General features: G+C 36.5%; 5 protein-coding genes and 1 non-coding gene across 6 annotated transcripts; 3 read left to right on the forward strand and 3 right to left on the reverse strand.

Moving 5' to 3' along the window:
* Positions 1-664: 664 nt before the first annotated feature.
* LOC146157443 (phospholipid scramblase 2-like) lies at positions 665-11,975 on the reverse strand. Its single transcript, XM_083387003.1, has 8 exons — positions 11,023-11,975; positions 9,635-9,758; positions 8,189-8,266; positions 7,855-7,931; positions 5,748-5,878; positions 3,561-3,787; positions 1,657-1,715; positions 665-1,048 (listed from the first exon to the last, which is right to left on the reverse strand). Exons 1-8 carry the CDS (start codon positions 11,029-11,031, stop codon positions 1,016-1,018), a joined length of 738 nt encoding a protein of 245 aa, XP_083243129.1. The 5' UTR covers positions 11,032-11,975; the 3' UTR covers positions 665-1,015.
* A 5,377-nt stretch (positions 11,976-17,352) lies between these two features.
* LOC146157444 (lysosomal cholesterol signaling protein-like) lies at positions 17,353-43,787 on the reverse strand. The gene is made up of 20 exons (XM_083388213.1): positions 43,555-43,787; positions 43,035-43,259; positions 42,759-42,882; positions 42,358-42,425; positions 41,794-41,944; positions 41,056-41,211; positions 38,217-38,475; positions 36,259-36,414; positions 35,422-35,505; positions 35,276-35,350; positions 34,445-34,554; positions 32,455-32,575; positions 27,691-27,862; positions 26,469-26,644; positions 24,201-24,361; positions 23,253-23,393; positions 22,538-22,659; positions 21,140-21,262; positions 19,094-19,265; positions 17,353-17,897 (listed from the first exon to the last, which is right to left on the reverse strand). Exons 1-20 carry the CDS (start codon positions 43,685-43,687, stop codon positions 17,747-17,749), a joined length of 2,880 nt encoding a protein of 959 aa, XP_083244339.1. The 5' UTR covers positions 43,688-43,787; the 3' UTR covers positions 17,353-17,746.
* A 2,268-nt stretch (positions 43,788-46,055) lies between these two features.
* On the forward strand, positions 46,056-65,828 carry LOC146157445 (heterogeneous nuclear ribonucleoprotein K-like). Its single transcript, XM_083388214.1, has 15 exons — positions 46,056-46,123; positions 49,621-49,733; positions 50,501-50,557; positions 51,358-51,401; positions 52,978-53,053; positions 54,066-54,170; positions 54,848-54,976; positions 56,240-56,417; positions 57,572-57,601; positions 58,062-58,110; positions 61,028-61,112; positions 61,950-62,006; positions 62,618-62,689; positions 62,821-62,936; positions 65,160-65,828. Exons 1-15 carry the CDS (start codon positions 46,099-46,101, stop codon positions 65,188-65,190), a joined length of 1,167 nt encoding a protein of 388 aa, XP_083244340.1. The 5' UTR covers positions 46,056-46,098; the 3' UTR covers positions 65,191-65,828.
* On the forward strand, positions 64,083-64,157 carry Trnaa-ggc (transfer RNA alanine (anticodon GGC)). The gene has a single exon. It is a non-coding gene; the product is annotated as a tRNA-Ala (tRNA).
* Positions 65,829-67,136: 1,308 nt separating the features above from the next.
* On the forward strand, positions 67,137-98,199 carry LOC146157447 (coiled-coil domain-containing protein 62-like). Its single transcript, XM_083387544.1, is given in 11 exon segments — positions 67,137-67,289; positions 68,949-68,976; positions 72,683-72,907; positions 73,359-73,525; positions 73,748-73,849; positions 74,307-74,478; positions 74,892-74,993; positions 75,240-75,328; positions 77,190-77,290; positions 80,001-80,163; positions 97,502-98,199. Coding segments are annotated over 11 exon segments (1,326 nt in total). The 5' UTR covers positions 67,137-67,250; the 3' UTR covers positions 97,640-98,199.
* LOC146157448 (uncharacterized) lies at positions 80,591-95,262 on the reverse strand. The gene is made up of 23 exons (XM_083386802.1): positions 95,155-95,262; positions 94,518-94,737; positions 92,940-93,085; positions 92,478-92,582; positions 91,950-92,075; positions 91,695-91,887; positions 91,357-91,440; positions 90,646-90,847; positions 89,812-89,995; positions 89,337-89,531; positions 88,715-88,860; positions 88,269-88,380; positions 87,917-88,054; positions 87,438-87,635; positions 86,874-87,068; positions 86,297-86,470; positions 85,889-86,056; positions 85,201-85,335; positions 84,712-84,912; positions 84,411-84,533; positions 83,722-83,883; positions 81,484-81,663; positions 80,591-80,749 (listed from the first exon to the last, which is right to left on the reverse strand). The coding sequence occupies exons 1-23, from the start codon at positions 95,260-95,262 to the stop codon at positions 80,591-80,593; spliced, it is 3,654 nt and encodes a 1,217-aa protein (XP_083242928.1).
* Positions 98,200-117,073: the final 18,874 nt, after the last annotated feature.

The following is a 117,073-nucleotide window of genomic DNA, read 5'->3' on the forward strand; positions in this document are numbered from 1 at the left end:
TTGGTTTTCAGTTATGACACTTATGAGTGAATGATACCCTATTTTAGTTACTTACGTTTGATACACGCTGTGGAGCCTAGGACTTGATTTTTATTTCAGGCTAGTTTCGATTCGAGTTGTTTTTCAACTCCGCAGCCCTGATTCGTGGTCCTTACAATCCATGAAGTTGAAGACCAATGTAAATTGGAAATAGAACCTAATAGAGGTAGGCTAATGAACACATAGCAAAGTTTATATAGATGGGTTGGCTTTTTTCCCTTCGTTCCATCAACCTTTCAATTTCATTTGCGGACCTCTAAAACTTCTTTCACGGGCACTAATTAGTCTGCAGATGAAACGTTTGGAATCAAAGCTCTTGTCTGACTTAGATAGTTTGAATATTTTACGGACTCTTGACGCAGTTTTAATAAAGTTATTTTTTAACAGTTGCAATTTGACATGCTTTGTAAGCTTATTTTTCTACGGTTCAACCACATCTGTTTTACGAATAGTAGCTTAGTAAAAAGGAAGAAATGTTACCACGTTTAGGTTTCTTGCAATGCAGATCTTTAACTGGTCTGCCTGGCTCTATACTTTACGTATATTTTCATTTTTTCTGACTGTTTTTTTTCTAAGTTTTTTACCCTTAGTAACCTATTCCCGAACTAGGAACATTGTATAAAAATAGTTCATTTAGGCATATGCTATTCAACGTTATTGTAAAAACTCTGTAGCAAAGCAAAGAAGGATAAACAGCTCAGCAATGTAAGATAAAAAGTACACTACGATTTACGAGCTATAGGTTAGGTTTTACGCTGAAAACAAATCAGTTATTTTTTTTATACAAAAATTAGGAGTTTTAATGTTCATAAAGAGGATTAGTAAATTTCTACATTTCGTGTTTAGCACTAAACAAGGTAAACGCAAAAATACAAAAAAGATTAATGCAAGTACACTGTGTTAAAGAGTGGGCGAAAATATTCACACAATAGGTTAGCCCAGGTGCAACAATGAAGGTGTCCTGGTCATCGATCTACTATTGGTTTTGATTCTCAAAGAACATCATATCCTGTAAGAATAATGATCCTGTCGTTAGAAAAATGATCTTGAAATCGGTGAGCTAAGTTGGTTGTATTTTTGACATTTAATAACGCAAGTCAGGCGATCGGCAACCTTTTTAGCTATGAGAGCCATAAAGGCGGTATATGTTTTGTTGTATTTCCGAGAGAGCCTTATATTGGTTTTCAACATGTGATTCAGTTTGGCAAAAATTAAGATTTCAATACCGGTTATTTCGTTCAATTCGTTTATGGGAACACATAAAGCGAAAAGCAATTGTTAAGTTGGCAAAACTTTCACGGGCTAAATTATACTAGCCACATATAGGCCAAAAAAAAAACTATTTTTACCAGGTTGAATTATGTAAAAAAGAGTGGTTCAGTTTTATTGGCAACAATTATGTTTAGAAATGATAGCTTGATCTATCTACATGCCAGATTACTTTATCAAAAGAGGCACACGACCTCATCAAAAGCCATATAAGTTGCCAAACGCTGAATATAAGTCGATATATATTATTATAATGAAGAGTAATGGACATAATTTTAGTTTTACTTTTTTTACTTTATTAATTTAACTTAAAACAAGTCCATATATGCCGATTTAATATTGACTTACGATAAGGAAAGTTGCTCCAAGCAGGACCGCCTTCATTTTGACATCCAAGTCCATTGGGACTGAAATATAACGAAGACACGTTTCAGAATGCACGACATTATAATAAAATAAGAACGCGAGTTTATTAGATACTTCCCGGTGTTAAAAATAAGCAAGTAGCATTTGAATTTGAATTTGAATATTTTAACTGAAATTATTACGACATTTCAAGTATGTTTTAACATGTAATAGCAAAGTCAACGTTATATAATACAAATGTTCGGACACATAAATGTACAACAGTTTTAAGTCGTTTTACCCCACATTGGTCAGTTGCGTTAGTTGTATTGTATTGAAAATTTCGTTTGCATTGTTTTTGTAAGGCGCTAGGTGGCGCACACAAGCTGTCGTATTGATAAAGTGACGTACCCCAGACAATCTGACCCTTACAGAAGTGACCTATTTATTTACTGACAAGAGCTGAAGGTCAGTTATTTTAAGGTTCAGTGACAAACCGAACCACTGTGCATTTAAAGTTCGGACCATTAAATAACTCGTTGGACAGGATAGCAAACAATACAATTTGAACTGCCATTTTCGAGTAATTGTTCGCAAAGCAAATACCAAAACGTTAAGAAAAAGAAAGCGTTCGACTTTGTTCAGTGTTTTTTTCATCTTTTTTTCGAATATTTAACAGTAAACAGATAAAAATGCCTTGACTTACGAGAATTTTTAAAACATTGCAAATTTCAACGTTGGCCTATGTACGGCTGGAAGTCATATATGCGGGTAACCCATATTCCATTAGGGCTTCCTACAATTTAGTTCAAACATTAAAACGCAAGACCCTTTTTTGTCTTTTAACATAATTTAATTAACGTGATCGCGAAATAGTCAATACTAGAAACTGCTTAGCGTACTACCAAAATTTATTTTAGGCCCACTATAGGTTTTCTGTAAAGGGTTCGGCTTGGGTTATTACAACGCTGTCTATCCCTATATATAGTGCTCCCTTTAAGGATTTGGTTACTGAGCAATACAGTTTTTCACCAAGCGTGAAAGTTTTATCGCTGAGTTAGCAGGGGCCCTGAGCAGATTACTGTTGTTCGTTTGTAAAAGAGACGTGAAAATCTTATGAAAGACTTCACAAAACTACTAGTAGAAACCTGGCTAAAGTATATTAATGAGAGGATCACCTATAATCCTATATGCAAAATGCTCGAAACGGTTGTGGCAAAAAATTGTATAGATCTTTAAGTTTTAAGCTGAGAATGATGGAAGTGCGCAAAAAGCAAATTTTACTGCGCAAATTGTCTAGTATGGGTGCACAGTTGCGCACCTGTGGGATAAAATTGCCTGTATAGTTAGTCAGCATTCCAGCACTCACATTAGAACATACGATATGACGTAAAAAGCAGTAATACTCAAAGCAGAAAAAATATAGGGCTCCGCCGCTAGGGCCTGCGCTGTTTTGGCACCGGAGTGTCGGGCCATGTTTGAGGTTAGTGGTGTGTCATATGTGGGGTTAGAAAATGGGTTAAGGTTGAAATTATAAGGCGTGTTATTGATGTACTTAGGGTTGGAGTTAGCTAAAATGTTGTATAGGCCTGGTACTGGCCATTCAGGTTTTATGCCGACACATTTCGGACTTATTCCGATTTAGACGGTATTCCGAATATTAGGTATTAGTCCCATTTTGGTCTTATTCCCAACTCCATTTTATTCCGACGTTGATGTTGTTCTTATTTAAATCTCATGACAGGAGTCCACTTACATGTCAGGGAGATGTTGGCAAATTTAAAAAAGCAAACTTTACTGTGCAAATTGTCTGGTTTGGCTGCAACAGTTGCGCATCTTTAGAGGAACAACGCCTGTATAATTGCAGACATATATTTTTAATAGTTGGGCAGAATCCCGGCACTTACATGTCAGTGAGAAGTTGGTAGCGTCGGTGAACATTTCCTTGGTGAGGCCGGACCACTGTTTGGTGATGCGTCCCACCGGCTGCTCGGTGGTTCCTTTGGTGAAGATCTCGAACGGGAAGTCGCAGGTACAGCAGATGCCGTGGCAGATGCAGCAAGGGCCCTTGATGGTGAAAATCTCAGCGCCACTGGCGTCGTGAATCGAGTAGTAGGGAATCCAACACGACTGACTGCGGAAAAAAGGATAAAAATGCTTCCGTGAAATGAAAAAAGGTGACTGCAAAAAAAAAAAGGTCAAACATGATTTTTGAAAGCCGCATTTGGAGCCGCAACGCTTTACTGTATGTCGTTTAACCAGGGTGCTTGTAGCAAAATGGTAACTTTCTGGGAAGAGGTAACTGCCCGGATCTCGGAAACTTGTGATTAATGTAGTCCGTAATTCTGTTCATATGTGGTTTGGTATTGTGGCGGATCAATCCCTGTTGAATTGTTTGTTGTTGTGTGCGTGTTTAGTTATTTACAGTTGTAAGTATGCCGAATCCGTGCCGAATTTAAATGTGTTCCTCAGCATGGGTGCGGCGCATATTTGGTGTGCCGTAAAGCATTGCAATGATATCGGATTGACACCAATTTCTATCATTGTTTACGCTTAACAGCCGCGTTATTATATTTTTGCTCGTTTACCAGCATTAAGTTTTGGAAATTTACAAGACGTTTTTTTGTTAAAGATATACTCATTGTGCACTCTCAGTCCAAAAATAAACTATGCCAAGTTGCACTGAAAAATGAAAAACAGGAGCAATGGAAATGTCCATCAGGAGAATGGGTTCATTCAAACATCTTCTTTGTCCGCTTCTCAACTAAATCACGTGAAACCGTGATTGTTCGGGTAATTCAATCCAGCTACGTTACGCAATTCAGTCACGTGTTAGAACACCTCAACGCTGAGGCGACCCCTAACGCTTCAGTGACACGTTTTCGCATTGTGTATACGTACGTCCGGTTTAACCAATTTACATGGATACTTTATCAGATAAATGGCAGCTTTTTTCCCTATTTTTTTACTATAGCTAACTAGGCATTTGCGCCAAATTGTTACGACTGTGAGAAAGATTTAAAATATATCTGCAATTCACACTGGAAACATATGACCTGTGATAGGAGAAATACTGGGCGAATACGTGATTGGCAAAAGGGAGCCTTGCGCTTCTAAAATAACCATTCCCTAGTAACTAGTGTGTGCAGTGCTTTGTCCCCAAGGCTTTATTCATTGGTTTCAACAAACATCGGTCAGTTTGAACAAGGGACTTTAACGTTTATGGGGCTACGAGCCTTATTCACTGTTTACCTATAGACTATATACGAGCCATTGCATGATCTTTTAGTAATTCAAATATGTTGCCTACATTATAGGATCTATATTTCTCGTGGGTAGAGGAATTGCGTAACGGAAATTGCGCCTTCCTGCTAAAGTGGGCCCATTTTATTAATATTTGAAGTGGTACGTTTACGCGTATAAACGACGAGGGAAAGTGTGTCAAAATTTTCCATTTCACAAGAGTAAACCGGGAATACGATTCGACAAAGGGGTGTTATACAAATCTCATTGGCCCGTGTAATTCGACTTCGCGAATTTAGCCATACCTGCAAAAGAATGGTTTTATTTTTAAATAAACCATATTGCCCTGCTTTATAAAATCTTGGTGAACGAAATCGACGACCTAGAAGAAGTTTTAGGCATGCATGATAAGGCATGCTAGAATCAAGTGTAAAAGGTTCCGGGGACCGAAACCTTCTTTTAAATTTCACGAATCGCTTTTTAAAATTATTGTACATATTGTATTACGAACTTGAATAAAGCGGTCGCTTAAAAATTCTTAAAGGTCATCAATTTGAAAGCTTTTTGAAGCCCTGGACATATAGATGGGAAAACTGCCTAACAGTCCCAAAGGCATACTGTCCTAACATTGCACGCACACTCGTGCCTATATATATCTATGTCCCTTAATCCCGTCTACAGGCACCTTTACATATTATTAAAAACGTTATTAGGATTTTTGTTTCAATTAATTCAAGTTTTGATGATTTCCCAGGTATGTAAAAATAAAATCGGTATCGGGTATCGGTCGACAAAATTGTAAAAAAGCGGGTATCGGTCCAAAAAAGGGATATCGGTCGATCTCCACTTACGATTGTCGAATGCTTCCGATCACGGTTCCCGCCGGCGATTCGACGTCCATAGTGAAGGCGCAACAGTCGGCGTTGGCACACCAGCAGCAGCCTGCACATAGCTGGAAGGGCCGGTTCACACGAATCACTTCCTGTAGAACAAGGGAGACTTTCAGGTCAGATCAGACGCAGAAAGCGCGAGCGAAAAGCGTCAAGTGCGTGTATTGGCCACGCCGAAAAAAGACCAAAATGTAACTGTGTATAAATAGGTGGCGCTGACGTGACCCTGTTACGGGCACAATTGGGCGGCCCGAATTTTCTAAAATGATGAGGCCCTCTATACCCAAAACCGCAGAGCCTTCCCTACTTTTTTGGCTTGGCACCTGCTCCCTAGTGGAGACAGGTTTTCTGTGGGGGTAGGCTTAATAACACCTCAAAAATAGTTAAAAAAATATGGGCACAATTATTTGTTCTTTTTTAATAACCAAACAATTTCAATCTGATTTTTTTGCCTAAAAAGAGGAGAAAAGGGGCAATAAATTCTTGGGTGCCAGTATCATGCTGTTCAGTTATGTGATGTATGATAGGTCTTTACAAGTTGTTTGTCATTGATGGGCATTTCACACTACTACAACATCTATAGTTTCCTTAATGTATGTCACGATTGTAACTAAAAGCCAGTTAAATAGCATATGCAAACAATACCAAAACAAAAATGACTAATACATGATATGTATATATATGCGGCAATCCAATTTGTTAAGATGCGTAAGGCTGAAATGTGTACATAACACAAAACGTTCCTATGGTACCAATGATAGGAGGCACCCAGGGTTCAAACCCAACCAATGGAAATTAAATTGCCTTAATAGGTTAATTTAAAAAAGAACTAACAGTAGTTTGGGCGTTAAAAGCAAACTCGATAATAAAGATGACCCCTAAAAGCAGTCCCTGGCATATGAAATTTACGCGTTTTTTTAACTTGGCGAGTAGAATGTTAATTACAGTGTCGTGACGAAATACCCAGTGTGGTGCAGGTGCCGCGGTCGCAAAACTAAGCTACTATATGCTTTCTATAGTCGAACGTAAGGGCGAAGCTATGCCACAATTTAGCCTTTGATAAAATCTTAACGCCAAACTGGATAACAATGGCAACAGTATTGCCGCTCAATACAGCATGACGTATTCAGCGAGGCAACAATCAACGCACGTTGTGTAACAGTACAACGCCAAGTAACGTTACGCCTTTCCTATTTATAACAAGCCCAAGCATCGACTGTGCTTTGGCAACGCTGAAGGTGACTTGTGAGCAATCACGTGGCGAGTTCCGGGTTGGTGAAAGCGCGTGATGTTTTCACATCGAACAATGAGTCACGCTGTTCGTGATACCCGGTATATTTCGCAACATGACTCGCTACTCCAAGCAAAGGCCGTGGCTTCTCATTACACTTTAATCGGTGAATGATATCGGGTTTTTAATGCGTAGTATTAGAAGTGTCAGCACTGTTAAACGTACAGTGAAGAAATGAATTAAGCCGCTGTTTCAAATAACTTGATTGACTTAAGTCCTGTGACCAAAATGACTTGACTTGGACTAAAAGTCATTTTGTCAAATAATTCGGGTAAAATTAAGTGATTTCATTAAATATTTTTGAATGAATTAGGTTATTTGCCTCAAAAAGTTGAGTTATTGCTCATAGTCGGCCGAATTTACCAATTTTAATAATTTTACGTTTTATTTTATGTCAATGACTTGACTTGAAGTTTGCTTGCTCTAATAATGCCTTGAGTGGATCTTGACTTGGGCAGATGATGGCTTCGACTTGGACTTGACTTGATATTTTTACAAAAGACTTGACTTAGAGTTTAGTTTGTTTATGTTACTTTACTGGGACTTAGGTCATTCCGAAATGACTTGTTTACAACACTGTAAACATGTAGTAAAAACATCCATGTCTAATCGCCACCTTACGAACCTCCGTCTTGTTTTCTTATTGCTATATATATTTTCGGTGCCAGTTTTGTTAAATGAAGGCGGTGTCGTGACTAGTAGGAAAACTTTTTGTAGGCTTTCTTTTTATTTCTTTTTTAAACTTGACGGCAATAGAGTCCCGTAATCGGTACTTACCCGTCCTGAGTTATCTGTGATGTGCATCAGAAAGCCTCTCTGGTTCTGGCAGCAAATTCGCATGCACAAATCCGACTCTGCAAAACAGAACAACCAAGCTGTTTAAGAAAGCAAATGTCATGGTACAAAAAGCCAAGAAGAAAATCACGCAACAGAAAAAAAATCCTGTTTTTTTTTCTAAGTTCGTCTATCCAAAAATAACACTAAAAAGATTACATCTCACCAATACCAATATACAACATTTTTAGATAACTGAATACGTTATTTAGGCGCACATTTACAGGGACATGAGGGTCTCCAACCTAAAAAAGATTGGGTATAAGATCAATGTTACCTTCGTGTGCGAAATAGCATTGCTGTCCGACGCTGTTCTTGATTGCGTATCGGTTCTTCGTCTCTATGTCCGTGAAGGCTGTAAATCCAGAAAGTATTGCTTAAATATACATTGGAACAAAATGTTATAGGTTAGTCGACTTTAGGTTGAGAGAGATACATAAATCGGTAGAGTATAACCAAAATACATCATATTTGTCAATAAAAACAATCGCCTTAATCATGTGAAACACAACATTTTATAAAACAATATTTTTATTATTTATTCTGATGAGACTGCTATTGCATTACAAGTCATACGTTAAGTTATGTTTTTTTTTTATCAGAAGAGCGATGAATATCGAAAGCTATTCCCCCAAGGCAATTATCATTATCAGAAAATAATATGACCTGGTTTAGATAGACATAGTGGTATCATGAATTATTAACTGGTTTCGGAATGTAATAGTAAGTTCATAAACGTTCTCGTAGGTATATTTGATTGGGCTATTGCTACCATCAAACGTGGTGCACCATACAGTTAACTGCGTCGATTTATAAAGAGCCAATTTACCATGTTTAGAAGGCCTTTCGTGTTTTTTGCGCAACACTAAAAGCCAGTAAACGCGGCAAGTTGACTGACTGGTAGGTTAAAAGTCAAAATATGGCTAAGAACTGGACGTATGGCGCATCAGATAAGTGTGTTTTATTAAGGACTATTGACATTATAGCGAACCTTGTGAAAACAGTATTTAATTAGGAAGTCACCACCTTCATATGGCTATACACCAAACGGGCAACTAACACCGCCTCGGAATGCTACAATATCTCAAAGGACAGGGGTATTAGTTTCATAAACGACACGGCCGACACGCGCTTAAACAAACAAAATTGGTGCTCTTTTGTGAGTTTGATTATCACTATAACTTCTCCAAACATTTTATGTGATCCAAACCAAGATGTTTTTCAAATAAGTTGACTATTGTAGTTTATATAGCTGCGAAGTCGGAGTCGGACTCAGGTAAGACAACCCGAGCCCCAAATCAAACGTGCGCATGCGCAGTGCCAAATTTCTGTACTGACAAGGCCTTCTTGACCAACCGATGTTAAATATCTGTAAGTTGTAAATAGCAATTGCCAACCACGTATTGTGGCGAACTATATGACACCCCTATGAGTGGATTGCTGAATATCCACCCTATTTTAGTAACCGTACAGGTAAATAGGTTAAATACAGAGGAGAGTCGGACTCGGGTTCATTTTTCTTAACCGAAGTCAAATTCGGGAGCCAGACTCTGTTTGGCTTTGAGCGAATCCGCAGCCCTAGACTAGTAACCACGCTAAAAAGGTCACAACACTAAAATATCTCCAATAATCGCAGTTTAGAGCAAAACATGCTCAGGGATATTTTGTAAACAACAAAAACGGCAACCCTTTAGTCTATAGGGACCAGAATCTGTAGTTTTACCTTCAAAAAGCTCGACCTGCTGGTGAATCAAGACTTGGTCGAGTTGAGTGAGGTATTCTAAACCAGGCGGACAGCCAGGTACGGTTGGAGCGGCCATCCATTGTGGCTGATTGGTGACAGGCGCCTGGACAAAAAAGTGCTTGTTATTTACAGCGAGCATCTACTGGTTTGTTTTTGTTCAGAAGGAGGCATTGTTTACTTGTATAGTGCTGTTCGTGGGTTTTATATCAGTAGGCTGGCCTACACCGGTTAAGCTTGGACAGCCCTGACTTTAAAGCTTTAACCCGCTTTCCAAGCCAGTCAAACACAACATCCCGATTTGGCATTACACTATACCAGTATAATTCTCAACAGGGGTGCCGCCGTGCCCTGTGTTTCATTTTTAATGCCCAAGGGTGCCGATTAGTATTTTAAGAATAGTATTTTTGCTTAATTGGCAAGATTCTCTACGATTAGAGACCATTATATGAAATAACATTTTCCTACATGTTTTAAGTTGATTGTGTTGTTCCAGTTATATTTATAGCGACATTACGGTAAACATTCTGAAAATTACAGTCGGTGCCGAAAATCTATTTATTATCTTTGAGGGAAGCCATAAAAGGTTGAAAATCACTGCACTATACAAAGATAATAATTTTCACTGGTCGATCTGTTTATAGTCAACTTGCTTAGCTGGACTTGTAGATTATTGTACCAGATGCGTTTTTTTTTTTTTGTGTGTGTAAAATGTAAAAACCATTATTAGGTCACTGTAGCGGTAATTAACTAACATAAGTGCATTTCACTATCTTAGTAATAGTTGTGTTTTTTGCAGTGTAAGTTTAGCCGAGATATACTTGTAAGCAGCGCATTACAGCTCGTCATAGATAATTTCTAAGGAAGATAATAAACGCGAATTTTCACGCGAGCCATGTTTTTATTGAGACATGATTTTAGTTGCACATTCGCGCGCGAAATTAACTGGCAACCGCAGGCTTTAAGGTGAACGTTTTCTGGCGTTTCACTGAATGCTTAAATGCGTTCCGGCGTAAAGCTAAAAAATATGGCATTCCTATATAAAGTCTGCAAAGTTTTCAAGTTGGTATTATCTGTGGTTACATGTCAAAGTTAAAAAAAAAGCATTTTTAAATAAAAATACAAGGCAACAGTGAATTTGCTGTAAGCGTTGGCACTTTGAAATAAAAAGAAGACACGAATTAAAAAGTAAATAGGTGGATTCAAAATGAATTAAACAGTTTTTGTAAGATTAAATTGAAATGGAATGGTGTGACACCAAATATTCTTTTGAAGTGGCAATAAATTTTACTTTAAGATCCCTATACATTGTTACAAATTAAGTAAATTTTTCGGAAAGTTTACTTTTTACTGAACAAGATATAACCTACCTTCTGCATGATTAATTGGCGTTCCCTTGGATGTACTGCAGTTAGTCAAGTGTTACTTAAATACGGTTTAAGCCTGCAAAAAGACAGTTGTTAAGCGTTAAAAGGAAAACACCCGTGACGTTAGTATTGCAAAAACAGTAGTAAGCACAATGCACATCTTTCATCATCAGGAAGCCGAAATCTGCTGCTGAATCGCTTGTATTTTGGATTAAGCGTCACTATTACAAACACCTCGACTTCCTGCTTCATAAAAATGTCACTGTTAGCTTTTCTGTCACGAATTAAAATCGTCACCAAAAGTATTCCATCTAAGAAATTTTCGCACTGAGAAAATATTTGTTTAGGTCACTTAACGAGCATGAATATTTTAAAGTTTACTTGGTAGCGTCATAAATAAATTAATTGTTTTAAGCTAGAAAATTATTATTGGCCTACATTTTACCATATTACGGACAAATGCGTATTACACATTATTTCACATATAGCTGATGTTTGTTCGGGGATGCTGTAATGTTTATATACCAGGTCCAGTTTTTTCCTCAATCTTATTTGAATTCCGATTTTAAAAGTGCACCAAAACCGATTTTTACTGCGCAAATTGGCGTGGTGTTGTTCGCTTTTTTCAGGCAAAGAGGAAAAGTACCAATAAGAAATGGATAAAACTTAGGGGTGGAAATTCGCCAACATTAATTATTGGATAGTAGGGAGAGAAATAGCATTATGGAAAACCCCAAATTCCTTTTTTTGACTCCCCTTGAACGAATAACATTTTCTAAGCCTGCATTAACAAATTTGATTAAAACAGAAACCACCAACTTCATCAATCAACTATAGGCTGCAACTGGAGTTATTTTTTATTAGGTAAACTTACTTTGATCTTCAAACTGGCGATCACGCCCAAAAATGTAAACATTTACCCAATGATGTTCTTTCTCTTCTCTCACTTTTATGATCTGTAATTGCCTCGAGCACACAAAGCAAAACATTAATACGCCACACTACCAGACACACCGGGACAGCTGTGGGGCATCTCTGTCATGTATTTCCAGCAACTCAGTGGTAGTTTTGTCTCAACCTGCTGAACTAACCGGCAATTAGCGTCATTTTCAAAGGGACGTCCGCATTGCGATTGTTTAAATCTAGAACAACAGACAAACGGCAAATGCCCACGAAATGCTACACATCCCTTTGCCTTCGTGCTAGTTAATTTACGGCTGGCGTTATTGTGTGTGCAATGTACATATTATGACCATGCGTCAACGCGCATCAAAACATTATTTTCGTTATCAGGCGCCGGAGGCCGTTCACACACGATATAATAAACGTGCTTTCGACCAGTGCGCCGCATCTAACATGGAGTCATTTTGACTGTATATGCTAAATCAGAATTTTTTTACTAGTTTTTCTTATATCTTAAAACTTTTAAAACCCCGGAACATAATGGTTGGAGGTTGTAGCAAAACGTAATAAGAATATCAAAGCCCTTACAGAAATCGGTAGCTTTGATATTTTTAAAACCTATTATCCATTTATTCGCCAAAACAAAAACGTGACTTTAAAATAATTTCACAACTCATAATGCATTGTGCACAGTTGACATGGGTTGTTTTAATATATTGATTGTGACATTTAGTACACCATTAAGTAAAAATGTTAGCGTTTAACAATGCATTTATCTCCTTTGACTTGAGCCGTTTATGTCAACCAGTTTAGGCTGATCTCTGATTCAGAGCATGTTCGATTGGCCGGCAATGAATAGCATAACTAGAACTTTTTGATCCAGAGTTTTTAGGCAAAAGGCAACATTTTAAGTCCGACAGTTGGACGCAAAACAGCCCTTATCTCTCAAATTAAAATGAGCTTGTTCGTTTAACGTCGTAAAGCGTAGGGTTTGGTTACTTTTAAAGTTTTCGCGTCGTGCTTATTAAGGCCCTGAGACAGGAAATTCTCGTGAGCAAGCCAACCGAAATCTGTTTAAACTCACAGCTGTTAATAAAAATAACGCCTTAGTTTGGTTTCAAAGTAACTATAAAACGCAAATTTCCATCTTCATGTCTCAAATATTAAATTCCAGCTTTCACCCACTTTATATTCATCTTTTAACAGCCGACAACGCTAAAACATCACAAAAACCCGACAACACGGCTTTCTGGAAAAAGATCTCCAACGTTCACAAATGCTCAGTGAGTAACAAACATAGATAAGTTATCAATTAACCTTTACTTCCACTATTAAAGAATATATAATTTTAAATACTAATAAAAAATGTGCTTAGCAGAGCGATAAATCTTTATGCCAACTATATTCGTTCGTTATGCCACTGATTAATCACTCATCCAATCAATCAATTCTTCACTTGATAGATTAATTTTCAAATAAATGATTGTTTTAATTGTAGTTCAATTAGAAGCAAATTAATCTCACAGCTCTGATACTACTGTCACAGTTATGGTAAAGAAAATGAAAGGATACGCTTCAATTTTCCTAAAATATTCGAGATTTTATTCCAATTGCTTCAGCGTTTTCCAGCCTATCACTCGTCCAATATTCCTTGTCGACATTTTATTAAATATTCTTGTCTTGTTCATCTGCAAAGTCCACTCATATGTAAAGTGACTAAACACTGCGTGTGGCTCTGCTCTGTGCAACGTTACTGCTTGTCCATCCGAATTGGGCTGGGTCGCACTGCGCAGGTTTTGAAATGGAGCGTCGCGAAAAGCTATATTAAACACCCACTCGCTTGCCGTCACGTGACCAGGCGACACGCTCAAATGGAAATGCCGTGACCACTGGGACCATGATAACACTTCGGTTTGGCAGGGCGCTGTTATAAGGGCATTGTTCGGCTTGTGTTCCCAACCTTTGACACACATAAGTCCTTTGTAGGCCGCGTAACGGACAACGTTTAAACTGAATGCTGTATTTGGGTTGTGTGGAATAAGGGTTCTGCAAAATTGCTACGCGTTTCTCTTAACCGACTTTTAAACTAATCGTTGAGCGTGAATTGCAAGCGACTGTATTTGTGCGCTGTTTTGCCACTTCTATATTTTTTGGCATGATTAATAGCGTTGCTTACAGCACCACGTTCGTACGACAACAGCAAATTATACTGAGATCGCAGCTTTGTCAAACAGTGCCTTGAAAAATCACGTACACACAAAAAAAACTTCGTAAGGCAACAGCTTTAACAGGCACTAACTTTGAATCAACTGTTTGATTATTTTATTTTCGAAGTTCGAAAAACTTGGTGCTTGTAACTTGCGTGACGGCGTTCGTAACAACATCGAGTAACTAGAGTACCGGTTCACTATAGCAAGCAAATCACACTTTTTTTTTACAGTGTTGCAATGACTTCAGTCAATGACGTGACTTAAATCACTGTTTTAAAATCACCTGACTTTTTTGGAGGCAAATGACTTCACTTTACTCAAGTTTTTCAGACAAATGACCTGAAATAAAGTATTTTTATTATGTCTTTTTTATAAAATTGGGTTATATCGTGATTCTTCTACATAACACAATCTGCTAGCTATGTGTTGCGTTTTTGTCATTTTTATGTTGGGTGATTGCTCGTAATCGAGTTTGAAGCCTAATTTTTATTACAAGGACTTGACTTGCTATAACTATGACTTGACTGAGACTTAAATTGTGATTTATTAACAACAACTTGTCTTGGACTAGAGTTATTTTACGAATGACTTGACTGGAACCTAAGTCATTTCAAACCTGTTCACAAAACTGCTTTTTGAAAAGCGAGGTCAGGCAAAAGTCGTTTGGTTTATTACACGAATGCGCCACAAATAACGACCGTTAAATGGCAGTAAAGCAATTCGATTTCAAACATAAAGCGCGACAGTATTCCGCCATAAACTCCCGTACTAACATGCCGAGCAAACATCTCCACAGCATTTGTAATTGAAAAAGGAAGGCATTTTTAAGCCAGCAAATAAACATGGGTTAAAGGCAGGCAAAACTGGAATTTCAGTTAAAATAATACAAAACGAAAATTATTTTATTCATATTTTACCCAAAATATTCTGCAAACTATACAGGTGAACATAGCGCCCCTTTTTAATAGCTCATATACTTTGTGGAGCGTGCTTTTAAAGCAGACTACAAATTAAAATACCCAAAAGTTGGTTAGCACCAAATCAATGGGTGGTACTTTAGAGTGATTACAAACGCATTTTCTGTTTTACCATTGTAAGAAGCATTTCTGTTGCTATAAAATAAGAGCAATAAATCCTCTCATAATAATCACACAATAAGTATCCAGAATTGCAAGTGATAGCAGTCTTTGGTAAGACGGTAAATAAAGTGATTCACTAACGACAAACACATATGTTAATATGAAAAAACGGCGCAAATAATCGGTACAGGGGACTTCGGTCTAATACGAAGCAAAGTTGAAATTTATAGTTTGCGATACGAGTAATGGTAAAGGTACACAAAACTGGAAGAAATGCACAGCGTTATAACAGTAGTTAAGCACGTGTGAATGTCACTGCAAAAGGCATTGTGAAGAAACAGGCTAAATAGAATAGATTTGACCACAGTATGGTAGCATATCATATGTCGTATCCATTACTATGCGGAGCTACGCACAAAGCTGAAAATTGCACACATCCAATTTCGACGTTAATCCACTACTATAAAGCCCCGCGGGCATCTGGCAAAAGTGCGCGTCTTTCGTAAATATAAAGTTACGGAAACGCAGCCTTTTCTTAGGGAAACGTAGATTAACTAAATGCCCAAAGCAAGGATTGTCCGAGCTCGTAAATTTTCATCAGAACTTTTATTTCTAATCTAACAGTCATTTCTGAACGCAATCAAAGCGCTTAAGTTTGGTTCACACCATAGAAGCGTCTGGCATTGAGAAAAAACTTCGACGCCCAAAGCGTAAAGAACGCTTTCGGTTGTCAAAATTTAAAAAATATTTTAACTTGACGCTTTCGGTTAGAAGCGAGGAAATTTGCCGTTAATGCTGGCAACGCGTTATGTGTGAACTGGACGACGCTAGCGTTTTGCGCCAGACGCTCACCAGAAATCAAAAACGAGTCTAGTGTGAACCAACCTTTAAACTTTCAGGGCGCAATACAATTATAGGAAGCGTTGAGTTTACCAATTACACACAAAAGCGACAAAAAAATACAGTATTAATCTGAAGAAATAATACGTGTCGACTCTTCGAAAAAAATAACAACACTAAGTCTGGGCAGTTCATTGGTTAACTATGTTGATCGACACGACGTAACTCACAGTGCTTTGTTGCATAACGGAACAATATAGATTTTTTTTCGTACGCAAAATAAAACGCTGTAAAATACTTTTATTTCGCTACCTACTTTTTATAAATACGTTTTCTATACTCGCTACCGATTTTTAGGAAAATACTTTTTTGTTCTCTATCGACGTAAAATAATTATTATTTGTTCGCTACCACATTTGAAGAAAATAAAACAAAATGGACTCAACGTATCGTTAAAAAATATGTTAGACAGCTTCGAACGAATCGTCAACGCAAAGTTAAAAAAAATAAAATTAAACATTCTTTTGGTCGCCTACGAATTTACGACTAAAAACGAACGACATTTGTTACCAACGAGTTAAATCAGTTTCAACCAAAAAATACGGGAGAAAGGACAGCACAGCAAGATATTATTAAAAAGTTTGCACCCAAAGCGATAAAAACGCAGTGACTTAACGAGCTGCCAACAATTGAGGAGCAAAACGATTTTTATGCCAAATCAAAATACCCATACTTTGAATTTGTTCACGGGGCCACTTACGCCTAATAATTAACATTACAAAAAACAGGAGAGGGGGCACCGAATCCGAACTTTCCGATTATCTGCCACCGCTATTGCGGATAAGATCGCACCCTTCTCATTAAAAAATGTCGGCAGTTGGTTAGCAGGCTTTCTAGATCGCACCTCTAAAGCATAAGAAAAATCTTACACGCCAAACACCAAAGAAAATCTTTACAAGGTTTTGAAAATTCGCAACTATACTTCTGCCACTGGTTATTCACATTGCAACGCCAAAATCAGCCTAACCTAAGAATTGTACGTAACAACTAACGTCATATTTAAGACTATAGTGATTAGTAATAACGCGAAATTAGGTTTAAACAACGTTTACAGCGCTTTACGCAAAAACGCCAGCATAAATAAGCGTCGAATTTTTACAAAAAATAACAAAAAAAACGAAAAACAAGTGTTTTTTGCAGTCTGAAAATCTTAGACGCAAACTCAACCCACACCCGAAAACACAACGACAATCACAGAATGTAGCTTAAAGAAAAACTTTCGGCACGCATAACAGAGCTGTTACGCATACGAAGCGGCACCGTTTGACTGTTTTAAGTCAGCAGCGTATTAAGCACAGAGTCTCCGCGACAGGTTAAAGCAGTGGTTCTCAACGTTTTATGGTTTACTGCACCATCAAAAATAATAAATAGATTTGCGGCACCCCGAGTGGAATTTTCGTGGAGTGTTTTACTGAAATCTTACTATAAATGGAACTGGAACAACACAATCAACGTAAAAACATGTAAGAAAATCATTTGACATTTCGGCCTCTAATCGTACACAAATAGTTGCATCAATTGAGCAAAAATCAGATTCTTTCTCAAATACCTAACGGCACCCTGAAGCATTAGAAATGGCACACTAGGGCTCAGCGGCACCCCGGTTGAGAACCACTGGGTTCAAGGTTGTGCTTATCACCAGTCGTTGAGGTCTTTGTGGGTGAGCTGGGGCTGTTGAGCGTGCACAGGAGAGTCGGGGTCCAACTCCGAACCCAGGGTCGTTTCCTCGCTGAGCGCTTCATCTTCAAACAGATCTCCTTCGTTCGTTTCGTGACGAACGTGTCGGCTGTAGGAAAAGGGGACACATTTTTGCAAAGGCTTGGAAGGTTTGGGACTCTTTTTCAATATTTTTGGATTCTTAAATTTTCATATTAAATTTTCAAATTTTTATATTACATTTTTTAATTTTCACATTACATTTTCAAATTTTCAGATCTTCAGATTACATTTTCAATTTTTTATACTAAATTTTTATATTTTCATATCGGATTTTCAAATTATATATTAGATTTTCAAATTTTCATATTCGATTTTCACATTAAATTTTCAAATTATCATATTAGATTTTCAAATTTTATATTAGATTTTCAAATTTTCATATTACAATTTCAATGTTTTTTTATACCGTTTTCAAATTTACATTTTAGGTTTTCAAATTTTTATATTAGATTTCAAATTTTCACATTAGATTTTGACATTTTTATACTAGAAAGAGGACTCATTTGCACAGGCTTGAAAGTCTTGTAGCCTTAGGAAGTTATTTTCCTATCTTATCCCACTACGTTGCCAACTTGACGTCACAATGCACGTGCTCAGTGTTCACTGACGTGTGACCAACACTCGAGCCGAGAGTTATCGGCGTTTCGCAATGGATCCTACTTTATACCGCTTTTGCACTAGCGGCTTGAATCACCTTGTTACGTTATCCTTGGGGTATGAGATTTGTGAATATAAACTCATACATACAAGAGCAAATGTCAACTAAGTGAAGTGACTCTATCTAGAGTTCAAGAAGTTAAGGACAGGTATCTTGAAGTCAGGTGTAATAAGGTCGTGTATTTAAGAGACTTAGGCAGCCGTCGACTCTCGCCTTAAGAGCCAGCGCCATCCTAGACCCTCACCAACATAGCTCCTAATCGGAGATTTAAGTGCACTTAGTCAAGTTATTGACTTAAGTCGTTTTAATACTAGTTATGGCACAAAAAGTTGTCTCTAACTGTCCCTAACAAAACACATCAAACAGCACAAAACTGTTCACGCAAACTGACCAAAGTGTCAGAAGAACTGACTTTAACAGCGCACCGCTTTGAACAACAATCAGTCAGCAAGTTTAATTAAAAGTTTTAGACCTTGATGACTGAATGTTGTTCGAAGCGGTGCGCTTTTCAAGCTATTATAAAACTTCACAACTTTTACCGTCGGCAATGTGTGTTTGAGGGCAAGATTCTGTTGTGATAACACATATTAAGCTTAAGAACTCACATTCTGCGACGAGGGGCTGGTGACGCGACGGTTGTACTTCTAAGGTCGGCCGCGCTCAGGTGCTCCAGGAACGAGAAGTTCTGCTGTAGCGGGCACGTCACGGTTGAGCTAACGCCGTTCATTCCGCTCGGCTGACCAAGGTCAAAGGTCGAGTCGGACCTCGAGCCAAACTCTGGACGCGAAAGAAAAAGAGATTTGCTGGCTGTTTTAGAAACTCAACAGTTAGGCCTACCCAATTGAAATACAACGTAAAAAGAATTGCGAAAAATTAGCACGGACGAGCATGTTATAGAAATAGTAAATGGCATAATAGCAAACTACCACTCAATAAAAAACAAACTAATTACTGTTCTCTACGTTTTTCCAAATCAGAGATTTCTCTGAAGCAAAACATAAATAAACCAGGCCTGTGTGGTTAATTCTGCCAGTTACGTATATAGTATGTCGTCCAATAAATATATAATACAACTGAAATAATACAGTTGAAATCAAAACAAAATTTTGTGATACAGTTTTGAAATGAACGACCATTTCTAAAAGCTCTAACATGCAAGAAATTACGAATACGACATTGTTCCACGGCGGTGAAGGCATCTATGATGTCGGGGAAAACTGTAAAGATGCGTTTCTGCAGCATACTTCAGCGCTGGTGGCTAGGTTGACTTCAAACGTTTGGTGAATTTTCACAACACAGTTTTTAGTTGGTGATGGGTAACAGCGTGGTGAATACTGAAAGTTGGTTTTAAGCCAGCCATAATGTAACTTGACAGTACCTTTTGTGGCTTGTCCCCCCTCGCCCCCACTTCCATAGACTCCTAATAACTATGCAACTGCTGGCGTTTCACAAAAAAGGCGTCTAAACAAAGGTCCCTGCAGTCGTTATAAAAAACACAAAATCGAGTTTTAGGAAAAGCTCGTAGCCCAGGGGTTTTCAAACTTTTTTCACCGCGGACCCCCAAAAGTTTATTTTGCTTCGCGTGGACCGCGGTAGGCAAGAAACATTCAAACACCAACGTCATAAATTTACGTGACCATACAAATAGACTTCATAAATCTGTTGATTTTTGTACAAAATATGTGAAAGTGAAGTGGAGTTTAAATACAGTCAGTACAGAACCGTTTTATGTTTAAATAAAGTGTTTTCTTTGAAAAAATGAATACTTCAAACACAAATATTTTAATTAGGCCTTCATGATCCCCCTAAAACTAGTTCACGGACCCCCATGGGGTCCATGGACACCGATTTAAGAACCCCTGACGCAGACCCTCGAATACAGTTAGTTGAGCCGTACTGTTTAAACCGCTAGGCATGATATGGTAGCTACCTTTTTGACAATATACAGATACACCCAAACGGATTGGAGAACTACCGGTAATACACGCTTGTGGCAAACTATATCCTGCGCAAGATACTAAACGATGGTCTAACTAGAAAAATTCATTTAATTTTTATAACGGTAATTAAGGACAAAAGAAGGCTTAACAAGTACCCTCGCGTTTTTTTGACAATGCACTGAAACGCAAACTGGCTCAGTTGTGAATAGGATCTGTTTTTTTTTTTTAAAGCACTGAAACGCGATACACCCTTGACTCGGTCTTAAGTCATTTCAAAATAACTTGTGTACAACACTTCTAATCAGGCCCGAACCCAACAGTGCAATCTGTTCCGAGTGACAACTCCATTTGTGACGGCTGCCACGATATAATCCAGTGATTCTCAACCATTTATGGCTTACGGCGCCCATCAAAAACAAAAAAATAGATTTTCGGCACCCTGATGGAATTTTCGTTGAGTATTTTACTGAATGTCACTATAAATGAAACTGGAACAATACAATCAATTAAAACATATAGGAAAATGTCATTTGATATAGTGGTCTCTAATCGTACACAAATAGTTGTATCAAGACGCTTACCAATTGAGCAAAAATCAGATTCTTAAAAATTCTCAAATATCTAGCGGCACCCTTAAGCATTAGAAATGGCACACCAGGGCGCCACGGCACCCCGGTTAAGAACCACAGATATAATATAACGCCCGTATACCTGATGGTGTCGTGGAAACGCTCGACCAATTGCCCGTGTTGTCGCTGGAGTAGTCCTCGAAGCGGTAAAGATATTTCTTGTCGTGGAAGTAGTGCTTGTTACTGACATGGCGTATCACGCGGCCTGCGTGAAAGACAATTTTCAAACGGCTTCATATTGGTAGCACAACAAGAAGACTTGTATATCAATAGAACCAAAAAATGTACAAAGTGTAAAGAACTGTAGCTTGATAATGAATTGCGAAGCCAAAAAGGTCGAGTAGATCGACATCATTTTGCTTAAGACGTTAGTCACATTAACTGAAGATGATACAAGTCCGTATCGAAACGTCTTAATAAAGATGATGTCGATCTACTCGACCTTTTTGCAATTCATTATCGATTCACAGATCCGTGCATAGTGTACCCGTGTATAACTGTGAAATGGACTTCCTAAAGTCATGCTAAATACCCATAAACATATCAGTATAGTACTTTACACCGCGGGCTTTCCAAGCGCACCTGGAAGACTTTTATAATATTGTTTTTAAAAATTATCAATAAAAAGCTATGAATTTACTGGTACCGAGCGCATAGTGCGCAACATAGCACAAAAAATTATATTTTTAGCCTGAAAACCCTGTGTGTCCTGGAGGGTTGTTACGCAAGGTAAATCATATGGGCGAGTCAATATTTGCGCAGCATCTAAAAAGAGTCAGTCAATAAAAATGCTGCTTAAACCACTGCTCTTTGCGCAAAATTCTACGGTAAATAAAGGTGGCGTTGGGCTATAAGACTTGAATAACTCAGATATAACTCAGATATGCACCAATTTAAATCACATAAACTCTCGTTAAGGCGTTAAGGACTTAATCAGGGTTCCCAACCTTTTTTAAACAGGGATCACTTTAAAAAAATACCAGGATTATTTTTGTTGTTTTAAATGGCCCTAAAAAAAATTTTTGCAAAGATAAACTTTCATAGATAAATACTTGCGAACTTTGAATGCAACATTGTAGCCTTAAATTTAAACATTCTTAAACAAAAAATGTTACAATTCTGTAAACTCCCCGGCCTTTATTCCGCCAATTTACGTAGCTACGGTGGATATTCAGCAATTCACTTAAAGCGGTGTCATATAATTTATCCATTCACAATATATTGTTGTAAAATACATACCATATGGTATTGCCCCTTTACAATTACATTTTGCGGCCATAGCAGTTCCGAAATTTGGTCCTGCGCATGCGCACGTCGGACTCAGGATTAAGGACTCGGGATTCGGGTAATTTTAGTGGTCTTACTCGAGTCCCGAATCCCGCCCAAGCAAGACAAACCAACTCCGTCGAGTCCCGAGTCCCGAGTCCGACGCCCTGGCCCCGACAAAGTTGATATTTATAGGCTGAAAAAAATAACTCACCCAGCATAAGGTCCTGTCCGTACATGAGCGCCTCCCTTCTATCGGCTGCCAAACCAACGTCCACCAACCACGAGCATAGATCGCAGCCTGTTGTGACCGATTTGAAGGTGCGTAAGCCTCGCCTGCGATTCAAAGAAAATTAGTGGCGCGTCTTAGTCCAGGGGTTCTTAAAATGGGCTGGACCCCTTGGCGGACTGAGAACTATACTTTTAGGAGGTCAATGAAGGCCTAATTAAAATTTTAGTAAATTTTTAAGAAGTAATCGATTTTTCAAAGATAACGGTTTAATTAAAAATAAAACGGAATGTACTTAGACTCTATTCATTTTTGGACCGAAATCATCAGATTTATGAAGTTTATTTGTATTGCGACGACCAATTATTAAATTTTTTTATATTTGTTTTGCCTACCGGGGTCTACGCGAAGCAAAAAAAATAGGGGTCCACGGAAATAACAGTTTAAGTAACCCTTAGTTGATTAGTCCTATTAAATATCCCCATGGTAAGGAACCAGACAACACTAATATTGCAAAGAAATAGAATTCGTTAACCTTAAAATACAGCCTTTCTCTAAATATTTGAACAGCTAAACGTAAAAATGCCTAAAAAATCGGTAAAATGATTATTTTTTGAAGGAACAGGCCGTAAAACTAGTGTTAAATGCTCATAGTCCACCAACACGCCAGACAGTTTATGGACAAGTCAGAATGGCCTACCTTCTGTTGCGCAGCACGTCCCTTTTACAGTTGGGCAGATGATATTTGACAAAAACGAAGCACTTTCGCAGCACATTCTTGTCCACGGTGTCGAGGGGTGGCTGCGAAATATCCTCGTAACCCCTTATCGCTTTGCGCCACCTTGCGAATAAGAAATAAGATAAAAGTGGTTGATCGGGATAAAAATATAAAAAAGTAATATGTTAAAGACATTTAAGAACAAAAGTTTGTCTATAGATTTATTTTACAGTGAGCATCACAGTTTAGTTAATATCTAATTTGAATCGCTATACAGTAATCAAAGGCATTATACAAATACATACGCATAAATATACCAGTACAGTGCACAAGAACCCTCCCACAAAAAAAAGGTACGAAATAAAATATATAAGTATAGACCTCCAGGTGTTTTAAACCCCAGGAATAGTTTTTAAACTTGTCATTGGCATTACGACAAAGAGCAAAGAGAACTATCGTGTCTGTATGTTTTTAATATTCCGTAACGACTTGACAAAAATCAGGACCATATAACCCAGTGGTTCTTACTTTTTTTACCGCGTACCCCTATTTTTTTTGCTTCGCGTGGACCGGGGTAGGCAAAAATGTTTTAGAGGTGACGTCATAAAATGACGTCACAAAAAACAAAGACTTTATAGGTCTGCGGTTTTCGGTGCAAAAAAACGATTTAGTGCAAAAACGTTTTATTTTTTTACTTTTTTTCAAATTAAGCTTTTGAAATAAATAGCAACATTTCAATTAGGTTCTCATGGACCCCCTAAAACTAGCTTTCGTACCCCCAAGGGGTTCATTGACCACAGTTTAAGAACCCCTGATATAGCCTAACTCCTACAAACAAACAAGGCTTAACTGTTCACCTTTTTTAGCATAGAAAAAGTCCCTTAATTCTGGCAAATCCGTACATACAAACCTAATCCAAAGGGCACTTACGCTCTTATGAAGGGGTCAATGATCAGGTCCGCGTCGATTCCGAAAATAACGAAGACGAAAAATGCCTGACCGAAGTTGAACACCGAGTCGAGAAAGGCGATCTCGAAGTAGACGCCCGACTCACTGTGGCCGTTTACTCGCCAACCAGTCAACACCAGACCCTGAGAATGACATAAAAAAACTGAAAAAAAAGTCCGAATGTATAAGGAGCAACCTGTAAATTGTAAACATGAAATAGCAAATGGTGCAATATTTCCGACGCACGTATTGTGGGTGGATGAGCTATATGACCCCTAGTTAAGTGGACTCCTGTATATAAACCCTATTTCAGTTCAGAAATGGGAGGATTACAGGCTGTAGAGTCCAAGCCGGAATCGAGACTCGACAAATAGATTCGATTTTAATTTTTTGACTCACTGTGGCCGTTCACTCGCCAATCAGTCAGCACCAGACCCTAGGAATGACATAAAAAAACTGAAAAAAAGTTTGAATGTAAGGAGCAAACTGAAAATTGTGGAGATGAAATATTATAAAATGATTGTCAAACGGACAAATAGATTTTCGTTTCTCAAATTTTGAGTTCAGTTCGATATTAAAACCGCTGTAACAATATATTGCCTTTTTTCGTCTTCTCTGTATGTCTATTTTCGCCAAGGGTAGGCTAAACAACTTAAGCGTTTTTTGTAGAAAATGAAGCGAACAAATCTGTTTGAACGCTATATTGTTTACTTTTATTTTTTTTTACCGATTGTAAAGAAACGAGCACGGCCGTTTTTATTAGTCTGTCGAGAATGAACGGGCCAAGGATTTTATCTTGGGGGTGAGAGGGGGCATGAAAAGACAACGTCAAAACGCGACGTATTTCTTAGCCATTGTGTACAGCGTGAATAAATGCCTTTGTGTAGTTTAAACCAGGGTTTCCCAAACTTTTTTGGACCACGGACCACTATTTGTGAATCTGTTTTTTCGCGGACCGCAATACAAAACAAAAATGAATAAACCCGAATTTTATTTATTTACAAAACTGACAATATCAATGGGATGGAAACTTTTGTGTAGGCACTAACTTTTGCGTAGGCAAACCGTTGGAATAATCTCAACAAAACCGCAAATTCCGAATGGCGATAAGTATATTATTACGTCATAGACGAGGGATACGTAAACAAGTTATTGACTAAAACGAAGGCGCAACAAGTAATATTTACGATACTGGATAGCAAAAGCTTTCGAAATCATTAAGTTGTGCATAACTGTAGCAATTATCTTTGGGTACGTACTGTACAATGTATCTGTGTGGCTTTTGAATTTCTTGTCATATCACCACGGACCACCTGTGCAGTCGTCGCGGACCACAGTTTGGGAAACCCTGGTTTAAACTGCCCAAATTTTTTTTTTCGGGGTGCAATGAGACGCACTACACCTTTGGGCTAAAACGATTTTATCAAAATGGGTTAGGAAAAAAAAAACATAACTCAGCTTTGCTTCGAGCAATAATTTTTGTATTTATATTGTGAAAATAGACAAGAATGAGACTTGTGAGGGGGGAAATGGCCACCCTGAATCCGCCCCTACTGTCGAGTTGGGTTGTGCTGCAAATCACGGTGGTAACAGCAGTTTTACCGAAGCCGTTTTATTTACTGTGCAAACGGCCGAAATTGACGGCGATTTTTGCGCTAACACACTTGCCCAATGAAAAGATCATTTGCCAAAAAATGCAAATCCAAACAGGACGTAAATTCGTAAGTGTCAAAAAATACGGAGAAAAATATAACGGTAAGCCACGTCATAACCGCACTTGCCTTGGCTTTTCTGGATCAAACTGACAACAACGCTTGTGTAAACAAAGTTAGTAGCTAGAACCTACTGTTATAAACAATTTAAAATGACTTAAGTCCCAGTCAAGTCTTTTGTGGAATAACTTAAGCACAAGTTAAGTCAAAGTGATTTTTAGAGAAAGTCATTTTTAAGTAAAACCACTAATATAATAACAGAACGAAAAACCATTAAAATTGGTGAACTCCTCCGATTATGAGCAATAATTCTAAAACAACATGAAGCGTTCGAAATTTGAGATAAAAAGCTCAAATTTATAACAAAATAATAAATGAAAATACATGTCAAATGACTCAATGACTTGGAGTTGATGGCAATAATTAAGTCAAGTCAGGTCATTTAAAACATTGGCACAACCTGACCGTCCAAGTTATGTCCGTTTTTTTTTCATTTAGACAGCTTAGAAACAAAATTAATAAAACGTTCAACACTTACAATAAAAAGTGACACCGATTGAAGCAAGAGCAGCACCACATGGCGTGTGATCTCGGGCGAACCGTTGTGAAATTGCCACCACTTGAGCTCATCCGTTTCGGGATTGCTCTGGTCCAATGAGGAGACAGTCCGGTCATCCGCCGACTGTTCGTCCAATGAGAGCAGCTGGTCGTGCTCTGTTCGCAAAAATGTGTTTAAATTAGACTTTGGTAGTTAGGAGAATGGAAACCTATTTTTGTAGCTTTGAATCATTAAAAAACTAAGATGCTGTGCTTAACGCTAATATTGCCAGTTGTTTTGAAATTTCGACTTATCTGTCAGCAAAATATAGCTAAACACTTCCAAACTCTTGTACTTCGGTCATTTGCAGTCATTTAGCACGATGAGCTCATTTATTTTTATAAGTTAGTGACGTATAAAGTATTCCATTCAGGTTGCATGATCAAAGTCTAAATCGCAGTGTCTGGTTTGTTCACCGCAAACATATGTTGACATGCGTGGGCAAATTATGGAAGGCGTTTCCTCCTAGCATATTTAGATACCTATTTATCTGTTAAACACCGTTCGGCCGGGTCAGATCCCATTTTATCATCGGGGCCCCCTATTAATAACCTAAACATTTTCCTCGTGTAACGCTTATATGCGGTAACTCGTTTATTAGAATCGACATATTGCAAATTCAGAGCGTAGCAAAGGTCTTCAAAGTAATGCGCACGCGAAAACGCGCTTTAAACTAGTCTGCGTGCCTTCAATGCAGAGCATTTATTTCTGAAAGCTAATTTTCTCAGGACGTTAACAATCAAATAACTACTAGAAGCATCTCAACTAAAATAAAATTCGGCCTAATAACTTGGAAAACAATACTTTTGCGAATCCTATTCAATCAATGTTGCTCATTTAACCGCAATTAAGACGTCGTTTCGTATCAACTCGGTCGCCCGTATTTTTGCTCGAAACATCGAATTTTGGTTTCGAAATGAAAAAGAAACGGACCTTGCCAACTTTTATGTCTAAGCTTGGAAAAAAAAATTGGAAAAATCAGGAAATAATACTTTTGCGAATCTGATTTCTTTAATGTTACTTACCTTGACCTCGTGGCGTACTAACTCGGACCACGGCCGTACTTTTTTCTTAGAGCATCGAAGTTAGTTTTGAAATAAAAACAAAGTATTGGACCCCCCAACTTTTTATTTTTTCACCCACTCATTCTTCTTGCCCTCACCCGGCGAAAGCTCGCTGAACTCATCCGATCCGCGCACCACTCCTCCATTTCTGCGCAGCGGCGACGACGAGGGCTTGTGTTTCTCGAAGAGGTTCGGAAGTCGGAAGACGATTACCAGGGTCACTGACGTCACCAGAAAGGAGACAAGCAGGCAGGAGAATGACGTCACGTCCTGTACGACAAAAATGACGTCACGTCCTGTGAGGGGAAGCGTCGTTAAGTTTAAAGGAAGTGAAGGCAAATATCACTGTCCTATAAGGATCTCGGGACTCCATAGTGGCAGTGGTTCTTAACCAGGGTTCGATTGAACCCTTGGGGTTCGACGCAGCTGTTTCAAGGGTTCGGCGAGAACGTCCGCAGGAATATAAATGCTGTTATTCGAAATTCGAATCTCTATTATGTGCCAAGGTGTCATGTAACGTTATAAATTAAAAGTTTGGCCAATTTAACCTATATAAATTCCAGTTTATAATTTAAATACGCCCAGTTTTATCTGCTAGGAGGAAGAAATGAATTCTGAGCGACAATTTGGGGTTCGTCGAACGCTTGCAGAATAACATAGGGGTTCGACAGGTTACCAAAGGTTCAGAACCACAGCCACAGTGGCAAGCAATGGCTAGGACACACAAATGCAGGATACATCATTAAAACCTCTTTTTCCAACTCAGTGTTACAGTATACCCTCTAAACCAAGGGTCTCAAACTCAAATTGCTCTGAGGGCCAAATGAGGACGTGTAAAATGCCCAAGGGCCGCAATTCACAATAAATAAGAACACAATATAATATAAACACATGCAGGCGGATTTTAGGCTACAGTTATTTGTTCTGGCTACTTTACTGGCAGCGTTTTTCAAGGACAAGAATCTCGATATTGGGCTTCAAATTGTCAGCAGAAACAAATCTTAGAGTTGCTTGCAGATGTGGACTGCCTAATATTGGCAAAGAAACTTCTTTTTTTGCAAAATGCTGGTTCAACTTTTTATTTTTTTACTTTGCCCTGGTAAGCATATTATTTATCGCGGTGCATTGTTTCGAAGTGCAAACCCTTGTTATACTTCTTCATAACAGCGATCTTCTGCCGGCAAATAAGGCAATAACTAGTACCTCTGACCGCGGTGACAAAATATAACTCCTCCCCCTTATCTTGAAAAACTTTTCTTTCGTCTGTGATTTTTCTCATTTTTGAAGCAAAAGACAAGTGTAATTTAGCTTTTTAAGCTATAGAAATTTATTTCAATACTAGGCTAGAACAATCAAAGCCTACAACTCGACAATCAATTTATACATTATGAGATGACCAATTACACTAACACCTGACTGACGCACTTTCCAGCGTTATTGTGACAACTGTACAGAGTTGAATAGGCAATGTGACGTAATAGTAGATCTTTTACCGCATAAATGATAGCGTTTGAAAGTGATATGACAGTGAAGTTTGGTGAGTATAGTTTCAGTTTTTTGAAGCAATTTTAGAGTGAATTTTAACTTTCAAATCTGACTAAAAAAGATATGTGGCTCTTAAATATGGTTAAATACTTGGAAATCCAAAATTTCTACACGGGCCGCACAAAATGTTCTCGCGGGCCGCGTGTTTGAGACCCTTGCTCTAAACCAACCTTTTATAACCTGGGGTAAATTTACCCCAGGGGTACTTTACCAAACATTGAACAACTCGTTGAGAAAAGCAAGGGCATCCGTCGCATTGTATATAACTGATGTAATTTGTTACCTTCGGTTTTTAAGCCATAAGCATTTTGAATGATTGGTTTGACTCGAGGGAATATTATGCAACTTATACGAGTACTGTCTATATAGCTTGTGGTTTGAGGTAAAATACGAAAATTCCACTGCCATTCCAATCACGGTAAAATAGCATTTGGACGGCTGCTGTATTTTTTTCCTATATGTAGGATAGATTGTTGCATTGTCGCGATTCTATGGACAAAGCGCTTCTATGTTGGATGATAGTACGCCTTACAAAGTATAGTTAACCGGCGATCTACAAAAACGTTCGCCACTTTATAGTTCAACCTAACAATGTTCAGACCTAAAAATACACGGACTTCGTTACGCGTCAGTGTAGAAAAATATTAAGATAACAACGGGATAAAACTGCTGTGATTTCTATTTGCTTTCGTAGTTTAAACACGAGTTTTTCGCGCCTCGTTGTTTAAAACGTGGTTCATTGTTGTTTTTTCTCTTTGTTTGTCAGGTCAATATAATTTTCGCGTATAGTTGCAATTATATTGGCCTGAAGAAGATTGCCCGATTAGCTGATCGAAACGTTGTTACTTTATTAAAATTTACCAAGCCCAAAATAACAATTTTACAATTGAAACAATGCCTGGCAGGAAAAGTTTATTCGAAGTTTAAATAGGTTGATAAAATATCAAAATCTTATTCCTTCAGGCGGGTAAATATGACTGCACAATAACCGGTTCAACAAATATCTAATTTACATACAAAAAACAGCCGCTATTGGGTGTATAAAAAAACAAGTAAACGTCACATTTTGGAAACGTCAGGGCGTCTGGCGTGATAACACCAGCCAATAATGGCAGTTCACAGACGATTGGGATCAAAATCGATCGCATTTGCCACAACCAGACTCGTAGAAACGCAAGAAGCTAATGAGATCACACGCGGCAATCGATCTGCGGTCGGATGGCCCACCTTGTGACGACATAATACCGCGGTGCCAGGTCAGCAAGTGATTCACCTCGAGACAAAACAATGTCGAGGTGCCACGTCAGCTTTATGTAAATCACGGTAAGCCTAGAATGGGGCCATATGGCCTTGTCAACACGGACAACAGCTAAGTTTCAGATAGGTAATAATGTTTAAGTCTACTCTAGGACAAATTAGAACTAAATAAAACTAAAAATCGGAAATAAGACTTACATGGGATAAGGCCTAAAACCGTCGAAATAAGACCTAAACAGCTAATATTAGGTTTAAACAACGCCATAGCTAAACCACAATCCTAACTCTATTAATAACTCCGACAGGGGTTATCAAGGGTCTAACCCCACTCATTGCTCACCCCCAACTCGTTACCAGGGCAAACAGTCCAGTTACCAAATGGAAATTCAATAACTCTTATGTTCCAAAACGGCCTAGCCCAATCAACCCATACGTTATCCATAGTAATTTTAAACTTATATATCAAAGGGTTTAGGTTGTATTCGGTCCTATATATTACTGGGCATTTGGTTTTATTATGTTTGTGGTCTTGTTACTAACCTAGTATTGTAGATTATACCGTTATATGGATATTGTTGTTATATAAAGCTTATTCGGTGTTTACATTCTAGCACATTTCCCGTATATGTTAAACGACGCCGAGTCATTCGTTAAATTACTCCGAATCTGAAACTAAAAAAAATATAATTTTTTGTGCAATAAACCTTTTAGAGGGTTTTTCTATCAGCTGAAGCTAAATTTTGCTAAACTTGTCAAACGAAAGGGCAAACTTATTCGGAAATATCGTCCTTGGTAAGGTCGTGCTAGTCGTGTTGTCGGTAAACTGTTGAACAGCTGGTAGAGAAACTTTGCGAACCGCGCTCCCCGAAAACTTCCCGCACTTTTCCCCATAAAAAGGAAACCGCGCGTATTCTGTCAACGTTAGCGCCTTTCAGGCTTAAATAAGCGGGGGTAGTTTAAGTAGTGCAAAAGCATGGGTTAAATGAGTTGTACATCGTTTAATAAGTAAATGTTGATTTCTTGAATCTTTGTACGTACTGTACTGTAAAGTTGGTGGAACAGATCGTTGTAAATAACAATTCAACAATTTACCATCGGTTGCAAATCAATTTACAAATCATCTTTTTCAGTTTTTTATAAAATAAGTTGAAATTGTTTCATTTGCGTTTAACCAATTTTAAAGTTGGAAGTATAAGTCTAGATAAAACTTTAAACTTTTATTTAGGTTCAAAGTTAAGTTTTAAAAGGCTGAATCCCGATATTTTTGTCCTAACAAACTTTTTGTCAAAACAACTCCAATCGCACACATTCACCTTAGGGAGTTAAAGTAACATGCTTGGAAAAAAAAAGATTTCGGCTTGATTTAAAGCGGGTTCTCACACTTTTTCAACGTAGACCTTAATTTTTTTTTATTTTTTTTATCTGTACTCAATCCCCTTCTATGTCTAAATTAAAGTTTACATTATAGAACTAATAGCCTATGGTCGCAATTTATCTTTCTTTTAAATTAGATTTGAAAAGCACATTTGCGCACCACTCCCAACGTAAATTTATTAGCTTGATTGTGTCATGGCGTCGAAGTATGACGTCATTTTGGGTTATTCGAGATCCTATTTTGGACGCGGCTTTGACCAGGGTCGGCATGGGATTTTTAAAAATGCCATCATAAATTGACGTCATGGAAAAAGTAAACCTAATAAACCTGCTGTTTTCGGTCCGACAAAGGTGAAACTGAAATAAAACTGAAAAATAACACATTTAAGAAGAAGGGGCCCCAAAGTTTTTTTTTAAATAAACTATTTTCTTTCGAAAGATTCATTATATTGCTTAATTATAGACCAAGATTTCAGGTAGAACTTCATGGACCCCCCTAGTTCTAGTTCACAAACCCTCAAGGGGTTAACGGACCCAGTTTAAAAAAACCTACGCTAGAGGAATTAAAGCTAAAAAATTGGAGCTGATTGTAAGGGTCCACATGGGCTAGTTAGGTTTCTCAGTAAAGCAAGGTTCCTCATTTGAAATCTCGCTCGCTAGTTCGGTTACATCGACTTTGTACGCACCTGCACCCGGCCGTGTCGAAACACTGGCGAAACATCGGTCGCTCTGCCCGTGGACAACACCACGGCTGTCAGTATACAAGAGATTAACGCTGGAACACCGATCAGCAGCCACCTGTACGACCTGTATACAAACAAACAAATGTTTTTTTTACATTTTGAAAAAAGGTAAAGACTCTAAGTACAGAACCTAGTAAACCGAAAATCAGTTTGTTTTGATGTTATATGATAGATATATTTCGCTACTAAAAGCATCATCGGCATCTAAAAACACATTTATCCAATAACATCAGGCAGTGTGTGTTATTCGAAAGAAAATTCTGATTTTGAAAAAGGTGGTATGCTTTTTGGCATTTAAGCACAAACACAACTAATATCGCAGCAACAAACTAACAAATGATTTTATCGACATTTTGATAAAGAGAAAGGTGGTATGTTTTTTGGCGTTCAACCACAAATATAACTGATTGTGCAGCAAACTTTATGGTCTAGGGATGTCCGATAATATCGGATCGGTGCCGATACCCGATGCCAAATGGTAGTACCGGTACATGTCGATACTTGGGTGGTATCGGTGCCGATCCGATACCAAATTGTTGCAGGAATTTCAGTCATGATTAGTGATGTAACGTAGCGATTAAAATGTGAAAAGTAACTATTTAAAAAAAAATTAGGTTAGCAACTGGAGATAAATTTCAACCGCTAAAACTACAATCCAACCGCCAAAGCAAGTTTTGCTCTAATAAATTAAAAAAAAAACTTTAACGTTTCAATTTTGTCTATTTTGAATGTTTTAAGCATAGGTATGTCGTTATTTGGAATCTGATCGCATCGCGACACTTTGTGTATATTCTTCAGTTTTGTCGTATTTTAAACGAAGTATTTCCAGTGCCAATTAAAAAAGAAGTCTTGTTTCCAAAAGACAATAAAATGCATACGATAGTATGTTGTCGCAATGTAAATTTAGTTGGCAGTAGGTAGCAAAACGCCTACTTTATACATATCTACTACGCATAAAAACACAGGATAGCAAAACGGCGCCGCATTTCAATAATACAATCAATTGAAACCCCTTGGGAATCAATTACAGCTGCGAAATGCGGCATATTTCCGTTTCGCTCTTTCCCATTCAATCGATGGAGACGCGCGCAATGAATAATAGAAAACCAGGGGTAATATGTCCGCAAGAAAACAAACATGTGCTATTCATTGTAGGCTGTATGTAAAACTATAAAATGCATTTTGTTCTAATTATGCTCTTCCCAATATTTTCTCGTTTTTAGCCTTTAGTACATATGCCACCTTTATATACTTGTGTAGTATTCGCGAGGATATCCGCATTACTCCCCGTTTAGTTAAGAAAATACCGGTGAAAATGCAATTATTTGATTGTGGAGTCGCATTTAAAAATTAAAATGAACAACAACCATGTTTTACAGCAGCATGAAGGAGTAAACGTTTTTCACTACGTCACATACCAAGCAGGTTGCGAAAATAAGAGTAACGTTTTCTTTATCATCCCAGTTGGAACTCCCGACTTGAAAAAAAACTGCTTAAATTTATCGAAATAATTATTCATTTCCCGACTACCAGGGTACGTGTAAGCATTTGCGCCCCCCAAAAAACTTATTTTGTCAAAAAGATCATTTTGGTACACAACTCAAAACCGTGATTCGCTTAAGGAAGATATAAAAAGAACGCGTATAAAAATGTAAATATAGACATGTAAAAAAGAACTAGTTTAGAAGAACCACTACATTGAATCACACCAAATAAACATACTGTACAAATGATTTATAGACCGAAAAAATAATAACAACTAGTTCCGGTTAGTGCGATGACCATCATCAATGTGTGATTCAGCAGCAACCGAAACATTTTTTTTGTAACATTTCCACATTTTTTTATATCCCTAGCCTTCAAAAACTGTTGTGTTACCACCGACCACCTGTGATCCTAATACGATATTTACTTAAAGATAAACGCTGCTTACCACGTGAGTCGTTCCCCCAGGTACTTTACCATAGCAACGCAGAGTGCAAGTGTGGCGGTGTAGAGTCTCGTTGCTGTGATTCCAAAATACAGGAAGGCGAAGGAGACGGTCTATATAGTGGACACACATTTTAAGTATTATTAGTTTGTAAGAAAGTATCCGTCCTATTTCGTGCAGAAAAGCGTTAAAGTCTGTCTCGGATAATACACTTTTCATTTAACGTCTCAATTAGGAAAGGCTGAAGAAATTACAACTTTGTGAATTAGTGTATTAGTGTAAAATTAAAATAATTTCGTGGTACTACACTGCATCGTACAGGCGTACGTACACACAATGTGTATTCTGTGGTCAAGCCCTTCTGGAGTCGTACTGGCCAACTATAACATAACCCATTATATATAGTACAGGTAGTCGGTTGCTTTTAAATAGTCTGTTAAAACAGGAAAATACTTTGACCAAATCTCAGGCAGGATAAGGGTAACGTTTTGCAGCTATGTTTTTGGGTTAGGGTGAGGGTTACCGTTTGGGTTGGGTCAAGTATTCTTACATTTATTTCCTTGGTCACTATAGATGACTGAAAAATACATTAAAATTATTTTGAATATTTATCGTTGCGAGTAGCTGCGCATTAAGCATTACGTTATACCTTATCCTGTCTAGGACTCAACATTTGATAGTTTATGACGAAATACACGGGAATGACGAAGGTTTTTGAACTGAAACTACGACTTTTGAAATTTTTAGAAGAGTACTAAATTGGTTACCAGTTGGTAAAATTGAAAAGTTCAAAGGTAATTTTTCGGATTTATTGCGACAAAATTTGAAACTTACGGGTCCAATAGCGTCGGGTCTGGCGGGCGCTTGCATTATTAAGTCCGATATTATCGTCATCATGGCACCGATCAGCTGTAAAGATACAAAGTGAGCATACGTTAGTTCGAGATGGTCACGCGATGACCTTGGAAAGGGTGACTCACCATTGTGAAGGTCATGACCATCGTGATGAGATGAGGAACGCGCTGGAACTTCTTTGTGATCACAAAAACGCAAAGGCACCAGAGCTGGAAAGGACAATATAACTTTGATTGGCCGACTGTGCAGCGGGAATTGATGGCAAGTAGTGGTTGTTAACACCAGAAGCTACACAGTAAAAAACCTAGCAATAAAAACCCAAGGGCAAAATAAACATATATATGTGACAAAAATTTTAAGATAAAAATTATTCCACAATACTAAGAATCATCTATCTATTTTTCCTTATTTTATTGCAAATATTAATATTGAATATTAATATTTTTTGTTTTTATATTTTTTTTTATATTTATAATGCATAGATGATTCTTAGAATTGTGGTATAATTTTTTTCTTAAAATTTTTGTCATATATAATTATATATGTTCATTTTGTCTTTGCGTTTTTTTGCTAGTTTTTGTGCTGTGTAGCTTCTGGTGTTGTTAACCGGGTGCAATTTCCAATGCTAAAGGGTGCAGCGATATATATGGGAATCTTTGGTAATTTAAGTTTTTGCTATTATTGGTAAGCCTTTCGATACAACTCTTTGTTTGTGTACGATTAGAGTACAATAAATCAAAATATAGTATCCTACATTGTGTATAGTTATATAAAAAGGCCGTATCTCAATGGAATCCAAACCGATTGCACCAGGTTTAAAAATCCAAGTAAAACAGAATCAGACATTTTTAGGGAATATTTTTATTTTTATTGTTAATATACGCGTTTAACGCTAAAAATATACAAGCCCAAACTGTATATACGTAAAACAAAAATACAGCCGATTTCGAATCAATTTTTACCGAGCATAGCAGGCCCACGATACTGACATCTTGGTCTGCCAGCAAAACCTGCTTCTTGTAGTAGCTCACTCGCATCGACGTGATGGTCAGGGTCCATGCGCTCACGTACATGATCGGGGCGGACAGAGTGGTGCAGATAACCATGCCGCTGGCCAGCTAATGTGAACATGGGGAAATTTGCGTGTCGTTAGAAAACGTAGATTGTAAAGCAGTGTTGTAAACAAGTCATTTTGACGTGACTTAAGAGTCCAAGTCAAGTTATTTGTAAAATACCTTAAGTTCCAGTCAAGTCATTTGTAAAATAACTTAAGTCCCAGCCAAGTCATTTGTAAAATAACTTAAGTCCAAGTCAAGTCATTTGTAAAATAACTTAAGTCCAAGTCAAGTCATTTGTAAAATAACTTAAGTCCCAGTCCAGTCATTTGTAAAATAACTTAAGTCCCAGCCAAGTCATTTGTAAAATAACTTAAGTCCAAGTCAAGTCATTTGTAAAATAACTTAAGTCCAAGTCAAGTCATTTGTAAAATAACTTAAGTCCCAGCCAAGTCATTTGTAAAATAACTTAAGTCCAAGTCAAGTCATTTGTGAAACCCCTTAAGTCTGAGTCAAGCCATTTGTAAAATAGCGTAAGTCCAAGTCTAGTCGTTTTGAATAAATAAATAAATAAAAGTTCGAGTCAAGTCATAATTAGAGCAAGTTATTGCAAGTCATTTGCTTGTTATAAATGCAAACGTTAAATTGGTAAGCTTCTGATTGTGAGCAATAACTATACTAAAAATAACAAAAACGCAACATATAGCAAGTCATTTAAAAACTGTGACTTATGTGCAAGTAAGTCAAGTCAGTGATTTAACTTATTACCACAATATTGTGAAGTAATAATGGCAAGGAAAGCATGCAGTTTAAAGTTTTTTCGCCTACTATCTTTGTAAATAAGATATCGATCAGATTTTTTTGCACTTTACTCAAACAACCAAACTCAACCAGCAATCAGACTTTTATTAAAAAATATTATTTAAATAATTATATTCAGTCATACTCATATTCGTCATTCAAAATCAAGCGCGCGGAAAATGAATCACATACGGGATACCTACGAGTAATCATAAAATATCATTCAAAATAAATCGACGAGTAAGTTCAGGATTTCGAGACAGATATTCACAATTGTTTTTCATTATTTTTTATTTAGAGGGGGTTGATAGTATGTAACGTAGAAACAATAGGGAGTAATAGCCCTGTTGTTAAAACTACACCCTTACCAAGTGAAAAAAACGATTACCGTCAGAATGTAATAATTTTAACATACCATTCAAAATAAATCTACACGACCAGCAAGTTCTGTTGTTCGAGAAAAGTATTCAAAATATATTTTTGTTATTTTTTATTTAGATGGAGGTGACAGTATGTCACGTAGGGAAAACAGGAAGTTTACCCAATTTTGAAACTTAACGTGTACACTGTACAGTAATTGGGACTTGACTAAAAAAAAAAAAACTGGGACTTGACTTGCTATATATTCAAAATAGATATGATTTGGACTGAAGTTATTTTACATATGACTTAACTTAGACTTGAGTTATTTCACAAATGACTTAACTTGGACTTACGTTATTTTGCAAATGACTTAACTTGGACGTAAGTTATTTTACATATGACTTGACTTAGACTTAAGTTATTCTACAAATCATTTGACTGGGACTTAATTAATTTCAAAATGACCGCTTCGAGCCTTTACAACCTTAAAGGTCCGTTTACACTACAATTGCACTGAGCTGCACTGCACTGGGCGTGAAATTGTTTTCACTTCAGCTGCAGTGAGCAGCGCTGGGCGTAAAAGTCGCTCCAAACGTAATGTGTTTCTATAGCTGCACTGGGCTTGAGTTTAGCAAAGCGTGAAAATCGCTCGCCACAATAGAATTTATGCAGCTGTAGTGTAAACGGGCCTTAAGCCTTACCCGGTCGGTCTCCAATCCATACTTGGCCGCGTAAATCACCACGGTTGGCGCGGTGGGGAAAGTGCCGTAGAGAAAACTAAAGTCGGCCAGCGTCTTGAGGTACGTCATGTTGTGGGCGAGCGCAGTTGATGACGTCACGTTCCCTAGCAACGCGCCCGACAGGGCTGTGACGTTGTGCGTGGCGGCGTGGGGATCGACGATTGGGAGAACACGGGCGAAGATGTACATTGACTCGCGAGCGAGAATTGGGAGTAGGAGGCTGGGAGAAGGAGGAGAAAAAAGTGAGAGTGGGAATCGAGAGGTGGTTGCGGTTTGTAAACCAACTGCACTTGGTTATGAGAAGTAAATCAACAACGCTGTTTAACACCTGAAGGGGCTAAATAATGCTCTAACTATAGAAACTTAGACTATAGATATCAATTGCGAGTTGCCACCCACCTTTTATAAGTGATAGTTTGATTTACTTCTCAGTCACATTAACTGAATATGATACAAGTTCATATCGAAACATCTTAGTCAAGATGACGTCGATCTACTCGACCTTTGCAATTCATTATCAAGCTACATTACAGATCCGTGCACTGCATAGTATACCCAAAGTGCACATGTTTATGAGAATTCTATACATCTCTGTACATGGGTGCCAAACGTGGGCGGTTTTAAACGCTTTGAATTTCTGGCAAAGCGTTGAAATCGGATTTTGACCACGCGCTCAATTAGTGTGTAAACTTATTTCCTGTGCCACAGTTTTACTTTTACCTAGAGGGTTCAAAACTTTCCTGCAGTTTTGGGTATGAACCGACTGCACATGTTTATGAGCATCTCTGCTTCTCTGTAGTAATAGTGGGCTAACTGCGGATTTCCGGCATTGTTTTTTGTGACTTATTTAGCTGAAGAGTTTTACCCAAATTTATAGTAATACTTAAAAAAGTGACAGTGCGAATCGAGAGGTGGTTTTTGTTGGGAAGCAACTTCACATGTTTATGAGCTTCTATACATCTCTTTAGCAAGAGTGGTAGTGGTGCGCTTAGTGTTATGCAGAAATTAAAAACGATTAGAACATATTTTCTTCTCACGGTAAAGCTTGCTGTGATGTGATTTATTATTAAGTTACCCGCACACATAAGCACGCACTTCAGAATTTATACAAAATATCTTGACGAAATAAGAAATATGTTCTAATCGGTTGTGAATTTCGTTTTCTGCATCACTGCAAGCGTACACACCGAGGTAACTTACGAACCAGAATGTAATTTTCTCTACATTTTTTAAGAAATATTTCAATCATTTAAAACCAATTCAAAACAAACAAACAAATCCAGAACTACCACTTGTAATCTGACAGCAGGTTACCCACATAAAGTAAGACAGGATGGTACCTAGCTGAGTACAACTGTGCAATTTGCGGCAACGCGCAATCGATTACTTAGAAAACAACGATAGGCTTCCAAGCCTTCCACCGCGTGTAAAGTCATCGTCTATACGGCCTTTGTTTTCATAAAGGAGGTTTCATGGCTGTTAGATTTGCTTGCAAGCGAATTTGAATAGTGTGACAACCAAGCTATGTCACCACGAAAATCACTAATTGTTAGATAAATATATATTTTCTTTACTTTATGAAATGCGCCCATATAACTAGAGTTTTCTATCGAATAAAAGAATCTTCCTGAATCCGAATGGTAAAAAACAAACGATTCTGAGTGCAAAACAATGATAAAGGTTAAACTAAATGCAGAACTTAATAATCGGAAAAATCAGTTAGTACATACTGATGATGCTTTTAGTAGCGAAATATAGTTAGTAAATAACATGTTGAGTTATCGTCTGTATGACTGTACGGAGTTGTCTGCACATTGCTAATTTGGAGGGGCGGAAGAACTATTAGAGAATCGTGCGTTATACAGGAAGCAACGGCGCGTTGATAAATGAAAAGAGCCGGGTTATGGCGGGCGATTTCCAGCACATTAAGCTATCAAATTGAGGCCGCGGCGTGGTTTCGGGAGTTTGTGTATGGCGCATTAAACGAATCCCGATTCGTCTAAAAGTCTAGGCCAGTGTTTTTTTATGGTTTGCGGCACCCCTACACGATTTTTTCGTGAAAATTCACTAGAATGTCACATAAAACGAAACTGAAACCACACACCTCAACTCTACACAACGTAGGAAGTTATATTTGGATTTATTCCACTCTAATCTTACACAAAAAGCTGTAAGAGTTAAGCAAAAATCAGATTCTCAAAGATTCTCCAATATCTCTCGGTACCCTTGAGCATTAAAAATGGCACACCAGGCCCAGGGTGCCGCGGCACCACTGGTCTAGGCAAAGATGATGTCCCAGTAACCAAGTACAAACTGTCAACCTGGGCTGTTGGTCACGAAACAGCTAATATTGGGAATTTGGCCCAACTGCTCCAACCGAATTACTGTGGATCGTGAAAAATTTTGTGGGGTTTGGTGCGTTATGGTTGTTTGTTAGGAATTTACAAAGGTACGGGTAATGTTATTAAAGTTTGATTTGAACCTTCAATTATTGTGTTGGCCCTTTTAACACTTTGATATTTACTCCGAATATATATATATATATATATTATTAACAACATTTCTCTATGGTTGTGTTGCATTTCATCATTTTTGGTTAAACTTATTACCCAAATCAGTATTTTTTCACTCATTTAAAGTGCACATTTGATTCGGGACAATTTTGCAGTTAAAGGTCTTTTCCAGTGTCGCCCTCTTTCAGGCAAAATAACCACTACTGCGATGGCAAGAAGCCAGTCGAATTTCGCATTTAGCGCCGAGAAAATTATCGACAATAACGACAAAAACAGCAAAAACTTACATTTTCGCCGAAATAAGAGCGGCAGGCAGTAGCAGGGAAACGCCCCGGATATTGCCGAGCTTTCCAACCATGCTGAGGCCCAGGTAGAAGAGGGCGGCGGCCGAGAAGGCGTTGGACAAGGTTGTGAGCACCTGGTCCATCAGGCTCGGAAGCTTTCTGGCGGAACAAAAATGGCGGCCGTTTTGGAAGTTTCTTCCGTTTTTTACAAGAGAGGTGTCATAAGGGTTCGATTTGCTTACATGAGATATATTTAAAACTTAAATATACTATGCCTGGTAGCAACAGCATATTTACATGAGATATGTGGCTTGTTTTTAATTGCCTTTGTTTGGTTAGCGATACCACGAAAAGCACTAATTTTAAACTGAACAAAAGATTAATAATTTTACTTTATAAAACGCCTTTAAAATCAGAATTTTCTATCGAATAACAGAATCTGCCTGGATTGGTAAAAACAAACGATTCTAGTTGCACATCAATGGTTAAGGTTAAACTAAGTACAGAACTTAGTAAACCGGAAATCAGTTTGTTTGGATGTAACGGAGCTTCTTTTAGTAGTTGAATATATTAAGCAAATAACATCCAAACAAACTGACTTTCAGTTTACTAAGTTCTGTACTTAGTTTAATCTTCAAAAATCGCCCTTTCATGTCACACAGTTACACACTTTAAATCTAAGTGAATCTTTCCGTTTATGATTTATTTTATTTTTGTTAAGTGTTTATCATTTTTACTCACCCATTCAAAATGAAGTGAAAAATCAGACCGATGAATACCATGAGGACAATGGGGTTGAACAACAGTCCCTTGGAAACATTAAGTACCGTTTTGATTGAGCTATAGCGACCCTTCTTGGCAGTTTGAGAGTGATTAGTGATGGGGCAGTTGTCTGAAAAAAAAAAACATTTGGAAATATTGCACCTTTTTAGGGTTGCCACACACATACTACAGTGCACTGTTGACAAATACTTTTTGGAAAATTTTATCGAAACATTTTTTTATGTATAATTTTATTTTTGTAAAATTTAACTGATGTACTACTTTTGGCAGTATAAAATCAAAAGCAAATAAGCTTTTTCTCTGACATGGGAAATTTTATCCACCATCATTAAAAAATAATTAAATGAAGTAGTTATCATTTTGAAACAATGTTAAAAATGAATAAAGAGTTATGCAAATCGTTCAAAATGCTATGTACTTCTATATGGGCTTTGATATTCTTATCACGTCTTACTACAACCAAGAACCAATATGCTCAAAATTAATTTATAAAGCTTTCCAAAAACAAACCATAGTAGTTACCATTTAATGGGCATACATCACAAGGGGTTCCTATCGTGGGAATACATTCGTGCTTTTGTTGTTCATTCCTGGAATATATAAAGTTTTGGTTGACATCTGTTCAGATTGGAATTGCTTACACATTAATTAAAAAACAATAAAAAATGTATTTCTATTTTCACAGCATAGCTTCCAATTTTGTCATTTTAGTTAAGAGTTTGAAGGATTTTTTCAGTCATTCATTGTGTTCCAACAATTGATAATTATAGCAGGCACACAACATGAAAGCTGTCATTAATACACTATAAATATATATTATTCTATTTAAACATTTTTTCAGGTAGTTTTACTTAAAATTATCAACATGAAGCAAAAATGGAACCCAGAACAAACAAAAAACATGGAAAAATGCTTATACTTACTTCCAGTGTTTGTCAATCTCAAGAAGCACAAAGCCAATTGGATTCAAAATAAGCATAGATATGGGCGCAATAAGATAGATATATTGCAACAACTCTGGGTAGGACTTCTCATAAAGGACCTTTACTGAATATTCAAAAAAAAGTTCAATACATTTTGATTTTATACATTATTACCAAAAACAAAGCACAATTTTTTTAAGAAATATTAACTTTTGTTCATTACCAGATCATGCCACAATTTAAAAATGTTCAGCTTTAAACCAATGCAAAACTTACCGATAGGGTAGCCCAATGCAAAATCATTGCTCTGGGTTGAAAATATGGCATAAAGTGCAGCCCGTCCGATGCCTTTTTTTCTCAGCACCAGTATGGTCAGCGTTAAAACAATGGTGAAGACTGTTGACTTCGCAAGAAGCATGGAACACATGAAAGCCCAGTTAACTGTGGCGAAATTCAGCTGGACCATTGCCTTGAACAGCATTGCTGGAAGGGCGAATGCTCCTGGATAAAACAAAATAAACATAAGCATGAATCTAAAATAAACTCAAGTGTTGTAAAATAGTAATTTAAGATATTTTTGAGTTATAGAAACTTGATTGATTTTTTTTATTTTAATAAATAGACTTTAAATAGTCTTAACAAAAATGTGGTATACTTTGCAATTATAACATAGACTCCAGTACTAAGACAAATTTACACTTGAACAACACACATTACTCTTTTTTGTCAACAAATGTACAATAACATGAGCTCTACTTAATATTTGAAATAAATTAAAACTTTTTTTTCTATTTACCGACAAAATTTCCAATCCCTTGTCCCTGAGTTGAAGAGATAACATTTAACCTTCCTGCTACATATCCAAATATAATGATCAGAAAGCAATTGAAGATGGCTTCAAATAGGTTGGTGAGATGAGAAATCTTCATCTTCTTGTGAAATTTATTTCAGGTGATCTTTTCAGTGTGTAATGACGATGTTAAGTGATGAATGAATGTAGTACCAGTTTTTGTTTGTATTCACATACTAATATTATTCCATCAGACTTCTGTTCAGAAAAAAAAGTTTAGCATTTATTATACATTTTGGTACAGGCCCATATTTTATCTTCCTCATTTAAATTGAAATAGCAATCCAAAATTAAGTCTTTAAAATAAGAAAACACAATACACTGAAATCCAATAGAATAAAACGCAGTAGTCTAACGCACACCTGCAGAAACATGTAATTACAAAATTCACTGTTTGAACAAAGGCTCAAACTAATGACAGTAAAAATGAGGCCAAATTAAACAAAAACGGTTACATAACAGGCGTTACACAATTATAAGTATGATACATAAACACTCAACAACTAACAGCTGGCGGTCATAAGGTCCACAGGTCGTTTTGCGGCATGCGCATCCGGCAAAAATATTGTGTTGTGGAGTTAAAAAAACTTTAGCTTTAGCGACAATAGCATTGGGTTAAAATAGTTCGCAAGTTCCTGTTTTTCCTGTCTTATTATCAGGACATCTTTACACGAATAACAAGATCTAACATTCGCGACATAACATAGCCTTCGACTACTATTCGCACGGCAACTTACCAACTAATTAACTAATTCCCTGAAGAACCGTTATATGCACAGTGCTGACATATGACACACGGCCCATGTCAATACTTTGGCGTACGGCGTAATGACACCTTTCAGTATATATTTGCCTCCCTTAATGAGTCACGGCAACGACGGGCGAACTTCCAGTATCGAAAGATTTGGGATCAAAACAAACACGAGCGTTCCTTCCTACGCAACAGAGCCGACACATTTCGAAAATTTTAGTTTCTTTATTATGCTTTTTTCCTGTTTTAACACGCTTCAAAGATTACTCCAATGTTTAAACACAAAAAAAACGATTTCAGTGTACCAATATTTAAAACATTTACAATGATTTCGGGTTTTACTAAACACAAATCAATAGCCAAGCGCTAATATTTATCAACTTATCAAAGTATATCAATATTAAAATGTCCAAATAAAAGGAACTATGTTTTGTTGCTGTTCTGGGGATTTCCTTATTGTATTTTGTTGTTTTTGAAGAATATTACGTCAAGTAGGGAAGGAGTTTTTGATTTTAAACTTTCAAGTTTTGTGTACTGGACTGTGACCAAAACCTTTTATTTGCATTGATGTAGTAATTTGTATGGTAACAAATAAATAATGTTGCTTAACTTACCCAAACCCGCACCCTAACCCAAACAATGTTCGTTGTGGTAGGATTCTAGACCAGCGGCAAATTATTTTTATTAATATTTTCATTGTTACATCTACACAGCTAATTGACTATGCACTTATGTTTGTTGATACTTAAATGTAAAGTGCCCCTAGGGTACATGTTACTACTGTAGGTTGTCTATGTATGATACATGTAGCATATTTGGAAATTGTTTCAATAGTATAAGCATGTCCACCTGAATTGTTGTTTTGCCTAATACGTCTATGGTTATTGCCTCTGCACCCCTGGAAATTAAATATGCACCCGGTTTTCCTATATGTTATAAAAGCGGGGTGCACTTTTGACCTCAGTTGCACCCGGTCACCCCAACTTTTTCGGCTGTGCACCCGCGAGATCTCGTCGAGATCTGCCATACTTTCCAAACGGGGTTATTGCATAGTTGTGGGAAATAATTAAAAACAAGTATAGGTTGTAGAAATAATTTATTTTGTGTTGATTTGTATTTAGCGCAGCAGCACTGACAGGTTAGAGAAGAACCTTTGTGCAAAAGAGATTAGATATTTAAATTTTGATAAATTTTTTTAAGTGAATTCAACATTTGTGAAGTTTTAGGCCAGTGATTATATTATTTTAACTGCGTTAAACATGTTTACAACTTTCTCCTATTTCTTTAAAGTTCATGTATCATGTACCCAAATTTAATGCGCTATATTGCCACATAAAATAAAAAGACAGAAAAAGGAAAAAATTCAATGTTAATACTTGGTATCAATGCCAATTGCTGTTTAATTGTTCGCTTGGGTGTAAATTTGTACTGGACTAATATATTTTTGTTTTTTTATGGCATATCTTTAATTTTCCGGTTCTTTTATTAATATATTTTGACATATATTTAAGTTGGTGCTTCTCTGTTTTTAAATGTTTGTTCTAGTTTTCTGTGTAAAATTATGCAATGTAACACCATATGCTTTTTATACAGATTGGTTTGTATAATAGAAACTTAAAAAAATAATTTATGAATGAAATAAGTGACCAACTAGAAACACGATTTGCAAGTTTTATTTAATTTGTTTTGCAGATCACACTTTTTAAAAATTGTATACTGTTTTGTGATGAGAATTTACTATGAATGATTCATCGGGCAACAATGGTATGTATGTTAGCTAAATTTACTGTTAAGATTTTCTATAAACTGCAAACATTTAGTTTTAAAATATATTTACCACTAAAGTATGTGTATTTATTGAAAGCAATTTAGAATATATTATCTGATATTGTCAGAGCAAAATTTAAAATATATCGTCTGATAGTTTAACAGCAGAAATTATGTGTTAAATTCAACACATGGTGGTGTATTTTGGAATATTTAACTGATATGTGTGTTTAATTTTTTAGGAGATATTTTAAAAACAAAACTGCACGCTATCGCTGGCCAAAGCAAGTTTAGTGGTCATAATATTAATTACCTTAACTGATATGCATGTTAATGTTGAAAACGTGTTTAAAATTTACCCTATTGTGATGCAACATAAGATGTATTTTAAGGTGAATTGTTGATAAATTGCCGAAAATAGAAGACAATATAATCAATTAACAGTGAATGGTTTTGCAAGTTGATAGTGTTGCTAAACTAGTGATTCTATTAGAATGGTTAAAATTAGAATAGATCAGAACTAATGCGACTAGCATTGTGTATGTATTTACCCAACGCCCAATTGGCCTTACTAGAGAAGCTTACAAGACGCGTGGGTCAAACGCCTTAATATTTCCCGAATGCCAGCCGCTCCTAACCCCGGGCAATGCGTTATGACGTAACAAAGCAAACACGCGGCATAGGGAAATTGGCGTTATTTCATGGGGTCTCGTTTTTTTCGAGCTAACCGATTGAACGACTGAACGTATTGATCGCGAAACGTTGTTTGACCAAACGCGAATCAACAAAGAAAAACCAAACGCCGTTTTACGTAACACACGCCCTTAAACAGATGTCCCGGTGTCCATTTAGCTTAACCGCCATTCTGTACAGGTTGTAAGGTAAAATGTAATCTCCCTTTAAGCGTTTGCTGTAACTTAATTTATCGGCGAACCAAGCGTTAAGTTATTATATGTATTTGCAAGATTTTTAGCCTTTTTGCAGCTTGTACTTTATTTATGCCGGTTTGAAGTGCGTAGTTAATCTCTTCTTACGTCACCGTCTGTTCAGGTAAATCCACATTAGTACTTAACGTGTGCATTTGTGTAATGGATTTACTATATCACAAGCCTGGTTTATGAGGCCTCTAATTGTAAACCGGCGTATCAAGAAACACGGGCGATTGTGCGTACTTTGCAATTAACGACGAGCCAGTTACAGAGAGTACTTGATATATAATTTGGCAGTTCTTTTCTAATGCTTTGCTTGAGGGTCCCGATAGCTATCTGAAATTTTTTAAGAATCTGATTTTTGCTCAATTGGTAAGCTTGTTGCTACAACTATGTGTGTACGAATAAAGACCATTATATTAAACGCCATTTTCCTTCATGTTTGAAGTTGACTTTGTTGTTCCAGTTGCATTTGTAGTGACATGTCAGTAAAATACTCCACGAAAATTAAAGAAAATCTATTTATTTTTATTGAAAGTAGCCGTAAGTAAACCATAAAAGGTTGAGAATCACTGTGTCACAGCAATCAGCAATCGGCTACGCGTGCTGTTGTTTTTCAACCAGAAAAAGAGCAATGCACCAAACAACGTTAGGATGCATGTTGTGCATTGTTTTTTGTCGTGTTAACACAGAACCACTCTTCACTGTTTACGGAGTGTGGAAATCCCGTCTATTTGTGACGATACATCGTCCGCTTTGATGTGTGATGGCACTGGCAATAAAATTAACGCTAAATTTTTATATTTGACAAGCAATTACGGCATGAAGACTATACGACGATTTACTACACTTTCATATTTTTGTTCGATACCTTTGCAACTGTGCTCGAACTTTTCCAGCCTGCGGCGCACTAGAAAAAATGAAATAACATTTGTGGCATGCTTTTTCCAAACCGCAGCATCTTATTTTCTCAATCATCACCCTAAATACACGCCAAAGCAGTAGGTTAATTGTTAATGCTGTAATGTTATCAGTTGCATGATGGATAGTGGGATTTAAGTCTTTCGTAATAGGAATAAATTATTTCTCTTTAGTGATAGGAATAAATCATTTCTCGGGCTCACTTTAGGCAATAACTACAATCGCAGTCGGGGGGTTCCGTAGTTAAAAGCAGTGTTGTAAACTAGTCATTTTGAAATGACTCAAGTCCCAGTTAAGTCATACTTAGAGAAAGTCAAGTCCTTGTCATAAAATATAACTTTAAACTATTAAAACTGGAAAATCCGTCCGGTTATAAGCTCAAGTGAAAACTAACATAAACGCAACATATAGCAAGCAAATTGTTTTAAGATAAATTACTCAATTTTATAAGTAATTGCTTAATGAAAACATTTTATTTTAACCCAAGTCATTTGACCAAATCGCTTAAGTCAAGTCAAGTCAGGTAATTTGAAAGCAGTTACTTAATTGCCCTCCAATCAAGTCATAAGTCATTACAACACTGTTTAAACGGGCCCAGCGTCCAGTAGAGCAAACAAAACAGTGTCGATAAACCCACTTTAAAGCGGATGAGGCGACGCACGGTCGGATAAGCTCACGGCCGGCCAAACCAACGAGCACCTGGCAAACTTGGCCGGCGCCGTTCGGCCCAAACGGAACAGCTGACGCCCGGGCCGCTCTGGCGCGATAAGATGCCGATGAAAATTTAATGAGCTTTTATTGCCGGTTGCCTGATCCCCCTCTAAACCCACGCGCTCCTGTTCTTTCCCGTATCCCATACTTCGCGCTCGTGGTTCTATTCGGGATTCACTTTAGGCCGACTCCTGAACTGAGAGGTGCCCTGTGTTTTTTACCGGTCATTTTTAGTTTTTACCGGTTATTTTTGGCCAGTCACGCGGCGGCGTTGTGTCCGCTTTCGGCCCGGCTGCGGTTTCGTTCTATATTTGTTGAGTCGAGCAGCGTTCGATTTTATTAAGGCGAGCATTTCGATTTTCTATATTCGTCTGTTTGGAGTGTCGTTCGTTTTTTGAAAGGTGAGCCGGAGGTTTTTTTTTTGAACGTTTCGAATAACTCTTAAAATGAGAAAAGAGTTATTCTACATTCAAAATGATACCTACTTGTGTCAATTTTAGAGCTGTTTCACACGTACGTCAGTTGGTTTGACAGCTGCACCCAAAATAAACAGAGCACAGCATTGTTATCGACGTATTTTTTAAACGATGTTGGGAACTATGTGGAAAAATTAAATGTTAAATATTATGGATCACAACGTTTCTATGCAGATTACCCGAATAATCGTTTGAATGTTTTACTGGTAAAATTCCGCTCAAGGGTTAACGTTTATTCAAAAGACTAATCCCTTGTTTGTGTACACTATGCACGGATCTGTAATGTAAGATACGAACTTGTATCATCTTTTATAATGTGAGTGAGAAGTAAACCAAGGCGTCACTTATAAAAGGTTGAACTCAATTATTATCATCTCAGTCAGATTAACTGAAGATGATACAAGTTCGTTTTGAAACGTCTTAATCAAGATGATGTCGATTGTTTTTTTTGTTTTAGTTTCCTCCAAGAGATCCAACGACGAACCGGCAGACTCCGGAAATGCCAAGAGAAGCAAAGGAGGTGGTCACCATGATGACAGGATCGAAATCCGTCTTCTCATTCCACTCAGCGTAAGTCGAATAAAAAAAATGAAAAAAAATTTAATTTTTTTTTTTATTTTACTTAATATAGTTCTTTCCAGTGATTTACCTTTACCAGGCTGATTTTGATTTACTTTTAATTGCATTTATTTTGTATGTTAAACAAAGCAGCATTTTAATCTTGCTGTTGCTACAAGGCATAATATATACTGAAAATAACTTATTCTGGTATTTATTAGTTTGACCGACGTTATCTTAACAGATAACAACTGAGGTGCGCGAAAAGAAAAATATAAAAAAAAGTATTTTCTTAATCCTTTTTTTCTTGTTCTACTTATTAAAGTTTTTCCAGTGTTTGGCCTTTACCAGGCTGCTTTTGATTAATTTTTGACTACATTTAGTAACAAATCAACGTTTTAATCTTGCTTTTGCTACCGCAGTCATAGTATATATTGAAAATAAGTTCTTCTGGTATTTACTTGTTTATCTGACGTTATGTACAGATAACATCTGAGTTATACGTCGTCGCTCTTAAATGCTTTTTATTTTGAACGTCGGTTAGCGCATTTTTATCTTCTTTTTGGGTCGTTTTACGTTGCGTGGTGTGTTACAATCCCTGATAGAGACTTTCTGGATAGTTTACCGAAACGCCGGACAAACAAATAAACATCAGGAGAACTCTTTTTCAGAAAAAAAGCAGCATTTTGCGAAGACCTTTTACTACTCAAATACCAAGCACCCACAAGGTCGGCACAATCTTTTTCGGGTTTTAATTTTTAATTTTTTTTTTGTTTCAGACGGCCGGGGCGATTATCGGCAAAGGAGGCTCCAACATTCGCGACATGAGACAAGAGGTGATTTCGTAACGCTAATTTCTGTTGTATGATTTTTTCTGCGTTTCCGTTCGTAAAGTTTCGCTACAGGCAAATGAGTTCAGACAGCTTTAAATTATTATTTTTTTTTTTTGCACAAGTATGCAATCACGAAAGCAACAAGCTTTGAAATTATAGTTTCCTCACTTTCGAAACAGTTTCGACGTAATTTAACTTTTCGCATTTTTTTTCGAGACTTTTCAGTTTGCTAAAATCAGGTTTCATCTGAAAAAACAAACAACCTAAAACCAGCCCCTTTTTCCAATGTTATCGAGTAGCGTATCAGTTTAGAGCACCATGTAAAAACAGGGTGATTGGGTGCAGTTTATAAAGACAAATTTTATAGACTTCTCGACAAGCTTTCGCACAACCCTGCTTCTTCGGGTTAAACTTTAAAACCACATACTTTGACCTGATGAAGCACGGTTGTGCGAACACTTGTCGAGGTTTCAATAGACAAATACGGCCATTTACAAAGATCTGTAAAACAACAATATCCTTAAAGCTAACCTAACACCACTTGTTATTATTTTCCTTTATTCCCCCGGTCCTTGTCCACACGCCGCAATCAATGCCCTCCAACTCCCCATTGTTCCACACTCCATGCTCCGTGACCGGATTCCGCAACTGGATTCCGCCCTCCAAATCCCATGTCTTCCTCCAATGCTCCTCTTGTCCGCTGGTTTTACCTTGATTTATACGATATTCTTTCGTTTTTTGTTGTTATCCTTTGTTTTTGCCGCCCTATGTTTGTTTTGAACTGGCGCTGAATGTATATACAGTTCAATGCCAATATTCAAATTCCAGATAGCCAGGGTGTCGAACGGTATGCAGGCTTGCCTTTTTTCAGTTTTGTGTTTTTATTTATTCCGTTACAGAACTGTAACATGTAGTTACACAAGTGAAACCTAGTTAGATTTTTAAGACCTCCGAAATGCATTAACAGTCTTTTTTACACTTAATAACATCAGGGTAAAATGTAGGATTGTGTCGAACGGTATGCAGGCTTGCGATTTGTTTTAGTTTTGCGTTTTTGTTCATTCCGTTAGAACTGTAACATTTAGTTAGGCATGTGTAACCTAGTTAGAATTAAAACCCTTCGAAATGCATTACCAAGCTTTTTTTACACCTAATAACATAAACTTGGGTTAAAGGTAACATTATCACAATTCACACGTATTGTCTTATTCTAAATCTGGATATCAGACAAACTGTATAGCTTATGCTTCGTCAGGTCTATGTCATGCGGCCAAGCTTGTCAACATACAATCTGTCGTCAAACAGTGCCACTTGATTTTCAATATTACACCAGCTTCTGTTAAATTCGCTAGTAAACAACAATTTTGGGTAAATATAGGGATTCGTCAAACACTTGGTAAAAAATATATAGCGTTTTCAGCTCGAAGTAAATATAATGGCGTTTTTGAGTAAAAAAAGCGTTTTTGGGTAAAAAGAGCACTTTAGGCTTAAATTTAAACTTTATTCTACGTTACCCAGTGTTTACCTTCCTAAGTAATTGCTCTCTTGGCTTCGGAGCGAAAATGTAAAAGCAAAAGGTTTCTGGGACGCGTGCTTACTGTTTTCGTAAACCCGGTCCGTGTTCGCACTAAATAATTCAGTCCCACCGTTTCCAAAACGCACCTGTCTACATTACCTAATCGCCCGGTTAACGCCGCCACTTAAAATAGCAGATGCGTCTGCGCTTATTAACAATCTGTTAAGTGAAATTTTGCTCGCTCAAACAAATTTTTTCAATGTTGACCGAGGTAGCGCTTGGTCGATTTTCAAGGACACTTTTTAAAAGCGACTGAATCCCGATTTTTAACCTTTTTTGCTTGTTTTTTGCGCTTCAGTGGTGAAATTAATGGTGGTTTCTAATGTAAGTGTTTAATTTGTCGTTTAATGTGCAGAAAAATATGGAAAACACGGTGAAAAACTTTGGACTGGCTGCTTTACAACTGGCCATATAAACTGACATGCAATATACCTTTTTAAAATATACCCTGGAATTTTTAAAGGTTCGACGCCTATGTTTTAAAAAAACACCCTGGAACTTTTTAAGCTATTGCGCCTATTTTTTAAAAGACACACTGGTATTTTTAAGGTTCGGCGCTTATGTTATAAAAAACCTGGAATTTTAAAGGTTCTGCGCCTATGTTTTAAAAAAACACCCTGTTTTTTTAGGTTCGGTGCCTATGTTTTGAAAAACACCCTAGAATTTTTTTATGGTTGTCGCCTATGTTAAAAAAAACACCCTGAAACTTTAAGGGTTCTACGCCTATCTTTCAAAAAACACCCCTGGTATTTTTAAGGTTCGGCGCCTACCCCACTCTCTACACCCTGACTATGTCTGATTTCCATTCGCAGTGAAGTTTCCAACGCGACTTGTATTTTCCTCACAGGGTGATATCAGTGACGACCAAGACGGTTCCAGATGCAGCCCAAGTCGTTGGAAGGGTGGTCGGAGTCCTTAACGAGGTAAGGCACCACAAAAAAATTCCACTTTTTATATTTCGCCTGACGTTTACTGCGAGCTTATGGTTCTGTGTCTTGTAGTTTAAGGGATATGAATTATGCAGGCCGCGCCCGGGGTGGAATAAACACTGCGCGATTTTTGTCACGCGTGGAATTTTTTTCCCGTTGTCTGGTTGTTTTCCTGTATTATTTATTAAGTCTTCCGAGAGCGAACCGAATTGCTTGATGGCTTCGCGTTGTAAAACATGGGAAATAACACGCAGGCAGACATTTACAGCCACTAAATAAGTCAACGTGTAAACGTCCATCCCCTCAACTTGCTTAACACAAATTAAACGGTCTACTTTTTTGGGCTGCGTTTTACACATTCTTTCTGTAGACGTAGAGCAATGTTTCTAAACCTTTTTTCGCAGCGACTGAAATATTAAAAGCTAAATGACGCATATAGAAACTACTACGCTAGTGTAAGCGACCCAACTCTTGTCACTGAACATTTTGTGAGTAAGAAACTAAGAAAAATATTATAAATAAGTTTTAATTAATATTCGTCAAGATTTTTTTCAATTAATACGCGTCATTAAATTTCGGAAGAAATCTTGCTCGGAGCAAATCTCAAGCCGCGTGAAATACTAAACAGTCGGCAAACTAAATATAACTGCGACCCCATTTTCGAAAAAAAAACTGCTTTCGAGGCTGTAGTTTTTTATTATCGTAAGATTCACTAACCTGTACTCCAGTGTGAAGTAACATATGAGTTATAAAGCCCTAAAAGGTAAACGTCGAATTTCTTTTAACTGTCTTAACTCATCACTTAACATTTTCGTTGCAAGACGAAACGTTTCGAATAACTCTTTATTCATTTTGAACATAATGTATGGGCTTTGATATTCTTATTACGTCTTACTACAACCTCCAAGCAATATGCTCCGAAATTTTGTTGCAAATTTTGCACCTTTGTACTAAAAAAATTTAAGTAAGCAAATATTTTCCAATTTTCACTGTTTAATATTTGCAGAGAATTCGGTTCGAAAATTCCGGTTCGGTCCGCATTCTCGTCCACAAATCGCAAGCGGGAACTATCATCGGTATCAAGGGGAATCGTATCAAAGAGTTGAGAGAGGTAAGAAAGATTTCTTAAAAAGATTTTATCATAAAAAAGTAAATTAGATTATTATCAGCGGTTACAATGTGGCTTGCTATAAAAATGGCGCGATATGTCAGTCAGTGTAATGACGGTCAAAAGTCGCCATTAAAAATGATTGGGTCTGATAGTAAAATTGTTTTATTACGATCCAGTTATGTGATGTTTGTTATTTAACTGATCTGCATGTGATAACTAGTTTTAAAGTTACGTAATAAATATCGTAAAAAATCTTTCTGAGCGCTATGGCTTAAGCCTTAAATGAAACCATGTTTTCGTCTCTATGACTGAAGGGCAATTTCAGTGTTTATTTTGGAATGACTTCAGGTCCAGTCAAGCCATTTGTGAAAAAAAAATTAAGTCTAAGTCAAAAAATTGGTAAACTTTTCCAACTAAAAAATAACTCAAAACGCAACTTATCGTTCAACATGCACTAACTGAGATAAAGGAACCAATTTTACAAAATTAATGCTGAATGAAAACAATTCATTTTAAGTCATTTGCCCAAAAGACTTAAGTCAAATCAAGTTATTTAAAAACTCTGACTTAAGTGCACTCAATTCAAGTCATAGTCAAGCCATTTGGCTTAAGTCATTACGACACTGGTTAATTCAATAAAAAATACCTCAATTGCCAAACTTTCACTTATTTTTCAGACCACTGGAGCTCACATCAAGGTTAACCAGGAATGCTGTCCAGACTCGACCGACCGAATCTGTCAGATCAGGGGGTCAGTTGACGTCATCATCAAGGCTGCTGAGGTCATCATTGACATGCTCCAAAACGTGAGTCCTGGCTTGTTGTCGCTATTCTACTTTCGTCGGAATGTTGTCATTTACATGAATATTTTTGTTAAACATATAGTAAGTGCTTTAGCGATTAGGTAGATATAGTTACGGGTAAGTACGCGCTAGCTCTTAAGGCGAGGGCCGACGGCTGCCTAAATCTTTTTCACGTTATTTGTAGGTATCTGACTCCAAAGGAACAGGCCCCTAAAATATCTTCCCTTAACTTCTTGAACTCTAGATAGAGTCACTTTACTCAGTTTATAATGCTCGTTGAGTATGTACTCACAAACCTCACAACACACGATAACGTAGCACAGTTATTCAAGGCAATAGTCTATAAGAATTATAAACTAGAATAAATCTCGAAACGCCGATAACGGTCGATTCTGCTCTTGGTCACACCTCAGTGGACACCCGTCACGTGCTTAGTGACGTCAAGTTTGGCAATACAGTGGGATAAGATAGAGAAACAACTTTCAAACGCTACAGTGTACGTTTCTTACACTTTTGTTAGTGCACATTTGTGATAACTTTTTGATTAGATCTAAATAATAGAAAAGTTTTTGTATTTGGCGTGTTGGCCTTACACATCACGCAAGGAAGCTTTAGCACACCGTTGCACATTTATTACTAACACGAACTAAATTACTCGTATGATTGCATTTTGCTACTTATTGCGATCTTGCACTGGTACATGTCGAGACAGGATTTTCCGACTCAAACGTAGATTTAAGTTGCAAGGAAAAAAACTTAGAAAAAATGTAGATTTAAATGCAAGGCTGTGTGGACGTTTAAGATTAGAATTACTCAGCCAAAATTGCAGCTTCTTTAAACGAACACTATTCGCCAGAGTTTCTTCAACTTTTTTTTTACCGCGGAACCCTATTTTATTTTATTTTTTGCTTCGCGTGGACCACGCTATAGTCAAGGAACTTTTAGAGATAACGTGAAATTACAAAAGTACTGCAGAAATCCGCTGAATTCGGTCCAAAAAATGTGTAAGTGAACCAGAGTCGAAATACATTCAGTGATAAAACGTTTTCTTTTTAATTAAACTTATTTTTTTGAAAAATTAATTACTTCTTAAAATATATACTAACATTCCCATTAGGGTACACCCTAAAACATGTACACCCTAAAACTAGTTCACGGACCCCAAAGGGGACCATGGAGCCCAGTTTAAGAAGCCCTGCTATAGATAGAGTTTCTAACAAAATTTCCCTTCCCACACCCCTGCACTTTTCCGTTCTTTTCTTTCAGGCGACTCCCAAGGGTCCCGTGTTCAACTACGACCCCAACTTCTGGGACGACTCATACGAGTACGGCGGCTACAACAGCTTCGATAAGGACTTCGGCGATCAGGCTGGGAGGGGAGGGAGAATGAGGAGGGGAGTGGGAGGAAGAGCCGGGTCACGTGGTGGCGGCAGAGGCGGGAGAGGTGAAGTGAACTGTAGTAACCTTTGGAGCATAATGCTTGGAGGTTGTAGTAGGACGTATTAAGCATATAAAGGCCAATTAAAAGCAGGTATCATTTTGAACGTTTCGAATAATTCTGTTCAACAGTTAGAAATCGCTCTTCTGGTTTAAACGAAGTATAAACCGACGTTTCGACAGCAGATACCAGCTGACCGCATCAGGGTTTATAATTAAAACGAGAATGCGTTAGCTAGCTTAAATACTAAAAAGTAAAAAATAAAATAACTATAGATAAAATTTATTAAATCTAGACGTCGAAATAATTTTATCTACTAGTCTTTTTATTTTATACTTTTTATTATATAAGCTGGCAAACGCATTCTCGTTTTAATATCAACCCTGATGAGTAGGGCGAATATGTTTTGACCAAAAAAATAGGAAATTTTGACCTGAAAAAATAAAATTTTGACAAAATTTTGACCTGTTAGGAATACATTGATTTAAATAACCTAGACGTCGTTAATCACGCGTTTTTTATGCCGTATATTGCTCTAATAAAGATATAATACGGTTAAAATGACTTTGAACTTATATCAAAACTATTTTTTTTTTGATAAAATGAAAGATAAATTTCAAAATAACCGAACGACCAATTACAAAAAAGCTGACTTTTGGTTTTGTTTTAATTTTGTAAGCGATTTATGTGCAGTTTTGTTCGATTTCGACTTAAAAAACAAATTTTTTTTGACAAGTCAAAAAATATTCGCCCTATACTGATCTGGTATCTGCTGCCGAAACGTCGGTATATAGTCCGTTTACACCAGAGGAGCGTTTTCTATCTATTGATATGTTGCCTGGTCCTGCTTACTCTATTTTTACGTAACCTTTCAACGTTTATTCGAAGGATGACGCTTTTACTAAACAAATAGTGGAACAAACTTAAATTGGGTTTTAACGCGTAAAACCCAAAGTGTAATCGTAAATTTTTCCAATTAAAACTCTCTTTTTTATTTGGATTTTCAAATCCTACTCGAGCTCCATTTTTGGCACATGAGTATATGGCTATAGGGACATAATTACTATAAAAATAACCTGAGTTTTAGGGATTGTTAATAGCGTTACCCCGTATTGTACTTTTTAAGTTTTGTTAAAAATTATTTTTTGTTGTTGTTGCAGGTGGACGTTATATGGACGACGATTTTTCCGGTGAGTGCCACTTGTAGTAGCTGTTTTTGTCGCGAAAAACAACAAAAAAACAGTTAACTTTTTACTGAGTTGCTGTTTGCATGTTCGTAATATCTTTATAAAAAACTGACCCACCGTTCCAAGCTTAAGTCAAAGCCGTTCGTTCTTCAAAAACTGTCATTCTGTGACAGATTTGTAACTTTGTCGAACGCTGTTTTTCGGATTAAATCTTTCACCGGGGAAAATTTACAATATCTTAACGATTCTTTCACCTTTGCCAGGCCACAGTTAAAAAATTAATTTGTTTTTTTTAACTGCAGATATAAAAGAGTAATTTAGAACAAAAACGAAAAGTCTGGTCCGATTATTATTATGGGTACATAAAATTAAATACAACCGGTTTTTGATTTACAAACAGCCCTCACCCTGCAAAAAAGTTACAATGTACAAATTTTAATCGAAGCTAAATTTGCTTCGACAGGTCACATGAACAGAAGTCGCGGAAGGGACAACAGTAACTACGACAACAGGTAAGAAGCGTTGTTTCAACATGAGTTGCATAAAACCAACTAAAAATTATTATGTAAGAAATTGAAAAAATGATTTTTTGGGGGGAAGTATTTAATATAAAATGTGTTTTTTCGTGTGAAAGTCTAAGTAGGTAAAAAAGATTCTAAGTTTGTCGTTGCAATTTTACATAATGGAACTTCAAAAATATATTATTGCCAAAAAATATTATTCTGTTAAATATACTACCTTTTAACGTTTGTTAACGAACTATGTCAGAGCAGGATGGCCATTGATTCCCTTTATCGCGCAAATTCGATAATTTGAGCTCGCAGCGTTAGGCCCAACTATTCAGCGGAGCGTTTTCCGGCCGGTCCAACTGTCGCTCGCGTCGGTCCTGACGCTTGACGATTCCATCGGTTTTGTCGCCCGCATCGGTCTTATCGGCCGGCGCGCTTAGGTTAGGCTTCGGCCAACTAAATAATTGCGCCGCCGAGCGCAATAACGACAAAGTCAGTCTCGTATCGTAATTGCCATCTCGTGCCGCTCTGCTATTCTTTTCTCGTTCCATTCACCTTTAACTGAATAATTCACGCACGTCCGCGCAGCTGCCGATTCAATATTTATAAGTTCCTGGTCGTTTGGCCGACTCCATTCCTGGCCGCCCCAGGCCCCGGCCGTTTATTGCTCCCCCTAAAAATTGTTATAGCTTGCGCCACTGCCGTCCTTTGTGGTTAAGCCCTGGGCGCGTGTGAAATATTGATGGACTGTGTGTGTGTGTGTTGCCCCTTCTGTTTTTTGTTAAGTGTGGCCCTCACCCGATATTATTGAGAAACGCAGGTTGTTCGACCGTTTGTGTAAACTATATCGCTAACAGCTGACTTTTTTAGGAAAAAGCAAGTTATTCGCTCACAGACATTTTCTCACTAAAGCGGTTTTCCAGTGTTTTTACGGTAGAGTTATGGCATACATCGCTTAATTTTCGAATATCTGCTGCCTGCAATACATCATATTATAAAAAGGCCTACTTAAAAAAAACGAATCTGTTCGAAAAAAGATTTAGCGCTCCCTGACAACAAATTAATCGATAAAAATCGCTTTTGTGTTGTGAAGAAATTATTTTTGTAGCCAACGCGTTGTGGCTTTATCGTTAATCAATAGTTAATTACCTATTTACTGCTATACACGTTATTTAAAGAATTTAAAACCCAAAACTAAGACGTCCTATTGTACCTGCTACCGGATCGTCTTTTCATAACAACATTTACATTGGGAGAGCAATATATTTGGATTAATAAATGTGTCTGTTAATGACTAAAGTTGCTTTAAGTAATTATAAAGTGCTAAGATAATGGTCACCTGTTACTGTTGAACTTTCGTTTGTGCAACACCCGTTCAACATGAAAACAAGCAATGTACGGTCTATTCTTTCGTATTTTTTTAAAGTTGATTATTCAAAATCCCTATAATATTCACTGAGAAAATATGAGTTGTACAACGTCTGTTTCCCATGAAGCATTCCTGTGTGGGTTAATGTGCGTGTTTGAATTATTAATGCGCGACAGTCTCGTACACCTTTCATCAACAGACCTTCCGGTTTCCTGACAATACATTTATATTTTCGCCAGCTTTCACGCACTGTACGTCTGGCCATTGACCAACAATACAAATTATAATGCCGTACGCTTATAAACCTAGTGTCGTTTTACTCAATAATTGCAATTCCGTGTATGCGGACAATAGAATGCGCAAAACACCATCATCACAGCGTTCAGTATGGAATTATTAGGAAAGCATCAAGCTTTATTATTGCTTATAAGTTATAACGTTTATCATTAGCTATGTACATTTATCATGTAAATTATAGGACACGGTACAAGCGTGTTTTTTATCATTGTTTGAGTTCTATGGTAAGCAACTTACGTTGTTCACGTCCTTTGTCCGGGTGCCTTTTGTGCGTCATTTTGCTTAAGTATCTGGGATTTTTACGCTTTTGTGGGCAGCTCGGTGGTGCACGGTTAACAATTTTCTTCTTGTACAAACCAATAAAGCAGAGCTTTTTAAACTGAGGTCCATGGACCTTTTGGTGGTACGTGAACGAGTTTTAGGGGTCCATGAAGCCCTAATTGAAATATTAGTGGATATTTGAAAAGTAATTATATTTTCAAAGAAAACTGTTGAATTAAAAATAAAATGTTTTTGCACTGAATGTATTTAGACTCCATTGCGCTTCCACATTTTTTGAACCCGCAACAGCAGATGTTTGAAGTCTATTTGTATTGTGACGTCAATTTATGAGGTCATCTGTAAAAAAATTGCCCACACTGGTCCAGGCATAACGAAAATGTTTTTAGGGGTTTGCGGTCAAAAACGCTTAAGAACTCCTGCAATAAAGTGATCCGATAAACAAAAATAACATAACACGCAAACTTTAAGGGTTCGTCTATTTGTCAAAAGACTTAAAACGGTTCACCCTTCTCTTCAAACACGGTTTCCGAACGTTTTCTTTTACTGACCAACAAAGCGATCATATGATACGCCAATAAACGAAAATACCACGACACGCCCTTTCTAATAATAAAATAAAAAATAATAAATTATACAGTGAGTCAAAATACAAAAAACAAGTCGCGTTCTCCCGTTATTCGCGCCTTGTTTACTTTTTTTCCTCGTTTTGCCGCCTTGTGTTTGGTCTTTTCACTCCCTGTATTATATCTTTCTGTAAAGTTACAAGTTTATAGCCCTAAAGAAGATTACCTGTGTAGGTAAGGTAATCGAAACGTCGGCGCGGAATACATATTTGTCAGTAGAACTCCTTTATAATTGATACAATGCCTGACAGTAACATTATTTTCATTAAAAAAAATAAAAAAAATAAAAAATATATATATAAAAAAAAATAATAATATTTCTCAAAAGGTTCATATTTGTGCTTAACAGAAACAGAGGCGGCAACAGTTACGGAGGAGACGGGGGTTACAACGAGGAGGAATACGACCAAGGTGGAAACGACTTCAATTCTCAGGTAAGCTACTAAGCTACCCAAAAAGGCTTCTCCAAATTTGTTCGACTGATCTCGATTTGCCAAGTCCAATAAAGCCTCTGCATATATTTCTAAAAGAAAATTTCAAGTCATCTCTTTTCAAAGCTAATATTTATTTGTTTTTTTTTGTTTGTTTTTTTTATTCGCGAAAACTTTTATTGTTGTACGAAGTTAGTTTTACAATTTTCAAAAAAAAATTACAAATAAAGTTGCTTTGGGGGACGGCTTGATATTCATTTATTTGAACGCCATTTTTTGGTTTTAAAAGCTCCTACAAAACTTGTAATTAACATTACCCTTTTTAACTATATATTTGCAAAACGTTTGATATTGTACGAAAAGCGTAGATTCTAAAAATTGGACAAACTAAGTTCAACTAAAAAAGACAAGCAGTGTTTTTAAATAAATAACTGAAACGAGACAATAAAATCCTATTAAGTTTAGCATTACAAATCTTCATTTCGAATTGCGGACAGAAAGCTTTCTTCTTATTAACATTTGGTGATTTTAACCATAAAAGTAGGAAAATAAACGAATGTTACCTTTTTTGCAATGTCTTTCTTTTCGCGAAGCCCGTAATTGCTTCACGAAAACCACGTTGTCTTGCGGCACTCACGATTAGAAAAAGGCAACGCCGAAACTAATTTGGCGCCTAATACGTTTTGAAATTTAGAGAACGCCATGAGTCGGCCATGTTCTATGTTCGCCGGCGCAAAATCGTTTTCAAAAGCAAAAACGGCGTTCCCGAAAGTAAACTAAAGCCATTTAAGGCGATGTGTGTCCGACATCAATAAGTAATGCGTCTTTATTATTGCCCAGGGTTCGTACGCCGATGATACGATCACCAACGAAAACGTCGAAGGCCATACGACACAGGTAAGATGACGTCACCACGTTCTTTCTTTATTTTCTCTTTTCTATTTTGTATAATATTTTTTTAGAGATAGAAATTCCAACTCAATCTAACTACTAAGCCAGTGAGCGACAGGTTCCTATAATACTGCAATTAATTTCATCCAAACTCAATGAATTTTAAGCCTAAACCATTTTTTCTTAAAACAATTTGGTTTAGGTTTTTATTTTCAAGGCTGTTTTAACTGGACGGAGTTTAAGCTCAAAATACGCTTAACATGTTTTACTTTGTTTTTAGTCGAATACTAACTGGCTATTTTCTAACCTTGTGTTTTTTTATTATTTCTTATTTTATGTCGCACCTAGAGACATTTTAAAACGTGGCGGTGCACCCGACCAGCACGAATTTTTTTCAGTAAACCGCTATTTCGCGTGAATTGATGGCATATTTTCATTACATAGGCTTCATAGTTGCATATCTTAAAAGTACTATGGAATCAATGAGCTAAGCCTGTTTTGTATTGAAAATGTTTTTCTCTTGTGTTCGCGGTGCACCTGGCAACCTTCCATGGCGCACCGGTTAAAAAAGCGCTTTTCCTACCTATAGCACTTGGAACGAACGTTTTATTTGACAGGTGACCATTCCCACCTCCCTAGCTGGTGCCATTATCGGAAAAGGCGGACAGAGGATACGACAGATCCGTCAGGTAAAGTCACAATATTATGTACAAACTAAACAACCACATAGTAGAGCGCCGTTTTATAGAAATGTTTGGATCACCGATGCTACGAAAGAGTTTGCTCTGTTGTTACGTAACAGTCGTCTCAATTGTTCCAGGACAGCGGCGCCATGATTAAAATCGACGAACCGGCGCCCGGATGTGACGACCGAATCATAACCATAACCGGAAACAACGACCAAACGCAAAACGCGCAATATCTTCTTCAAAAGAGGTACGTCTATTCAAAAATAATTGAAAATTGTGCAATATGTTTTAATGAAACATCTGCATTGTTGTCGTTTTCAGTTGATTTTTTGCTCCTCATCGAATGAGTTAACCATTTTTTAAAGTTTAGCGTTTACTATTTATGACAAGGACTTGCTTGTTGTTTATTCAAAATGACTTGTCTGTCTTAAGTTATTTCACAAAATGTGCAGTACCTTCTTTAAAAGAGGTCCGTCTGTTCAAAAACAATTTAAAATTGCACAATTGTTGGAAGAAATGAAACATCTGCATTGTTGTTAGTTTTCAGTTGATTTTTTGCTCCTCATCGAACGAGTTAACCATTTTTTTTTTAAGTTTAGCGTTTACTATTTATGACAAGGACTTGCTTGTTGTTTATTCAAAAATGACTTGTCTGTCTTAAGTTATTTCACAAAATGTGCAGTACCTTCTTTAAAAGAGGTCCTTACAAAATTTAAAATAAATGGCACAATTGTTAAATGAAACATCGGCATTGTTGTCGTTTTTCAGTTGATTTTTTGCTCCTCATCGAATGATTTAACCATTTTTTAAAGTTTAGCGTTTACTGTTTATGACAAGGACTTGACTTTCTTTAATAATGACTTGACTGGGACTTACGTTCTTTTTCACCTTGTTCAAAAGAGGTTCTTGAATTAATTTCGCAATTGTTCACTGAAACATGTGCGTCTGTAACTTCGAATTGCTGTCATCATTTTACTATTTTGTTATTTTTGTTTTATATATAGTCAGAACTAGGAATGTCCGTTCTTAAACTTTATTCCGTTCCCACTATTTAAAAAAAAAGTTGCTTTATGACCAACGATTACGGCTTCCGTATCAATAGTACACCGAAAAGCCATCGCAGACTCGCCGAATCTGTCGATCTATGATGCAAGCAGAGCAAGCCAGAAAAACAACTGGCCTGCAGTGTGGTTCGAACTCACGACCTCCGGTCAAGCCGGGACCGTCGCTCTACCAACTGAGCTATGCAGGCTCAGAGAGGAGCGAGTCGAGAAACAACCATGCGCCAATACTTGCACATTTTGTTAGTACAAGCAACTTCACACTGGGGACTGATGATAACAAAATGTGCAAGTATTGGCGCATGGTTGTTTCTCGACTCGCTCCTCTCTGAGCCTGCATAGCTCAGTTGGTAGAGCGACGGTCCCGGCTTGACCGGAGGTCGTGAGTTCGAACCTCACTGCAGGCCAGTTGTTTTTCTGGCTTGCTCTGCTTGCATCATAGATCGACAGATTCGGCGAGTCTGCGATGGCTTTTCGGTGTACTATTACCTCCAGTTGTTTAATAAATAATATTACCTTTTAATGTAGAAATAACATAACTGAGTTCGATCGCAAATCTTGACTCACATTCCTATGTTAATTTGGTATCGGATCGGCACCGATACTACCCTAGTATCGGACGAGTGTCGAGTACCCATACTACAACTTGACGTCGGGTATCGTTTCCTAAGCTTTATTATCAATCATTTCACACGTACTAACGTAATCATATTTAGTGTTTTTCGCACCTGTCGTTTACGTATCAAAAGTACTTTGTGGAGTTTTACAATTTTTTCCATTTGTCTCTTTTTTGTCTGATGGAAGACTAGTGATTTTGTTGTTGTTTCTCTTCTAACAACACTTCATAGTCTGCCAAAAGACAAAAAAGCCCATCGACATGTTTGAAATGTTTACATTTAAGGTCATGTAAAACTGGCAAATTCAAGAATAGAGTTCTGCTAATCGTGTTAACCAGCACAGAGCCTAAATGAAATGCTACTGAGTATTGTATAAATGTATCAGTGTTGTAAAAAGTTCATTTTGAAATAACTGAAGCCCGAATAACAAAAATAAACAAGCCAAGTTTTCGAATAAATAACAAGCCAAGTCCCAGTCCAAGTCCTTATCATAAAAATAAAACTTTAAACTATCTGGTAGAAACTCGTCCGAATATAGGCTCAAGTAAAAAATAACATAAACGCAACATATAGCAAGGGAATTGTTTTATGTGCAAATGTTAGGATAAATAACCTAATTTTATAAAAATTGCTGAATGAAAGCACTTAATTTTTAGTCATCCGTCAAGTCAAGTCATTTAAAAGCAGCAACTTAAGGGCACTTAAGTCAGGGCATTAACTTAATTCATTACAAGACCGAAATTTTCCGGACTCGTTTTATTTAACCTACCTAACTTTGTGTCTTCGTTGCAGCGTCAAGTTGTATTCCGGCGAAAGATTCTAAAAGCGCAGAGGAAAAACAGTTCAATCCTAAGGAAACCAACTTTTCATCCGCGTGTTTTTGTGTTCAGTTCGCTCAACGAAATGTCGTGTTTGTGAAAATATTGTGATTTTCGTTTATTCGCGTATATATGATTACTCTTCTATTTGACTTCTAAAGTCGTCAAACGTGCAGCGGACAATGGTCATTTCTGGAAGGAGTTAACAAAAAAAGGATGAATTGGTACAAATTTATGCCATGATATATCTGTATCTTGTTTTTGGGTGTCTGCAATAATAGGTGTGATGGCGAAACAATTTTTCGAGGCTAAAAACTAGGAAACATCTTCCGTTAATGACAAAAAAGTTCGACGTTAAAAAACGTTTCAAGTTAAAAAGTCCGCAAGGTCAAACATTTTTGCTGACAGCAGAAAAACCATTCAATTTTTAGATTATTAAATACGTCTTGCAACAGTGACTTTTCAGCAATGGGAAATTGTTATAATTAAATCATATAGTTCTATCGTTAATGAACTCCATTGGTGTTCTATATATTCTTCCCCGCCATTTCGTAATATTAAGTGAAATGGTAAAGCCGTGTGTCGTTTGTGTCTCCAAAACGAAAATTTGCCTTTCTCTATTTATGCGTAGTGGGAATATAAAGTCTGCAATAAACAGTTTGCTGCTTTTAAAAAAACTGTGTTTTTAGCTGAACAGAATATTGCCTTTAGCTAAGTTAATCGAGATTTTAGGCTACGAAGATCATTATTTATTTAAACCTATAAGTAGGGATGCAGAGTCGGACTCGAGTAGGACTATTTAAAACTACCCGGGTCCGACGTGCACATACGCAGTAACAAATTTTGAAACTGATATGACCGCCAATTGTGAATTGCAAAGGCGGAATACCATATGGCGGATGTTGTCCAAACTACATATTTTGCAAACTTTACTATACAGGCTAAATACAATAATTTTCACGTAAACTTGAACGGTATCCGTTTATGTTATGTCTGTGTCTTTTTTGAGGGATTTATTCAGAATGGGCCGGGCGTAATATGCCTTTTTAAATTATTGAACCTAACAAACGCCTGTTTTTTGCCTTATTTCAGCCGTATATTTGCGCACGAGGTTGCCCGACAACAATTTGTCTTTAATCTAAATTGTTTTATAGCGTAACTTTGTGACGTGTTCAATTGTAGGCTGCAATTGTTTTTCTGGCAATATAGGCCTAATCACTTAGGACAGTTGAAGCCACAGGCTCCGGTGGCTAATTCAGAAGCTACACAAACCTAAACAACAGCTAAATCCACCTGGGATCGTAAAACGTTTTGTGGTGAACCTTTGAAAGACCTGGGTGACTCTCGAACAGTCCTTGCAGCCGAAAGTTACTTGTTTGAAGGAAACAATTAAGATTCGCCCAAAAGGCCCTTATTTTACTGAAGATAACAGTGGTGAAAGCAAGCGGGAACGGTCCAAATGTTCTTCACTAACCAGACCATCCCGCAAGCCGCCAGGCCTTGAATACATTTGTGCACTACAATGACTGCCGGTACATTGAACAATATAATCTCAAATTTTCCAAGGTTACCTTAAGACGTCCAATTATCACGTAATTTTGTGACGTCATATCTGAAAAAAAATTATAAGTTCCGCAAATAAAAGTTGTTTTTTTGTCCAAGAACAGTTTTTTCGACCACCTTTACAATTTAAAAAAGTATTTTAAGCACAACACAAGTGAAAAAACTTAATTGTTTACAACCTCTATGTCTGCATTGAAGCGCAGCGTAGCGCGAAATTCGATGACAACAAATCATCTTGAATGGGTTTTAAGTGCTCGTAACATCGATAGTGGTAGATTACGTTTCATTAATCTGTTGTCAATTGGTCCTCTTCAATGTATCTTTTGTTTACCACAAGTGGAATGTTTGTTGTCATGGCGGACCGACGCTACGGGTCAAATAGTTCATGATTGTTGGACAGCAAAGGGACTGATTAAGGTTCTTCTGGAAATATTCATCTGCTGCAGTTTAAAGGGAGGATTTCAAGATAGAATGTGGTAAGGTGTTGCAAAGTTCGTCAACCATGCACCCAAGGTTTCGGAGTTCACCAAAGAATTCCCAGGTATGTTAATGTGCAGTATTGTGAAGGAAGTGGCTATTTGTCTAGATCGCTCTTTTACGGGTAATACTAATTTACGGAATGATGAATGGTCGGAACGCTTACTAATTTAAGTGTTACCCCGTTAAAACAATTATTAAACCAATGCACATTATTTGGGTTAGGGTGGTGGTTAGCGTTTGGGTGAAGGTGGTCAAGTGTTATTATATTTAATAATAATACTGTGAGCGTTCCGACTAGGGTTCCTCTCCGGGAATGTTTCGACGGGAAATTCCCGGGATATTCGGCAACTTAGCAAAACTTTAAAAATACTGCCGTTTTTGACTAATATAAAGAAAAAAAATAGTACCAACCATGTTAACTTCGTTGCCTGAGCTGTTTTATTTGCGCTTACTAGCGGAAAAACCTTATTAAATTTATTCTAACAAAAAAATGCGTTTCAAATAAGGGTCCTGACTCGTATTAGAGAAGGTCTGGCTCTCCTTCAGTTATGAACGTATAAATTAATAAAATAAAACGGTCTTTAAATACCGCTTACCACAACGCAAATTATTTGGGTTAGAATGCGGGTAAGCGTTTGGGTGAGGGTGGGTCAAGCTGTATTATTATTAATAATAAACATAATAATACTTGACCCATCCTCACCAAAACGCTAACCCTTTCTTTTGTTTTTTTGCATAAGTTTCTACGTACATAAATGAAAGAACGCCCATAAATGAGCTTAATCACATGCTTGAAGCTAAAATTAAAAATATACCAACCTCAAAATGATGTGATTTTATGTATAATTTTTTCGTTGGGATCCCGGGATTCCCGGGAAGTTTCATTTTTCAATCCCGTTTCCCGGGAATGAAAAAATCCGGGAAAAAGAGGAACCCTAGTTCCGACCATTCCAACCATTTATCATTCCGTAAATTAGTGTTACCGCACTTTTACGCTTGCAGCATTGATTTGGGTTAGGGCAGCGGTTCTCAACCTTTCATGCCTTGTGGCCCCCTCAATTATAAATATAGCTAGAATTGTGTTAAACATGTTTTTACTTATTTTATTTCACCACGTCAATAAAAAACACTTAAAATCCAAAATTAGGTAACGTCGCTTCTGGTCGAATCGTATTATTTTGGCAGAAATAACATCGGTGGCATCATGTTTTGTTTGGGGACCGTATTTTGCTTTGGCTTTTATTCACAATGATTTTTAGTTTTTAAGGGTCGTAATGACGCATTTGTCATCACCACCGAACAGTGCACTGCAGACACTGCACACAATCATAACCGTCTCGTCTAACTTTTGTTGAGCCAAAAGAGACGTATTTTCATTACTAAACTTCTCTGGAAGTATGTGCAATTCAACTATCCGTTTGACCACTTAACACAATTAATTTTGCCACAAATTTAATCAATGGATCAACAACAATCGTTTTGTGAAAAAAAATGTTCAACTTGCTTGTATTAATTTTGCTATCATTCCAACTTGTGGTTTACAAACTCATAAAATGCTTGTTAAACGTTCGAAAGATAAAAACTGAGTAAACTAGAAAACACAAATGGTGTGTGTATGTGATATAACAATGATTGGCAATTAGGCGAGCAAATAAAGAATAGCAAGCTTAACGTAGACTGTTGCAAAACTTCTCATGAATAGCAAGTAGTAACGTGTAAGAAAAATGCGTTACAATTAGTCAAAGAAGGTTTAGCACTACAAGCTAAAAAAATTGAAAGCAATGACACGGGTTTTGGAATACCACGGCATTGCCACAGACTTATGCCCGTGGCCCCCCAATGACAGCTCCGTGCCCCCTCCATGGGTGCCGCGGGCCACGGTTGAGAAACCCTGGGTTAGGGTTTGGTAGTATTAGATTTAATTTTCTGAGTTTTACATAATTGCAATATATTTTTTGAAAAGCGATTTAAATTACTTTTGTTAGCTGGGTAAACTCAGGAGGTGCCTATGGGCTATTTGACCAGATTGCTCTTTTAGATTGCACCCATTAGCGATTATATGTTGCTTGAACTTCTTTTCTTGTCGGGTTAATAGCCTCTTCCTTTTTTCAATGGTAACTAATGTTTGTTATCTGTGATGAACCCTACATGTGTGTATAGCTAGTCTGCATTGTGTGGTAGAGGCACAACTTAAATCTTTTTAAAAGAAGTGTGTGCATACTAGGGTTCCAGATTGGAAACTTTTTTGCGCGAGGGAGACGATTTTGCAGCTTGAAATTGCGCGGCTGAAAGTTGGGGTGACTGAAAATCGTTAGCACGACGAAAGTTTTGCGCGTTTGGGAGAGGAAACCTAGTGCATACCCTAATTAGTAACTTGCACATCTAAATTTCTTGAAAAAGTTGTTGCGGCGGGATTCTGAACCTCAGATGTGCATTATACCTTGATTTCTTGCGTGTAAAATCGCCACAAAATAGTCTTGGCTACGAAAAGTCATTCTAACACGCAAAATAGTTTTCAGTATATACAGTACTTGATTTTCATCTGTGCAAATTATAATGTTATCTTAGCTGCACAAATTTAAGCTGCATAAACATGTCCCCATGCAATGTACAAAGTTTCCAATATGGGCGCTGCACATCCAAGATCTCAGGGAAAAAGTGTCAGAAAATACAAACTTGCTGTATATTACCCAAATTTATAAAAGTTCAGCCTAAATAAAGCCCCCATGCAGTGATACTATCATTGACTACAGCTGCCATTAAAAAATAGCCATGGGAATCTGTTTAGTTAGGTGAGAGGACAGTGTTTAGTAGTGGTTTATTTACAGCCATGCAAATTTTAGCATTAACTTGATTACAGCCTTGTAATTTAAAGATGTTGAACATCTTTCCCAATTATTAATAAAATGTCACAAAAGAATACCTTAATACTGAAAATAGTTCCTCTGGTTATTGTATTTAATTATTAAGCAACGTTTTGTGTGACCAAAAAAAAATGTTGGTTTGTAATTACTAGAGGAGCTGTTTTTAATTAGAATACCTTTTTTTATTTTACAACGTTTGTTATTTAATTACTACTGCACTGTTTGACCCTAAAAACATTTCTAACAAATGGTACAAACCATTCACAGCTAAGGAATTAAAAGTGAAATGTATTTACGCTGAAGTCTACAACAACATTTTATGATTGAAATTTTTCTGTTTTTCCTTTAACTGACTTGTCTAATGAAACGCTTGATATTCAGGAAGGATGCAGCATGCAACGTAAAAGTGAAGAGAATGGATATTGTGACGAACCTTTGGTAAGATCGCAAGTTTTTTGTTGGTTTATAGCAGTGGTTCTCAAACTTTTTAAAAAGTAATGGTATCAATGGGACGGGTGCACGGGTCTTTGCTTTATGCCCGGCTGTGTTAACCTCTAACGAATCACTTTATTTTAGTGAACCAAAATCAGTTTCAAAACCGTGACCGACTGACCGTACAGCCCACAGTGTTAGCGCAGGAAACTATAGAAAAGTAATTCTCATTAGCAGAACGCAACATTATGACGTCATAATGGACAATTTAACTTAAAGCGGGCAATAACGTGAATGAACAACTAATGATAATAATCAGCTTGGTTTGGAAATGTAAGTTGCCTGAAAATTTTATTGCACCAGAAAAATTCTTCTTCAGGAGCGTCGTGTTGATTTTTGGTTAGATGCTTCACAGTCCCAGAAAATTGTCTTGCGGACCCAAGTTTGAGAACCACTGGTTTAAAGATTTAAAATATTTATATCTTAAACTGCAATTCGAATTTAACCAACATTTAGTGCAACACATAGAACAGTTCTAAAAGTGCCAAACAATTTGGTGAAATAAATTAATGGCCGACATAAAACAAATAGATCCAAGCAAAACACAAAGGTCATAAAAAGCTCCAAAGCAACTTTATTCAACCAGAGCAGAATATATAGTTACGCAAATAGGTAGCTATTTTTTATTTTTTTTTATTTTAAAAGCCATTCTTGGATCTTACAATATAGAAAAAAGATCAACAACTAGAAATTCCGGAACAGGCTTACATCCCGATATTAACAAAAAAAACCTGTCAATTGACCGGTCAAATACGGTCAATTGACCACACTTTATTTAATCGGTTAAATACTCATATTGGATTCAAATGTTGTAAATTTTATCAGGCTTTTGTTTTGTGATTTAAGTTTTTAATAATCTTGATTGTGTTTTAAAGAATTCAAATATAAAATGGTGGGGTTTACCTGATGCAAACATATGTTCTGTGCTAATAACAAGTGTTTGTAATAACAAAGTAGATTTATTTTGTTTAGTTTAGAATAAATTCATTTCATCTTTTTTGAGTCTCCCAGTCTGTTTTTCTACTTGCTGACTTTCTTTTACTGTGAAATCACAATGGTATATGATGATTAGGGCCCGCAAAAGTCAATAAAGTTAAAAATTTTGAAGGAGCTCGTCTTTTAAGGAATCAAAAATTGTCAAATTTTTGCTTTTGACAAAGTTTTTGTGTTTCTTGGGAGTAGTTTTTGTAAAAATCGTCGTTGAAGTATTGTAAATCAGGAACTGCGACACAATTTAACCATATTAACCCATAAAGGCAGGAAATATGTCACCATACCCAGTTGCATCAGCGGTAACTTTTATCGCAAATTGTCTATTTTTTTATTCATAGTTTCGCATTTAAATAATTCTTATAAAACACCTCTTCATAAACGTGGTCTTTTTCGAAAATCAACAGTTCAGAGAATAGCATACTGATATTCTGTTACAAAAATTCCTAAGCAAGCTAAATCTATCGTCAGAAAACACGACGCACTTTTTAAATCGATAAAACACCTTGAATTTTAGAAAAAAAGATTTTGTTTGTGTAAGTAGCATCATTTCAAGAAGGAACTGAAAAATAAAGTCAAAATTTTTTTTATTTTTGTTAAAATAAAAATGGTCCTAATGATAATGATTCGTTTTTGTCATAAAAGTAAACGCTAGTTGGTGTATACCCTGATTGCATTCCAGTGCCTTCCCACCAGAGATGTTTGGCATTATATTTTATAGGAATTGTTGTTTTTGGCGTATTTATCGTCCCATTTTGGCAGCCACAAATTATGGAATACAGTCAGGGTGTATACCAACATCAGGCTACTTAGAAATTTCGAAGAACCAAATCCCTTGTCTCCAGTGGATCCTAATTCACATTGTGACAAAAGTTGTAATTTTGCTTGCAAGATGGGCATGGTTTGCAAAGATTCCTATTGCTGTTTAAAAAATAGTTGTTTTTGTTTTGCAAACCATTGTACTTGATCTAAAACATTTGTATATTTTATTTAAAGTTGCAATTAAGGTTTATTTTTAACTTGAATTGCATTCTAATAGTGTGTATAGTATTTGACCTATTTGACAAGTGTTTGTCGAAAGTTGTAAATGTCAAACTGCATAAATGAGTCCTAAAACATTTAAACCCTTCTCTTCTCTTCTAGTCGTTATGCGACTTAGACGTGGACACGGTGGCAAAACAAAGACGAGAACTTCAGCTTTTGATAAGGGAGTTACAGGACAGAGATCGCGAGTTAAATGACATGGTGTCAGCTCATCAACAACAACTTACCGCTTGGGAACAAGACAGGAGAAAACTGGTTGAATACGATCAAAGAAATCAACGCCTTGAATGTAAGATTTAAGCTTCTTTAATTCATAGCAAAGCATGTGTTTTTTTTTTCTTTTAAACTCCAACCTAATTTAAACTGTTAAACTGTATATCTCGCTTTTCTTGTAATTTTAAATTTTAGGCATCATTAGTGCACTTTTTATGGAATATGAGCATATCAACAACTAATATTGTTTTAATATATTTTTTAAGCCCATTAATACTTTGAATTATTCGGTTTGAGTAAATTTATTTTGTTATTAAATACTCATGTTATTAGCTTAAAAATCACTAGGTTTTTTTTAACTAAGAAGGTAATTTTTGTAAATAATTATTTTCAGTGGAAATGATACGAAAATTTATTCAATTGAAGAAATTAATTTTGGTAATAAATATTCATGTTATTATTAAACAAAATGTTCACTAGATTTTTTTAAATTAAGAAGGTAATTTTTGAGAAAAAATTGTTTCCAGTGGAAATAAAAAAGAGAAATGAGCAACTACGACTCCTCATTCAAAGATTGAAGATTTCCGATACAAAACACAAAACGAAGGATGAAGCACTCAGTGAGTTCCAAGGAAGAATTAAAAAGGCCGATGTGACAATATTTGAGACAAAATCTGACAATCATGACCTTCAGGTAAAAAAACATGCTATCTTACAGCTGGCTAATGTATTCTTGTTTATCCCAATTTTACCTGATGAGGACAGTTGGTATCTGATGTTGATTTATACTTCGTTTACACCAGCAGAGCGATTTTTATGTTATTAAACTGTTCATGTATGCTAAATATTTTGTGCATCTGTGTAATTTGATTGTCGTGTAGATAACTTTTCACACCAAATCGTTTTTACTAAATAGGAAAGAAATGATGTCCTCAACACCTCCCTATCAGATTTGAACTCGAGAATTGGTTCATTGGAAGCTAAAGAACAGGAGTTCATTACACAACTTCAACTGAAGGTAGCTTTTTAGTATACCAAAATATTTATTATTATAGATTTTACTAAAAATACGAAATAATCAATTTTAACTAAACTACGCACCACTATATATACCTTTAAAGTGCAGTCAACTGCAAAGGTTAGTTCATTAGGTTTTCTGAAGTTCAAAGTTGCGAGTATTTATTATAGGTAGCTAGACGCGGCGCTAAGTTGTACATTAATGAGAGTGAAATATACGGAAAGTTTAACTACGTATTTCCTCTCTCCAAGTTGTAATCTTTTAGTCAAGTAATTGTTAATTTATATATCTACTTAAGGAGTTCCATGTTTTTATAATTAGTTATTTTATTTTTTGGCATTTATGAAATTATAACAGGCTTTTAATTTGTTACAAAGTATGTCGTTTTACTGCAAACTAAAAACCTAGAGTTATCATTTTTCATGTTAAACAACCAAAACGAAACTTTCTTTTTCAGGACGGTGACCTTGTGGCTGCTGAAAGTCAAATAAGCGAGCTCAACTCTAAACTTCGGCGGATGGACGAAGAAGTGGTGGAAGTGAGGCATGACAATGCAACCACTCAAGTGGAACTGGAGCAGCAGAGAGCAAAGTTCAGACATTGTCAAGGAGAATTGGACAAAACTATAAGTAAACGAAAATCTCTATTTTATTTAGAGAAAAAGCATTGCCCAATAATTATTATTAACCATTTGTTTGTTATGCACCTGTTTATTATTTTTGATTTCTCTATACAGTGACCAAATATTTGTTGTTTGATTTCGTAAGGTGGTTTTATAAATTATAACCTATTGTGACAAAAACTTTTATATTTATAGTCCACCATTTATATCATAAAAAAATTGTTGATATATAATTACAAAAAAAAGCTTATAAACTTAAGAGGTGATAAACAAAGTGTTTATTTTCCAGCAATTTCATGGTATTTTAATTTAAATTACCTATAATGCAGTTTTGCACTACACTTAGTGCTTTAAAGTTATAGGCACTAGCTGCGACCTTTTGTAAGCGTTCGTTTTTTGCAATCATTTTTTGATGTTTAGCTGAGATGGCAAACAAAACAAGTGAGCTGATTTCTCTGCGTCAAGATGCTGGTGACATAAGGGACGAAAATCAGAGACTAAAGAGAGATTTGTACTTATCTGGTAAGTCATTTCTCCATAATATTATCATATTTTTAATCGAAGGGCTGGGGGAGTGTTACTGATAGTGAGTGACATTCTAGTAGCACTGCATAATTTATACATCCACCTTTTAAGAAAAAATAATCCCTGAAGAATACAATAAATTGTATTTTTAACTTGATTTACAAAAACAAAACTGTTTGTGTCCTTTTTTTAATTTTTATGTTTTTCTTTTAAAAATATTTCAAATTTGTGCTGTTTTTACAGAAGAACAACTAAAGCGAAAGGATGAATTGCTCAACTTGCAAAAATCGAAGCAGGACCGCTCCGACATGGAATTGGGTGCACTTCGTCAGGTAAAACCAACTGGGTAAAAGTTAAGAGCCAAATGCTTATTTTAATTGTGAAGTTTTTATTAGGCTTGAGTGACTGCTAGGGTCTTGTAACGGTATTAATATTTATTTAGATTACCCCTGATTTTACAGCTAAACTTCTGTCAAATAATTTTAAACTGTATATATTACAATTACGAGTAACCAAACGACTAGCAAATGAACTTCCAGACAACATATATAGACTAAAACAAACCTTAAATAATAATTGTATTTACGAAGCTTAGGACGTAGAATACAGGGCAGTTTATCCAAGTAATGTACAGTAGTTTTTATGTCTGATTCTCAAAAAAATGTATAAACGCGGTTTGCATTTGGGCCACATGACTAGCTTAGTGTCGGGTTTCACATACAGGGTTGTTCCGAAGCAAAAATCTACACTCGCCAGGACAAAATAACACTCGCCAAATTTGTTGGCACGGTGTCTGCAAACTTCCGTCCTAGCGCGGTCATTTCTTGGGTTATCGTTAACCTGGCGTATGGTTTCTATACGTAAACATTAGTTTTTATAAAAGTCTGTACGTTTATTTCCATGCATGGATGAACAAATGAACAAATTAATGACCCATAAAGCAAGTTACGCTTAAAATAAAGTTTTTAGCCGAAATATTTTTTTACAATCTATAATGAAAAAAAAATAAAACTGACAATTTAGTAGCCACAGCATGCCTGTTTTCTCTTTTTGTATTGTGGTTTTTCTGTGCTTAAAGGACGTTTCACCGCAGGTTGCTTCGCGCCACAAACAAAACGCCGCATTTCGCCTAACAGTAAGTTAAACTAAACCATCCATTCGAATAACATGCATCAGAGGTTCTGTTTTGCGCGACGCTCTATAGTGGGTCGTTTCAATTTTCCAAGGGCGTCTGCAATGGTTTCGATTCGTATCTAAACATAATTGCCATGTAAAATATTTTATTAGAGAGTTATTTTTTAAGCTTTGGCTTGGTTGACCGCTATGAACTTACGAGATCGCAACAACAAACTTACGCAGACTAATTGCTAATTCTCGGGTGTAGTTAAGTGGGCGGTATTTTAAAATACCGTAGTGTTCAGTGGGCTGTTTCGGTCCCTCAAAACATCTTAAAAACATTACTTACAAATAAAATAAGACATTTGCATTCGAACTTATTGTTGCCAAAAACTACAGCAATTATTTATAATTTTCTTTTGCAAAAAATTCAATAATACAGAAAAGTAAAATTCTTATCGCCGGGTACATCGCAGATTCAGTAAACTTTTCCAAAGGCGTCACCGCCCAGGTCAAATATTTAAAAATTAACAACGCAAAAGTTAAGCAATAAACCTCAACTGTTTACCACTGCAGCAATGAAGTCTTTGATTGTTTTATTGCGAGCTTCAAACGTGACTTCGATTAACCTTATTATTTGTGTAGTTTTGAAAGTATTTGCGCCTTAGTGTTTAAGGAAATAACTGGCGCTAAGTAATATTTCGCTTATCAGTGGTGCTTACCACAAGTTGTCCTACACCAACTAATTAATTTTTTCGCCGAAGGCACTCGCCAGTGGGGCGAGTGGGTGTCAATCATCACTCGCCCGGAGCGATTTGCACTCGCATTGGCGAGCGGGCGAGTGCTTAAGCCCAACCCTGACATAGAAACCATGGCTGGCGTAGATTAGAAGTTGCCAAAACGGTTTTGACCCCCGACGTATAAAATGCCAAACATTTTAACACGAAAATGCGCTTCAAGTCTGAATAGCTGTTAACATATTTTCACTACGAATATTTATTTTTTGTTGTCATATGCATTGGGTGTTTTGTAAGCTGAGATATTTCTTTTATTTTTTCTGATGTATTTTGTTAATAGTTGTACGAGAGACAACAGAAGGAACTTGCATCCCTCCAAATCAACCTCACCTCTGCTCAGGATATGTTAGCTCGTCAAGAGGACAGACTACACAACATAAGGTTTCTATTTTTCTACTCAACTAAATAGCATCTATTTTCAAGCTCTGAGATGTTATATTTTTAAAGTATTTTTTTTTTACAAACATATTTTTAGAAAAAGTTTTATTTTCATGATTATTTTCAGAATTGATCAACAAACAGCCAAAAAAAGTTTTAAAAGAGCTGACTTTAGCAGTTGGCAAAATATTAACACTCCCGATATATCTGGTCACACTTTAAACGACAGTGATCATTTAAAGAGCATCGAGGACAGCATAGTTTCACTGAGCCAGGAGTATAACAGAGAATTGCAAAGGGAGGATTTGAGTTTAAAATATTCAAATATAGAGTATTATTCACCTGTCAATCGCAACGACAGAAATCAAATTGCGAACTTGAAGAAAGTTTTAAGTTCAGATTATAAACAGGACACTAAACTCTTTTGGCAGCACTTAAAAGAAAATCAAGAAAGCAACCTAAAGCACTTACAGGTAGATGAAAATGTATATAAAGCAGTTAGTTGCATTTCGATAATTGTTTCAGGCTTAACGTCATGGGTATGTACCCTGTTTTAATTTTCGAAACGTGTATATTAAGATGTCCATTTGCAGGCAAATCCTGGTCTTTCTGCTAAGATACAAAGAACCCTTGTTCCTATAGTTGTTGTACCCAGTGGAGGAATAGTGGATAAGAGTCCAGAAAACATAGTAAATCACCAAAAGAACATGTTTTATGCGATCAAGGATGATCAGAATGAATGCAGCAGGGCGCAATGTTCTTCATGTCAGAAAATGGAGTCAGTACATAGTTGCAATTTATGTAATAGTAGTCAGGAAAAGGTTAAGGTTTTAAAAAGAAAACCTAACATCTCATGTCATATACAAAAGCAGGGGTCGGCAACCTTTTTCTAGTCGCGGGCCAAAACCAAACTTAAAAATTGTGTTATTTTCATGTTAAAACAATTGTGAATCAGCCGGACCTCGGATCGTAATAACATTTAAGAAGGCTGTAAAGTGTTGGCGCAAAGAGCGAAAAGCAGCGTTTGTTTGGTTTAAAATTCGACTCCACACGTCGTCATCCATACTACTGAGAGGGAACGCGCTAACATTTAAAGTCAATCTAGCTGAGTGTTGGCACACCTGACGAGCGAAGCGAGCGCGATTTTTTGGTATACCGGCATTTCTTTTAAATTTCTTGCAAGTTTTTATTACATTGCCGAAAAAAAAATGTTGAAAAATATACGTCCAACATTTTGAATACGTTTTCCGTGATGCACTTGGCTGCCTTCCACCGCGCAACGGAAAAGACGCGCTGATCTAGGTGAAAAGAAAAATTTTTGCACTTACGTAGTTAAAATAGTCAAAAAGTATGTGGAATGGGCTCGTGTCTAAATTGTCAAGGAGGCGGCGGGCCGGATGAATTTCATCGGCCCGCGAGCCGTTGGTTGCCGACCCTGTGCATAAGCTTTGTTATGTGCTAATATTATCTTTATTTGTCTTTTATTTTAACTCGAACAGAATGTTTAGTTTTACTAGGTATTTAAAACCTAGGTTTGTTTTTAGTGAACCCTAGAGTTTTTTTTATATTTAAAGTTTTTTTTTTTATATTTTTTTTATTTTAATTTACAAATTGCAATTTTATGAATTTTTGTATTCCTGTTTAATCCGCCAGAAATTAGTGCAGTTCTAAGCGAAACGGTCTGCGGCAATTAGGACATCGAAAGGATCGAAAGGCCTGAATTTTAGACCTTAAGGTCTTGGACAATTCACTAATTTGACTTTTAAATAATTGTATAAACGCCTTAAGCCCTTTTCGGTGCTCTTGAAGGCCCACTATGCCAAATCACTACGAAAACAGTGGCGGATTCAGGATATTTGTTTCAATTACACGGCCCTGATGCCCAAAACACTAACTTGCCATAATGTAAAACATACTACAGGCTCTCAGGACCACATTTGGCGCGGGGGTCTGAACCACGCTGAGACATATAAAAAATCTAGGCCACACTAACTTTTCAAATTAAAGTGCAATTAATGTAGGGCTATCACGCGGCCCACTGCCTTAATGCATCAATGTGACATAACAATCCTATATACCCTGGACGAAAAATTATGTTATAATCACTCGAGTTTGCGCTTTTTCCCCAGCGCTCAAACAATTATGAAATCAACGCACATATTGGTTTAGGTTGCGAGTCAGTTTAAGTTTCAGCCAATATTTTCATTTATATATGCCGGGAGTTTACCTAAAGGTCCAAAAGTCAGACTTTTTGCTTGGAACTGCACTAATTTCTGACGGATCGGGTAGTATATTCAACAATTAACAACGCTAAGTCAATTCTTCTTCCTTTTTCTCCCTGTTTGTTGTCAGTTTATATGTAATGATAGTTATCGCAAATTATTTTTTAGGTATATTCTAAGTCACGTGTTTAGTATACAATTGACGCAACTTATTTTCCCTCAAACGTAGCTTGTTTGCTAAAATTGCAGGTGGCGAAAGACGCGCTTGTAATTTAGCGCCTAGTCCCGTACAGTAAAATTATGATTCTACAAATATGAACCTGACAGTAGTGCAGGCGACCCATGTGTGCGCTTTGCATTTAAACTTTAAACCCTCGCTTTCGCTGGACGTTGATTGGCTCTTTTTGATTAGTTTTTTCCTATTTAGGACGTTATTAAAATCACTATTTTATGACGTCATAATTTATTTAATCCAACTTTTCGTCACACAGTTGCGGAAGTTTTGACCTTGATGCTCTGGAATGCAGCAGTCAAACCACCAACGACCTTCTAGAAGAAGCAAGGAGATCTACTGAGGAGGATGTCTTTCTCTGTCTGAGATCTTCACCAAGGAACAAGCCACAGGCAAAATCAACCACCTGCTCTCCTGGACTGGTAAGCTAACATTTTTCTTTCTAAAACAATTTTGTAACGATGATGTTTAACAGAAGTAGATATCATTTTCAACGTTTCAAATTTATCAAGGTGTTAAAACTGAATAAAGAGGTATTTGAAACGTTCAAAATGATACCTACACCACCCTGTATTATTGGCTTTGATGTTCTTTTGACGTCTGACTACTACAATGCTCCAATGTTAAACACTTCACTTAATTTGCCTTGGTTTATTGTTTAGGTTTAAATTTTACACCTAACATGTTGAGCTACAAATCAGTCTCACAAAAATCAGGAAATGTTTGATGATTTCTCATATAATTGTATTGCACCTGCATGAACAACAGTGGTGTTTGATTGATATCTTACATTTAACAAGTAACAGTGTGAGGCACAAAGTTCAAAAAAATCCTCCTAGCAATTTAAAACTATACATCAGAGACAGTAGCTGGTAGTTTCTTTGTGAGTTGGTTTACAACTTCGGTGAGTTGTTTGGTCTGTTGCATCAACTCCTCAAGATTCTTTCTGATTTTCTGATTTTCCTGAGCTATGTTGCTTGATTGCTCCAGCAGCATGCCTTTGGTTTCCTGAAATGAACAAACATATGTGACTGCTGTATGTAATCAATCTACTGGTTTTAAGAATGGTAGTTACACACACATAGGACTAAACAACTTTCTCATCCTCACGTTTTACTTGATGATAACCCTTCGCAAGAACTTTTAGCAAAACAGTTTATTTGGTTGTTTTGTTGCAATAATTAAAACAATATTCTTTTTTGGGCATAAATGTGGTTTCTGAGCACATGTGGAAAATGATTGTTGATTATTAGTAAGAATATCAGAGCCCATACAAAAGTATTAATCAATGAAACATGAACACATATGTGTGTTTACAACTAAGATATCTAGCCCTTCTGAAGCTGCTTTTTGACCAACGACTAAGGTTTATGTATAATTACTACACCGAAAGGCATTGCAGACTCACCTAATCTGTTGATCTATGATACAAGCAGGGCAGGCTAGAAAATAACTAGCCTGCATAGTGAGGTTCGAACTCACGACCTCTGGTCAAGCGAGGTTGTGTTTTTCTAGCCTGCCCTGCTTGCATCATAGATCAACAGATTCGGTGAGTCTGCAGTGGCTTTCGGTGTACCATACAAACGTAGGTATCAAAGAACTCTTTATTTGTTTTTAACATTTCGTCAAAATATTGTCATGTTGAAAATAAGTTATGTATTTAAAACGTTTATAAATGATACACTTTGGTATGGGCTTTGATATTCTTGCTAGATTGTTGATTATAATCTTTGTGGTGTTACCTCATCGCTTTGTAGCACTTTGATGATTCCCTCGGGCTGTAGGTCCTGGTCCTCAAACAGCATTCGCTTTAGCCAACCTTTCTCCTTGTTTTTGTTGGGAAACATTTTGTAGCTTCCCACAGTAAGGTGCTTTCTCGCCATTTCTGGTATAAGAAATTCGACGTCCAAAGCAAGGTTGATCTGGTCAACAAAATTTTGTATTATTTTTATAGTTTGTAAATGCAAACTCCAGACATTTTTTAACCGGAGTATTTTTGACTGGGATCAGTCCCTTTATTATGTGAGGCAGTCACACATTTTTCAGTAGGTTGGTATTTTCAACCTGGCCAACCATTGCTTCTCAGAAAAAACTTTTTGGCCGACTGATTTAGTTTTATTTAGTTGTAACCCATAGGCTACACCGCTACACTAATGCATTTGGACTCGAATGGGAAGCATCTATTGCAAAACGTTTTACTTGTGTCACGTTGTTATGATAAAGATTTGTTACACTTGTCTGGTACGTTCAGGGTGTAACCGACTTTTGCCATCCACTCAGCCACACTTTTGTCCCCACTGTCTTGCAGCAGTTTAAGAGTGCCCGGTACAAATGGATGACTTGACCTCAGTCTAGGCCGGTCAACCGGCCTTAGTAGTTAGTTATAGAGTGGCTGCTTTTCGATGTAGGTCTGCGGGTCATTGAAAAACACTTGTCGATAAGGTGTGTATAAGGCGCTTGTGCCCCACACAGGAGCAAGCGCAACTCGCGATGTTAGCTTTTTTCGCGTTGTCTCTAAATGTTGGCGGTACGTCGTTAGTGATCGCCGAGGTATTTAGGAACGGTGTGACACAGTCCAGTGTTCTTTCGTGACACCTGTGATGGGCCTCCTCCGAGTTGTTGAGGTGAAAGGCCGCCGACACAGTTTTTCCCTCGCTAAGCTTAGGGTCCTCTCCAGGCGCTGCCAGGACTAATCCTTGGGGAACGCCGTTTTTAAGGCGTCTTAGCCTGCTCCGTTGTCGAGAGTTGGTCTTGATGACGAAGCTACTACGGTTTTGTACTAGTTCCACAATCGTGTGAACCATGTGCTCGTCCGAAAGCATGCGCAGCAGTTTGCAGACGAGGCCGCGGTGCCATATCGTATCGTATGCCGCCGTGAGGTCAATGAATACGGCACCAACCTTTGATTACTTGATCCACGTCTGAAGCCAGCCTGTTCGCACGGAAGTTGGACTTGTTAGGCTTTGGGGTCGCAATTACTGTTGCCTTTCTCCAGATTTTTGGAATTCTGAGGTGTCGCAGACAGTTCTGCAGAAGTGAAAGTTAAAGTTGTGATGCAATTGCGTTTGCTGAAATGGGCATTTCTGTTGGGAGGGTATCGACCGGCCAGTAAGTTTGTTGATCGTTCTCCAGGAGTGTGGATGGTCAATGTACTCCACCACTGCCTCAGCCCGTAGGGACGTTGTCGCTTGATCCGTCTCTGGGCCTAGGCGCTGTGCAGGCTCTATGGAAGCCACGGGGAACAGTTTGTTTGCTTATTAGGAGTTTGCACATGTCTTGGTATGCCTGATTTATGGTGGATACGTCTGGGGATGGGAGGTCCTTCGCTTCCTCATTGGTAATGCGGTAATATCGTCCAGTCGGCTTTACAAAAGTTCCATCTTTTTACAGGCTTGCACGTTACTGTTTCGACGAGGTTTGTTGAAGTTATCAGAGATGGTCGCTGCAAATGCCAAGTCTGGTATTGTGCCAGTGTTCTCCAGCGAGCAGAGTGGAAGCTGTAGTAGGCCACTGAGGGAGGCCCAGTTGAAGTGACCAGCGTAGATTGATTGGGGATCACACCGGGAGAGACAGGTCGCAGTCATTTGCGCGGGCGGAGGCTTGTAGACATTTGTTTTTTGCTGGGAAAAGCGACCAATGGGTTTCCTGGAGTAGGATGATCAATGCTTTGTTGTATGGAGCAAGCTGTTTTAGCTGCAAGATGGACATTCCAGCGCCTATGGCAGCAGGAGGTGCTACCCGCCCTAACAAGGGCGCTGAGTTTAGCGTTGGGACCATCCGTCGCTGTGTCTTCCGGACATTAAACTGGGTGTATTTTCTTGACAAATTTTGTTCGGCATTAGCAGGTAATTGCTTTTGCTTTAACAGGGGGGCCACGTGTAGGCAGTTGTCATCCCACGATGCCCACCCCTAATCTTTTTGATTACTTTAAAATGAATATTCTGGTCAATACCTTATGAACAGTCTCTTAATGCTTTTACCTGCATAACCATCTTCTGTTTTGTTGCCTGTTCCTGAATGCTTTTTATGTCATCAACGGCCAAGCCAACCAAAAGATTCATGGTGATTATTGGCATCATGATGAGAAAGAGCAAATAGACAAAGATAGTAACTTCTTTATATGCAACTGCAGGCTTTGTTACCTATAAAGTTCAATTTTGTAGCAAATTAAAATAGCCGTAAATCTATAAACAATATGTTTCAAACAGTGGTTTTCAACCGGGTTGTCGCAGCACCCAGCGTGCCATTTCTAATTCTCAAGGGTGGCAAGTGATATTTGAGAATCTTTATGAATCTAATTGTAATTTCCTACATTGTTAGAGTTTATTGTGTGACACTATAGTGAATTACCTATGGGAAAATTTTGTAGGGGTGCCGCTAGCCATAAAAGACTTCGGAGTCGGGACTCGAGTAAGACCGCGTAAAACTACCCGAGTCCCGAAAGTGTAATAATAGCAAATGTGAAATATTTTTTAACCATGTAATGCGGGTGGATCAATTATGACACCAATATGAGTGGATTGCAGAAAATCCACCTTAATTTAGTTGCGTAAATGGGTAAAGTACAGGCTGTAGAGTCGGAGCTGGACTCTGGTTTAAACCCTCAAAATTAGTAGGTTTTTAGGCTGTTCAACTAGAAATCATTCCTATGAAAATAAAGTAAACTTACACAGTGGTTGAACTCGTCACAAATGGTGATGTCATCTGCAAAGAACATTCCAGCATAATCAAGTTCCCCAATCATCATGACTAAAGTTTTCACCATAGACTGCCATGTTGTATGAAATGTTGCCTGGAATAAAGAAGGTTTACTAAACCTTGCAATTCCTCGAACCTTAATTTGTGCTTTGTTGCTTAATGTGCCATGTTAAAATTTAATGAAGTTTGCCCAAATAGATAATATCTAAATGTTGGTACTATTTTGCCGTAAGAACAAGTTTGAATTAAAATAATGCCTGACAGCTTCTTACCTCATTTTGGAGCATCATATAAAAGAACAATCCAAATGCAGTTGTGAAAAGCATAAGAGTAACCATGAACTTTGCGAAGGTCTTGAGAATGTCAAGAAGCATTATAACGTAGATGCCCAGGGTTGGTAGTTTTCTCACAAAGAGTGCTAAGGTTAACCAGGATGACAACATACACACAGCAGCAAGTTGCCATTGCCAGTTCTAAAAAAATGCAAGCTTGGTGTTGGGAAATAAATTTTATTTACAGTGTTGTTAAATCAATGTGAAAGGCTTTTGTTCGACCAACTCCCAACATCCATAATTGTTGTAGACTTTCTTTTTTTAAATTTAGTTATAATGGCTTTTATATATTAGCATATCACATTTTTGTAAATTTTTCTACTAAAATCAAAATCACAAATGTAAATCAGGGTTTGAAATTATACAGCCAAAAAGGGAAATACTCGACAGAAAAGTGAATTTATATTTGTAATTCACTTCCGTTCAAACCTCCTTGATTCCTGTCACCGACGTTTGCTCGCTCCAGTCTATAATCACAATAAGCGCAAGAACATAGGAAATCACTTCCAAATAGTTGTCAAGCGATGATAAATAACCCAACCTTGCTTGCCAAAATTGAAATATCTAGGGAAAATATTAACTGTTGGCATTTTTAGGTAGTAACTGATAACTAGGGCCCACCAAAGTCATAAAACAAAGTTTTTGTGTGTCTGAAGAGTTATTTTTGTAAAAATGGTCAAGGTAGCATTGTAAATCAGGAACTGCGACACAATTAAACCATAATAACCCATAAAAGAAGGAAATATGTCACAATGTCTACTTGGATCAGCAGTAACTTTTATCGCAAATTGTCCATTTTTTTTATTCATTGTTAGTTGTTACGTATTTAAATAATTCTTATAAAACACTTCCTCTTCATAAACATGGTCTTTTCAAAGATCAACAGTTTGGATTTTAGAAATAGCCTACTGACATTCTGTAATCCAAAAAGCCAATGCACTTTATAATCCATAAAACACCTTGACTTTTCGACAAAATATTATGTTTGGGTAACTGGCATCAATTCAATTACAAATAAGCAAATTTTGTTAGGTCAAAATAAAGTCAAAATTTTATAAAAATAAAAATGGCCTTAAAAGGGCTTTCTGTGTAAAGTCATTTAAATTAGGATGTTTACCTCTTTAAAAAGACTTATGCATGATAAAGTTCCTATCACAACTGCTAGAAACATCATGAATCCATTTTGTAGGTTTCCATACTGACAACAGTTGCACTTGTTTAGGTTCCAAATTGGATTCCCACCATCTCTTACAACGAAGCAGGCATTTTTGCCAGATCCAATTATCTGTTCAAAATCAAAATATAAAACAAATTGCAACACAGTGAAAACATTTTTACTATGGCCTTATTAGTAAACATTTATCTTGTCATTTTTAAGCTTAAAATTAATATGTATATCTGCATTTGTATTTAAATATCTTTAAGGTTTAATCGCAAAGCCAATTTGCAGTTGTTTGTTTATTTGTTTTTGTCAAGTTGTTCAAAGCATGGCATAAAAGTAGCCCACTCACTAATGTAAATATACCTGAACACTGTATGGCGGTGGCAATGCAAGGAAATACAAGGTCAAGCAAAGAAGATAAAAGCTGTAAACCATCAGCAGTGCGTAGTAAACCAGTCTTCCGTACTTATTCCACTTAAACTGTAGGAGTATTTTTACCAGTGGGTGAGAAAGAAGGTCTGTGTTGCCATATTTTACCTGTGAAATAATAAGAAAAAGCTTTATGCGACTAAGCCTCTGTTTGTGATTCCCAGCAGTATTAGACAATAGAGTTTGATCTTAAACTATTAAAAAGACACCCAATTCTTTTTTGCACTCTTAATATTTTTTATTTAAAAATCACTCTTATACCAGTTCGACTCCGGCCAAATGTGTGTGATTCGCACTTAAAGAGGTGTCATACAACTCATCCATTCACAAAACATGGTTGGAAAATATCCACCTTATGCTATCCCGCCTTTACAATTTACGGTTGGCGGTCAAATTAGTTTCAAAATTTGTAACTGCGCATGTCGAACTTGGGACTAGTAGTTTTTATGTGGTTTTACTCGAGTTCTGAATCGGACTCCGTGGCCCTGTTTACAATGCGACTGGTTCTTACCATTACTGCAAGTGGATGATTGTTCCTCAAAACGGTTTGATCGTTGGTGTAGGGTTTTGAAACGGTGTTAAGGAGTCCGCTCATTTCGAAGCAGGGGGCATGACCGTGGGACGTGGCACTTTCCCCACTTGCTTGTAATGATTTCCATGTTGTTACAGAATAGGCGTCGTCGACAAACTCAAAGTCAAACTTGATCTGCAACACACATTACAAAAACTTAGTTTTTTATGTTAAAAGAACAAATTATTAATTTTAAAATATACATATTGTTTAAGTGACAAAAACAGGCTTTTTGATGTTGAAACTTACACTTGACTCTTTTCTAGTGTTAGTCAAAGGTTTTCATATTATAAGGTTAAAGAAAAAATATACTCTATGACAGACACAGCAACTCAACATTTCCGTTGTTCTTTTTTAACTTTCCCAAACACCCAAAAACGTTTTTCTATCCCAGGTTAAGAAACTAATTAACTCAATTTTATAATGAAAAATGCTTAATTAAGTCATTGAAACGCTGGTATCTGATTGGAAATGTCCCCAAACTTTCCAGTTTTCTCAACTTACATTGTATTCCCTGTGATCTGACCCGCGGTTTGGGCTTACTTGGGTGCATTTTGTGAACACAATTTGGGCAATGTCTGGCATAGCTCTGATAAGTTCCCTTAACGGAGTCGTCATGCAACTTTGAGTTTCAGGGTTGTATCTTGAAGAGCGAATCGCCGCCTTCCATTTACTGCTGTCAATAATTGCCCTGACACAAGCCTGTAAAATTGAGTTGAAATTTTGTATCAAGGTTTTTCAAACTAATAATGTTTCAGAATATACAAGGTGGGCAAAAGTAGGCTTACAGTTATTCCACAGGGTTGGCTTGGAAGAAGAGATAGCATTGAATAGCCACCACGCTCACCTGACAAGGTGTATGAGAACAACCCCAAACTGTAAGCCTACTTTTGGCCCACCTTGTATACATTTTTTTGCAAACACAAGTCGGCTTTGGTTTTATCACGCATTTGTTTCTAATTGCTGGTTACGATGCTTTAAACCTTATGTCCGTGTTTAATTGCAACATCTAGGGCATTATTTCCCTCCTCATCCACAGCTGAAACCGGTGCATTTTGCTGAAGTAAAACTTTTACCATATTTGTGCTGCCATTCTCACAGGCAATGTGCAGTGGATTAATCTGAAAAATATGTTTAAGAAAAATGACTGAAGACCCACTTAATCTTAAGTCGCTGTCCAATAATTTATCAGTTGTCCCAGTCAACTCCCAGTCAAGTCATAAATAGAGCAAATCAACATCAAATCACTAAAATATCAATAAAAATAAGAAGTATGTTAACAAACATCTAACATTGTGCAACACATCAATATATTTTGGTTTTGTTCCATCTTACAGTGCAGGAATCATTAAAGTCCATGGTGGCCCCGGCATTGAGCAGTATTCTTGCACATCTTGTGTAGTCACTCATTGCGCAGAGAACCAGTGCAGTGAGGAACATTCGATTTCTAAAGAAAATAAACTAGAATTTATTATAAAAAAAAAACAAGAAAAAAATTTTTAGGAAGAAATTATTACCCTTTACTTGATGAAAAGATGGACACTCATTTGCGTTCAATAACTGAAATCTAATTGGTATGACCGGAGGTCGTGAGTTCAAACCCCACTGCAGGATAGTTGTTTTCTAGCCTGCCTTGCTTGCATCATTAATCGACAGATTCAGTGAGTCTGCAATGGCTTTCTGTGTACACTTTACTTGATTATGTTTATTTGTGATACAAAGAAAAAGTGTATTTTTCCTAAAATTGATTGCCTTTTGTCTAAGTATCTTAAATTTACAACCTTGAATCAACATTTGCTCTGTTTTTGACGAGGAGTTTAACCACTTCTTCCTTTCCCGACTCTGCCGCCTCCATTAAAGGAGTATTTCCAACTTCACTTTGGTTTAATATCTGTGTTTGGTCCCTTGCCAGAATCAACTCAATAACCTGTGAAAATTGTGTTTTTATCATTGTAAAAAAAACGGAAATAAAATATTGAAAGAGAGATCACAAAACTTGTAGTTTTTCGTAAAAACAGCATAAGACGACTATAGATAGATATTACTAAAACAAGAGGCATATTGTAAACGCATACTTTGCAACACAACACCCTGGTTACCCGTTTTCATTTTTCTGGTTCTAAACTAAATTAAAGTAACAAAATGCTGACAGATAATATTATTACATGTCTTTGAAAATGGCCGTATTTTGTCTAACTTCAGCCATTTTAATTGCTTTCATTTCTGTTGAAGCACGGTTGATCAATACAATTTGTCTTTATATAGTGCTACTTGATTACTCTGATATTACAAGATATGTGCATTTAAACTTAATGTTATTAAAACAAACAAACATTTCCATAGGCGTCCCTAAAAAAATTGAGAAGCGCCATCCTAACCTAGTAATGCTTTAATAAATTTTACCTTCACATGGCCGTTTTTAGCTGCCAAATGAATTGCTGTTAATCCCTCTGAATCTTTAATTGACAAGTTGCATGTTTCGATTAAGACCTCCACAACTCTATGATGACCCCTTGTGGAAGCCAGGTGTAGCGAAGTTTGACGACGATGGTTTTTCTTGTCAATCAATTTATTCATGCTTTCACACTTGTTTAACATCTGAAAACACATAATGCATTTTTAGTAGACAAAAACTGAAATTAAAACTAAAACATTTTGCTTTGCACAACAAAATTGTTCAATAATAATTGTATAGAATATAATTTTTTGGAAAATGACTGTCAATTAGCTACAAATTAACATTTTGTTGATTATAGAAATTTAATACAGCATGTTAATTTTCAATGGTCTTAATTTCTGCAAAGGCCATATTCACCGCCTTTTTTGTACAGATTTTCCCATACTTTTAAGGGTGAGACTTGTATCGCCAAGCTCTCACCTGAATGACGTCCACTCTGTTTTTAAGACTGGCCCAATGCAGACTGGTCATCTTGTCTCGGTCCTTTGACAATATGCTGCTTCCCTTGAGAATCAAGTATTCTGCACACTTAGTGTTGCCGTTTCGGCAAGCTGCCATTACCGGAGTCATGCGCTGCTTGTCTTCACAATTTAGTTGGGCGCCCCTAAAATGTAGAAATGGATATGTGATAATGGGAATCATCTTGACCCTTGCAAGATAAATGTCGACCTTAATTTCGGATCAGTAACAGAAGTTATACTCTAGCAAAGCTAGCAATTAAGGTCAGACACTATTAAAATATTCAAGAACTTTTTATAGTGTCTCACCTAGATTGCTAGCTTTGGTAAAACCTAAAAATAAAATTTAATTTTTTGCTAAAAAAATAGGTAAAGGAATTATTTTTGAACTAATACACGTTTAATAAAAGTTTTAGAAAAGTGTTTTATTTCAACTAATTAATCCCCTCCCCAAAACAGATTCAGAATGCATGATTTGTGTCAGAAGGTTTAAATGACTTATTTTCTTATACACGCATTTCAGTCTAGCAAAGCTAGCAATTCAGGTCATACACTATTAAAATATGTATCCGACTAATACTTTTTATTCAGATAAGAAACTTTTAATAGTGTCTCACCTAAATTGCTAGCTTTGCTAAAGTATTTTACTGGCAACCAAAGTGTCAGAAGGACAAAAGTTTTAGAAAAGTGTTTTATTTCAACTAATTAATCCCCTCTCAAAAACAGAATCAGAATGCAAGGTTTCAATGACTTATTTTCTTATACACGCATTTCATACTTGAACATATGCACCTACTTTTCCACAAGATGCTTGATAACTTCAAGTTGGTTGCAGTTGGCAGCTAGGTGAAGAGATGTCTTTCCCTTGTTGTTTTGTTGATCCACTTCGCAGTGTAGTTCAAGACAAGCTTTGACGATCGACAAATTTCCAATTGCCGAAGCGAAATGGCAAGCAGTGTTGTCAGTCGCTGTTACCTTTTTTGCCAACTCTGAACCACCTGTAAGAGTTAGCAGACGTTTGCCACAATGGCTTTTAAATACTTAGAACTTTTTGTTTAATTTTTCCATGTTTATTTGGAGTTCTGGCTGAGGGTGTGAAATTTTGTAAAATAATAGTAGTCATTTAGAGCTATTGCTAAAAGGATGGTTGTTTCTCAACTCGCTCCTCTCTTATTTGGTAGAGCGACGGTCCCAGTATGGCTAGGGGTTGTGAGTTCGAACCTCACTGTAGACTAGTTGTTTTTCTAGCCTGCCATCATTGATCGACAGATTTGGTGAGTACTAATGATATGTAAGTCATAATCGTTGGTCACAAAGCAGCTTCAGAGGGGCTAGATCACATTTGTTGAACACATATATGTGTGTGTATTTTTCATTGAATTACTTAAAGGACTAATACATGTTTTTTACAGTATACGGTTGTCAGTTAAACCTATTGACAGAAGCCAGTTTGCAAATTCAGTATGGTTTTTCCTAGCAGCCATATGTAGTGCTGTTTGCCGAGTACTGTCTTCAACTTCTACCATCTTGGATGTTGGAATATCAAGCTCCTTTGATCTTTCGAATAGCAGTTTCCCAATCTCAACATTGCCTAAGATAATAATCGCACATGATTGCCAAATAAAGAATTTCAATGTGATGCCAAATAAGTGATTAAAAATAATTTAAAATTTGAAGCAGTCGCTATATGACAACTTGGTTTGTTTATAATTTCATTTATTTAACAATTCACCGTGTTTCATAAATTACTGTTTAGAAATATTAAAGAAAAATCGAATACTGAGTATTCATTTCCTTGATTTATTCAATAATTTTTTTCTTGAATTATTTTTTTTTAATGTTTACCCTCCAATGCAGCATAGTGTAGTGGAGATTTGCCATATCTGTCTTGCAAAACTATGTCTGCACCAAATTCGATTAAAACTCTTGCAACCTGTGGAGTGTTATGCCATGCACATAAGTGCAATGCAGTCAAGCCGTGGTTGTCCTTTGCATTGAGAAGACTGTGGTTTGATTTGGCAAAACATTGTGAAAGATTCTACAAAAATGTTTCATTAATTTTTTTTTTAATTTGAACATTAGATTTGTAATTTTTACCACGAGTGCTGGCAATTTCCATTTTAATGGAGATCTTTTGGGTTGGAATAATAGCAGTTTGATTGCAGCGTCAATATTTCCCTTTCGCGCTGCCCAGTGTAGGGGCGTCATATCACATCTGTCTACCATCTAAAGATAATATTCAATTCTGGTTAAATGCTATTTAGCTTGTAGTACTTGTGGAGCCTCGTCAAATTCAGACTATAACAGCTAGATAATTCTGTATATACTATTCCTAATTTTTACAGAGAATTATTTGGCTTGGAAATTGCTAATCTTAATGTAAACTAATCAATGACATTCTCATTTCGAAATAAATTTAAATCTAAATAATTGCTGTAAATAGATTAAAGTTGGGCCTAGTTTATATTTTAGTTTAATTTTTAGTTTTTAAACTAAAAAGCTCAAAAAATTCTACTCTAATTTTGTAAAGTTGAAAAGACTAGTGTCCAGTTCTGTTTAAACCTGCCACTGTTATATTAATATATTGTTTTCCACCAAGATGTGATAAAATTCAATATTTAAACCTACTTCTTCAATCCTCCAATCTTCTCCCCAATCCAGAAGTTTTTTCACTGTTGTTTCTTTTTCCAGGCAAGTTGCAACAAACGATTCCAAACCTTTCTTGTCCTTAATCTGTCAAAAATGTTTTTGTGTTTAGCATGATTAAAAATGTTGAAAAAACTTTTGTATTCTGCTTATTTTTTCAGCATTTTTAGTTGGATTGGGATATGCTTCGCGTTATTTCAAAACTCATTATTGGAGTGTATTACAAAAGCACCGAGTAATTACCACTATATTGTTGTTGGAAGCGGGTAAAAATTGAAATATAGAAAATTGGGGCACTGGTCTAGAATCCTACTACAACGCATATTATTTGGGTTTGGGTGAGCTGAGCAATGTTATTAAATAAGAAATATAATAATACATGACCCACCCTCACCAAAACACTAACCGACCCCCTAACTCGCCGAAAATCGTATTCTTTCTTACATTTTTCGATTGTCTGCACCATTCTTGCGTTTGTGCTGACGACGATGCAAAGTGCAGTGGTGTGGCGTCCTCGTCATTTCTTGCCAATAGGTTTAGTTCAGAGTCTTCGATCAAGGCTAGATTGACCGCAACCTGGTCCATACAACCTGATGTTGTAGAGCATAATGGTTGGAGGCTGTAGTGAGGCGTAGTAAGAATATCAAAGACCATAGAAGTAGGTGGCATTTTGAACGTTTCGAATAACTCGATATTTATGCATGTTCAAAATGATGCCTAATTTCGTATGGGCTTTGATGTTTATACTACGTTATACATTACAAGTAACTGATAACACATATATTCTCTGTGTCTAATTCGGCAGCCCCGCAGCCCCGCACCCCCTTGGAAGAGTTCTCGCAACCCTGGTCAAGAAACCCCGCCCTTAAGTTTATAAGGGATCAGATCCGATCCGATATTATTAAACATCCCTACCGTACGGTCCCTGTATGACCAGAGGTCGTGAGTTCGAACCTCACTGCTGGCTAGTTGTTTTTTTAAGCCTGCCCTGCTTGCATCATTGATCGACAGATTCGGTGAGTCTGCGACGGCTTTAGGTGTACTAATGATACGTAAGCCGTAAGCGTCGGTCAAAAAGCAGCTTACGAAGGGCTAGCTCGCATTAGTTAAACACATATGTCCAAGGCCGGATTTAGGGTACTACCTAGGGCAGGGATGGCGAACCACTGACACCACACATACCACACATTTTTAGTGACCCACCTGTCTGTCTAGAAATACCGAAATGTTACCATTCATTTTCAGCAAAGGATAATGTAAAAAAAACAATTCTTAGTTAGATAGCGACTGCCTAATCTGTGGGTTGTGCAAAAGTGTCTTAAGGATGATGAGTAGTAGGCCTACTTTAACAAATGCGTGCAGAAAAGCAGACATCTGAAAGCATTTTCGCTGTAAAATGTGAAAGGTTTCGATCCTTTAGGAAAAATAAGGAGTTTGCAAACTAAAATATCTGAAAAACCTGGATATACCAAGCTGAAAAGCTTTCTGCTGAACTCCTGCAATCCTATTAAAAAACAGGGAACCAGGGCGATATTACTTATTTGGAAAATGGGCTAAAGGTCGTCCAAGAAAGGTTTACGACACATGGTGCTGGGCCGCGAACTGTTTTATAAACAAAATTTGAGCCACAGAATAAAAAAGTTTGGAAAACACTGGCCTAGGCAATAACACTTAAAACGACGCAGCAGCAAAGTTTCGCGTAAAATTAGCATATAGGCCTAGTTAAAAATATATGACCCACTTGTGCATTTTGTAAGGATTAAACGTGTTTGTGACCCGCGCGAAGGACCTAATTTTGCAAACCAAGCTACAAAAAGTAATAAAAATACTCACACACAATGCACGTATTGACTCGAATCAGTCATTCATTTTTAAGCAAAAGCTGTGCTGTACTGGATCTGTACTATAAGCCAAAAAAATTTAGAAAATTTTTCCAGGGCCCAATCCTAAAGCCTTACTAGCGTAAAGGTTAACCCGGCACTACATAATGTGTGTATCTTTCATGGAATCTCTATAACTTACCCTTGTTTTTTGGCACCGAATAACGCATGAGGAGGTCGCATATATGGACGTGGTTGTGTTGGGCGGCGTAATGCAAGGCACTCATGTGTCGGTCGTCCTTCGCGTTCAGTCGAATGTGGAGGATCTTCCGGTAGTATTGCGTGCTCATGTGAGCGTCCGTGCTTTTGTGAATCAGCTTCAGCGCGCTTTCCAGTACACACGCGTCGCCCTGCTTCGCCGCCTGTGACGTAACAATAGGGTCGGGTAAAAAGACATAATTAGTCAGTGCGATATTGAACTTTTTTAAGTCGCAATGTAAATTTATACCGTAAGCGTAAACCTTTAAAATTGGAAGTGCCCGCCATCACCCAAAAATAATCACAAAGGTTTAATACGATAGAAAATTGCTTTATTTAAAAAACACATAAAATTGCCATTATCTATAGTCTTTCATGTTTTTGGTATTTTGCCAGGCTGTTGATGCTAATTTTGGCTTAACCATCGTATTCTGTCTGTGTTTTAAATAAAGTTTTTGATCTTTACGTAGGTATAACACCTGAAATAAACAATTATATTAATAATGTTGTTCTACCTCTTCCTTAGTTGAACCGTCGTATAATGAAACATAGTTTTGTAAATGCTGTCAAACTCTTTTTACCTGGTGAAACGACATAGCATGCTCGAATGTCCTTATTTCCTGTGTTTGGTCCCTTTGCAGAGTCAGTTCCAAATCGCCCCATCCGTGCGAAGCAAATGAAGCCTCCATTTTGCTACGTAGTATCAGGATACCACCAAGGCAAAACACCTATGTTTTATATCTTTCTTTAACCTTTATTAACCAATAAAACACATTTTAATGAACACAGAAAACAAAGTCTATCGAATCGACATATAGTGATTTATAATATCCGTTGTCCTACTTTATTTACCGAACACAACGCTCAACCAAATCGTGCGGCCTTTTAAGGAGCGAATTTGCTTAGCAAAATTTTGAACCTAAGTTATAAGCTTCTTTTTTGTTTACGAAGAGCAAAATATTTTACCTTTTAGCTAATCTTTCAACATCAGTATACGTTTAGCTAAAGCAACCAACTAAGCGTCCTGATAAAGGTTAAATACATTTTCTGTCGACTATGCGTCACTTAGTTTGCTAAGGTGCGTGAATAATTGTGGAATCATAACACTATCCCTGTACGACATGTTCGTTCGCCGTTCAGCCTCAAACGTATGCCGAGCACTAAAAAAAACATTGGTGTCAATGGTTAACATGGAACTATACAAACACAACATAAGCGCGTTTAAATTTATATTTTTATAATGTTTTCTAGAGGTGAAAATGAATGAAACACTTTAAAGCGGTAGTTTTCAAACGTTTTTAGTTTGCGGCACACTTTTGACAGAACAAAAAAACATAGTGACTTAACAATCGCCCTTAACACACGGCAAACTTTATTTAAATGTCTTAATACTATAAATTTTGTAATGACTGGTAACGTATTCATGTTTGAAATGTTTACGAGAATGCATATTTGTAACATAAAAAACTTATTTCTCAAAATTAGAAAGTTTCACGGGCACACTTAACAATCTTTGAGGGCACACTAATGTGCCGCGGCACACAGTTTAATGATCACTGGTGTCTTTAAAGCGCTTTTATCAAACAGTCTTCCATTATGTCCCGATTTTGTCCGACTGATTACTTCTTATTCTACCTAAAATGCACTTCTTTCAAATTGAGCCTTTTTACAGTTTCCAATGGTTACACACATATACTTCAAATTCTTTCTTCCATACTCTATTAACAACTTTGGTCACTACTTCCTGATATTTTGGCAGCAATATCCCAAGTCATAAAGAAAAACTTGAAAAAAAATAAACTTCAACGGATCTTTGTCAGTAGATGATTGACATTTCCTTGCAGCAGTAGCGGAATATTTTGTACGCGTTTTCAATATATATTGTTTGCTTTCCATCCTAGAGAGAAGGAGGCGGAACACACATTCATAATGTTATATAGGTATAAAATGCTGAAAAAATTGTTAAATATCTGTCAAAATTTGTGTCTCATATTTATGGCTATAACTTTCAACCCTAACGCACTTCCTTCTAACTGCACTCAAAATTTGTGAAACCTTGTGTCTCGTCTGGTAGAGATGCATTTAGGTATCAAAAGTATTGAGTGTTTGTAAAGCGTTCGTTGCAGCTGTGATTGGGCCTGAGCCAATATTAGTCTTGCAAACATTTTCATCTGTTGCACCACAACATATGCAATAGGCCAGTGAACAATAACCCCAGCACCTGCTCATTACTCGCCAGTAGTTCATATTTGCCTAACAGTGTTTTAGTGTGACAGTAAGGTCGTGTAAATAAGGTTCTATTGTGTTTAAATTCTGTTTCACCACAAAGGTAAATAAATTAGTGTAAACCGGACATCCCTAGTCACAACGATACTTAATTTTCAAATTCCTTTTAATACCGTCGCTCTACCAACTGAGCTACAAATGCTCAGAGAGGAGCGAGTCGAGAAACATCATTCGCCAATGCTTGCTACATTAAAAAAAGTCTAGACCAGTAGATCTCAAGTAATAATATTTGCCATACTGTTCGATGTACGTGGTGCTTTGGTAATTAAACCGTCTTCTATATACTCGTCTGTAGAACTCGCCCACCACCAAACTCCAGCCATCGTTGTGCTCTCTTTAACCTTGGGTAAATGCAATAAATTTAAACAAAACTTAAATACTAAAAAAATGCTGCATGTATTGAATGTAATAACGTTGGAGAAACGAAGGCTGAGGCAACTGAGAAAAAAACAAAAAGCTACTTTTCACGAATGAAGAATGTTTTTTCATGAATTAAGATTTTTTTTATGTGTGAAGCTATATGACCAATGGATTGCCATAAAACTCAGAACAAAATTAACTAAGAAATGCTAATAATTATTTGCCAAACTGTTCGATGTGTTTGGTCCCATGGTAATTAAGTTCTTATATACTCGTATACAGGAGCCGAGTTACTCGCCGACCACGAAACTTCAAAGGCTACTCACCGAGTCCAGAGAGATGGTTCAATGTCTGGAGAGCCAGGCAGCCCTTCCCTCCAAATCTTACGTTTCTCGGAACACCAACAGAAGAACCTACTAAGACATTTTTTGTGATTGACAAATTATGACAATAATGATGGCCAGCCGGCGTTTTCAATTATTTTACTAATCAGTAACCATATATGTTATCAATACCTTGCATCAAAGTTTTATCAAAACACGTTCTTCGACCTTTTGACCAAAACGCGTCAATTCGAATAAATCAGGGGTTCTTAAACTGGGGTCCATGGACCCATTGGGGGTCCGTGAGGGTCTGCGAAGGCCAAATTGAAATATTATTTTATATTGGTTTAATTAAAAATGAAACGTTTTTGCACTGAATGTATTTAGACTCTATTTTTCTTTGACATTTTGTGAACCAAAAAACTGTATTTCTAAAGTCTATTGTATTGTGACGTCAATTTATGACGTCATTGTAGAAAAAATTCTTGGGGTTCGCGATAAAAAAAGTATAAGAACCCCTGGAATAAATGGAAATTTAATTTAAAATACTTGGGTAAAGATTGATTCAACCGGCGTTGTAATTCGCCCATAGTTTTTGTTTTTCAGTACAATTTCATTTTACACGTTAAAGCAACATTATGGAGAGTAGAAAAAAGGCTTCTACATATCTCTTTATTTTGCTTCAGTTTTTTAAATGAATGTTTATAAGGCGACCGACAATTTAAATGGCTGCTTTGCAGGAAAACGTATGGTTTTTCAACAATTGTACCCCTAACGTTATATTGCTGTCGCTTGATGTCCAATCCGACCTAATCCGAATTGTTGTTTTAGCAATTGTAGACCGATATAGCCGGTAACGTGTTTATGTGGTGTTAAACAATATTTTTTATTGTCGAAAATGGTACAAATCCTGATTTGCGTTGTGTGTAATATTGAGCTATAATTTAAACAGGGCGTTATTAATTTTATTCATTTAATTTTTTTTTTCCAAAAACACTGTAGGCCTGTAAAACTGTGGCACCTTCTGAAGCTTTAATTTCGCCGACTCATTTGTATCGATGTCAATTTGCCACAGTATTACGTTTTCATTTTTTTAATAAAACCTATTGGGATCTGTTTTATTTCGCCGAAAGCCTTGCCAATTCTATATAAAGCTCAATGGTTCGAAACCTTTCCACCGCAAACAGGTTGAACATTAGTAAAATACGAAAAAGTTTAAGATCTCTAGGGTAAACTTTTTTGACTTCCATATTGATCCAGTAAATTCCGGTAAATCCCCAATAAAAATCGTCAAAAATCGAAAAAACACCCTTGCCAAATTTTCCAATTTTATCGAAAAACTTTTTTGCTTCTAATTGCCCCAAATTCTTGATTAAACCAGTTTAAGGCGGTTCTAACCGGTTTTTGTTGAAAATTCCAGTAAATCCCCCCAAAAAATAGGATTTTCTAAAAATCGATAAAACACCAAGGCTATATAAGCCTTGCCAAATTTTCCAATTTTACCGAAAAATTATTTTGCTTCTAATTGCCTAAAATTCTTGATGAAACCAGTTCCAGGCGGTTCTAACCGTTTTTTGTTGAAAATCCCGGCAAATCCCCGATAAAATTAGGATTATCTAAAAATCGTCAAAAATCGAAAAAACACCAAGGGTATAGCCTTGCCAAATTTTCCAATTTTACCGAAAAACTTTTTTGCTTCTAATTGCCCCAAATTCTTGATGAAACCAGTTTAAGGCGGTTCTAACCGGTTTTTGTTGAAAATTTCGGCAAATCCCCGATAAAATTAGGATTTTTTAAAAATCGTCAAAAATCGAAAAAACACCAAGGGTATAGCCTTGCCAAATTTTCCAATTTTACCGAAAAACTTTTTTGCTTCTAATTGCCCCAAATTCTTGATGAAACCAGATTAAGGCGGTTCCAACCGGTTTTTGTTGAAAATTCCGGCAAATCCCCGATAAAATTAGGATTTTTTAAAAATCGTCAAAAATCTAAAAAACACCAAGGCTATATAAGCCTTGCCAAATTTTCCAATTTTACCGAAAAACTTTTTTGCTTCTAATTGCCCAAAATGCTTGATGAAACCAGTTTAAGGCGGTTCTAACCGGTTTTTGTTGAAAATTCCGGTAAATCCCCGATAAAATTAGGATTATCTAAAAATCGTCAAAAATCGATAAAACACCAAGGCTATATAATAAGCCTTGCCAAATTTTCCAATTTTACCGAAAAACTTTTTTGCTTCTAATTGCCCCAAATTCTTGATGAAACCAGTTTAAGGCGGTTCTAACCGGTTTTTGTTGAAAATTCCAGTAAATCCCCCCAAAAAATAGGATTTTCTAAAAATCGTCAAAAATCGATAAAACACCAAGGCTATAGCCTTGCCAAATTTTCCAATTTTACCGAAAAATTATTTTGCTTCTAATTGCCTAAAATGCTTGATGAAACCAGTTTAAGGCGGTTCTAACCGGTTTTTGTTGAAAATTACGGCAAATCCCCGATAAAATTAGGATTTTTTAAAAATCGTCAAAAATCGATAAAACACCAAGGGTATAGCCTTGCCAAATTTTCCAATTTTACCGAAAAATTTTTTGCTTCTAATTGCCCCAAATTCTTGATGAAACCAGTTCCAGGCGGTTCTAACCGGTTTTTGTTGAAAATTCCAGTAAATCCCCCCAAAAAATAGGATTTTCTAAAAATCGTCAAAAATCGATAAAACACCAAGGCTATAAGCCTTGCCAAATTTTCCAATTTTACCGAAAAACTTTTTTGTTTCTAATTGCCTAAAATTTTTGATGAAACCAGTTTAAGGCGGTTCTAATCGGTTTTTGTTGAAAATTCCAGTAAATCCCCCCAAAAAATAGGATTTTCTAAAAATCGATAAAACACCAAGGCTATAAGCCTTGCCAAATTTTCCAATTTTACCGAAAAATTTTTTTGCTTCTAATTGCCTAAAATTCTTGATGAAACCAGTTCCAGGCGGTTCTAACCGTTTTTTGTTGAAAATCCCGGCAAATCCCCGATAAAATTAGGATTATCTAAAAATCGTCAAAAATCGATAAAACACCAAGGCTATAGCCTTGCCAAATTTTCCAATTTTACCGAAAAACTTTTTTGCTTCTAATTGCCCCAAATTCTTGATGAAACCAGTTTAAGGCGGTTCTAACCGGTTTTTATTGAAAATTCCGGTAAATCCCCGATAAAATTAGGATTATCTAAAAATCGTCAAAAATCGATAAAACACCAAGGGTATAGCCTTGCCAAATTTTCCAATTTTACCGAAAAACTTTTTTGCTTCTAATTGCCCCAAATTCTTGATGAAACCAGTTTAAGGCGGTTCTAACCGGTTTTTGTTGAAAATTCCAGTAAATCCCCCCAAAAAATAGGATTTTCTAAAAATCGTCAAAAATCTAAAAAACACCAAGGCTATAGCCTTGCCAAATTTTCCAATTTTACCGAAAAATTATTTTGCTTCTAATTGCCTAAAATGCTTGATGAAACCAGTTTAAGGCGGTTCTAACCGGTTTTTGTTGAAAATTCCAGTAAATTCCCGATAAAAATAGGATTTTCTAAAAATCGTCAAAAATCGATAAAACACCAAGGGTATAGCCTTGCCAAATTTTCCAATTTTACCGAAAAACTTTTTTGCTTCTAATTGCCCCAAATTCTTGATGAAACCAGTTTAAGGCGGTTCTAACCGGTTTTTGTTGAAAATTCCGGCAAATTCCCGATAAAATTAGGATTTTTTAAAAATCGTCAAAAATCTAAAAAACACCAAGGCTATATAAGCCTTGCCAAATTTTCCAATTTTACCGAAAAACTTTTTTGCTTCTAATTGCCCCAAATTCTTGATGAAACCAGTTTAAGGCGGTTCTAACCGGTTTTTGTTGAAAATTCCAGTAAATCCCCCCAAAAAATAGGATTTTCTAAAAATCGTCAAAAATCGATAAAACACCAAGGCTATAGCCTTGCCAAATTTTCCAATTTTACCGAAAAACTTTTTTGCTTCTAATTGCCTAAAATTTTTGATGAAACCAGTTTAAGGCGGTTCTAACCGGTTTTTGTTGAAAATTCCAGTAAATTCCCCATAAAAATAGGATTTTCTAAAAATCGTCAACAATCGATAAAACACCAAGGCTATAGCCTTGCCAAATTTTCCAATTTTACCGAAAAACTTTTTTGCTTCTAATTGCCCCAAATTCTTGATTAAACCAGTTTAAGGCGGTTCTAACCGGTTTTTGTTGAAAATTCCGCTAAAGTCCCCATAAATATAGGATTTTTTAAAAATCGAAAAAACACCAAGGCTATCGCCTTGCCAAATTTTCCAATTTTACCGAAAAATTATTTTGCTTCTAATTGCCTAAAATTCTTGATGAAACCAGTTTAAGGAGGTTCTAACCGGTTTTTATTGAAAATTGCGGTAAATCCCCGATAAAATTAGGATTTTCTAAAAATCGTCAAAAATCGATAAAACACCAAGGGTATAGCCTTGCCAAATTTTCCAATTTTACCGAAAAACTTTTTTGCTTCTAATTGCCCCAAATTCTTGATGAAACCAGTTTAAGGCGGTTCTAACCGGTTTTTGTTGAAAATTCCAGTAAATCCCCCCAAAAAATAGGATTTTCTAAAAATCGTCAAAAATCGATAAAACACCAAGGCTATTTATTAGCCTTGCCAAATTTTCCAATTTTACCGAAAAACTTTTTTGCTTCTAATTGCCCCAAATTCTTGATGAAACCAGTTTAAGGCGGTTCTAACCGGTTTTTGTTGAAAATTTCGCTAAAGTCCCCATAAATATAGGATTTTTTAAAAATCGAAAAAACACCAAGGCTATCGCCTTGCCAAATTTTCCAATTTTACCGAAAAATTATTTTGCTTCTAATTGCCTAAAATTCTTGATGAAACCAGTTTAAGGAGGTTCTAACCGGTTTTTATTGAAAATTCCAGTAAATCCCCCCAAAAAATAGGATTTTCTAAAAATCGTCAAAAATCGATAAAACACCAAGGCTGCCAAATTTTCCAATTTTACCGAAAAACTTTTTTGCTTCTAATTGCCCAAAATTCTTGATGAAACCAGTTTAAGGCGGTTCTAACCGGTTTTTGTTGAAAATTCCAGTAAATCCCCCCAAAAAATAGGATTTTCTAAAAATCGTCAAAAATCGATAAAACACCAAGGCTATATATAGCCTTGCCAAATTTTCCAATTTTACCGAAAAACTTTTTTGCTTCTAATTGCCTAAAATTTTTGATGAAACCAGTTTAAGGCGGTTCTAACCGGTTTTTATTGAAAATTCCAGTAAATCCCCGATAAAATTAGGATTTTCTAAACATCGTCAAAAATCGATAAAACACCAAGGGTATAGCCTTGCCAAATTTTCCAATTTTACCGAAAAACTTTTTTGCTTCTAATTGCCCCAAATCCTTGATGAAACCAGTTTAAGGCGGTTCTAACCGGTTTTTGTTGAAAATTCCAGTAAATCCCCCCAAAAAATAGGATTTTCTAAAAATCGTCAAAAATCGATAAAACACCAAGGCTGCCAAATTTTCCAATTTTACCGAAAAACTTTTTTGCTTCTAATTGCCCCAAATTCTTGATGAAACCAGTTTAAGGCGGTTCTAACCGGTTTTTGTTGAAAATTCCGGCAAATCCCCGATAAAATTAGGATTATCTAAAAATCGTCAAAAATCGATAAAACACCAAGGCTATAGCCTTGCCAAATTTTCCAATTTTACTGAAAAACTTATTTGCTTCTAATTGCCCCAAATTCTTGATGAAACCAGTTTAAGGCGGTTCTAACCGGTTTTTGTTGAAAATTCCAGTAAATCCCTCCAAAAAATAGGATTTTCTAAAAATCGTCAAAAATCGATAAAACACCAAGGCTATAGCCTTGCCAAAATTTCCAATTTTACCGAAAAACTTTTTGCTTCTAATTGCCCCAAATTCTTGATTAAACCAGTTTAAGGCGGTTCTAACCGGTTTTTGTTGAAAATTCCAGTAAAACCCCCAAAACATAGGATTTTCTAAAAATCGTCAAAAATCGATAAAACACCAAGGGTATAGCCTTGCCAAATTTTCCAATTTTACCGAAAAACTTTTTTGCTTCTAATTGCCCCAAATTCTTGATGAAACCAGTTTAAGGCGGTTCTAACCGGTTTTTGTTGAAAATTCCAGTAAAACCCCCAAAACATAGGATTTTCTAAAAATCGTCAAAAATCGATAAAACACCAAGGCTATAGCCTTGCCAAATTTTTCAATTTTACCGAAAAACTTTTTTGCTTCTAATTGCCTAAAATTTTTGATGAAACCAGTTTAAGGCGGTTCTAACCGGTTTTTGTTGAAAATTCCAGTAAATTCCCCATAAAAATAGGATTTTCTAAAAATCGTCAACAATCGATAAAACACCAAGGCTATAGCCTTGCCAAATTTTCCAATTTTACCGAAAAACTTTTTTGCTTCTAATTGCCCCAAATTCTTGATGAAACCAGTTTAAGGCGGTTCTAACCGGTTTTTGTTGAAAATTCCAGTAAAACCCCCAAAACATAGGATTTTCTAAAAATCGTCAAAAATCGATAAAACACCAAGGGTATTAGCCTTGCCAAATTTTCCAATTTTACCGAAAAACTTTTTTGCTTCTAATTGCCTAAAATTCTTGATGAAACCAGTTTAAGGCGGTTCTAACCGGTTTTTGTTGAAAATTCCAGTAAATCCCTCCAAAAAATAGGATTTTCTAAAAATCGTCAAAAATCGATAAAACACCAAGGCTATAGCCTTGCCAAAATTTTCCAATTTTACCGAAAAACTTTTTTGCTTCTAATTGCCCCAAATTCTTGATGAAACCAGTTTAAGGCGGTTCTAACCGGTTTTTGTTGAAAATTCCAGTAAATCCCCGATAAAATTAGGATTTTCTAAACATCGTCAAAAATCGATAAAACACCAAGGCTATATAGCCTTGCCAAATTTTCCAATTTTACCGAAAAACTTTTTTGCTTCTAATTGCCCCAAATTCTTGATGAAACCAGTTTAAGGCGGTTCTAACCGGTTTTTGTTGAAAATTCCGGCAAATCCCCGATAAAATTAGGATTTTTTAAAAATCGTCAAAAATCTAAAAAACACCAAGGCTATATAAGCCTTGCCAAATTTTCCAATTTTACCGAAAAACTTTTTTGCTTCTAATTGCCCCAAATTCTTGATGAAACCAGTTTAAGGCGGTTCTAACCGGTTTTTGTTGAAAATTCCAGTAAATCCCCCCAAAAAATAGGATTTTCTAAAAATCGTCAAAAATCGATAAAACACCAAGGCTATAGCCTTGCCAAATTTTCCAATTTTACCGAAAAACTTTTTTGCTTCTAATTGCCTAAAATTTTTGATGAAACCAGTTTAAGGCGGTTCTAACCGGTTTTTGTTGAAAATTCCAGTAAATTCCCCATAAAAATAGGATTTTCTAAAAATCGTCAACAATCGATAAAACACCAAGGCTATAGCCTTGCCAAATTTTCCAATTTTACCGAAAAACTTTTTTGCTTCTAATTGCCCCAAATTCTTGATTAAACCAGTTTAAGGCGGTTCTAACCGGTTTTTGTTGAAAATTCCGCTAAAGTCCCCATAAATATAGGATTTTTTAAAAATCGAAAAAACACCAAGGCTATCGCCTTGCCAAATTTTCCAATTTTACCGAAAAATTATTTTGCTTCTAATTGCCTAAAATTCTTGATGAAACCAGTTTAAGGAGGTTCTAACCGGTTTTTATTGAAAATTCCGGTAAATCCCCGATAAAATTAGGATTTTCTAAAAATCGTCAAAAATCGATAAAACACCAAGGGTATAGCCTTGCCAAATTTTCCAATTTTACCGAAAAACTTTTTTGCTTCTAATTGCCCCAAATTCTTGATGAAACCAGTTTAAGGCGGTTCTAACCGGTTTTTGTTGAAAATTCCAGTAAATCCCCCCAAAAAATAGGATTTTCTAAAAATCGTCAAAAATCGATAAAACACCAAGGCTATTAGCCTTGCCAAATTTTCCAATTTTACCGAAAAACTTTTTTGCTTCTAATTGCCCCAAATTCTTGATGAAACCAGTTTAAGGCGGTTCTAACCGGTTTTTGTTGAAAATTTCGCTAAAGTCCCCATAAATATAGGATTTTTTAAAAATCGAAAAAACACCAAGGCTATCGCCTTGCCAAATTTTCCAATTTTACCGAAAAATTATTTTGCTTCTAATTGCCTAAAATTCTTGATGAAACCAGTTTAAGGAGGTTCTAACCGGTTTTTATTGAAAATTCCAGTAAATCCCCCCAAAAAATAGGATTTTCTAAAAATCGTCAAAAATCGATAAAACACCAAGGCTGCCAAATTTTCCAATTTTACCGAAAAACTTTTTTGCTTCTAATTGCCCAAAATTCTTGATGAAACCAGTTTAAGGCGGTTCTAACCGGTTTTTGTTGAAAATTCCAGTAAATCCCCCCAAAAAATAGGATTTTCTAAAAATCGTCAAAAATCGATAAAACACCAAGGCTATATATAGCCTTGCCAAATTTTCCAATTTTACCGAAAAACTTTTTTGCTTCTAATTGCCTAAAATTTTTGATGAAACCAGTTTAAGGCGGTTCTAACCGGTTTTTATTGAAAATTCCAGTAAATCCCCGATAAAATTAGGATTTTCTAAACATCGTCAAAAATCGATAAAACACCAAGGGTATAGCCTTGCCAAATTTTCCAATTTTACCGAAAAACTTTTTTGCTTCTAATTGCCCCAAATCCTTGATGAAACCAGTTTAAGGCGGTTCTAACCGGTTTTTGTTGAAAATTCCAGTAAATCCCCCCAAAAAATAGGATTTTCTAAAAATCGTCAAAAATCGATAAAACACCAAGGCTGCCAAATTTTCCAATTTTACCGAAAAACTTTTTTGCTTCTAATTGCCCCAAATTCTTGATGAAACCAGTTTAAGGCGGTTCTAACCGGTTTTTGTTGAAAATTCCGGCAAATCCCCGATAAAATTAGGATTATCTAAAAATCGTCAAAAATCGATAAAACACCAAGGCTATAGCCTTGCCAAATTTTCCAATTTTACTGAAAAACTTATTTGCTTCTAATTGCCCCAAATTCTTGATGAAACCAGTTTAAGGCGGTTCTAACCGGTTTTTGTTGAAAATTCCAGTAAATCCCTCCAAAAAATAGGATTTTCTAAAAATCGTCAAAAATCGATAAAACACCAAGGCTATAGCCTTGCCAAAATTTCCAATTTTACCGAAAAACTTTTTGCTTCTAATTGCCCCAAATTCTTGATTAAACCAGTTTAAGGCGGTTCTAACCGGTTTTTGTTGAAAATTCCAGTAAAACCCCCAAAACATAGGATTTTCTAAAAATCGTCAAAAATCGATAAAACACCAAGGGTATAGCCTTGCCAAATTTTCCAATTTTACCGAAAAACTTTTTTGCTTCTAATTGCCCCAAATTCTTGATGAAACCAGTTTAAGGCGGTTCTAACCGGTTTTTGTTGAAAATTCCAGTAAAACCCCCAAAACATAGGATTTTCTAAAAATCGTCAAAAATCGATAAAACACCAAGGCTATAGCCTTGCCAAATTTTTCAATTTTACCGAAAAACTTTTTTGCTTCTAATTGCCTAAAATTTTTGATGAAACCAGTTTAAGGCGGTTCTAACCGGTTTTTGTTGAAAATTCCAGTAAATTCCCCATAAAAATAGGATTTTCTAAAAATCGTCAACAATCGATAAAACACCAAGGCTATAGCCTTGCCAAATTTTCCAATTTTACCGAAAAACTTTTTTGCTTCTAATTGCCCCAAATTCTTGATGAAACCAGTTTAAGGCGGTTCTAACCGGTTTTTGTTGAAAATTCCAGTAAAACCCCCAAAACATAGGATTTTCTAAAAATCGTCAAAAATCGATAAAACACCAAGGGTATTAGCCTTGCCAAATTTTCCAATTTGACCGAAAAACTTTTTTGCTTCTAATTGCCTAAAATTCTTGATGAAACCAGTTTAAGGCGGTTCTAACCGGTTTTTGTTGAAAATTCCAGTAAATCCCTCCAAAAAATAGGATTTTCTAAAAATCGTCAAAAATCGATAAAACACCAAGGCTATAGCCTTGCCAAAATTTTCCAATTTTACCGAAAAACTTTTTTGCTTCTAATTGCCCCAAATTCTTGATGAAACCAGTTTAAGGCGGTTCTAACCGGTTTTTGTTGAAAATTCCAGTAAATCCCCGATAAAATTAGGATTTTCTAAACATCGTCAAAAATCGATAAAACACCAAGGCTATATAGCCTTGCCAAATTTTCCAATTTTACCGAAAAACTTTTTTGCTTCTAATTGCCCCAAATTCTTGATGAAACCAGTTTAAGGCGGTTCTAACCGGTTTTTGTTGAAAATTCCGGCAAATCCCCGATAAAATTAGGATTTTTTAAAAATCGTCAAAAATCGATAAAACACCAAGGCTATAAAGCCTTGCCAAATTTTCCAATTTTACCGAAAAACTTTTTTGCTTCTAATTGCCCCAAATTATTGATGAAACCAGTTTAAGGCGGTTCTAACCGGTTTTTGTTGAAAATTCCAGTAAAACCCCCAAAATATAGGATTTTCTAAAAATCGTCAAAAATCGATAAAACACCAAGGCTATAGCCTTGCCAAATTTTCCAATTTTACCGAAAAACTTTTTTGCTTCTAATTGCCCCAAATTCTTGATGAAACCAGTTTAAGGCGGTTCTAACCGGTTTTTGTTGAAAATTCCAGTAAATCCCCCCAAAAAATAGGATTTTCTAAAAATCGTCAAAAATCGATAAAACACCAAGGCTATAGCCTTGCCAAATTTTCCAATTTTACCGAAAAACTTTTTTGCTTCTAATTGCCTAAAATTTTTGATGAAACCAGTTTAAGGCGGTTCTAACCGGTTTTTGTTGAAAATTCCGGCAAATCCCCGATAAAATTAGGATTATCTAAAAATCGTCAAAAATCGATAAAACACCAAGGGTATAAGCCTTGCCAAATTTTCCAATTTTACCGAAAAACTTTTTTGCTTCTAATTGCCTAAAATTCTTGATGAAACCAGTTTGGCGGTTCTAACCGGTTTTTGTTGAAAATCCCAGTAAATCCCCCCAAAAATAGGATTTTCTAAAAATCGTCAAAAATCGATAAAACACCAAGGCTATAGCCTTGCCAAATTTTCCAATTTTACCGAAAAATTATTTTGCTTCTAATTGCCCCAAATTCTTGATTAAACCAGTTTAAGGCGGTTCTAACCGGTTTTTGTTGAAAATTCCGGTAAATTCCCCATAAAATTAGGATTATCTAAAAATCGTCAAAAATCGATAAAACACCAAGGCTATAGCCTTGCCAAATTTTCCAATTTTACCGAAAAACTTTTTGCTTCTAATTGCCTAAAATTCTTGATGAAACCAGTTTAAGGCGGTTCTAACCGGTTTTTGTTGAAAACTGCGGTAAATCCCCCATAAAAATAGGATTTTCTAAAAATCGAAAAAACACCAAGGCTAGCCTATAGATATATATTCCTATATAGATATATATTCAATAACGTCGCTTGTGAATTTGTGATTAACGATCACATATTTCGTGATAAGATCTTGGGATAGTTGGAAAATATTATTAACACGCACATGTAACTTAACCAAACATGATTACGCACATCAAACTAAGCGCTCTTAATTTCCTTTACATTTGGCGCACAACATAACTGTCTTGTGTTCAGCCGCACAGATTAGTTCAATATTTAGTTTATCGCAGACAGAATGTATGCAAAGATTTTAAAGATTAAACTAAGTACAGAACATAGTAAAACGAAAATCAGTTTGTTTGGATGTTATATGATAAATATATTTCGCACCTATGAGCATCAATAGTATCTTATTTAAATAGAATTAATTAATATATTCATATGTATTTACATATTTATCATGCAACATTAAAACAAACTATTTTTGGTGTACTAAGTTCTGTACTTGGTTTAATCTTTATCATTGATGTGCAACCAGAATCGTTTGTTTTTCACCATTCGGATACAAGTAGATTCTGTTATTTGAAAGAAAATTCTGATGGTATAGATTTTGAAGCAGGAATTTTTTGCGTTTAAATGTTGTGGTATAGGTATCAGGGTTGGGTATCATTACGGAAACACACAATAAGACCTAAAACGCAACAACATACTAAATAAAGCAGTTAAGTATATAAAACCATAATCTTAAGACCAACGACATAATACAGTCAAATTAGCAGTAATATGCAGTAGAGAACAATATCAAAATCGTCTGAATAAGACCTAAATCTGCCTGAATGCGTCCTAAATTCATTTGAATAAGGCCTAAATCATGCCTAAAAACAACTTGCTTTATATTTTCATATGTTTTGCCCACCAAGGGTTCATTTTCAGCCTAAAGGCTTACAAAAGACAATTTCAGTCACAATTTGTTCGCGTTTATCTCGACCAGTAACATCTAGAACAGCGGTTCCCAAACTGGGTTCCGTGCAGCAGTTTCATAGGGTCCGCAATGAGAATTAGTCTTTAAGTTTATAAACATTAGGCTTCAGCGCATGTATATAAACTCTTTATTTTTTGGGGGGGATTAAAAATTACCTCAACAGCAGTATTGTTCATTCCAAGTTGATAGGAAACCAGACCCTGGTCGTACTTTAGGTTGTGAGCTGTCAATTCAGCTAAAGTTGCTTTCCACAATCGCTTCAGAGTAGCTTTTTCCTGATTAGAATGATTCATAAATTTTGTAGAGAGGCACAGTATATTGCTCAAGAAATATTTTGGGTCCGATTTGGGCTGTTTATCAATTTGTCTGTTTTAATTGTTCATTTTTTTGTATTTTGTCATACTGTTTGTTTTGTAAAGTTAATTTAGCAATAGAAACAAGTTTCCCGATTAGTTTGATAAAAATTATTAAATTCCTACTTTGAAAGCTTAATATTTTTTATTCCTGTAGTTGAAACTGCGTATATCGAATCAGCAGACCCCTTCAGCAAGCAAGGCCAGGCTAGGAAAATTTAAGGTGATGCTGAAACGAACTTGGTTATACTGGCCATAGCGGATGGAATGAAGTCGAGTCTTTTGCACAAATTAACAAAGTCCAAGTTACTATTAGAGAAAATCACATCAAGTCATTGGCATAAAAACAAAAAATGTGGTTAAACTATTAAAATTTGTAAACCCGTCCGATTTGAGCAACATCTCTTCTAAAAACTCAAAAAATCAACATGTAGCTATCAACTTGTTTTACGAGCACAAATTAAGACAGAAAAAAGATTAGTCATATTCTTAATGAAACCACTTAATTTCCACCAAAGGTATTTTACACAATGACTTAAGTTCAAGTCATTTGTCGATTCGACTCAGGTCAAGTCAATTCAGTTTGTCCAAGAGACTTTCAAGCTATTTAAAAACGGTGACTTGAGTGGACGAACATTGACTTAAGTCATTAAAACACTGAACGTTGGAGCAGTTAAATAGATGAAAATGTGGTTTGCTGGATTAAAAATTAGGAAAATATCTAGCTTTAAAGCAGGGGTGTCCAACTCAAACATGCCGACGGGCCAATTTTTATCTTGTGTCTGTATTTGGTATGCAATTCGCTCTTTAGATTAGCTAAGCAAAGCGGTCAATGTAAGATCAATGTCAAAGATTTTTAATACCACAGTAAAAAAGGTGTGTGTTGGTTTTGCGCCGTTTAAAAAATGTTTGAATTGAAATTTGCGGCGTAATGTTATCGCGTAAGGAACTGCGTTGTAAAAACGTATACATTTCTGTGTCGCCATTGGATGTAAAATGAGTTACACGTCCTTTGCAGATCCATTCCACCGCCATAATTTATGTGATCAGTACAATAGGTACGCTGCATTATAGCCACATGTCCATAAGTTTAAATTAACTAGTAATGCAGTATTAAGTATAGTTAAAATTTACGTCAATAACTTGACAACGACTTGAGACAACAAAAACTTGAGACAACAAAGACTTGAGACAAAGGCTTAGAACAATTGAGACAATGATTTGAAACAACAATTTAAGACAACGACTTAAGGCAACGACTTAAGACAAGGACTTAAGACAAGGACTTAAGACAAGGACTTAAGACAAGGACTTAAGACAACGACTTAAGACAATGACTTATGACAATGACTTATGACAACGACTTAAGACAATGACTTATGACAATGACTTATGACAATGACTTATGACAATGACTTATGACAATGACTTATGACAATGACTTATGACAATGACTTATGACAATGACTTATGACAATGACTTATGACAATGACTTATGACAATGACTTATGACAATGACTTATGACAATGACTTATGACAATGACTTAGGACAATGACTTAGGACAATGACTTGGGACAATGACTTGGGACAATGACTTGGGACAATGACTTGGGACAATGACTTGGGACAATGACTTGGGACAATGACTTGGGACAATGACTTGGGACAATGATTGGGACAATGACTTAAGACAATGACTTAGGACAATGACTTAATAAGACAACGACTTAAGACGACAACTTAAGACAAGTACGACTTAAAATAACGACTTAAGAAAAGGACTTAAGACAAGGAATTTGTCACTTAAATAACTGCTTTTAAATGGCTTGACTTAAAAAAAGTCTTTCGGGCGCATATGTGCCGCGAAATTAGACTTCGGTGTTCACATTAAACAATTCTGGTAATATTTGGTCAGCTTTAACCCATAAGTTCGGAGAAGTTTTTCTGGTTTAACAATGTTCTAATTTATACTGATGGCAATGCACCGATTGCAACTTAGGACTCTATTTTTCGGAACTTACTACACTTAACCCAAGTCTTTTAAAATGACTTGTTTACAACAATGTTACTATAAGGATGCCAAGTAATTGTAAGTTATACTAGTGTGGTATTGGTGCCGATCCGATAGCTTTTTAACAATTGCTTCTAATTTCAACAAGACTTTTAGGCTAGACGTTGTATTTATTTCCAAAAAATAGTGTAGCCATGAAACATGCTGAATTGCGGGTTTAAAAAAGGTTTTCCAACAAATTGCCCTACCAGCCCCACCTTCTTAAAATGGTTATTGCAAGCATAGCGCCAGAAAAATAGCAACCGAACCTCACATGTAAAAAGGCCAATTAATAAAGCAAAGGTGCGTGATTATTCACTTTAAAACGTAGGATTTTAAATCGTCACTTTTTATGAATCTTTCCGTAGCCACAGCAAAACCATAGCGCTCGCAACAAATAGCGCTCTAGTCGGCAGCAACACCAAATTTCCTATCGAAAACTGATTCGCGAATCCGAAATCAACCAAATATCCCGAAAATCAGCATAAAACAGCATTAAACTCAAACGTAACAATTCTACTTTCGTTTTACTTGCAGGCAAAAAAATGTCCTCTTTTTGGGTGGTGAAAATATGGTAGCTCTAGCTGCAATCCACTACTAATATATATATATATATATATAAATTGATTTGGTTGGGTCGCCGACTGCACTAGTTTTATATGGTTAGATATAATGAGATTGGTTTTAAATAAGATTTCTCCTATACTTGAAACTTGCTTTTGGAAAAAATTTTTAAACGAGTTTTAATTTGTCTTTGTCCTATAATCACGTTCTACTGTGGGGCACGAGATTTAATTTGTTTAGTTGAAGCTTCTGACTCTCGTTTTAAGTTTGCTTGAAGGTTGCGTGCGTATGACTCGTTAGCCAACCACAATACCTCTGGTGATTATTAATTGTATTATCTGATAAGCAAAACACCTAGTTGAAACTATAGAAGGCGGACAATCAACACTGTTGACAACACAGCGCTGTGAACCGCACAACACGTTAACTGAGAAGAGGTCCTGTTTCCAAGCGGATAGCGGCCTTAAGTAGCCACAGACAATCGAACTGCTGACCGCCGAGATAATCGCGGAACAGCACATTTTTAGCATTCACACTTTGGTGCGAGTAAACAATAAATCTGGGGCATAAGCCGTTACAGCGTAAATTGCACAATAAACACAAAATCTCTTAGTCAGTAAATAGCCGTGCGCTACACTACCACCAACAAAATATATAAATATATAGATAAATATGTTTTAAAATGATTTCTAATTTGTTTGTAAACGCAAAAACAATATATACATTATATACATATATATGTTTTACATATCTACTTCGTTACTTTTAAATATATTTTTTAAATAATCATGATGACACACAGATAATCATGATGTACTACCTTGCTAACAATAAACCACTCACCTATCAAGGTTACGTCTATCCCAAGTGGTCCCAAGTGATTGCCCACCTCATAACCTTAAGCTCGGTCAGTCTTATTCCAGGTTACGCAATCTTCCGTCTTTATATTTGCTGGAGAGAAAAAGGAGATTTCCGTCAGGTAGAAATAATTTTTCTTTTTTAAACACAAATAACTTTTCAAAGCATTTTAAATTTTATAACCGTATTTCTAAGTTTTTTAACCATAACAAAAATAGTATGCTAATTTTAAGGTTTAATATTACACGGCGCCTGAATGCCCAAAACACTGCCATGCTATAATGTGAACCATTCTCTAAAACGAATAATATACGCGCGAAGTGCAAAAACTTTTTCGCTTACATACAGTTAAAGTTGTCAAAAAATATAATTCGATAGGCTCTTACGACCACATTTGGCATGCGGGCCTGAACCATGCTAAGACAATATAATTCTTAGCCACATCAAATTTTAAAATACACTGCAACGAAAGTAGAGCTATACAGCGTCCCACAACTACATGATAACACTAAGTTATTCAAAACTAACTCGCGGCCCAATAAAAATGGCTCTGCGGCCCACATTTGGGCCGCGGCCCATAGTTTGGCGATCACTGATCTACAACGAATAATATACGCGCGGAGCGGGAAAAATTTTTCGCTTACATACAGTTAAAGTTGTCAAAAAATACAGTTCGATAGGCTCTTAGGACCACATTTAACACATGCAGAGACAATATAATTCTTAACCACACAAAATTTTAAAATACACTGCAAAGAAGGTACAGCTACCACGTGACCCACGACTACAGCATAACACTGAGCCATTCAAAAGTAATTCGCGGCCCACTAAAAATGGATTTGAGGCCCACAGTTTGCCGACCACTGCTGTAGCTGAATATTAACAATCGCGCAAAAAAAGTTTCGTATAAAGATTTCCAAGTGCGTTGTACCAAATTAATAATTTAAATTTAAAAATGTATACGCTTTTATGTAAAAAGAGTGTATGTCTTGCAATACAAACGATTTGCAGTTGCTGGATTCTTTTTTTGTATAAAGGTTAGTAATTATGCAAGTCCGACGTTTTTACCTGGAAAAATGGTTCTAAAACTGTTTTTGGGCGGACCAGAAAAAAATATTTTTTGGTCGTAGATCAGGGTCGACTTGAATTGTTTCAAAAATGACGTCATAAAACAGGGTGACCTACCGTACGAAAATTGCTGTTTTCGTTCAAACAAATGTTAAACTAAAATAGAGTCAAAACACATTTAAGGAAAAGGCGCCAGAGCGTTTTTCTCGTACCAAACTTTATTCATTTAAAAAAAATTCTAACTTGCCCTTATGGACCCCTAACCCTGGCTCATAGGGGCCAACGGACCTCAGTTTAAAATCCCCTAAACTAGAGGTAAGTAAATTTTTAGGGCTGAAGCAAAGTCCTATATGAATTAACAAATTATCAGAGTCAGCTTACAAAACTGTCGATAACAGGGCATAAGAAAAAAGTTTGTCGATATTTCGTTCAGCTGATTAAAGAAAAAACTCTTGGTAGTTAGTAATAAAAGAAAAAACTTGGTAGTTAGTATTAAAAGAAAAAACTCTTGGTAGTTAGTATTAAAAGAAAAAACTCTTGGTAGTTAGTATTAAAAGAAAAAACTTGGTAGTTAGTATTAAAAGAAAAAACTCTTGGTAGTTAGTATTAAAAGAAAAAACTTGGTAGTTAGTAATAAAAGAAAAAACTCTTGGTGGTTAGTAATCAAAAAGACGAAAAAAGTAGAAATACTTTTGTTATTTACCCAAAGGTCCACATAATGTAAGTACGATGGATTGCATTTTAGATTGCTAAAAGTTTCCAAAGGTTTTTGTTAACTGTCTAAACCAGGGGTTCTTGACCCTTTTTTGTATATTTTACCCTTTTAACAAAGATGAATATTAGATTTACCCCCAATATATAAAATGGTTCTATTTTTTTTTGAAACGAGTAGCAAATTATATAAGTTATGATGTAGGACAATAAAGTTACTAAGTGATAAGGATGTTGCAAATTCACTAAAATATCTATCATCGCGAAAAATAATGTTACCGACACAAGATGATAAAGAATTAATAGGCTACTTCGGGCTAACTTCGAATTAGCAGTTAATCTGAACTAGGAAAGTAGGCCACCAATACCTATGGCTTGCACACTTTTTCTGTCCTGTCAGCTGATGTGGATATTTTGATTGATAGCTCATTTACCCCTAAAACGAAATTTACCCCCTGGGGTAAATTTACCCCAGGTTAAGAAAGGCTGGTCTAAACGTTTTTTAGTATTGTCAGCGTTTTATCTGCAAGTAAGATAAGCTTAAAACGTAATCATTTAGGCCTAACATGCAAGATTTGGTGCATATTAGTATAATTTACGAATATCAAAATATTGCAAACAATACAAGTGTTGAGGAGAAATTTGAACTTAATATTTTGGAAAAAATTGGCATATTTCACACAAAACACTGCTGTTATTACATTTTTTCAAAGTCAATTTTTTCAATCGACAATCGTAATTAAAAACTCGTTAGCATACCTTATGGCCTTCTTCATTCTTATCTTTGTCTTTATCTTCGAAAGTATAAAGGTGTGAAAGGTGTGTATAAAGGTGTGCAAGACTTAAACGCTGACAGAACCAGATTTGAAACTTGGAGAACCAACTGTAAATGCAATGAACACGAGGCGGCGTTTACTGCTATTGATTTCACAGGCGCTGATTACAATTGAGGCTAGACTTGCTTGCCCCGGGTTCAAGCTTAATTGACTAATTGACAGTCACAGGTTCTGCAGAAGATGGAAATTGTAGACGTTTTTGTTTTCAGCCGCCTGATACAGAAAACCGATATCACTATCAAGACCAGTGGTTTCCAAAATTTTTAGGCTCGTGGCAACTAAAAAAATCTTAACCATTTCGCAGCACACTTTTACGGAACAACAATAGATTTTACAATCGCTCTTAACACACGACAAACTATATGTAAATGTCTCAACATTATAAATTCGTAGTCAATAGTTCGTATTTAAGTCTAAGATGCTTGCGGGTATACCTATTGGTAATACATATACTCTCTTTTCTGAAATTACAAAAAGTTTCGCGGCACACTTGACAATCGCTCGACGCACACTAGTGTGCCGCGGCACACAGTTTGGGAATCACTGATATAGATGATTAGGCGTTAGCAGTAGTGCACATCACGTATGCTGTATGGGCTCTTTCTAAGCATAAAGTGCATTTAATAACGCTCGAAAATAAATGAT

This window comes from Ascidiella aspersa, chromosome 4, assembly GCF_963924565.1.
Source record: "Ascidiella aspersa chromosome 4, kaAscAspe10.2, whole genome shotgun sequence".
In the NCBI taxonomy this organism is placed as follows: domain Eukaryota; kingdom Metazoa; phylum Chordata; class Ascidiacea; order Phlebobranchia; family Ascidiidae; genus Ascidiella; species Ascidiella aspersa.

Coding starts and splice junctions, on each gene's coding strand:
- LOC146157443 (XM_083387003.1), bottom strand. Junction 8,267..9,634: donor GCAGGTCGAGCTTTTTGAAG/GTAAAACTACAG, acceptor CTGGATTTACAG/CCTTCACGGACATAGAGACG. Junction 7,932..8,188: donor ATGCTATTTCGCACACGAAG/GTAACATTGATC, acceptor TCTGTTTTGCAG/AGTCGGATTTGTGCATGCGA.
- LOC146157444 (XM_083388213.1), bottom strand. CDS start 43,687: ATGAAGATTTCTCATCTCACCAACCTATTTGAAGCCATCTTCAATTGC. Junction 42,426..42,758: donor GAGATTGACAAACACTGGAA/GTAAGTATAAGC, acceptor TATATATTCCAG/GAATGAACAACAAAAGCACG. Junction 21,263..22,537: donor CGGACAGGACCTTATGCTGG/GTGAGTTATTTT, acceptor TCTTTCACGCAG/GCCGCGTGATACGCCATGTC.
- LOC146157445 (XM_083388214.1), top strand. CDS start 46,099: ATGAATGATTCATCGGGCAACAATG. Junction 53,054..54,065: donor TGGTCGGAGTCCTTAACGAG/GTAAGGCACCAC, acceptor TAATATTTGCAG/AGAATTCGGTTCGAAAATTC. Junction 57,602..58,061: donor TATGGACGACGATTTTTCCG/GTGAGTGCCACT, acceptor TTGCTTCGACAG/GTCACATGAACAGAAGTCGC.
- LOC146157448 (XM_083386802.1), bottom strand. CDS start 95,262: ATGGAGGCTTCATTTGCTTCGCACGGATGGGGCGATTTGGAACTGACT. Junction 94,738..95,154: donor ATGCTATGTCGTTTCACCAG/GTAAAAAGAGTT, acceptor GTTACGTCACAG/GCGGCGAAGCAGGGCGACGC. Junction 89,996..90,645: donor ATCAAGCATCTTGTGGAAAA/GTAGGTGCATAT, acceptor TCTACATTTTAG/GGGCGCCCAACTAAATTGTG.